Raw genomic sequence first — 105,084 nt, 5'->3', positions numbered from 1 at the left:
CTGGCTGCATGGAAGGACAGGTGGTCATTACAAGTAAATTTTAACGAGAGTTTGACGATGCAATTAAATAACTATGGCGTATCATATCACTACACATTATGAAGAGTTGTGTTACCTAAAGTAATGGACTATAAGAATCTAGGAGTCATAATAAGCAGTGGCCAAAAAATTCCAAGCAGCTGCAAGGCTGTCGCTCCTGAAGACTGTACGGTATTATGGGCTGTTAGTAGGTCTTTCAGTACTTGGACGAAGAAATTTTTAGAGTATTATACCCAACTTTCGTGTGGCCGCACTAGGAATATGGGATTAGGACAACGAGTCCTTGTTTCGAGTATTAGGTGGATATACTGGAACGAGTCCAACGAGGAGGGAGCGAAATGGTAAAGGGTCTCTCTGTCCTTGCGTTTAGGACTGATCATTTAAAAGGACATTCTAAGAATGTACAAAAACCAAGATCACATTATTTACGTCTGAAGTTCTGTTTCTCTCACCGTGTACTGAACTACTGGAACTCTCTACCAGATCATGTAATATCAGAAACTTCTGTTGATATATTCCAGACAAGATTGGACCTCCACAGTGTTACAAATTGCAAGGCTTAATATAGGTCGATAGACCTCCTATTCTTACTACTGAGGAATGAAAACTGCAAAGGCTAGAAGGCCTGTTTTAGTTCTGTTGGTGGAGGTAAACAAATCCCTAAAATAAATAGTTCTGTGAGTATCCGACATTGGTCCTGACCTCATCAGTTTTAATGGATAAACCCTAGGTAAACGCTCACGGCCACATATCCAGGCTAGATCAACATCGGGAACTGCGTGTTAAGTATCCCTCGTAGCAACTAGCCAGCTTAGATCAAACACTTCTCAACTAATCGATAACTTTCCAACTATATTTTCGAACCGCTTCACTCCAGACTCCTGCTTTGACTGGGTTTTTTCTATCAAGTGTGATTGAATTGGTATTCTCCGCATCGTATTTCAGGATCTTGATTTTTCCCTTGTGTATGTTGAGGCTTGCTGATGCAGTGGCTTCTGCTACACTGGTTGTCTTTGTATGCACTTGTTCGTGTGTATGGGATAAAAGAGCTAGGTCATATGTGAAGTCCAAATCGTCCACTTGCATCCAAGCTGTCTATTTTATTCCATGCTTCCCCTCAGATGTCAAGATCTTCATAATCCACTCAACCACTGGAAAAAGAGGAGGAGAGTGAACAGCCTTGTCTGACTCCGGTCCTCACTTCGAATGAGCTTGTCAATCGTTCTCCATGCACAACTTTGCACTGGAGTCCGTCGTATGAATTCCGAAAGATGTTGTCGATCTTCTCGAGTACGCCATAGTGTCGAAGAAGGTTCCATAAGGTTCTCCTATTCATGTTGTCAAATGCTTTCTCATAGTCAAGGAAGTTGATGTATATTGACAAGTTCCATTCAATTGATTCTTCAACGATGATCCATAGTGTCGTCATTTGGTATGTGCACAACCGATCCCTACGGAATCCATCCTGTTGATCTCGAAGTTGGGCGTCTACCGAATATTTCATTCAGTTCAGCAACACTCTGCTGGAAACTCTTCTTGGTACTGATAGTAGTATGACGCCTCCGTAGTTAGTTCTCACATTTACTCAGACCTCCTTTCTTTGGTATCTTGATGATGTATCCTTCTTTCCAATCTGTCGGTACTTGTTCTTCCTCCCAAATATTCCTGAATAGAACGTGGAGCACGTTCGCAGTTACTTCTATGTCTGACTTCAGTGCTTCAGCTGGTATGTTGTCTGGTCCTGCTGCTTTCCCACTTTCGGTTTGTCTGATGGCCATACTGATCTATTCAGTCGTTGGTGGAGTGACATCTGTATGAAGATCTGTAGGTACTGCTTTGATATCCGATGGAATCAGTTTGGCCGATCTATTCACGAGTTTCTCGAAGTGTTCTACCCACCTGCTCCTCTGTTCTTGAATCTCAATGATAGGCACGCCTTTGTCCTTGACCGGTCTCTCTGGTTCACTATATTTCCTTCCCAGTTTCTTTGTTGTGTCATAGTTGTTCCATATTTCCTTCTCTTGCAGCTTTTTACACTGTCATTTCTAGGTCTTTCACGTATTTCTGCTTGCCGACCCTAATGCTCATCTTCACTTGCTTGTTTACTTCTGTGTATTTAGTTTGTGTCTTGACTTTCTCTGTTCTTGTTCTGTCTTTGTTAACTGCTGTCTTCTTGTTCTTCCTTTCTCGAGTCTTGCTCAGGGTTTCGGTAGAGATCCATTCTTTATGATGATGCTTCTTGCGGTCCAGGACCTACTGACACGTTGAAGTTAGTACTTCTTTGATCACTTTCCAGTTGTCTTCCATAGTGGTTTCTTCTTCTTTCGGTAGATCTTGTAAGGCTTGGAGCCTATTGTTGAGAGTTATCTTCAATTCGTTGACTTTCTCAGTATGTCGAAGGAAGGCTATATTGAATCCTTGTAATACTGTTTCTCCAGTTGTCCACTAATTCTTTGGCTTCAGTTTCATCTTGGCAACTACCAAGTGATGATCGAAAGCTATGTCAGCTCCTCTCCTGATTCTTACGTCTTCTGTTGACCTTCTGAATTTTCTGCTGATGCAAATATGATTGATCTGGTTCTGTGTAGTGTGATCCGGTGAGACCCATGTAGCTTAGTGTGTGCGTTTGTGGAGGAAAATTGTTCCATCTGTAACCATTTTGTTAAATGCACATAGATTTGCAAACCTGTCACCATTCTCGTTCCTTTCTCTCAGTCCACATCGTCCCTTGATATCTTCATATTCGGTGTTGTCCATTCCGACTTTCGCACCTAGGTCTTCCATCAGAATGGTCTTGAGCCCTTCGCTATGATTGTTTGCATCCTCCTGTAAAACTGACCTTTATCGTCGTCGTTCCTATCATTGGAGGGTGTATAACACTGGATAACATTCATTGTGATCCCCTCCTTCTTTGTTTTGAACGATGCTTTGATGGTCGTAGTTCCATGAGATTCCTATCCTATATGTACTTCACATGCTTTTTTGTACAGAATCAGAGCAGGATAATGGGACGCGGGTTCTAATTGACATGGTGGAAGGAGTTGGAATGATATTGCCCGACAACCCTGATAATCAAAATGTCGACCCAATTCCACACTTCAAGCAGCTGATCGCTCTAGGATTAGAACTTACAGTGGACGACATAAAGTCCTGATCCCTAAGAACAATACCGCACTACCTCAGAACTTTATTATGTTATTGTTATAGTATATTGTGTATATATCAGCGTATGCACACCAGTGCGTATACCAAATACTGAAGTAATGACCCTACTTGGGACGTGTATTCTGGTAGCGAATGAGACAGAACGATCATCTATGACAACTAAAATTACTTGCGGAACTTTATTTCTATTCACCATCGTCTTATGGATACATAAGTGTTGTGAAGAAACCGTTTCGGTTTTCTTCAAAAATGCAATAATACACAATTTTCAATAATGTTTGCATTACATTTGCCATGTTTGAGAAAGGAAAGAAAAGGAAAATAAAATATTAATAATAGAATAATAATAATAAATCAGGTTCTATGTAATTGGCAAGAATTTTGAATTGATTTCGAAGAAGGAAAGGAAGAAACTAAGGAAACAGAAATAAGGGAGAGGCGGAATACGTAAACAGCTTAACACAGAACAAGAATAAGCAACTATGTATGTATCGCAAAATGAGTGATAAAAATAAAATAAAACAAAATAAATTAATAAGTAAATGACTTATTGTTGCGGTAAGATATGGTGCTAGAATAAGTGTTTGGGCAGTCATAGTTTGAAACGATGCTATGATAGTCTCAAATAAGTGCAAACGATAATCAACATGTATGAGGTGTATATGCATAGTGAAGATAAAATGAGTCTGAGTTGATTTAAGCGTAACACAAGTTATTGTCTTAATCAAAAACTTCGTAATCTTAAGGATAATATTTATTTAGGATGAAATAAAGAGGGAGAAAAGGAATGAACACCTAGTGGAAGGGTCCAACCATGATAATAATAGTGTAATGGATATAGACTTTTTAGATAAACGAACAATTTACAAAATAAAATGAAATAAATAAGGAAAATCAGAGAAAAAAATAATCATGGCAACAATAATAATCAACCTTTAGTGCACTCGGATAAATATACGTAGACTTAAGACATGTCATCATCAGCGTCTAGAGGTTTGAATCTTGAAAAAGATCCCTGTAATTTCTTGGTCCCATAGTAACTCCTCAGAGTATCGAGCCAACTCTGGAAGAAGGTAATTCCATGCGTGAATATCCGTAACCTGAATCATGAGGGACATTATGAAGATTCCTGGGGCTAGTAAATTATTACAGACGACTGACCCCGCGCTGTACGGCAGTACTACTGCCACTGACGGACATCTTGTCAGGAAACGCCTGGACACTCCAGATTTCAATAGGAGGCATACAGGCGTTCGAGAGTGGCAAACGAGTGCTCGGCAATTGACAATGCTATCTTTGCAAAGGACTAAGGCAATATTAGCGGTCATAAGTGATTGATCGAATGCTGTAGTGGGAGCTGTATTACAGCACTTATTAAATGGGACATAGAAACCACTTAGATTTTTTCAGAGCGACTGAATTCCACTCAGAAGAAGTATAATGCGTTCAGAAGATAATTGCTAGCAACTTGCTAGACGAAAAGGCACTTCCACCATAGTAGATTGTATAGTTTTCACTGTGCCCACATAGCATAAAACTGTTGAAAACACTGAACGCCAAGCAAGGTGGTTATTCGCCGAGAAGAGTTCGACACTAGGAACTTATTTCCCTGTATGCACAGTGCGTGTTAAGGGTAATAATAACGACGTAGATTATGCATGACCCTTGATTGCGATAAACACCCTCACAACAACTAGGATTGATTTTCATAAAGTAGCTGAATGACAGACATTGAGCTAGCCATAATGAGATCCTCTGACATAACTTACTTCAGACTCAAAAAAGACACATTCTACGACGTTAAAGCAACATATTTTTCAACGAGCCGACCACAACCGTTCATCGTGGAGCCATTGCATGTCACATTTTCGAGACTGTACACAAAATTTCTCACACTAGAGTAAAATCCACTACTAAGCTGGTCAGTGAACGTCTCACATGGTCCACCTTTGGCAGTGATGCCTGTAACTGGGCACAAACATATACTAAATGCCAGAAAGCCAAAGTTCATTGTCACAAAAGTTTTGTATAAGAGCCATCCCCCCCATCGTAAGGCAAGATTGAAACATATACACACCAATACAGTCAGAACAATACCTCTTTCAATTGGTTTCAGATATATTTTTACCTCGACTAACCGATTTACATGGCGCTCTGTGGTGGCATCGCTAAAAGACATATCAGCTGAGAATGTAGCGGAATCTCCGGTTGAGAACTGGATCTCGTATTACAGAATATCAACAACCGTCACAACTTACGGAGAAACACGATCTGAATGTTACCCTTTTTCACGACTCACAAACCTTGTCGGATCTAACGCATTCGCGTGAATGCTTATCATCTTATTACTCATGGTGTGTTGGAAAGTCCGCATAGGTAACTCAAAGTCACACTGTGATACTCTGTAATAATGACTAGGCCATTAAGCTTCCTCTGATCATGTTAACTGTATGGCCAAAAATCAAACAAGATGTTGGTCTATAGAATCACTTCAAATTTACTCTTATAATGTTTCTCTTCGGATGAAAGCATTCTAACAAATATAACCGATTATTTGCAACGTCCCAAACAGGGCCGGTGAACCCAGATAATGACTTTTCATTAGGAGGACTAGCAGACAAATCTATTCTGAAGTGGTTATCTACAGGACTGCAAAGTTTTATATTACTGTTTGTACAAAATGTGAAGATGGTAATGGTAAAAATGCTTAAGGTAACCATCATAAAAGCTAGGTAGGGTCTCGTGGCGTTTCTTGATTTTGTGGCAATTAGGGTTGTGAACTGCTTTACTTAAGTATAAGGTCTTGTTGGAGCCTATATTTTAAGAGGTGTGCTTATATGGCGTATAGCAACCAACTGGTTCTTGTGGCACTTAAGCTTAGCTCTAATAGGCGTCCTATTATGATGAGTCGGTATGGGATTATCAAGAAGAAAATGCGTTTGACGAATATTTTTCGTGCCTTAAGGTAACCCTCGTGCTATTGATAGAAGAAACCAGAGAAGTAGTGAATAGGTCTTTATTTCGATCTTCGCGCAGTCACAGTGGAGCGTGGGATTATCTGTTCAGACAAACAAAGGCTCTCAACATTCAATATAAGATAATAGGGAATATAACGCTTACAAAAAGTAAGGGAGTGAATGAATACTTGAACAATACTGTTTTAGCATATGCTTGGTTGTTTGGGGTCAACTCTTAACCAACCAACCTGAGCTGTTACATTAGCTTCCCCCTAGAATCGACTTCCGTAGGAACGTCGGTTCGATTAACCTATCTATCGAAAACACCTTAGTTCTATTTCTCATCCCAAGGCGAAATTATCAACTCGTTCACTATTTGACTTACAATCAGTTACGACTAACGCTCTCAACGATAGTCCATCTTCATTTACTAGCTTGTCATCTTATTTTGTAGCATGTGATCTTTTCTACAACTATCGCTGACGGTTTGCTGCGTGCTTTCAAGAGAAAGTGTGAGAATGTGGAATAAGAATATCTGAGGAAGTGCCGCGAGCGGGCTACCCAACACCATGTTGGTGAGGTACGATTTCTCCATGCTCAGACCGGCTATCAGGTGTTTACTCACCTGCCTCTTGAGTCGCCCTCAAGTAAAAAGTAAAGAAGAGTCTACTTCAAAGGTAATGGTGAAAATCAAGCAAACCTGAAGAACTGCTCCACTGCCTGCATAAAATAATAAGATACAAAATGGAAATACATAAATGCAATTGATAATTGTTCGGTTCATGTAAGTGCTTGGCCTCCAGAACGGATTGGTATTCTGGGAGGAAATAGACATAGTGTAGATATCTTGTGCACGAAGAACCATGAAAACAACAAAAAAATACTCTTTTGTAATGCATATATGTAAAAGGGTGAGCTTGCTAGAAGTTGGACTCTTTAACAAAATTGATCAAATGCATGACTTTGAGCCAGTGATGACCGCCTTTTACAACTGAGTTGCCTTTTGAATTCGTTGTATTTGCCAGTGTTAGTTGTATGAGTTTGATTAAAATCCTCAGCCATCGTTTCGGAACACCTAGCTTATGTGTCCAGTATTTAAAAAAATATTTAACATAACACTTATATATCAAAGGTAAAAGGTCTGGGGAGTTGTATGTGAGGCGGAATGAGGAAAAAAATTATTTTTAAGTAGATGCAGGGTCTGATTAGCTATGTGGTTAGATTTTATCCTGCAGCCGAAACTGTCAACATCCTTGACTGACTAATCGGATGTGCCCAGCGAACCGTTTTAGTCATTTGTAAAGATTTATCATCTTTACATTTCGATTCCGTAATGGATTTGTCAGTTAAACGATCTAACAACACGTATGGTGGTTCATGATCTAGATATGCCGGCTTTAGCCTATCAATACTTACTGTGTCGATGTTTCCATGTTTTTCTATCACGAAATATTTAGATTTTCTTGAGACGACTTTGGAAGGACCTTCAAATGGAGGACTGAGTGGTGCTTTTATTTTGTCACATCTTATACAGACGTGCGTGCAATTGCTTAGGTCTTTAGGTATATATACGGCGCGCGATTGTTCACGAGTATTAATCGGCTTAAGTTTAGACATGTGGTCCCGTAGTTGATCTACATAATTTTCTAAACTAAGTTTTTGACTGTTAGTATTAGGGTTGATAAATTCACCTGGTAGTCTCAGAGTTGTTCCGAAAACCAGTTCCGCAGCTGAACACTGTGCGTCAGTTTTGACAGATGTTCGTATTCTCAACATAACTAACGGTAGGAATTCTGTCCACTGATTGGGGTTTGAGTGAGATATAAGGGCGGTTTTTAGCTGACGGTGAAAACGTTCTACCATCCCATTAGCCTGAGGATGATATGCAGTGCAGCGTATCCTATTGGAGCCTAGAAGTTTAGCCAAGTTATTAAATAGTTCGGATTCGAATTGCGCTCCTCTATCCGTCGTTATTGTTATGGGTGTACCAAAAATGGTTACCCAGTTCTGCATGAAAACTTTGGCTACTGTTTCCGCTGTGATGTCCGTTATCGGGATGGCTATAGGGAATCTGGTAAATCGATCTATGCATGTAAAAAGATAATTAAAACCGTTTGAACGTGGTAAAGGACCTACCAAGTCGATATGCACATGGGCAAAACGTGCATCTGGTTGCGAGAAAACACCTATGGGTGAATTTGTGTGACGATTTATCTTTGATTGTTGACAGGCTGAACACTCTCTAACCCATTTGTGTACATCCTTCTGTAAATTCGGCCATATATATCTGGCATTGGTTAGTTTTGTTGAAGCTTTTGCGCCAGGATGAGACAAAGAATGAAAGTTATTATATATCAACTTTCGCATACTTTTGGGAACGAAAGGTCGCGGCATTGCCTTGGTCGTGTCACAGTAGATTAGAATACCATCGACAGGTGATGGGAACTGTTTTAAATTAAGACTTGAATTGTTTGTTTTAAGCAGGTTTCGTAATTCTAGATCCTGCTCTTGTTCGTTTCTCAACGTCTCGAAGTTTACTGTAGACTGCTGTAGCACGTTTATTTCTAGCCTAGATAAAGCATCTGCCGCCTGATTGTCCTGACCTTTGACATGTCGGATATCGCTTGTGAACTGTGATATATAGTCAAGGTGTCGGACTTCTCGAGGTGAGTATTTATCAGCTCTCGCTTTTAGTGCATTCGTTAGTGGTTTGTGATCCGTAAAGACTATAAATTCCCTGCCTTCTAACATGTGTCGAAAGTGTTTAATGGTTAGGTAGATTGCAAGAAGTTCTCGCCCGAAGGTAGAATACCTTGTCTCTGCTGGAGCGAGTCTTTTTGAGAAGAAAGCAATTGGTTTCCAGGCGTTTTTAACCAGTTGGTTAAGGGTACCGCCTACTGCTTTATCTGAAGCATCCACCATCAAAGCAAGTGGGGAAAGAGAATTCGGATACATCAACGTAGTTGCTTGAGCTAATTTATCTTTAAGCTGTTTAATAGCTTCGACAGCGTCAGAAGACAGTTTGAATTCTTTTGGTTTTCCTTTTAGTGAATCTGTCAAAGGTTGCATTAATTGTGCACAACCTGGTATGAATCTGCGATAAAAGTTAATTAGACCTAGAAAACTTCTCAGTTGTGTTAGAGAACTAGGTATGGGGTATTGTTTAATGGTGTCTACTTCTTTTTTGATCGGTTTGATCCCTTCTGGGCTTATTGTGTGACCGAGAAATTCTAAAGTTTGAACACCGAAAACACACTTACTTTGATGTATGTTTATTCCATGTTCATCCAGTCTTTTTAACACTGTTTTTACATGCTGTTCGTGTGATTGCAAATCGGGGCTGGCAATTACCAAGTCGTCTATATACCCCTGCGCAAATGGCATATCTCGAAGTAGATTGTCTATGAATCTTTGAAATGTCTGTGCCGCATTTCTCAGGCCGAATGGCATGCGTACAAACTCGAATAAGCTAAAGGGTGTTGTAATAGCTGTCTTGGGGATATCTTCCTCAGCCACTGGGATATTGTGATATGCCCTGACTAAGTCAATTTTAGTGAATATGTTCATACACTGTAAACCGTTTGTGAAATCTTGGATATGCGGTATTGGGTACCTATCTGGTACGGTTTGACGGTTGAGGGCTCTGTAATCCCCGCACGGTCGCCAGTCACCTTCATTTTTCTTTGGGACCATATGCAAAGGGGATGCCCATTGACTATCAGAGGAACGGATAATACCCAGTTGTAGCATATAATCAAACTCGGCCCTAGCGATTTTGAGCTTATCTGGTGCTAGTCTCCTGGGTTTTGCAAAAACCGGTGCACCTTCGGTTTTGATAGTGTGACTTACTTTTAGTTTGTCTTTAGAAGGCTGTGGGTTTGGTTTAGTTAAGTTTGGAAATTCCGCGAGTATATCTTGGAATTTCGCTGTTGTTACTGGAGGAGTTTGAATCAAGTTAAGAGAGCTGATGTGACTTTCTTTGCCTTTTGTGTAATACGAAGTTTCTTTTAGTGTTAATCGCCGTCTCTTGGTGTCAACTAGAAATTCGTATCTCTCTAGAAAGTCCATCCCCAGTATTGCCAGATCTAAGTCGGCTACCGTGAAAACCCAAGGGAATTGCCTCCTGAAGCCCAAATCTAGGGTTAAGTTTTTCTGCCCAAATGTCGCAATTTTAGTTTTATTTGCAGCTTGAAGTGTAATTGATGATGTTTCTCGACTAATCTCAGTTTTATTTTGAGGGATGATGCTAAGAGCAGTGCCAGTATCCACCAAGAAATTCAAGCCAGAGTTTCTGTCTCTAACATAAAACAAGCGACTGTCTTGGCGCCCCTCCTCAGTCGTCGCGACCTGGGGAGGGGTTACTCGTTTCCCGCTGTCTTAGAATTATGCTTAGGCCAGGCGCATGGTTGCATGCACTTGGTTGAGTTGACACCAAACTTCCAGTGGTACCAACAAAACTGCCCAGGTTGTCTGGACATTTGTGACCTGTTTTGTGACTTGGATCGTGGTCGTTGTGGTGACCTGCTCCTGTTTCTATGACCCATTTGCATTCTGGTGACAGCCTCAGTGAGACTCTTAACACTCGCAATGAGTCCTTCTATGACGGGGTCTTTTGCTGATTCTACTTTTTGTGTGTGATTTATTGTGCCTGGTCCAGTTGGAGGACCTCTCTCCATTATTCTATCGGCTATACGCGCTAAATGAGATAATGAGGTTTCAGGATCTTGTGCATCCAAACAGTGTTGGACGTAGCATGGGAGAGCTTGTATCCATCCTTGTTTTAGGACTGCTTCACCCACCGTGTTATCACCCATTAACACTTGGAGGTGACGCAAAAACTGTGACGGCGACCGATCACCTAGTGTTTCACCTTGAAAAAGTCTTTGGATTCTTTGACTATCTGATAATGATAAACGGTTCATTATCTCTCGTCTTAAGATGGTGTATGGTTGTGGTGATGGTGGATCTAAAATCAAGTCACGGACTTTTTTGGCGACTGAAGGAGGAAGGATAGAACACAAGTCTCTATAGCGAATCCCTTCAGATTTGATATTGTGTCTCGTGAAATAATGCTCTAGTTGAGCAAACCACAACTCAGGATCACTACGATTAAATTCTGGAAGTCGGGATTTCGTAGTCATAACAGTGTCTATCTCCACCGGTGACAAATCCTCCAGATTATGGGTTTCTATTGAGTCTGACATGAGGTATGTGACAAATATAGCAATAAAGTTAGCACGAAAAATGGTTACTATAACACGAATAACTTAAGATAATACGGAATAAACTAGTTATATACTCAACTTAGTTTACGGATAATCAGGTCTACTTTTACGATTAAGTAAAAAAAAAAATTAATAACAGAAATGAGGTTAAATTTGTGTTCAAAAAGGGCTCACCACTTTCGTGCCTTAAGGTAACCCTCGTGCTATTGATAGAAGAAACCAGAGAAGTAGTGAATAGGTCTTTATTTCGATCTTCGCGCAGTCACAGTGGAGCGTGGGATTATCTGTTCAGACAAACAAAGGCTCTCAACATTCAATATAAGATAATAGGGAATATAACGCTTACAAAAAGTAAGGGAGTGAATGAATACTTGAACAATACTGTTTTAGCATATGCTTGGTTGTTTGGGGTCAACTCTTAACCAACCAACCTGAGCTGTTACATATTCTTAGAATGGTTAATTACGGTAGTACAGTGATGAAGGTTGAAACAGACAAGTCTACTTAAGCTGAACTTAAAAGACAACTGGAGTATTTGATTATTAGTGTAGTTATACAGATCTCCCATAACTCTGAGTAGACTGGTCAGGTTCTGGCCATATAGGCTCGGCAGGAATACTTTTGTGGTTGTCCGCACTAGCGTCATGATTGCCTCTAGTGCCCGGAAATACTATTTCGTGTTCTTCTCAAGGACCTGAAACTTGAGTTATTAGTACGACGTTATTTTAGGGTCCCTTCGGGAATATTCCTTTTTTGAACGTTCGGGTCTGACCAAATGATGAAAGACTACTAATGAAGTAGTCTGTTTCGGTAGTTCCAGAGAAATGAAAATTTTTATAGTTGGACAATTTATATGTCTACCTAAAGTAATCTCTCAGAAAATCATAGGCTATTTGAAGGGATACAATTTAGTGACGGTATGTTTGTACAGACTTGAGACTGTTATCAGGTATTTCTCGTGCACTGGAGTCTGTTATATACCTCTGAAGATACATGGTAGACTATCCCAGCTTTGCACAATATTATGTAGTTACAGTCCTCAGGTGCGTTGACTAAATAGCCGCAGTGTAACAAGACAATGTCGCCTAAGTCAAGCTATCCTGTTCCTCACGGCTAGCTACAGAATATCTACAGAATCATGCGTTAGTATTTTCAGGACCCCGAGGTACTGGGTTCGGACTATATACTCACAATTATTGAACTCTCAGTTTATGTCGAGCTAGTTAGTGCCATTAATGGAACAATCTACGTCAAATTTGATTAAACATCTGGTGTTAGCGAACGACCATACTGCTCCTGATCAACTAGCTAGTGAGTTTATTTCTGTCTTAAGGACATTGTTAAAACGGCTAGATACAAACACGTTTGTCTGCTTGCGGTTACAAGTATCACTAGAATGTAATTCGCAAACTTGAACAGTTGGGGCCACATCATTAGCTATAATTCAATGTATTTATGCTGATAAGAATCATGCTAAACGATGATGGGAAGTCATAGTAGAGTTTATGGATCACCTATACATACCACTTTGTTGATCAGTGTAAGAGGAGGATTGGTTTGTATGTCTAAGTTCCTTTGAGGTTCGGTCTGTTGCAAACAATGCCGATCATTTACGATTACTATGAGACGTGGGAGAGATTATGCATTTACTGGAAGTCTTGCCATAATTAGTGAAAGGATTTTATTCACCGATAGGTAATGATCTGACTAGCCTAACAGTTATTTAATGCATCAGTAACCATCTATTGAGTATTTACATTTAAAGCAGTATTAATAAGAGATAAAATATTGTTGATGTGGACGTCATAAACTGGTGGAGGCTTGCATGAAATATTCAGGAAAGTAAGCTCACGGTCGTTTAATAAAAAGTAACTAGTAAAATTTCTGAATGAAACATGCCGGATATACAAACACGGTAAATGTACATTACTCTGATTATTTGTACAGCTAAACAAGTATTGAATAACGACTGCGGTTATCGACACTGTAAAAATATAGCTTCTAAAGAACTGCTGAGATAATTATGAATAAGAGATTAGTTTCTTCAATTCAGTTATTGGACATTTTGAACTATTTGTTTGTATTGCCGCGTACAACATTCTGGCAAGTTTGTGGATTTTGCGTTACCCTTGCTAGTGTTTTTGGTGTGAGTCCGTAAAGTTTTGGTGGTCTAGTGTTTGTTGTCATTAACTTTTAATTGAAGCTTATAGGACCAGGATGTATCACGGTTTAAACTGATGGGATCCTAAGCTAAGATGAACTGAAATAATTACAACTTGGATAATTGGTTGTAAATATCTCAGAAAAAATTATACTTAGCTCCCGAAATATCTAATGAGTAGTTTTACTAAGGCGTTCTTTCCGCGACTTCAGGTATTGGCAGTGATATGAACATATATATTGCTCTCCATACAATATTGTCCTGTATTGTAATATGGCTATAACGTTACTAAAGTCACTTAGGATTGTAGCATTGGCAACACAGTAAGATGAAAACGACCTTTGATTCAAAATTATTGGTTGGTTGAATATATTCCTGTGTCTGGCCAGTTGCAGCTAGTTGGAAGCTAATTCATACGCATCTTATCGAGGAGTGTAATACCACACCAATTCCAGCTGTCACTCAGTACAAAACAAATAGAGATAACATTCATACATCCACCACTCCAACCGTCACCAGTTACCAATCGAACAGAAAAATCGTTCCATTCCCGTCACTTGTCATTCTTAGTAAATGGTAACTTTGAGTCCGTCTATTTAGTGGCTGTGGTTCAGTGGGTGGTTCACATGAAATTTATCTAATAAGCTGTATATTGAAGGCGTTTGTCACCTATCTTGGTCTTGGCAAGCTACTTGAACCTTTCAACATCATTAAGTGCATAAAACAGTATATAGGAAATACGTATCATTAGTATTAACGATCCACATTCCTATCCAATCATAATAATGACTTAACAAGTCAAGAAAGTAGAAATCCTCCGATAATTTGTTTTGCCCTGTTGTATGGCCAATTCAGCTACTAAAAAACATGGACAGTACATATCTTTTCTGTTACCCTCCAGATCCGAAATATACTTTATATGTACTTGCCGAACTAATTTGTTGTTCCTTAACTATATCCTGTGTTCAACTCACCATCTCATTTGTCATTATTATCATCATTATTTTAGTTTTAGCCTATCTTTATGTGAAATGTGCTAACTTGGACCTATCTGTACGTGTTAAATCCCATGTTTATTGCAAAATGATAGTCTTATCTTATTTATTAATTTATGAAAACACAAACATTAGTACAAGGAGGCACTAAGTAGATATGCGCCACATAAATTGTTCGATTTGTGTGAGGGCTGCGATAATTCCCTGGTGCCCAAAGCAAATCAGGTGTTTACGCAGTGCCACACCCGGGGCTTCTGACCTAAAGGTATAATCCACAAGTCCTACTAACTGCCTTCTCGCGACTAGAGTGTTGTTGACGAAATTGAGAGGACGAAAAGCGAATGTTCGGCGCTCTAACCGGGTTGATGAATACGGAGGGTCCATCAGGGGGGTTGGAAAACCCTTGGTGCACATGGGCTCCAGGATGCTCAAGGAACAAGTGGCGTATGAACCAATCGTTGGCCATCGGCTGCACCTCTTTACGTTGCTCCACTACCTTGTGGGTTATACCTTTAGGTCAAAGGCTCCGGGTGTGGCCCCCCTAGGGAAACCATCGGCTTCTGTTTGGGCACCCGGGAAGTATCACAGTCCTCACATATATCAATGATAACTGCTACTGGCCTCACTGTTGTCGTGTGGAGCATGTTTTGGATACCCACTTGTACCAATGTTTGTGTTCAAAAAAATAAAAAATAAAACCCCACTCTCGGCCGTACCAGGGTATTTGGGGGCTATGGAGTAAGAGCCTTCTAGCTTTCAGTGTACTCAATGCATTTACTTTGTGTCACAGAACAACCGGATATTGTTGGTACTAAATATGGTTTCTGTACGAAAATGCGAAGTTCATCAACAAAACAGCTAGGCATGTCTTTCGATTTTATTTTCAGCATCAACCCTTACCGCCCAACCATTTCCTACCACTCATCACCCATTACTCGCAACTGTAATTTTAACATGGAATTAGTACTTCATAGGTTTGGTCCTCTGGTTGGGACAGTTATTCAGTAGTTTACGACGAATACGAGTAGGCTTTTCTGATACTGGTACTTCTAGGTTTCGATGTTCCAGTGAATTGAACTTCATATTCTTGCTTTTTTCAGCTGTTTCGGGTTTCATTCTATCCATGATTGATTACTTTAGTTTCCTTTTCCCTGTATTTTAGAAGTCTGTACTTTAGTTGACACAATCATCAACTTCATTATCTTGTTTGATCTTAAAGATGGATACGGATTTATATGATGAATTCGGGAATTACATCGGGCCTGATCTTTTGTCTGACGAAGAGGTAGAGGACGATGTAAATAGTGTTGATGATGAAGGTGCCGAGGAGGAAGATATGGCTCAGGATGCTGTTAATCACATCGAAACAAATGATGTACAAGAAGAAAGTTTGGCTGTAAGTTAGTTACGTTAAGCTCTAAAATGTTATGACATACCAGTCAGTAAATTATGGGTCTGTTCTGCTTGTCAGAACTATGAAGCATATATGGATGAAGCCGGACGTTGTGTATAAATACAGTTAACATTTCGGACACTGATATACTGATAAGTGTCACATTCACTACGCAGGCATATATTCAAAAGAAGCTTCAATCCAGTGGGATGTACGCTTAGTTTTTCAAATATGATGTCTTAAACCTTGAAGGGATCTTAAAACAACATCATTATTTTGTTCCAGCGTTGGCGTGAAGTACTCTGTTCAGGATTACGTGTATATATATATATATATATGGCAGTTCCAATAAACTCTACAGATTGTTTCGACAAATCAGAGTTTCTCGGTGGTTTAAGAGATTCTGAACAACTTCGGGCTATCTGGGGTTTCAGCCGGTGCTTCTTTAGTATTAGCTATTAATTCATGACTTTATTCAATAGTTTGCTTAGTACAATATAAGTCTTGGCACAGTATTTGGACAAGTTCTTCTTACATCACAAAATGAACACTCGATAATCGCTTACATATATACGTAAAATAAATGAACAGATTTTCTAGAATTAGATGAATTGTTTTTGAGAAAATCCTTACAACTGTTGGTTAGCAACATGTTCACGAGTGAGTTTTCTGATTAGACTAGTTCTTATAACCTGTTTGTCATGGTTCGTGTGGTAGATACTGTGGTAGATATTTCGGTTTGCATGCATGGATTCTAATGCATTGGGGTCTCATTATACGGGAATATATACAAGAAGGATATGAATGGAGTGTGTGGTTGGTATTTGATAAAGTAAGGTTTCCTCAGATGTTCCCCAGATGTTGCGTTTTGGCCACATTGTTTTATATTCCCTTATTGAATTCTGTAAGTAGTATGGAAAACGCACATTATTGTATCCAGGATCTTCCGGAGAAACAGTTGAAAAAATACACTAGGTTGAGGAAAGTAAACTTTACTGTCCAACTCTATAAACGAAAAGTCCTCATTGGCCACTGAAGCAGCTTTGTAAGTAAACTGCTGTTGTCTTCATTCTAACACGTACGTAGCATCACTTTACTTTGCAAGTGTGCTTGTCTACGGTCGTTCAGTTGAAAATAGGGCTCATCCTTCCTTCCATCCTAAATGGGCGTCATTAAACCACTAGGGAGCAGGGGAAAATTTAGTTTCCATACTTTAATTTAAGAACGTAGAGATAACTTTAATTCAGAAGTCATTCGATTAGTATTGCTTCTACTTGTGCTCAGTACAACATATCCTGGATAAGTGTAATAGTATTAACTAGTAAATACACATGAAACATTAGAAGTGAGAAGTTCAGACAACATAAGTTCCAAATAGTTGTATCAGCCAAACGACAGTTCGGGATGTAGCCACTAAGTGGTCTGTAACTTTAGAAAAGTGAAAACTTACATTAGAGACAACTTACTGATTTAGTTAATGGTAAGCAATAAAATGAAATCATAAACTACCTAAAAGTTGAGCGGACTAGCGTAAGATAGATTCCCTTACCGAAATCTATCTAGGGTTCACGTTCATGTATTTAGACAGCAAGTAGATTTTATATGGCCAAAACTTTTGGTTTCTTTATCAAAGAATAGTACAAGCTGATGCTTTTGTCCGCGTAACTAAATATATTCACTCATTGTTTTTTTGTGCAGCTAGTAGTATCGCTTCACTGTTTTCTCTAACTTGTCAGTGTATATAAACAATTATGTCATCCAAACCCTACGTCGATTGAATTATAGTACTTGCAAATTAATAATATCTTAGACAATAGGGTTCTCCCAAGTAGAGGTCAAATTGTATATAGGTTTTGCATATCCATCTTCTTTTTTATTGAGTAACTCGTATTTAGTGTCCTTTCGTATTCTATAAGCCCTTCTAATAAAGTTTAGTTTTTTCTAGGATCTTAATTCACAACAACTTCATTTATACATCTCGTGCAAATTCTGGTTTCAGGTTATTCTTCATGAGGATAAAAAGTATTATCCAAGTGCACTAGAAGTTTATGGTCCCGAGGTTGAAACCTTAGTACAGGAAGAAGATGCTCAGCCGTTGACACAACCATTAATAGAACCAGTTCGACGCAAAAAGTTTGCTTACACGGAAGCATCGATTCCAACAACAACGTACGACCCTGAATTCTTGACTGACCTTATGGATTGTCCGGAATTGATTCGCAACGTTGTTCTTTGTGGACATTTGCATCATGGCAAAGTATGTCCGAAATTTTTCTTGAATTAGAACTTTACAGACTTCCTTTATGGACTGTTTGATAGAACTTACTCACCCTGATATTGAAGCGAAAGAAGACAAAAATGTAAGTACTTAATATAAATATATCGTTTTTGACTAATAGTTTCAATGAAATCCTTGTACTATCGGTGATTAGCTAAGTGCAGACTTTACGAGAGATGACTAATTTCAAACTGACAAGTCAGTGCAAATCATCTCATGAAATTACATTTCTACCCGTCGCCACAGTTTCCAATAGGGCAAAAAAGAGTGTCAAAACTAAAAAATAAAGACAAATATGAAACAAGATCAACATTCAGTAACTTAGATTATCATCATACTTAGTTGTAGTCATCTATAATCTTTTTATAACATAACTATAAGTTAGTGATCGTTTTTTCAGTTGCTAGTGACTTGTGATGTGTAATGCAAGTCAAGTCTGCGGCACTCTAATACAGTTTGTGTATAGTGTTGACACGTCACTGTAGATAGTCTAGTCATATTTTCATAAACTACCTCTATTGTTCAGTTCCAGTTCGGCACCAACATTTCTGTTATTCTCCATCTCAATATTTATTTCTCATTTGATAATTTACGTTTGTTTTTCTCTAACAGCTTATTATTGTCAGCATGTGTGTGGCTAAAGAAAAAGCAATGAAGTACAGTGAATTCATCTCACTGTACAAGTATTTTTGCCTGATTTAAATGACCAAGATTCACTAATTGTTTTGAACTTTAGTACTTTAATATTACCGCTGACATAATTAACAGAAGTTCAACCTAATCAACTATTCCATGGCGTTAATTTAAATTACCAGTTAATTATTTATTTAATAACTTCACCATCACGTATATAAATATATCTACTCTGTCGGTTAGTCATTGGTTTTGTCCCTTTGACATTTATTCAGTCAAGGTTCGGTATTAAGTTACGTTAGCAGGCAATCTATTTGGTCACCTCAATCAAGCGACTTATCTTCCCAATTATTTTCGATATTTGTTTCATATTAACAACCATACATTACAATTGCTAGTAATTATTCACTTGAAGACGGTTATGCTATATATTTCCGAGTACCCAATGGACCCTGATCATAGAAATCGAAATGGATGCAATTTAATTCTTGTTTCGGGAATATTTCTATGATGACACGATTCGATGAATTTTCCCTATTTCTTGTCTTTATACTGCTGGTATAGTTTCATCTCCTTGTGTCAACATCAATCACTTTTCTTAAACTCACAATTTACTCACCTGACAAAGTGTTTCCCTGTCAAAAGATACTATCTAGCTATTTGGTATACTAGATGGTGGGTGCGACACTTATCAGAAGTTGAGATAGCAAGACTACTTTATGTGATCGAATCATTTTCTTTCTTATCCATCCTTATTTTGGTTTATTTTAGGACCGTTTTTGTAAACTGATCGACTTTGAAACAACGATGATTTTGTGATTCAGCATTCCTAATTAATATTACTTGGTTTCATGTTTTTTTTTGTTTTTAAAAATCAGCTTAACTAATTTTGTTCTTGTTAATAAAAATATTTTATCTATTCTTCGTTTAGTATACTTACCTTATTTACACACAAATTTCTAATTGTAATTTGCAGCTCAGGTATACTGATTTCTTGCACATGGAGGTAGAAAGAGGACTGAGTATAAAATCTACTCCAGTTTCCTTGGTGCTGCGCAGCATGCAAGAAAAGTCGTATCTGTTTAACATCTTTGATACACCAGGTTAGTTAAGATATTTCACACATTAACTTGTTTATGTTTGCACCGCATAATGCCTCAGGAACAAAATTCTTTAGTTGAGTGTTATTGGTAGAAACACTGAGTGTGTGTGAAGCTGACTACTCAATTCTTGTGTTCAACTAAACATCGTTAATTGTTTTCGACCAACGAATTCTGAAAATACACAACAGAAGTAAAAGTGTATTTGGTTTACGTATATCTTATTTTCACTAGACATGCCATATTTACCTGGTGTTTGATTTGAATAATCTATTTTCTTCTATTCATGTGCCTATGACACCTGATATTCCTGACTTCTTTCCTTTTAAACTAGCAGTAAACATTCAATCAGTTTGCGGGTTCCAGTAACGGCGTTATTTTCAATGTTCTTCGTAAATTTGAAGTTAGATAATGTAGCTATCTTTTCAGTACATCTAGGTCTTCACTCTCTCTTGAATGACTGTCGCTTTGGTCATTTTCTAGGAAAGTGATTTTCCCAGATTAAATGTTTCTCTGATATGTATTTGGTTGTGTACTGTTTATAGAGGCTAAATGGTTATTGTGACATCTCAAAATATTAACTTCAAGGTTCTTTGACAGAGCTGCTTGTGCACTATCCACTCACTAATAGGTAAATCAATTTGAAGTAGTTTTCAAAATTGGTATTTCGACTTGTGGCTTTGTCTGCTTTGAATGACGAAGGTAGATAAATATACACGTCTATATTTAAATGTTTATCTTGTGTCTCGTTATTAGGGTTAAGTATGGACCTACAACAACTACGGATCTAGAGACAATGGCTGAGCTACTCTAATACGATTGGTTCTCTTCATAATCGACAACCGCAATTTACACAACACATCAACACGACGTCTAACACAGGATGAAGATGAATTGTAGGGAATTCGATATTCGAGGTTGGACAGGCAGTACAAAACGAATTGGTACAACCCTACATATATAGTAACAAAATATGACATTTAAGCATGCATACATACATACATACTGAAACCAATAACAACCAGTCCGAAAAAGGCAAAGGGCATGGGGAAAATCGAATTAGATGAAATGAACAAACTATTATTGTTTGTGATAGGATCTCAGCATTGTTGACAAAATTTAAGTATTTTCGTGATTGCCTTAGCAGTTTACACTTAGGCCTGTTATCCCTCTTGAAACGTAAGCCCTGAACCAGGAATCTCCAACCCACTTTGTCCTGGGCTCTTCTTTCCAATTATTCCCAAGTGCTGTTCATACTCTCGATATCTACCTCCAATTCCCCATCTTTCTTTTTGTCCTGAAGATTTCAAGTTAAGGCTTGCCCTGGAATGCACTTTGATGTTTTCTTCAGTGTATCTTATCCATCACTAGCATCTTTTTCTCAGCTGACAGTCAGCTTATTCCCTGTCAGTGGGTTGTTGCTTCTGGTCTATGGTCGATGAATTCATAGAATCTTGCTTAGACAGTTGTTTATGAATACTTGTACTCTCTTGGTGATGGTGGTGGTAATCGCTCAGGTTTCAGCTTGGTACAATAGGACTGTTTCCACATTAGTATTAAAAATTCTGACTTTGTTCTTGAGTGAGTTCCAGATATTCTTTGACTGTAGAAATGTTACCCTTGCTTCGTCAATTTGTTTCTCGGTACTTGTTATAGTTTCTCAAATTACGACTCAGCTATTCCTATTGCTTAGGATTCTTGGGCACCAATTCACTCGACAAGTCCCCAAACCAGAACACGGTTGAACAGGAGAGAAATTATATTCCAAATAACAGGGGTAGATGGAAGTAAGCATCACAATAAAAGATACGTTAGTATACTTATAGTTTTTACATAAGAAGATTCCAGAGTGTTCTCCAAGTATCGATTATCGCCGATTGGATGAGAATTAGCCACCGACGCAATCGTGCATGGAACATGCTTCAGTTCAATCTATGTCCCGCTAACAGTACTTGCATCAGGTCTTGTTTGTTTATCAATGATGCTCCCCGAGTGCTTAAAGGTTTCCACCTTTTCCAGAGCTTCTCAACCAAGTGTGATTTAGTTGGTGCTCACTGTTTTGGTTTCAAGATCTTGCTTTTTCCTTTAGGAATGCTGAAGCTGACTGCCATGGAGGCCACTGCTACACCGATATTATTTGTCTATGTTTCTTACTGTGTATAGAATAGAAAGGGATAGGTCATCTTCAGATTCCTAATCGTTCAGCTTCGTCCAAAATGTCCAAAGTATTCCATACTTCTGAGATATGGAAGTCTTCATAATCCAGTCAACAACCAGAGTAAAGGTGAGAATGTGTAGTTCTGTCTGACATCAGTATTTATTTGAAATCCATCTGTGAACTACCCCCTATGCATGACCTTGCAGTTCAGTCCTTAAGAGTTCCATATAGTAGTGACGATCTTTCCGAGTGCTCCATAATATTGAGGAAGATTCCACAACCTTTTTCGACCCACACCGTCGAACACTCTGTCATAATCAAGGAGATTTATGCTTAGTAGTGAGTTCCTTCCAGTTGATTGTTCATCAATCATCCTCTGTGTCGTGATTTTGTCTGCACATGATCTATCCTTATGAAAGAAAGCTTGTTGATCGCAAGGTCAGATGTGTACTGTATCTTTCATCTAGTTCAGCGACGCCCTGCTAAAAACTGCCTGGTCCTGACAGTATTATGGTTCTTCTGTAGTTTCACACCTACTGAGATCTCTTTTCTTCGGTATCTTGATGAGATATCCCTCTTTCCAGTTTTTTTACTTGTTCTTATTTCCAGACCTTTCTTAAAGGAGCATGCATCTTTGCAGTTACCTCTGTATTTAGCTTCAGCTGGTATGGCATCTAATCCTGTTGTTTTCCCACACTTAATTCGTTTGATAACCTTGCTGATTTCTATTGTTAGGGAGTTATCATGTGTAGGAAGGTCTGTGTGTGTGCTATTTCGATGTCCAGTGAGTTTAGGGAGGCTGGTCTGTCCAATTGTTTTACCGATCTGTCCCACTGCTCTTAAGTCTTAGTATTAGTTTGTCTTTACTCGTGACTGGTCACTCTGCCTAATTATACCAAATGGAAGTCCTTCAACTCCCAGGACAGAGCTTAATTAGTTTTAATGTTTTTCTCTGGTGGGCGTTTTTTTAATGGGGTATAGTTAACAGCCTCAACTTACCTGGGACCACCGGGTAAGTAATGTAGTTGTTAGGAAACGGGTACTAGGTAAGAATGGCGAATCAATTGACGAAGTAGTGAAACTTCACCAGATCAGATGGCTGGGACACGTGTTACGTATGCCCAATCACCGACTGCTTCGACGTGCCATGTTTTATGGTGTAAGAGTAGGTTGGAAGAAAGCTAGGGGCGGCCAGACCAAAACGTGGCACAAATCCATGAAGCCACTGACAAGTGGACTGAGCCATGTTGGTAGGTACAGACTACCTGGTTGGGATTCGCGAGATGATAGCAATCGATGGTTAGAGACCTTGAATGACATGGCTCAAAATCGTTTGCAATGGCGAAGATGCATCCACTCTTTGTGTTCTGCCTAATTCTAATCTTCTGAATTCTTCACGTCTCTATCTTTTTTCTCTCTCCAAATTTATTTCACTGTATTATAATCCTTGAATAACATCTTCAAACCCTAATCTCTTGGATTACTGCTTATACTCTTACTACTTCTACCACCATGGGATTTGAATCGACAACTTCATCTCTGTGCTAATGTGGTATGGCAGCTCGAACTGATGTACGTACGTACGAAGTTCTACGTTGTGACTGACTGACTAACCATCCTTCTCCCTGTTTTGGGACCGTCAGTAATCCTGGATAGGCATCAGGTGGAGTTGAGTGTTCACATTTTATTTCCAAGAATTTAGAGAGAATCGTAAAAAGCCACAAGTCTAGAACCATGAGGTTAGCAATTTGAGTTTTTTTTAGACAATATACATTTATAAGGAGAGATGCCAAGTTGTAGCTGGCACTGCCTATTTTCCGGGTTAGTGATACTCTCTGACTGTTCGAATCAATATAGGTTGGGAATTCAATACTCTACAAATAACAATATACGGCTTCTAAAACACAATCAAGTAAAGTTAATTTTCGTCCCAGGTAATGTGAGTTGTATTACCAGGGTTTCAAATCTTTGGATCCAGAAAAACTAAAAGTGGATCTCTTAGTAACTGGTCCCAGGTGATCCTTCTTAGGCTTAGATAATATACAACAAAGGTATTTTAACATCAGAAGATAAGAATCTTAAGTCCTTGTGGTTTCCTTCGGTTCATGGACAATATGTTCTTCTTAGAGATCGTTCTTTTAACCAGGTTTTTTCAGTACCTCAGTAAATCTTCATACTCTAAAAATCGCCGGATAAATGAGCACTAACTCCTTTATTTGTAGCTTTTTGTAATGTACTGTGATTTAATACTCATTTGTATAATTACCAGTCCTTGGTTATTCCCTGTATGGTATATGCTACCTAAATGAACAGATATAAGTAGTATCAGGAGCTGGAAGTAGAATCCTTACTGACAAAAGAGGAAAATAGAGAGAAGAAAAAAAACATAAAGCAATCAAAATAACAACAGGAATGGAAGGACGATGAAGTTTTTAAGGAACAGTTCAAAGAAGATGGTGGCATTTAGTGAATTGTCTTCATATTTTGCATAATATCTGTTTTCCCCTGCGCAAGTCTTCGTTCACTGCACTTGTACGTATCTCGTTTCATTTCAGAATCGAATCATCCCTTTTTCCACCTTTTTGGGATCTCTGTATTCAGTCAAACTGTGTTTTTTCCGCTCTAACCCATTTGTTTTAACTACTGTGTACCAGCTGTGGATGTATATAAAACCATTGATTTAGAAAATGTACTTAATGACCCAATAGGATTTTCTCCTAATTTGATCGATTGGTTTTACAAAGTTCGTTTGTAATTTAGGTCACGTCAATTTCTCTGATGAAGTAACTGCTGCTTTCCGACTCGCCGATGGAATCTGTCTGTTAGTGGACGTCAGCGAAGGTGTACTTTTAAACACCGAACGTATTCTTAAACATGCTCTACAAGAACGACTACCGGTAACACTGTGCATCAACAAAATAGATCGTCTCATAATCGAACTAAAGTTGCCACCAATGGATGCGTATTACAAAATCAAGCACATAATTGATGAAGTAAATTCAATTCTTCTGACTTATTCTGAAGGTGCAGGTAAGTTTCTATCAATTTTTTTTCTAGGAAGATTGCACGTGTGTCTTCTCTATATTCTGTGTTATGTTTGATTTAGATGTGATCCATTTAATCTTTCTGCTTAATCATTAGATTCACTAGTCAAAATATGTTAATTCCGTCATAAACATTAAGCCTTTCGTAGTTGCCATATATATATATATATATCATGCAAGTATCTGTCTGGGTTTACTTCATCTGGTCATGTTCTCATTTGCCATTGTGCTCCTCTACTCTCACTTCCTAATTAGTCGTTCTCTCCTAAAGTTTGTTATATTTAAAAATGATGGAAAAATCAGGCATTTCTAACTTGCATTCCTGAACATTCTACTGAACCACTAAAATTTTCTCGAAGATAATCTTATATTAACAGATGGGATGTGAGGAAACAGACAATGTTACCATTGTTCGATATTTTTCTGGCTAAAGTGATATTAGAAACAGTCAATTCAGCTTCATCTTATACGTCTTCAGGTATTACAGATGATACACAACCTGTTGTCAGCCCATTATTGGGAAATGTATGCTTCGCAAGTACTTATTACCGATTCTGCTTTACTTTGGAATCATTTGCGAGAATATATATGGATACATTTTCCAACGGTATGGATCACAAAGAATTCGCTGGACGTTTATGGGGTGATATATATTTTAATTCTAAAACGTAAGATTTTTTTAATATTTCACTTAAATATACACTAATCTATTAACTTCTGTTACTACTTGTAAGTAGTCTGGACTTACTATGGCACGGTCTGTATGAAATACTTGTTAGTCTTCTGTGTTGCAAATCTCTTTATCAGTGAGCATTAATTTGAATAATCTAGATTTCTTAATTGCGAAATAATCACATTTGAATTCATTTGTGTTGTCCTTCTCTCAGTTGTTTCTAAACCAATATCACAAAGTGATTCTACCATAGTGGATTTGTTATGCAGTTATTTCAATAAAAATTATGTATATATCATTTTCGATTTAATGTGCTATAGATTGCTTCTTACTTCTCTCATTATTTTAGTAATTTGTTTGTCTTTTCAGATTGAGTGGTATGATAATGTTCAGTATGTTTCTCTATCTGAAATTCTCATTTCTGGATTAATTACTAATTGCTTTCATGAAAAGATTCGTTTTCTAGGTACAAGTTTATATATTGAGCTATGAGTCACACTGCTTGTGAGTGTTAGTGATACCGCCCGACTGTTCAAACCAATGTAGGTAATGAGAGTTTGAACCTGTAACTTAGTAGTTACTAATATGCCGTCCTCATTATTTTTATAAGCTTTTACTGTCACCGTTATACACAAACAGTATTGGACTTGACTGAAGATTATCAGCATAGAGATTTTGAAGATTTTCGAATTTTATTCAGACTATGAGCCGTTCCAAGTTATGCAACCATTGAGAGCGTGGTAGCACTAGGTAACGGTTTCGTCTTAGTACGGGATTCTTTTGCAGTGTGCTTCCGCAACCCTGCCGTTGGAGATCTAACCGAAAGTTCTTGGTTTCTCGAATGACTGCTTAACTTCTAGACCACTGAGCTGGAATCTAATGATTTATCATAAAAATGATCGCCTGCAATTCAGACGTTGAATGATCAACCGTTTTCCAAGTTTTAAACTTGCTTAACTGATATGGAACCCTGATTTATGTCCATAATATTCATCTAAAACTATTCGTACTGATAAATAAGTGGGTCACTTCAGATCAGCAGTTGTCAGCCTCGTAGTATAATTTGATTTTTTGTCGGACTTAAATGGAGTACTATCAAATTTACTTTAAATCTATTACAGAAGAAGATTTCAAAAACGGCCACCTTCTGCAAATTCACAACGAACATTTGTGGATTTTATTCTCGAACCTTTATACAAGATTTTTGCTCAAACTGTTGGCGATGTTGATACTTGCTTGCCGTCATTGTGTTCAGAGTTGGGTATCTATTTAACGAAATCTGAAATGAAACTGAACATACGCCCACTTTTGCGTTTGATATTTAGACGATTCTTTGGCGATTTCTCTGGTAAGTTTGGAAGTGTCGTCGTTGTAGTTGTTTTACATGGAAGCGTTTTTTGATAACTAGTTTTGATATGTTTCCATATTTTAGTCAATGTTGCGATGTTTCTTTCCTTTCTATGTGAATTTTATTCCCCTTATTATATGAAGTATAATATTCCTTGCGTCAGTTCCAGGTACTTAAAAGATAAGAACGTCTCGGTAAAAATCAAGGGAGAGCCATCCACGTTATCTTATCATAATCGATATTAGGTCGTTGTTTACTACTTCTAGGCAATCAATCCTTCATATTGTTAGATAGCAAAGTTTTAGTCATTGAATATTTCCTTTACAAGACATCATTAATGCCTACATGTTTAGAACTTAGTATCAAAAAGTCCAGTGTATGATTTTTGGATCTGTATCTCCAAAATTTCGTTTCGTTTGTTCTTAGGATTTGTGAATATGTGTGCCGAACATATACCAAGTCCATCTAACTCAGCCGCAACTAAAGTGGGATCAACGTATACTGGCACACTAGATAATAATCTCGGACGTGCTATGATAAAATGCAATATGAATTACGAACACGTAATGGTTCATACTACCAAACTCTATCCTGATCAAGAAGCTATCTCTTTTCATGTTTTTGGACGTGTTTTATGTGGTACCTTATTTGCTGGTCAAACCGTCCGTGTTTTAGGCGAGAACTACACACTTTCTGACGAAGAAGATTCTCGACCAGCTACAGTTGGCCGTCTGTGGGTATCTGTCGCGCGGTGAGTAGTTACTTCACAACATATTCTGTTTGTTTGAGGTTAAAGTTGAAGAGATTCCAAATGTGAGGTTTTTTGGAGTCTTTAGCAAGCAATTAATGATTGAGCTATTTAATTTATACCATATGACCATATTTTGGTATTTACTAGGTAAATATCCATGAATACTTTTATACGATACATTTAGAAAATAGATAAAAGGTAACTTGATCTAGAATTTGACAAATATTAAACTCTACGACAAACTTCTAGGGACATGAGAAAAATTTATAGAATTTTAAACATTTTTGGGTGATATATACATTACAGCTTATGTAATCCAAATGAGTTACGTGGCGCATATTTATTTGGTGCTTCCTTGTACCAATGTTTATGTTTAAATAATAATAATCCAAATGTATTTATTCTCCACATAACAAAATATATTTACTGGTTTCCTATTTGGTCGTTTGTTTTTTATCTAAGATTGTTCTAACAGGATCCATATAGGTTATGTCACTTTTGAATGAAATACGTTTAAGGATATTAAGGAAATACATGCAAACTAGTACAGTTGGTTCCTTGGTCATCCTATAACTTAATGGTCTGAAAAATTACTAATTTGTTAAAATATAAATAAACAAGCAATTAAGATGATCTAAGATTTTCACAGTACAATTAGATATGATCCAAGTGCACATGCTCATATCAATATCATATTTATCGGGTGATAGGGGCAATGTCAAATTAATCGTGATTTCCACTAAACGATTCGCGCGAACCACAAACTGAAATAAGTAGCACAAATTTTCATTTATGGAAATTAGACTGTTTGGGTCTATATCAACTGTAAATAGCCATTAAAAACTGAATAGTGCCGAAAAATTGTTTTACTTTACCTTATTCCATGTTACCTATAGTAAACACCCGTTTGTTAAAAATAAGATACGTGCTTTGGATTTTCGGATATCCTAGGCGCCGCTTTTAAATGCCCAAGGTTGTTTTTTGATTTAGGTGCTTGAAAATAGTGAATTAATTACTTGAAGAAACCCATTTTCAAGTTAGACCATATTGATAATATGCTGTTTAAGTTAATGCTTTCTTGGTTTATGTATTCACTATCCTTCAATTTTGATGTCTGGAAAAGTTTCAAACTTCTTCAAGCATGTTACTTATCATAAAAGTTGTGTAATATAACAATCTTTGTATTCCCACTTTTCGCAGTAGTTTTAAGTAACGCTTTGTGATGTTTTTTTAAAAAACTCAACCCTTTCATTTTCAAGTTACCAGCTGGAGGTCAATCGGGTACCAGCGGGTAATTGGGTGTTGATTGAGGGTGTCGACCATCCTATTGTGAAAACAGCTACAATAACATCAGCGGATGCCCGTGGAGCATATATATTCAGACCCTTAAATTTCAATACTTCTTCGGTTGTTAAGATTGCTGTGGAACCTGCTAATCCTTCTGAGTTACCTAAATTGTTGGATGGTCTTAGAAAAGTAAGTAACCCCCTGGTTTCCGATAGTTCTTTTCAAATTTTTTGAAATCTATTCTAATTAAAGTTGTTTTTAATAAGTTATGTCTTTATATGTCATCATCGCATATATCTTAGTTGTTAATACTCTATCACATGGCTAAGAGGGATTTTTTGAGAGAAAACGTAAGTGTTATGATTTGCCAAATTAAAAATCATTGAATGAAGCAGCTAGATGTTTCTCTAGTGATTTCCCTGTAAACTGAAACATCTTATACATTTCTTCACAGTCCCACGTCACCTGTAAACCCTTATTATCTACTTAAACTATAGGTTATGTCGCTTGATAGATTTGTTGACGTAATATTACATATGATTATGATTTTGACCACTTTATAACAATTTCTACATTTCAGGTTAATAAAAGTTATCCTCTCCTCGCCACCAAGGTTGAAGAATCGGGTGAACGTGTCATTCGTGGTACTGGCGAATTGTATTTAGATTGTGTTATGCACGATCTACGCAAGCTCTACTCTGATATCGGTAAGTTTTCAGGAAATTTTTAACTATCACTAAAGCCTAATTCATTTTTGTATTGGTTGCTTGAATCTTTCCCTTAGTGTTTAGGACTGCAACTAATCAATCTCTTATTGACATATATGTATCCTGTGCGGATTACCTTAATTTCGCCTTCAGTTAATCATTGAAGTCGTTTTGCGTGCAAATAAGATGATCATAATAGAATTTTTACTGACTTTTCTTAGGAATAAGCTTGAAACATAAACGTATCAATGAGGAACTGTGCACAAAATTAATAGTTCCAAGTTTCTGCTCTTTGTAACCATAAAAAAAATAACTCGATAACAGTTAACATTCTGTATTTAAATCGCTGGACTACTGTTCTGTTCAACTTCTCATGTAACAATCCACCAGTATTTTTATGGCATGAGTTGTGAAATGTATGATCAATGATGTAATTCTGATCCTTTCTCCGTTTTACTTAGTTAGTGTTCAAAAGTCATAACTATTCGGGCTAGAGATTATTCAATTTACTTGGCCTTAATAAAGTTTCTGAAGTACTTGCTCAACCACAGTCATTCTAGTTTCCCTTTTATCCAAGGTCTAAAGAGTGTGTACCGCGTATAAACCCGTTTGTTTGTTTACACCATCCACTTAACTATTTCGGAACTAAAAATAGACTGAATCATAATGGATAAACTGTTCTTTGTCCATTGAAAATGGATTATTGTAATTTGAGAATTCTAACAAGCCATTGTTTTTTAATTTTACCAGTATTCTGCATATACTATAATAATTACGTAATGTTCCTTACATGTCGTGCCAGTTGTAGTTGATGTAATTGTGTATATTTTTTTATCAGATGTGAAAGTTGCTGACCCTGTTGTAGCATTTTGCGAGACAGTTGTGGAAACTTCCTCTTTGAAGTGCTTTGCTGAAACACCAAATAAGAAGTGAGTATGTTGTGAAAGCTTTCATTAAAATCTCTTAAAAACACATCAATGTAATACTATTGAACAGCATTTTCCTACATCTTTAATGATACTCGTCTTTTTCCCTGATGTGGTTGCACAAGGGTTAGTATTCGTGAAAAATTGTGTTTCTTAATGTTTAAATAATTTGCGGACTCATTTTCGTTCGCGTTTTGAGAAGACTCCAAGTTGATATTTGTGTTATCATGTTTATTTAGCTCTATGACATATAATAGGAGTTTCACTTGTTATATTAGTTAACACTCAATAAACTGTAAATATATGACATTAGGGGGAAAATTATGTTTTGTAAAAATCTCATCTATTGAACTTAATGTAAATTCAACGTTTCTCCTGGCAATCTGGTCTAAGATTTTTCATGGAAACATAATCAAACATCAAAATTATCGAATATAAATACATGGTTCACTAGCTAACTGTATATTAAACAAATCGTCCAATCATCTTAACAATGTTGAGAGTGAGGTTTGTTGTAGTGTGTATAAGACATTTGGTGTGAAAGAAAATTGTGTTAAGATGACAGTCGTGTGTGGTACGTATACCTGATCCGAGAAAAGTTCATTGACTATGTATCGCCTCCAATAAGGGACTTTCGATGAAATAAGATAATTTGATTGATGACATGAATTGAGAATGTCGCAGCATTTATAAAATAAAGTAAACAAACAAATGTGCTATATTATTGTGTTGACCAAGCTGATTGTTCATCGTATATTTAGACAAACTAACTTTTTAGAACCGGTGAAAGTAATTGTTGTTCACATAATAAGAAATGGATTGAACGAAAGTGCAATGAGAAGTTCAGGTTTACTTATTAATTATCAGTTGCCACGTGATAGCTGATTGTGCTTCATCTCTCCTATTAATATTTTTTGGATTTTTCCATAGTGTAAGGGTATATCTGTCGAGCTCTCTTTATTTGAAAAAACCTTTTTGGATAATTCTTATGCCATTGGAATCAATTGTATGTCCAGATTCTATTGAATGTAATACTATCGATGACTTGTATTCTACCTTCTATGGTTCTCCTAGACATTTAGGAGTATGATTCAAGCAAATTTCATGTCCCTTCACCCTCACATTCAGCTCTCATGTTGTCTCACCTGCGTATATAGTTTTACGGTTACTACGTTTGATCTCACATGCACAATTTTGTTATTCTTCCTCGAGTATTGGATATTTGAGTCTTACTAATTTAGAGTTTACAGTATAATGTGTTCGGAAGAGTGCTCTTATGTTATAATGGTTTAGGATCCTTCTGACTTTTTCTGAGTTCCTTTGCGATTTGGGGTCATCAGATTATTAGCCCATTCTTCCTGAGTTTATGCTTTTACCTTTTAGATTTTTTTCTGCAAATCCCTAAAATAATCATTTGTTAACGAAGTGGACTTAACCAAATCCAACTCAAATTCTCTATCATTCAATTTTGTAACGAGTTTTTAAAGTCTTTATCCAACATCCTAACAACTATCACCTTTGTCGAATGTAGTAATCTAGTTATCTGCAAGGCTTTCAGAATACCTTGACTTCTAAACAATCATTATGTTTCATTTCAATCACTCAGTCAAAAAAAGCCAGTTTATGGGTATCACACTTGTATTTTGACACCGTGACTCATACACTACAACAAACCTCACTCTCAACATTGTTAAGATGATTGGATGATTTGTTTAATATACAGTTAGCTAGTGAACCATGTATTTATATTCGATAATTTTGATGTTTGATTATGTTTCCATGAAAAATCTTAGACCAGATTGCCAGGAGAAACGTTGAATGTACTTAAAGCTCAATAGATGAGATTTCTTGTAAATACAATTTTGCTCGTTGATGTCTTACTCTAACTCGACTCTCAACTACTTTGAGATTATTTGTTTCACTTCAAAGGAAGTTTTAAACTGTAGATATTTTATGTGATCATTTGGTTCTACTGAAAGTTTACTATCGCTTGGTATAAAATACTTAGTAAAAGTGTCAAGTGAGAATTTCAGCAGGACTATATCAATAATTAGTTCAATTTGAAATTGTGTAATTTATCCCGTTGATATTTTTAACTGAAATTTAATCAGTCTTGGTTGGGATATGAGTATCCTGTGCGAATTGCCTCGATATAACCATTATGACGGAAGTCGACATGGAATAGGGCTAGTGGCCGGGATTCAGGACACACATTTCATCCTCTTTAGGACTCGTCAGTAAAGTGTACCCGCATCCTCGGGTTGATTTTTCCACTGGTATTCAAACGCAGTACCTTTGCCTCAAATGCCACCGCATTATCCATTTAGCTACTGAGTCTTGATGATCAATCCACTAATAGCTACATCCCATCTATTCTATATAATAATACTGTTCAAGAAATTAAATAATAACGATTGTCATAAAATTATGCATTTAAATTATCTTAATTTTGTTTTTGACTTATCTGGGATGTATAAAACTTTGTTGGGCTAACTTTTTAATCTATTCTGTATAAATCTTTGCCTTGCAATCAGAAATAAGTTAACTATGATCGCTGAGCCACTCGATAAGGGTTTAGCTGAGGACATAGAGAATAAGGTTGTGCAAATCACTTGGCCAAAAAAGCGACTCGGAGACTTTTTCCAGAAAAAGTATGACTGGGATTTGCTTGCCTCCAGGTAAGTAGACTTGTTAAATTTTGTTATGTATAATATGTTCATTAAATATTATTACCGCTGTTATCATAACGAATTCTTATTTCGTATACAAGTGTCATTGATTATCATGATGAATTTAATTGAGAATTTTGTTGAGTTAAAGATTCATTTTAACTCAACACATCATGAGTCCTGGTTGTATTTGTAGAGTGATATTTACTTTCCATATTTCTTTAACTCTTATAAAGAATTCCTTCTAGTGTGAACATATGATCCCCCAACCAACGGTGATCAGGTAGTTCTACCTCTTATTTTAATTAACTGAAGACATTCCCTATCCCACTCTCGTATTTATCTGAACAAATTAACCTCACGTAACACACACCGTACTGACTTGTGTTAGCCAAATTGTAAATACAGAACTTGATCATTTGTGTATATATTATTATTATTACTGCGTCTTGTCCAACAGATCTATCTGGGCTTTTGGGCCAGACGCTACTGGTCCGAATATACTAATGGATGATACATTACCGTCTGAAGTTGATAAGAATTTACTACTTACTGTCAAAGATTATATCGTACAGGTGAGTTACAGCTCCAAATTATTATGCTTCTATAGTTATGTATTATTTTGCTCATATTAAATACTAAAAACGGATAACTATTTATTGTTTATCTGTGATAAATATTTATGAATGATTCCTATGAATGCAACGTATTCATGTTTTAACATAACGTTTTATCAATATACATTGACTAAGTATGTTTTCGTTCCATACTATATAGGGTTTCCAATGGGGTACACGTGAAGGACCACTTTGTGACGAACCGATTCGTAATGTGAAATTTAAAATATTGGATGCTCTGATTTCTGGCGAAGCACACCAACGGGGTTCTGGACAAATAATTCCTACAGCTCGTCGAGTTGCCTATTCTGCTTTCCTCATGGCCACACCTCGCTTGATGGAACCTTATTATTTAGTTGAGGTCCAGGCGCCTGCGGATTGTGTTTCAGCGGTATATACAGTTCTTGCTCGTCGTCGGTAAGTACAATTATTCATTTCAATACTCATTCAGTAGTACAAATAGATATCCAACAATTGTGTTCAGATCAGTCAGTCAGCTACGGTATAGGACCAGATACATATATTCATCGGTCCAAGTTGCCATACCTCATTAGGACAACACGATGAACACCGAATTCATCGAAGTAGTTAATTTAATGGTGGTAATTTATGAAAGATTGTATATAAGGATATAGAACAGAAAGAAAGAAAGATATGAAGCAATTTTAATCTCACAGTTTAAGGGAAAACAGGGAGTGTATATACCTACGCCATTGTGATCGATTCTGAGCCATGTCACACAGAGTCTCCAACCATTGGTTATGATAGTCACGCAGACCCCAACCAAGTAGTCTGCATCTACCAACAAGACTCAAACCAGAAGTTAGTGACTTTATTGACTGATGCCATGTTTTGGTTTAGCCGCCCCTAACTCTCTTCCAACCATCCCCTATAATAGTCAACATTGCGCGTCGTCGTAATTGGTGTTCAGGCATCCGTAACACGTGGCTCAACCATCTCATTCGATGAAGATTCATAACCTCATCAACTGATTTACCATCATTCCCTAATACCCTGTGTCTAACCTCACTATTACTTACCCGGTGATCCCAGCAGATGCGAGCATTATTTCTAAGACATCTGTGGTCAAATACTATTAGTTTACGAGTATCTCCTACTGTTAATGGCCACGTTTCACAGCTGTAAAGTTTTATTGACCGAACTGTTGTGCAGTATACTCGTCCCTTAATTGATAGACAGATATCTTGTCCTCTCCATAGGTGACGTAAGTTAGCAAAAACCAAACGAGCTTTTTGAATCCGTGCTGAGATTTCGTCAGACACCTAACCCATTAGGGCTGGTCAGACTTCGAAGGTAAGTGAAGTTGTTGACGCGTTCGACTGCTTCACACCCTATCCTTAGTTCAGACGTTGACCCAGGCCAGTCCTGGAGTAGCAATTTACATTTAGATGGGGAGAAACGCATCCCAAATATCCTTGCATTGTTACTCAGTGCTACCAAAAGTCTCTAAGTCCACTTTGTTAATTATTCACTTATTAACCCTCACTATTTTTATATGAGCTTATGTGTGTGTACACTTTTTATCTTATTCATTACATGTCTGTAACTTATTTTTATCTGGCTATAAATATTGATTAACGCTTGATAAAAGTGAGTTAGTTTACCCTCCACCTTCGAAGCGTGTCATTTTTGCTTCATCCCTCTGATTTCCTGTCCAGATCAATGAGTGTTCAAAATATTTGTATTCAAAATCCATTCTCGTATTTGACTTATTTAACTCCGTTATTCATCAACGCGGATTAAGTCATGTATTACATACGAGCGCAGACAGGATGTATATTTTGACATTAGTCATTCATACGATCTAATTGGAGTCAGATCTCGGCCCCACAAAATTTGTGAGCCCGACGTGATTCGAACACGCAGCCTTCTGATCTGGAGTCAGATCTTGGCCCTACAAAAAGCTTTCCTAAGAATAACGTTGAACATATGCTATAGTTTTGTTGAATTTCAGCCATATCATATGTGGAAAGTGGGTGAAGACTTAGCAATGGAAGCACTAAAATTTCAGTAGCTCGGTCACACGTCAAATCTCCCTTGTACCGTAGTTCGGCCAATCAATTAATATTACTACATCTCATGCAACAAAAGTATGGTTGTTAAGTGTGCCACCTCTGGTGAGTACTGGAAAGATCTGTATCTGATGGCTGCATCACAATGAAAGTAATGAATGTGTTAGTGAATAGAGTGTCTTTGAACATAAGTATTTACATGTCTATATGGCGGTATATGCAGTACCTTCGGAATATTTCGTTTAAGTCCCAACCACCACATTGAAAGAAAGTTGACAAAGATCATATTCATAAATTTTCCTGCCTTAAATTAATTATATCGTAAAACTGGTAGACATATTCACAGATTGAGAAATAATAGAAGGAAGACTGTTGTTCATAGATTTTGTTAGAGGTGTAAGTCGTTTTTCTAATCCCGATAAACGGAAGATAATATTAATTTTACAAAGTTAGCTTGTTTTCGCTTAATTTTCAGTGGTCATGTAACACATGATGCTCCTATATCTGGATCTCCTTTATATGTTATCCGTGCATTTGTACCCGTCATTGACTCATTTGGATTCGAGACAGATCTTCGAACTCATTCTCAAGGACAGGCATTTTGTATGCTTGTTTTTAATCACTGGCAAATGGTTCCAGGAGATCCTCTCGATCGTTCAATTCAAATACAGCCTTTGGTCCCACAGCCTGCTACTCATTTGGCTCGAGAGTTTATGGTTAAAACTCGTAGAAGAAAGGTTAGTAAAATTATTGATTGAAGTGTGATCTTGACTGTATGAAAAGTAAACTTAAACTTAAGTAAACGAATATGAAAAATCCGAATGAGTCAAAAGAACATGTTTTCTTGAGTTTTCATGATATTCTCATGAAATGTGCTATACAAGAACAGGTAAACAATCGTTAAAACATGTAAATACAAGCTGAAACTACAAATATTACTAGTGATTGTTTGTAAGTTTTCATTATATTTATCAGCCTTTTCTTTTGTTGTCTACTGTAGACCTTGAGCTCAGATAACCGCCTATTTCTTGCAAATACTAACTTTAAGCATAAGGAAAAACATCTTCTGACATGGCGACCCCCGAATTCGTCCCAACGTTGGACCCAATTAGATCACATAGCTATCAGCCACCGATGGAGGGGCTCAGTAGAAGACTGTCGCCCATTCTGTAACACATGCTTAGATTCAGATCATGCTCTAGTACGAGCACGTATCTGTCTGCGTCCTACTGGACGTAGGGAAGACACTTCAGGGAAGCCTCTAAGGGTTCTACTTAGTGATAGGCAAGCTAAGAATATATTTCAGGAACAACCGGAAAAACAGTTAGGCAGACATGTAAGTTGTGCCCACCCCGAGGCAGCGTAGAATGACATCCGAAAAGCTGTGGAAACAGCAGTGATATCCGCTAGTAAGGTAAACCATAAGGTCAGGGAGAAACAATGGATCTCGGCAGCATCTACTGCACTGATAGATGCTCGAAAACTCATCCCATCTGGCTCTGAACATTACGAAGAGCGGAGTCAGCTTAAGCGCAGGCTAATAAGAAGCCTACACAATGACCGTGAACAATGGTGGGTAGCGAAAGCAAGAGAGATGGTAAAGGCAGCGACAATAGGTAACAGCAGACAGCTATTCAGACTTGTTAAAGAAACCGATATTAGGAACCCAAGTATCAGTGAAACTATCTCAGATAAAGATGAGCATATCATTCATTCTCAATCCAGGAGATTGAATCGATGGGCAGAACACTTTAGGAATCAGTTCATTTGGCCTTCAGCCACACTTCGGTTACCCACGATCCCCAGTCGTCCTGAATGGCAAATTGACGTAAATCCTCCAACTCTCTATGAGGTTGAAAAAGCTATAGGAAATCTGAAGTGAGGGAGAGCAGCAAGCCCTGACAGGTTTACTCCTGAGATTTTTAAGGATAGTGGTCCAGTACTAGCAACGAGATTGACTGATGTCTTAGGTAGAATCTGGGAACTGGACGTAATTCCATCTGACTGGTCCCAATCATTGATTGTGCCAGTGTATAAGAAAGGACAAAAGTCCTCCTGTGACAATCACAGAGGGATCAGTTTGACTAATATAGTGTCTAAAATATTAGCTTCAATAATACTTGGACGCCTAACCAAAGCTCGTGAAGAGCAGACTAGAGAAAACCAGACTGGTTTTCGACCTGGACGTGGTTGCATAGACCAGATATTTACACTACGTCAGGTCCTAGAACATAGACATACATTCAGACGTCTCACAATCGTAGTATTTCTTGACCTTAAGGTGGCATTTGACTCCGTTGATCGTGAGGTTCTGTGGCAGTGTTTGTCACTGAAAGGAGTACCAAAGAAGTACATTAGAGCCTATGGCGAACTGTCATCAGAATTGATTACCTCAAGTGGTGTTCGTCAGGGCTGTCCACTCTCTCCATTCTTGTTTAACTTTGTCGTTGACATACTTTTAGAGATAACACTTTCATCATCTCAATCTCCTGGAGTTGAACTTTTACCGGGAGGCTCACTTGTTGACTTAGAATACGCCGACGACATAGTTTTATTTGGTGAAGACGCTGACAAAATGCAGAGTCTTCTGACCACTATAAGCAACTATGCAGGCATGTTCGGAATGCGATTCTCTCACTCGAAGTGCAAAATGTTACTTCAGGATTGGGTTGCATCGACACCTGAACTAATGATAGGGAGTGAAGTAGTTGAGCGTGTTGACTGCTTCACTTATCTTGGAAGTCTCATCAGCCCTTGTGGTCTGGTATGTGACGAAATCTCAGCACGGATACAGAAGGCTCGTCTAGCTTTTGCCAACTTGCGTCATTTATGGCATAGGCAAGATATCCGTCTAGCAACAAAAGGACGGGTTTACTGTGCAGCAGTTCGTTCTGTCCTACTTTATGGCAGTGAAACATGGCCGATAAGAGTAGAGGATATTCATAGGCTACTAGTGTTCGATCATAGGTGTCTTCGAAGCATTGCTCGTATATCCTTGGACCACCGGGTAAGTAATGCAGTTGTTAGGAAACGGGTACTAGGTAAGAATGGCGAATCAATTGACGAAGTAGTGAAACTTCACCAGATCAGATGGCTGGGACACGTGTTACGTATGCCCAATCACCGACTGCTTCGACGTGCCATGTTTTATGGTGTAAGAGTAGGTTGGAAGAAAGCTAGGGGCGGCCAGACCAAAACGTGGCACAAATCCATGAAGCCACTGACAAGTGGACTGAGCCATGTTGGTAGGTACAGACTACCTGGTTGGGATTCGCGAGATGATAGCAATCGATGGTTAGAGACCTTGAATGACATGGCTCAAAATCGTTTGCAATGGCGAAGATGCATCCACTCTTTGTGTTCTGCCTAATTCTAATCTTCTGAATTCTTCACGTCTCTATCTTTTTTCTCTCTCCAAATTTATTTCACTGTATTATAATCCTTGAATAACATCTTCAAACCCTAATCTCTTGGATTACTGCTTATACTCTTACTACTTCTACCACCATGGGATTTGAATCGACAACTTCATCTCTGTGCTAATGTGGTATGGCAGCTCGAACTGATGTACGTACGTACGAAGTTCTAAGCTGTGACTGACTGCGGAACGATTGTTCCAGCCAGTATAGCTCGATTGATTCATCACGATAGACAAGCCCGACCACCACGTCAATGTAGCAACAACGGTCGGGCTATTAGAGCAATAATCTGTTACCTTTTCGCGGACATTTCTTCATTTTATAATATTTCTTCTCTAACGCATACGAAAAGTAATGCATACAAGCGTTAATATCTCACGTCAATTTAAATGAACTACCACTATCTCTTTATAGCTTTATCGTGCTGAAAAAAATCTCGCTTACCTTTCAGGGTTTGAATGAAGATGTCAGTATCAACAAATTCTTTGATGATCCTATGTTGCTAGAACTAGCCAAACAAGACGTTATGCTGAACTATGCACTATAAATTTGTACATTTACTGTATTTTTTAAGAAAATAAATAATTGAATTATAACCAGCCACAAATTACCACATGACTTCTATGCATTTGTTTTTTGAATTATTTTATTGCTACAGCACTCGCACTGTCTTAAAAATTTATCACATTTGGCTTTGACTTAATTACTTGTTACTAAGGCATGCACGAGGAAGTACTAACAGTTGACTTTTTACACATTTGAAAAAAATCCGTAGTTTACATGTCAGCGGTAAATAACGATTTCGCAATGTGTCTAGCTTGACCATGTCAGGGTAACATCCAGATGCAATATGAAATTACACAGTCTAAGGTTAAATAAACTGATGTTCCCATACAAAACATGTAGATGCGGAGAGTTACTAGTTCAAGTTTGATATGCATATACATCATTTCTCTAATTAATAAATTTCTAGAAAATCAGTTATCTTAACTCTGTCCGATACTTATTGCCGCGCAGTTTAATTAATGGTACATTCCTAATTCTTCCGACTGACGCTACCATAAGCGTAAATTGGTCATACATCACAGCCCTGAGAAAATGCAGTAGAGTAAAGAGAACTCAATTTCTGCTAAACGGAAATGATGGGGTCCGTTAGTATAAACATGATAATGGAAAAAGTTATTACTTTCGATTACGCTGCATCGACTCTTGAGCTACAATGAAGGTCTTGTCAATAAATCCGATCCTTAAACTGTGAATTAGGTTGTTAGAAATACCACAAAGTGGATATTGATATCAGTTTTAGGGGATTGGACAAAAGTCCCGATAATCGTAATAATTTGATTGCTTAACCAACCAGGTTCGTAAAAGGTGTGTATGACCGGCTAGAATTGATGCGACTTTTCCAGCTCTTGATTTAGACATCTAACCCTCCTCTTGTTAATACGAACATATACTAGTAATGCATTTTGTAAAGACTATATGAACTTATTCTAAATTTTGGACAAGCAAATCAATCTGATCGTTATAAGCCATTGTATACACATATTTGGCTGTAGACTATTCAGTTGTAACCTTGATCAGTTCTCATACGTGCATATTTGTTCATCACTCTACTCGTTATCTGCCTTTAGATTGTTTTCCTATCTGACTATAAATGCTGAACCATGCTAGCTAGAATTAAGTAGGCAAAGGTGCCTTCTTCCGTGCTTCCCGTACGCCTGAAAAAATTCTTGCAACACACTTCCTATCTGGCTTTTATAAACAACGCTCCACAATCGGGGATTAGTCTAAGCATTACATACAAAACTAAATAGGAGATCCACGTTTTATGGAGTCAACACGGTACTATAATATACATTCAAGCACTGACACGATAAACTTATCTGCACAGCTTCACTTGGTAAGATCCTAAAGTAGATGGTCACTGCTCGAGATAAACTGTAGTATGTCCCCTTAACAGAAACCTCGACTAATGAGTTCCGAACTCCGTCTTTCCTACAGCTGCCTTTGACAAAGGATCGATGTTTTCAACGAACTCTGTCAACAAGAAAACTCAGTAGTAGAATAAGCGTCTTACACTAAGTTGCAAGAAAGCTAAATGTGAAGTTTAATTCTTGCTGACGTAGCAATTTTTCCTGATATAATTGGTAAAGATCGGTTTTTCGGATACAAGTTAAGGAGTTTTGCCGATTAAATCAACTCGAATAGTGGTAACCCGCCAATTCGCTTGCTACGAACTTTCATCAGTTGAAGTGCGGGTAAACGCACCTTGAAGACAATGATGATAATGATATCGAGCAACGAACTATAGACACATTTTGAGATGTAAAACATGTGTATGACTATTGAATTGACTTTCATATTAGTAACTAAAATATATTTTAATGGATTTTCCTTTCAAGTTTATTACGTATAATATATTTCGCTTTACAATGTTTGTTATATTCCCACTATCTATCTTGCGTGGTTGCATTCTTGTAATTTACTGTTTCAATTGAAGAAATATAAATTATTTTAAATAAATAAATAGGAATGAGTTTCACGATAAATTTTCACCCAGGATACACTGAATAAAAGAGAAATATATATAATATGGATTGTTTTGCACGAATTAAAAAAGTCAATAAACAATATAATTGTGGTAGAAAAAAGAAATAACGACGGGGTGCTGCCCCTGTATTTTTTTATGTACGAACAACAGGATGATTGCCGTATGTGATGTGATTTTTTGGCTAAAGATAGTAAACAATGGCAGTGGGACAAATTGAGCTACTAATTACAATTGTTACTTATGCATTGGCCTTCAGAACATGTTTCCAAATATAATGATTCAACGATAGATTGAAAGTGTCGACGGGCATTTTGACGTGATATTTTCATGGTCGGAGTTAACAATCCATTTTCAACAGTAAATGGATTATCATTTAGGTAGATAGATTTTACCTGAAAAAAGTTTTAAAACCATCAACTTGGATCGGACAAACAAGTTCAAAATGTCTTTTATTAATTACAGCCAAAAAGGCGTCATCTTTACCCCAACATAACTCTGAATTTATCAACATATAAAAAACATCTCATTTATGAAAACTTCATCCTAACCCCGATGTTAGAACATAAATGAATGTACTTTACCCTGATTTAAAAATATCAATTTATGGGTAGATAAGACAGACATCGTTATTCAGATAAAATTGTTTCCCAACTACACTCATAAGCTTACGACTTTAATGCTGTCACCATGATGTTTACAACAATTAATTTAGAGTTTAAAGTGATTTATAAGAATTAACTGTTTTGTTTTGTCTAAGCTATATTTGAAACAGATCGAGATGAATAGTGTCGTCATTATCTATGGAAAATAGAGCCAAACTATTTGACTAGTTATAGTTCTTTGCAAGATAAATTTCAAAATCTAATATGTTTGGTTTTTGTATTTCGTATTCATTATTCATTGAAGTTAAAGTTGTTATAATCTGATGCCTATAATAAGTGATTTTGTCACCTGGAAAACATTACTCAGATTTGATATCCATGCTAGGGAAGAAATATGAATTAATTACTGACTTAATACTAATCAAATGTAACAGTTTAGTTAATAAGTATTAGATGTCTTACCGCAACAAAAATAAGTATGGTCAACAGTCTACAAAATGATCGGTAAAAGTAGTAGTTCTTCATTGATCTATTTTATGATTTGTCTTGAACAAGTATCAAAAACCATGATTTCTGTTAGTGCTATAATTAAACGTGTGGTTGCTTCAAAGAATATCCTTCCAGAAGTTACACGACTTTAAAGATCCGCAATGTTATTTGTAAACATGCACTTGACTTGAGATTTAAAACATGATTTATTGACAAATTTTATGAAGCTTCAGTTTGATCTGATTATTCAATACCCACCTAATGACTAGTTAGAGCCTACGATAAACATACAAAACCTTGAATTCCACAACTCAATATAGAATCTATTTAAGGACATACACGTTTCACGATGAAAACAATGCCTATCAGTTGAATATTCTCTTCTCATCAGATTCATCGTTTCGTATGAAGCTCTTTTAACTGATTATATGAGCGGACTTTTATTCAAAAATGCCAAGTCGTAACTTTGAAATTTCCCTAAGAGTTTAGTTTATGCATAGAAAAACAGTATACTGGATCAACATCATCAGGGTAGTGGCTTTTGTTACAATCGAAATGAAAAACTACATATCTTACATAACCAACTTGTAATGAGTGGTTTAAGCTACAATTAACTAAATCTAATCCACACTGAAAAGTTTAGATATGTAAACACGAGAATTAGAAGTTAAATAAAATGTAAACAAGTCCTTTCAGTGTTAAGGTGGGGCTAATCAAGGCACTGACAAATGGTTTATAACTGATGGAATCGGAAATTACCAGATAAATTCAACACTTACCATTTCAAAGCCTTTTAGTCCCTTATCTGTTGCGACTTCATTCATTTTTCGCAAAACAAATCGTCGGATTTCTATGCTTTTGCAAATATCGTTGTCAGATAATCGAAAAGTATCTGATGGTCTCATATCGAATATTTTCCCATCATCTACATTACAACCAGATTTTAGGTAAGAGTTAATACATGAACGTAAGTTTACGAAATTCGGAGTGACAACAGCGACAGGGAAATTTTGTTCCGGTTTTCCATCAACAAATATTTGATCTATAAGTTGACAGCCCTGATAAACCAGTTCTAATTTTTCTGGAGCTACATATTCTCCCTGTGCCAACTTGAAGATACTTTTAACACGATCAACGATTTTCAAAGCTCCCTCCTTTGAAGTGTTAAAGAAAAGAGCAAAATGCTGAGGTCATAATACTTTACTGTTGAAAAAAAGAAACTTGCTCCTAAAAATCACTAATTTCTTCTAGACTAAACTTAATACACAGTAGGTTAAGTTGATTGCAGATGTCTGAGAGAATGAAATACAATTTCGGCCACCTAGATATCATCAATCACAGTTATACAAGATGACAAAGAACTCTTATAATTTATGTATTTAAGTTTTATGAGTGGGTAAGTGTTATAACGTATGCCCTCTTAATACATAAACGTCCAATCATACATAAAATACGTACGAGCAGTCTTGAATGCGTATCGGCCCTGCTATCTGCCTAGCCCAGCCAGTTGAGTCCAGAACACAAATAACAGCCTCGGCAATATGAATCATTATTCACAAGCATACTGGGTTTATATACTAACCAAACAGACCACATTATACCAAAAAATAGAAAAATAACATTTGTACAATAATTGGCCAATGTGGTTGTGGATAGGGGGAGAGTAATCAATAATAATAGTTCAAAGGTCAAAATAAAGGTTATGATGAGAGGAACACGAATACGATTAGGTCAGTTATTTAACAACTATACAATAGGAAATAGGCATATTACATTTGTCCATAAACAGACCTCAGATTTGCCATTCATAATTCACCAGGGGATATAACACCTCCCCTTTTTGAGAAATCCGGATTTTAAATTTCTCGAATTCCTCCTCCCCCACGAAAGACTGTTGGATCCTCATATAGCCAAGTTACTATTAATGTGACATATAAAACATGTTTGTCATATTTAACAGAGAATCCATTAGAACTGACCAGATCATGAGGATCGACGACAATTGATTTGAGGTCACCAGCGTCTAATTCTTCTGGAACAATTTCCCTGAATTTATTCGGAACCTCATTAGTAGATAATGAATCATAATCAGTTTCTATGAAAAACGTATTGGATTCTTGATTATCATTTAATGCATCTGACATTTTTCTCCCACTTTTATAAGAGAGTTCAACAGGAACATATGAATCATCAAAATAATCTAAATCTGGCAGAACAATTAAAGAATCTTGATCATTAGATTCGTTAGAAACATTTTCCGCATTATTACAAGTTTCATTTGGCGCCACTGTATTAACAATACTGCTCGATTTGTTTCCCGTTTCTTCGTGGGCGGGTACTGCAGCAATTTCATAAGCATTTAGCAAGACATTTTCTTTCTGTGAACAGGATAATTCACTGTTTGCACGTCCTTTTTGGGGGATAACATGATTTGGACCGTTTATAGGGCATGTCTTTGAAACAGACAGTACTGGACTACTGGGCTGATCATGTATGACTGCTATTGCTTCGTTTAATTTACTGTTTGTCATGGATTCATTGAGGCTTTCACTGGTATATTCATTCATTCTGCAATCGATTTCCAGCTCTGTACGCAATTTAGAAATCAATGAGTCAACTTCCGTTGCACCCCCAAAGCATAGGTGATTCAGCAGCTTCGCGTGTAACTTGTCAATGAAATCCAACTGACTCTTTTTAAAACGCTGCTCTTGTCTCTGGATTAGCAACTGAAATTGATCGGAAGTTAAAGCCAATTTTTTTTACCCCGTCGCCAGTTGTTATAACGTATAGACTCGTAATATATATGAACGTGCAATTAGAGAGGAGCGAATTTATTGATCGGACGCAAATGATACATAAAATCGTACGAGCAGTCTTGAGTGCGTATCGGCCCTGCTATCTGCCTAGCCCAGCCAGTTGAGTCCAGAACACAAATAACAGCCTCGGCAATATGAATCATTATTCACAAGCATACTGGGTTTATATACTAACCAAACAGACCACATTATACCAAAAAATAGGAAAATAACATTTGTACAATAATTGGCCAATGTGGTTGTGGATAGGGGGAGAGTAATCAATAATAATAGTTCAAAGGTCAAAATAAAGGTTATGATGAGAGGAACACGAATACGATTAGGTCAGTTATTTAACAACTATACAATAGGAAATAGGCATATTACATTTGTCCATAAACAGACCTCAGATTTGCCATTCATAATTCACCAGGGGATATAACAGTAAGTTATATGATTTTACGTAGAACACATAAGTGAAAAAGAAGTAACAAGTCTAAGAAGAAATGAAACGAAAACTGCTATGTCTTACCACCCACCAATAAACATAGAAAACCATAATCAACCAAAACGTAGCCAACAGGAGGAAGACTGGTACTCTATACTTGACGGTTGGCTCAATACTAACTAGCTCCGAACGAAGAGGAAGAACACGAGACCAATCATCACCCGTCCAAGATCATTATTATATTTCAGACATTCATTTATATACAAACAAGACCAAACCACGCAGTGGGCCAGCTGAGTAACGGTATTAACATGGAACAACAACATTAATGATGAGAAAAACGGAGTACTGGGTGCACAAATAATCGGTTCTAGTTTATGAGTGGAAAATGGTATATCAACAATTTACAGTTCGAACAAAAGCTTGGAACTAGGGTAATACGAAAATAATAAAACCAAAGTACTTATCAAACATCCAATCAATAGATATAAAGAAAATCGTAGAAAAATAGCTTCGGAAATTTTCGCATCATAGTTAAACTGTCACCTATAACAAAAACCATATAAACGTAATAAAAATAAAAAGTCTCACGTGATACGATCCAGATAACACAGTTAATGCAGGTCTAATTCATTCAAAAGGTAAATAATTATTTTCAAGAGCAAAACCATAAAATCTCAAATATCTGGATTGTGACTAACAGTGGGACTTAGGACTCGTCAACATGATTTTCGCACTAAAACTCAAATTTAGTAGCCATTAATCCAAACCTGAACACATTATCTAATAAACACGGAATCCAGACATATACTAACGTATTGAAAAGGTATGAAGCCATAGATTTAGAGATTTGGACTTCCTCTTTGTTTACATCAAGGATTGCAATAGATTCGTATCTATTAGTGTATGCCCAATCTAAGCTTTATGTTATTTTGTAATCTGAGACTAGTAGAGTAGTTTTTCTAACGTACATACAGTCACTATATCCCTACAAATACTAACCTAACGTAACTCTTGGCTTAACTTTCAATACGTATGTGTGTTTCCCAGGATCATGGATAAACTATGGATATCAGTTACACATTTTCAGATGATAAAGAGAATGAAAACTCTTTTGCAAAAGATCAGTTTTCCCTGTTACGGTTGTACAGCATATCCTTGATAGAGTATTGTTCAGGTCTCCTACATGCGGGACGCTTCACATACATGCCATATATATGAACGCTACTGTGGTCGCACTTAGTTACGTTGTGGAGTAGTCATGAATATTGTATTTTCTGTTGTGTTGTTCACTTTTTTGTTCAACAGAAATAAGGACTTCAAATGGTACGATTTCTAGTCATGCCTTGGGTGCAGAACATTGGGTTGACAAACAACCAAGACCTAGTCCTTTGAATTTCGCTGAAGTTATTATTATTAGGAACTAGAAACATGATTTATTTGCATGAGAAAGAAACATCGTTAAAACTTTTTCTAGTTCGATGACTTTTTCTCATCAAAGTCATGAACCGATCAATGTTAGACAAGCATCGGAAGCCTGGAAGCACTGAATAGCCGTTTCGTCCTAGTATGGGACTCCTCAGAGGTGCCTTTCCACGATTTCGCACGTGGAAGTCGAGCCAAGCACCTTCGGCCTCGTGAGCGAACGTTTAAACTCTAGACCACTGAGCTTGCATCCAACGGTATTAGTATCTAACTTCAACCATGCACATCCGTGTCGGGTATGAGGCAGTTACCCATCGAAGATGGGTCGTGCGATATCGTGGATTGGTTGAGGTTAGACATTAACACCGTTGGATGCAAGCCCAGTGGTCTGGAGTTTAGACGATCGCTCACGAGGCCGAAGGTGCTTGGATCGACTGCCACGTGCGGGATCGTGGATGAACACTTCTGAGGAGTTCCATGCTAGGACGAAACGACTGTCCAGTGCTTACAGGCTTCCGATGCTGGTCTAAAATTGATCGGTTCATGATTTAGATAAAATCCAACAATCTCCACAATCAGAAACTGAAAATCTTTTTTTTGACCAACTGATCTTCACTCATTTTATTTTACGCTTACTCAGTCTTTAGCGTTAGCTTATCGCAAGTAAGCACTTATTTTTGGCCCTATGGACTTCCGCTACTGGCAGTGTTACAGAAAGTTCTTCTGAAGACGATATTTCATAGACGGACATCATGGTCTGGTTGAACTCACCTCTGCACTAGCCTGACTGAATATGAGCAGTAATTATTAGAATATAATCTCAGGAAGTCGAATATCACAGCTATATCAACTAATTTACAATATTTCTTTAGTATTGTGTGTAACACTAACATTTCTGCCATGATTAATTAATCCTTATGTTACATACGTTCATGCATCGGTCTGATTGAAAACAATTTGGTTCGAAAAATATTTGAATAGATATCTTGTAAAAGTTCTTACAAAGATAAGTTTGGTCAAAACTTACAGTAGTCCATTCTCCAATGTCACCAGTATGTAACCAACCATCAACATCAATAATTTGGACTGTACTTTCAGGATCTTTGAAATAACCTTTGGTACACCGCTTCCCCTTAATACATATCTAATACAGAAATAGTATACTGATGAGAAAAGTAAAGAGTTCTAAATATGATGCAAATAATTACCCATTGTAACATTTTTGAAACGGTTTAAAGTAAAATGTAACTATCATGAAAAGGTGTATAAATTTCAAAACTCTATCTAACACACACCAAAATCATTTATTTTCGAAATGATTCTAATCAACAAAAGTTCGTTTTCACTTTAATACCTTTAGTTTATCGGATTATATTATGTCTCCGAGATAAGTATCGAATAAAAAGCTCATTATTGCGTATAACAGTAACTCTGTATGAATATTCCGTTTACTATTTTTTTTAGAAAACATTTATTGTTACTTCTAACCTAAATGCTGATGACAGAATGACTCTAGCACATACTGTGAAGACAATTATATTTGAGTAAATGACCAGTTAATAGATAAATAAGAAGAATATACATGTTATAAAACCTGAATATCACAACAGTTTTTTGGATCAGAATAAAGATGCTGATATTCAACCATCAACTAAATATCCATGATAGCTTTAACAATAAAGTGAAAAAGATTTATATCTAATCATAACAGAATCTTAGAAATATATCTGATTCAGTTTCAAGGTCAATGAAAAAGTAAATTATACAGGTATAATTCACTGTAAGTCAGAGTTCTAAAAAGTCCCATTTTTGACAAATGTCAGAGAATTCTCGCCTTTCGACCATAAAAACAGTTGTAAAGAAAACCAGTTCTAATAACTACATCAGCATATTTCCGTACATGTTATCTTCAAAAGAGGAGGGTATATTCCAAACTCCTTTGCCAATAGGCTAGAAGTAACGAATTCAACATTAATAGACCCATTCATATAAATTCACGTTATGTTGTGAAAATGCAGCAAAACGTAAAATATTTTGTGATATACTTACCTCGCCTCTGTTATCTCTGAGAGCTACAATATCCATATCTGGAACATCAGCAAGTTTGACTTCGATCCTGGAAGTGATAGCACCAACAGTACCTTCATGAGATTCCCCTAGAACAGTTGCACTAGCCACACCAGAAACTTCAGTTGATCCGTAACCTACGACAATCTAAATACAGGTAACACAATTATTTCAGAACAAGTACAATTTACAGCAAGACTAAAAATGTTCAGAAATTTAAAATGACATGCATTCAACAACGGACAAATGTTTCTGTTGCATATTTCCAAACAATTTTAAATGAATTGCATCTGTCAAAAAAACTATTCAGATTTCATTTTTTAAAGTCTGGGTGTTTCTAACAAAAACAAGGAGGCAAAAGTAAATGTATTGAGGCAAAACTCGATCAATGAACATACAGAGTTCAAAGCTCATGATTCTGAACATTTGAATTTCAAGTCAAGTTCCAAACAAATTATGACATAACCCTAGATTCACTACAGATGCATAATAATATCACTAAAAGTTCTTTCAATCTCATTATTTTAACGTATCAATATTTATCTCATAGCCTATCTCCGTTATAAACCGTGTTTTATGTCTGGATTCGAAACACTAAATTGTTACTTCTAAAAAGTTATCCTGAACTGTGAACTCATGTGAGCCGTTAAAGTTTATCAATCTCAATACATAACTTTTAATGGGGATGAAACATTAGACAGCCTTGTCTATAACTTCGTAAACTTTACTGATATGTACTTTATCAGAGATATCTGTATTTGTGAATAGGACATCTGTATGTTGGGTTTCAATGTACCCCGATTCAAAAGAATGGTAGGAGTGAGTCCGGCTTTTTTGGTCTCACTATTACAAAAGAGATATGGTCAAAGACAAAGCATTTGACTGGGATCTCATCAACAACCAACTAAGCGTCATTAATGACGAACCAGGTGGTTTGATAAAGTGGGAAGACGATCATCTAATGCACAAACAGATAGTCGTAGTCTTTATGACTACAGGGAATCTGTTGGTTACAGGCTAAATATTGATGATCTTCAGGTAATCTTGAAGCTTATTGACTTATCAGAATGACTAGTGCACTCATCAAAGTTATTCTGGAAATGGAAACCATTGAATTAATGTAAGGAAAGATGGATGGTGGCTAGCAATGCTTGTAACTTAAGGCAATATCGAGGCGATCCGCACAGGATGCACATATGTCAATAAGAGACTGATCAACTGCAGTCCTAAACATCAATGGGAAGATTCAAACAAACAATATAAAATGAATTATTGAATTAATGTTTTAGAGTACATGACTCCTTTAGAGTAGAGACCGGTGATCTATACAAAAAAGGATTTTTCTCGATAAAGATTAATGCTAATGTGAAAAACCAGGTTTATTCATGATTTCAAATGTCTGTGTGTTCCGTAGACACTGATAAAAACGTCAGTCAATACATATAGTTCATCTTAGGTACATATATATGCAACCGAACAAGTTTACCAAGTTTACTGATCTTATCATAAAAAAGTTATTTAGATAAAGATCATCAGGTTATGGTATTTTTGTAAGTAAGGTTTTCACCTTCTCATATTGAAAGTACAACTGAAAACTTATTCGCATTGCCTTGACACAACAAACAACAACATAATCAATGCGATAAAACATATAACTTAATAAAACTGCTTAAACCATTTACTGAGGTGGTTTGAAGCAATACCTACGACAACCAGTTTCAGTAGAGCAAGGTAGAGCTTAGTAAACTCAAATAAGTAGCTAGGTACCAGTCTCTAGATTCATTTGCTTAGAAAGGTAAAAATAGCATCATATATTAAGTGGATGGACTGATTTTATTTATTATTCAATAAATGATAGTTAAACATCTAGACACATGGTTTTCTGCAAACTATGTTGTTGTTTTTCCTCTAGTCATTAAGTGTGAGTGTTTCCTAATAATATCGACTGATAAAGTATTATTGAAAAGTAATCAGAGAAAAAAATACATCATATACTGTAAAGAATACAAAAAAATGCTTTGGCCGCTTCTATGAGATAATGGACACATCTTTCATGAACAAATCAACTATATGAAATGTGTAGAGAAATTGTTAATTGGCAGACTATCTTCAACGTCGATTGATACCGCTTGAAGGAGCATTAAAAAACAGATATTTTTTATTCTACTTTAGGATATTACGGGAGTGAACAGATAAGCACTCAATAATGGGTTAGAACTTAAAGCTTTAAGTTCAAGATTATTTAGTTATCGCGATCATCACCGAATACAATACGCAAGTATTTGTTCTTACCTACAATTCGGTTGAATTTATTGACCACGGCTTCCTACTACACAATACCGAAGTAACTCCCTAAAAGAACTGTGGTGTATGTCTGTCGACATAAGTAGTATGCAACACCCATGAGAAGTGGAATTTTCGGCAGAAGATTAAGATGATCGAACTAAAGAGAACAGAAATGTAAACGGAGAGTAGTTGTAGTAACAACATGAATGAAGGAACGACGAAGTAAGTAAGGGAAAATTGATGGAAGATGTGCAAATAAAGTAACTGATCTATGGTTTTCGTATTTTATGAAGACATACTGTAATTTTATATTAAACAATAAATCGATCTTCCACACTTGAGTTCTAGTTCACTACAATAATATCTCACTTAGAAATTTCTAATTACAGAGATATATGCATTATGATGAAGAACGAAAAATTCCAACCACATAATCCATACATGTATGATTGATAAAGAAATATATAATTACTAAACCGATTCAAGTACTTTTAGACGTCCTTAGAGTAAAGCAGTTTCGAAGAATCTAGAAAACGTTAAGTGTATAAGCAATGTGCCGTTGAAACAAAAGTCCAATGAGAACGTCTTCCCATTTCAATAAAGAGAACCCACCCAAGAAAACTTTACAATGTAAGATGAATAGAAATGACCTACAAGACCATTGAAAGCAGCTCGAAAGAAGTTGAACAGCTCTGATGAAAGTGGTGCACCCCCTGTAACTATCATACATACTCTTCCACCAAGAGCCTGACGGAGCTTCTTGAAAAAAAGTGTATCAAGAATATCATGATGATTAATTTTCCCACTAGAAAGGAGAAAAAAAGCATTAAAAATATTAATCTTACAAAGGCCTATGTTATTAAAATTGACGCAATCAATATTAACCGAATGAGCAAATTTGTAAAACAGGAATTTCATTTCCTATCCTCTTTAATAGAAAAATGAGATTTTATTTGCTATTCACTAAGTTTATTAGTAACTAGTAAATTTCGGTGTTATCGAAGTGAAATAAGATGCATAAACATTATTTTTAAAAAATCTATCACATTCAGCTTTATATCACGAGTCGATTAGGCTTTGATATGTAAATCATTGGATGGCAACTCATTAGTTCAAAAATTAAGCGCTTGCCTAGAAACTGAAACGTCCTTGGCTCGATCCTCGGTGATGGAATCATAGATGGGCACTACTGAGGAGTCCGATACAAGGACAAAACAATTATCGAAAGCTTTCAGGTTTTCAATAATTGCCCAGAATAGGCCAGCTCGTAATCTCGGTGATTAAGGACTATTTAAACGCTACTTACATAAATAATAACATTCAAAATAGAAAAGTATTACTTTGAAAATGAAGAATAAAGTGTTTAAGAATAAATTAGAAACCTCCATTTTTTAAAAACTGAGAAATTGTTCCCGTGACGAAATAAGCATTTCCGGTGAACTTATCTTCAATGTTGTACAACATTAGAAAATAAATAATGAAACGATAAGTTTCAAACTATTCTCCAGTCAAAATTTATTAGGTAGTAAAATAAGATTATTTGACATGAAAAACATTATCCAGAACAAAATACATTATCAGTTAGTATAATAAAAAACAAATTCTTTGCTCACCTATTTAAAATCTTCAGATTTCTTTTAAGAGTATATTCATACAGATACCTTTTTATAAATGAATTACCAAGTGCATTCTGGTATTTTTCATATATACGTGATAAGACACGTGGAACCGCCGGAAGTACAGTAGGTTTTAGAGCCTCAGCATCATCTAACAATCCAGTAATTGCTCCAGTAAGGAATCCGATTTGTGCTCCACAAAATACAGCAGCAGACTGCAAGTGTAAACATTTGAAAGCAAAGGTAATAAACGACGATGTTGTTTTCAAGAATCATAGCTCGTGTACAGACTCCGAAGTATGGTTATTATTTGATGTCCATGATACTACAGTTATATGACTTTTTGTATGCCAAAATGCGAAATCAGCATTGATTTATTAGATAACACATAAAAATGACTTGAGCATGAATCTGCACCATAGAACGGTGTTAACAGTTCATGACTAAATTACGAATAGATTACGCTACTTATCAACCAGTAACTAAATATTTTATAAAACTATGAAGACAAACCAAAAGAGCGAGATGGTAAGGAGAATCTTATAGTATTTTTGACTTTCATCTGATACAAAAGCGAACAATACTTACCCACAAGGAACGTTCTGAAATTCGTCGGAAATGCAGTGATCCACAGTTCTAATGATCATGAAACTCACTGGTTTAAGACGTTATCAAATACAACTCAGAATAAAAGTCTGTGGTTATAGAATCAATAGTAGTCTGATTAAGTATACTTAACCAGGGATTTCATGTCCTGATGTTTTTAATCGGAAGATGTACCTTCGATTTCATTTATCATTACTGTAAGAGGATTGCTTAACTAAGTGAAGTATTTTTTAGTTGTGCTTCTAACAAGACTTTTAACAAATGTAATTGTAATTCATTTATTCTTTGATAGTACCATCTTTCTATTCTTTATTTATTTACGATACTATTGCTTCATTCATATGCATTTTTGAGTTGCCGACTGTACCAGGATTTATGCGCTTAAATAAATAAAGAAATGTAGTAAACAAATGAATGCTGAGGTTCCTAACACAGACCAGTAGTGACATTTATAAGGTCAATTTCTAATATCAGAGCTGAATCAGTGAATTCATTCCTATCTTTTAGTTACTGATAATTTCTAAATACCTTTACCAGATGAATTCATTACTCAAGGATATTAAAACAAAACAAAAAGGGATACGAAAAGTTTGTGCTAAAAGTATTCTAATAATCTTTTCCAATCACAAATCACTGATGTTCAGGTGCTTTTTTCAAGCCTATATAACACTTTCAACATTAGGTCTAATCACTTCAAAACTAAACATCCGTACTGTGAAATTCTTGTTTCATGACTATACTACATGTTAATAACGAGGGTTCATCCGCATTTCTCGTATTTCATTGGTTAAATTAAACAAGTTATGCTCTTATTGGTTAAAACTCATTAAGATGGACAATCATTTTGAACATATCAGTTTTATGTTTTACTGGTTTGCGAATGTTTGTTGTAGTTATCCTATCACCTAGAATGTAAGCTTAAATAAAACTAACCATGATTTATTGTATAGCCACATATACATTTTATATACACATATACGTAGACATCTACCACTTACTATTATTTTCACTACGTTGAGACTTAATCAACCATACGAGAAATAATTTTCCAAAATCATCTATATAAGCGATCTACTACTGTGCACTTTCAAATATCTTGAGAATCATTAATTTTCACTTTAGAAAAAAGCGTTAAGGCAGTAGACAAACATGCATCGAATACACCTAAATTGAAACTCCAGTGGAAATTCTTAATTGCATTTTAAGGTTTCATTAAGTTGTAACTCACTAGCAAAATATGATCACACCTTGAATAAACTGTACTTACTTAGGCCTGTTACCCCTCGTGGAGGAGCTTAGACTGCCCAACAGCACTCTCCATCCAGCTCTACCCTGGGTAATCCTTTCCAGTTGTTTACAGTTGCTATCCACTCCTCTAGTGTCTGCCTCCAACTCCCGACGCAAAGTGTTCTTTGGATTCCAGGTTAGGGCTTGCCTTGTGACACACTTTGATAATTTCCCCAACGTATGTCATATCCACCTCCAACGTCTTTTCCTAATTTCTTCTTCAGCTCGAAGCTGGTTTGTTCTCTCCCACAGTAGGTTGTGGCTGATGGTATCCGGTCAACAGACATTCAGTATCTTGCGTAGACAATTGTTTATAAATACTTGTGTCTTTTCAGTGATGATTGAAGTTGCTGCCCAAGTTTCAGCTCCATACAGTAGGATTGTCTTGACGTTCGTATTAAAGATTCTGGCTTGCAGACAGTTGTTTTGGGTTCCATATGTCCTTCAAATGTAGGAATGCTGCCCTTGACTTGCCAATCCTCGCTTTTACGTCTGCATCGGATCCTCCTTATCATTCTCGCCCACATATCACTGATCCATTCAAGAGTTTCTCGAAGTGTTCTACCCACCTGCTCCTCTGTTCTTGAATCTCAATGATAGGCACGCCTTTGTCCTTGACCGGTCTCTCTGGTTCACTATATTTCCTTTCCAGTTTCTTTGTTGTGTCATATAGTTGTTTCATATTTCCTTCTCTTGCAGCTTTTTACACTGTCATTTCTAGGTCTTTCACGTATTTCTGTTTGCCGACCCTAATGCTCATCTTCACTTGCTTGTTTACTTCTGTGTATTTAGTTTGTGTCTTGACTTTCTCTGTTCTTGTTCGGTTCTTGTTAACTGCTGTCTTCTTGTTCTTCCTTTCTCAAATCTTGCTCAGGGTTTCGTTCCTTTCTCTCAGTCCACATCGTCCCTTGATATCTTCATATTCGGTGTTGTCCATTCCGACTTTCGCATCTAGGTCTTCCATCAGAATGGTCAGATCCTTTTCTGAGCACTTCTCTACGGTCGACTGCAGCATCTCATAAATCTGATCTTTATCGTCGTCGTTCCTATCATTGGTGGGTGCATAGAATTGGTTGACACGCCTAGTAATCCCCTCCTTTGTTCCGAAGGATGCGCTGATGATTCTGGATTCATGAGATTCCCATCCGGTAAATGCTTTAAGTACTTCTTTGGACAGCATCTGTGCAACTCCTTGTGTGTGCGGAGCATTTTCTTCTTCATGACCAGAGTACAACAGCACATCCACCGAGGCTAATCTTTTCTGTTCAGCTTGTGTCCAATGGGTTTCACTTATTCTGAACATCTCTAAGTTGTGTCTCCTCATTTTCACAGCTATTTGACTGGTGCTCCTGGTCTACCACATTGTCCGAACATTCCATTTACCTATGTTAATTGTTGCTCTGGTTGTTGTTGTCATAATCCTTCTAAGCAAAGATCCTTAAACTCCCAGGGCAGAGTTTAAATGGTTCAATGTTTATTCTGGTTAGCGTTTTTTTTTAGCAAAGTTGTTTTCTACGGGTTGGGGTGCTGACCCAATGTCAAGCCCTCCTCCTTTACTCTGGTTTGAGACCGGCAGTAGCTCTAGAAGAACTACATACTGAGTTCGTATTCAAAAAATATAATGCCCACAATTTTATATTCCTTTAAGATTACCTACTACCTTGTGTTATTGAATTAAAAATAATATTATTTGTGTGATTTTAAATCCATCATAAACACATCATAGTTTTGACATCTGAGAAAATGTCTCCAGGTGGTCAAATCATCTGCTAACAAAAATAGTTGGTCGATTCTTAACTATCCAGGCAAAAAATCAGTAGTTCGAAAAAATAGGGATTGAATTACGAAAGGTCCTATGTTTTTGGAGGATGACCTTTGAGCGACGTCAAAGTGACCTTGAGAATGTACACCTATTAACTAGGACTAAATGACGGTTAAAAACTAGTGTGAGGAATTAAAATTATTATTTACATTTGATGGTTAAGGTTATAAACTGGATTTAAGGTTTTCATCACGAACTGACACCAGCTAAAATGCCAAAACACTATTTAGCCAAATGGATGACTAAATTTCGACCTGTTATCTTAAATCTGACCGGTTTCGTCCATCAATTATAGTCTCGCCCCGTTATCTATCGACAAGTAACTATTAACTGATTACTCGCCTTGGAAATTTTATTCACATCTTAGGGACAGTCTTGAAGTAACCAACCACAGATATGTTGTAAAGAAACAAATGACTGATCAAACTAACTGAGGTGGTTAAGTTAGTGTTTTCTACTCGTAACAAGTCCTAAATCCATCAGAATATATAACCGATCAAAATGACTGGGTAAGTTAAAGACCTACAGCCTAAATTTATATAAAGAAAGTCAAACTAAAATAATAAAAGTATAAGTTATTCATCAGTCGGTCAGTCATAGACAGCTTATCAGTCAGAAAACATGATGAATCAAGAATTAAAATGAAGGCGACAAAGTGGATAATGAAGCTCCAATTCAATCAGCCCTATGGGTTAGTTCGAATACTACCAACTTTGGTTTGATGTTAGATGAAAGATTAGATACATTTCAGATAGATTTGAATTATAGTAATGGTAACAGTCAACAAGTTACAGAAACTAACTTTGATAATATTTGGGAATATACTTAATATGGAGAAAGAGAAATTTCTTAAACACCGAACTTCAGTGAATTTTGAGTATGCCAGTAATAGTCTGAAAATAACCCTACATGAATCTCTCTAGTACAACTTGTGCTGCTATGTAACTGAATTTTCTCCACAGCAGAAACAACATCTCTGAGGTCCATCAAACCCAGGAGAATAAAACTTCCATTTAATCGTACAGTGACTAGAAATCTTTACAACTCAAATGATTATCATACAAGCAATTAAGTAAGCTGGTATATTTACAATATTTATTAAGAAAAAGGCATTGTTAATTTAAAATTTAACATAATTACTCATAATAATAAAAATGAATACCTTAATACTGTAAAAGAAAAAGACTTACCGAAGTAACTTGCTCCATTATATGAGCAAAAGGTAGATATGAAATGTGAACAGAATTCCGACAATACAACTGTAAAAAGATGAGATTAATCAATACAGTTTATTAATATTTTGGGCGTGAATAAATTCATGGTATAATTTAATGCGTTTGAGTGGTTTGGATAATATAAATAAAACAAGCGTATACAAACATTTGCAGCCAGATTTGGACGGAACAAAATGATTTATTCAAGATTTTATTGGCAGAAAGCAAAGTCTTAATAAACTGAGACATTTGAGGTTTAATAACAGTTTAACGAAAGCAACAGTCAAATCAAAACATACTTCCCAATGATTTACATTTCAACTATGTCCACTAATGATCGGTGAGAGTATAGAAAAAGACAAGCTTAAAACAACCAAAATGGGATTTTCCCAGTCGTTAGTCAATCAGCAAAAGAATAGGTTGTGGAGGACAAGCAATATTGCAAAGGGTAAAGACATTTTACATGATTAATGAATCCATTAAAGTCTTTTACAGATTATTCTGTTTCTACATCCGTCCATATGAGTAATTGTTAGCCGTCTTATCACACCTTTACAAGGACGTAAGAATATTTTAGGGAGGAGTTACATACTATTCACAGTTACGTGTTTAAAATTAGGACTAAGATGTCAGGGTTAAGATCAAAAGTTTACGGTCAAGGATTTAGGGTTAAGGTTTGGCTCAGTGAACTTACAGTAACAACCAGTTGATAACTCTTAGGAAATAAATAGTTCATTTAATCAATACACAAATACTTTTTAAAGTCTGTAAGCTTGAAAAATTTTTTATTTGTAAATTACACTGCATTAAGATGTTTATGAACAAGGATCCCTGGTATCTTCTTGAGAAAAAAGTACGATTTCATTTTTATGGCATTACTAAGCCAAAGTAACTTGCCTTTGCTTCCGTAGACTCCATTGTAGAGCAGATTGTATCTACCAAATTTTCATGACTAATCATGACACCCTTGGCTAAGCCTAAAATTTTGGATTCAAGCAAAAACTTGAATTATAACAACATACATAAAAACTGAACACAGGTTTTAAACTCAAAATTACGACAGAGTAACTATATTTTCTAACAAATTTCCAAGAGTGAGTCAGTGAGGTAACAGAGTACTATACAGTAATCACTGTAATGTTGTTTAGTTCTAATTCATGATCAACGAATTTTGGATAAGATTCGCTAACGGTTTTTAAAAACCTACGCCCAGGAAATCTTGCCAGTAGACAGTTATATCTAACATCTAACTGTTATCAAAAGGCTACTAGAACTTTAAGCACAAAATCGATCGGCAAAAAGATCGCATAAGAGTATAGAAAACTAATGGTGGATAGAAATTAAACTGTCTGAATCAAATTGTTTCTTGAAGTGATAAGTACTACAGAGCTACATAGGCAATGTAAGTAACTACTAATCATTTACACAAAACACTACAGTGGTCGCTTGCAAATGGATAAGAACCAAGGCAGATTAGAGTTGAATATAATGAGTGTTGTAATACAGAAGATTTAAATAGCTCAATGTATCCGACTTTCGGCATCCATACTGTATGTTAAACTGAAGCCAGTGATTTAAAAATTTAATATTTGGCTTGAGAACCAAGCCATAGTATTTTTTAGGGAAGTCTAGTTCTGAACTAAATCTACAAGATGACCGAAATCGTTGAGTGTGGAATTTGCAGCATGATACACTACTGACCAACACCAATAGCTAGAAATCACTTACCATGCAAAACAACCATTATTTTAAATGGGTTAGCTGTTTGGTTGGCCAAGTTGACTGATGGAGATTGTTTTAGATCCAACATTCTTGAAACTGTTTTCAGGGTCAAGATATTAAGTCCAGATTTTACCTAGTTGTGTTTTTATAGTTTGTACAGTCAACCGTTCAAGCCACTTTAATTTTAAAAAGTCAGTAAATGAAATGAAGCGTACACTCAACAGAAAGCAGTTAAAGCGAATTTCAGTCATTCACTATCCCCATAAAGCCTAAGTGGGAGTGTGACATATACCTAGGACTTTGGACGAAGTTGAAAAGGTCAAAGATAATAAGAGGGAGAGTAGGAGCTCCTGGTAGTATGATTCGGAGAATCTTAGTGACAGTGGTCCGATTTCGGCAGGTAAACTGACTAATATATTAGCTAGAGTTTCCTTAGCTGGACTTAATCCCAACTGTCTAGTCTTAATCATTTGAAGGAATTCAGATAATTCTTAAAAGTCTAGCACTCCAATCAAGCATAGATCAACAAATTCATTAGCGAGTAAGAAAAAGGACTGATGAATGCAAGCTCAAACTTCAAGTCATGAGAGAAAACAATCAAAACAAACACGGAGAGCACCGACGACAAATTACGGATAATCAACCAGATCCCAGTCCAAGAGATGTGAGACAATTGTGGAGAAATTACAGAAGCTTACTTTGAAGTACGTGCTAGCGTTGCTAAGAAGAACAGGAACAGCTTCACAACTAAACTAACCAGCTCAGAAACCATAACACCTCCAAGATCCCCAACCTGAGCTACAAATACTTGCCATAATTCCAGAGGGATCAGTTTGATTAATACTCCTAGGCGATACTATAATTTATGGATGACCTTTGAGCGACGTCAAAGTGACCTTGAGAATGTACACCTATTAACTAGGACTAAATGACGGGGACATCTGATGGTTAGGAACTGCATTTAAGGTTTTCATCACGAACTGACATCAGCTAAGATGCCAAAACACTATTTAGCCAAATGAATGACTGGATTTCGCACCAAAACCCAAGACATGTTATTCTAAATCTGATTGGTTTCATCCATAAATTATAGTATCGCCTACCATCCTTATAAATCATTCAACCCATAACTGGAGCTTGTGAACACTGAGCTCGAGAAAACCAAGCTAGTCTCAGAATTGGATGTGAGCGTTTTAGTCATGAATTTACCCTTTATCATGTTGCAGACAAAAGACGTCCAACAATGGTATAAATTTTTGAATTAAAGATGGCATTAAACTTTATAGATCGAGAGGTTTTGTTGCGGTGTTTACCATAAAAAACTTGTGCCAAAGAAGTACATGATTCTCGTGAAGGCTCTTTACTTCAGAACTATTGGTTGAGTAAAACCTTATAGCTAACCGTTATCATAACTGGTAACCGCTAGTGGTGTTAATAAGGACTGTCCATTATTCCCATTTTCATTTTACTTTGATATGTCCATAAGGAGGGATTTTGCAGACGCATTTAAACCTCATTGCATTATCGAATGTCAAAAAGAATAGATTGCGTACATGTTTCGTGAAAGTGTAACGACCAATTCTTACGCAAGTATACATCCATTAATGTTAGTGATCACATTATCACATTGCTATTGGACATTGAATCCGATGTTACGTCGATTTCTCACAAAACTTGGCACGAACTTGGTCGACCAAGCATTCATCCTACTACCTATTGCATAGAGAACGCATCAGGCACCCCAATTAAAGCTTCTGGAATTATCCAATGTATTGTTAAATTTAATGACCTAATAATCAAATCTAAATGTTATGTTACTGACGAATCTTTGAGGCTATTGTGTTGTGACTGGATCACAAAATTAAAAAGGTCTGATTACCCATCTTATTTGTAATCTCGACTTTAAAATGTCCGATTAGTCATCTAATCTTCTTTGTAATCAAGTATCTTCCTATTTTTGCCTGATGTAAAAATGGAAGCAGTTTTCTAGTGATTTTCAAAATGATCACAAGAGTAGGGTAAGACGGAAAAGATCATCCGGAATAATCCGCACCCAGCTTCACACAAGGGTGTAACGCCAGCTCAATTATTATTAGGAAAAAAGACTTGGACTTCATTTGACGGCATGTTTCCAGAAAAAAGAAGGCCAGACTATAAACCCGAGGCGAGGAGAACTAAATGTCAGTTTTCTGATGGGGCTAATCAGGAGTAGCCGAAAGAGAAGGTCGATCGGTGGCAATCAGAAGTGACCTTAAGAACAATTGCATTTCATTAGCTAAGAAATGCATTGATTTCCCAAGGGATAGATTTGATAGACATAAATGAGTATTTGTCCATTTTATTCGGTAGCCCAATATACTTTCTTGTCCACTCTTGTCTTTGATACGTTTTGTGATTGTAGTTTTTCCCCGTCGCCACTGATACGTCTTGTTGATTGAACGCTGTATTCGGATCCTAAGCTAATTTCGTAACCCCCAAGCTAGAACTACACAGCGACTTGAACACGAGAGAAAAGGCACAAATATGTGGGAAGCAATTTACTTCAAAGGTTCGTTCATGTACAGAAAATATAGGGTTTTTATAGTATTTTAAAAGTCCTTGGGTTTTACTGAAAATTCTAGAATACTGCTAAACATAGTAGCAGTGTATTAATTAGCCAATCAGAATCTCAACATGTGACTTTTCATTTTTCCTATTTTACTAACAAAACTTCTAATCAAACGCTGATTGGATAAAATGACCCTTAATGTCTTCCTGAGCTTGTCATGTCGATTGCGAGAAATTTGCAGGATCATCCCAACAGTGTTCTCGCTCAAGTAGCCAAGTGGGGAGTTAGCGCGTAGCACGTCATGTATCAGTATCAGATTTCAAACACCGTCTATCATAATAAACTTCACCACAGACATAATTTAGATGTGATATTTGCTTCTTCTAACTTGACAGGGACTGATCTATTACCAGGATATTCAATTATCAATGTGAAATATGAAGATAATAAAGCCCTGTTCGGTAACGACACTGAAAAAACTGGCAATAATGCTAACATTTTCGATATGCATTTCCCTCTCTCTAAATGCAAAATGTTCCTTCAGCACTGATCTGGATGGATGCATGAACTAATGACAGGAGACGAAGTGGTTGAGTGCGTCAATCTCTTCGCTTATCTTGGAAGTCTTATCAGACCTATTTGCTCGTTTTTGAAGAAATCTTAACAGAAATTCAGGAAGCCTGATTGACTTTTGTCAACTTCCGTTACTTATGGTGTAGGATAGATGTTCATCTACCGACCGAATGGAGAGAACACCGCAGAGAACTTAGTTCTGTATTACTTTATGGATGTGAAATATAAACTTTAAAAACTTAAGACATGCACAGGCTGGATGTTTTTGGTTATAGGCATCTCTAAAGCAATGCTCGCGTTTCGTGTAACGACCGAGTGGTTAATGGTGAGGTTAAACTCATGGTGCTAGAAAAAAAATTGGAAATCGGTTGATGAGGTAGTAAACATTTATCAACTGAGATGGTTAGGATATGTGTTACACATGCTCAATCATAATCCACCTAAACGGACGCTGGTAGCTGACGTAAAGTAGGCTGGAAGAAAACTAGGGGAGGCCCAACCAGAAGATACTGTTAGTCCATGAAGTCATTTACTATGGGCCTGAGGTATGTCGGTAGATGGTGACTACATGATCGTGGTCGGCGAGATGAGCACGATCAGTGGTTAGGAACTCTAGGTGACAGCTCAGGATCAGTACCAATAGAGTAGATACACTCACTTTTTGATGCTATTTTAAAACTATCTTACACCGTTCATTATATGAATCAATTCTTTTACAAACATATTCTCCATGTTTAATCATTTATTAACCTCAGGTTCTACATTGCTTCTGACTAACTGACTGATAATCAATCAGCCAAAACTCTTCCTTTAATAATAAGAACTAAACTTAAGTTACAGATTATTTGAAAGACGATGGAAGATAGTCTAGTTGGCAGTCCGCATTTAAAGTCAAAACAAATTTTCTTAATCTATGTGGCTCACATATGGAACTGATGAACAGATTAGAAATAAAATATAAATAAAATAATATATTTGTAATATCCCAATGAATAGAAAATTAGATTTTCTGACGTTGCGTGACTCAGTGTAAGCCACTTCTTCAGAGTATAAATAACCAAATCAAAATTAATCCCAAATTATATAGTACAAAAGAACAACACAAGAATTTTATGTGCGATCAATCAAAAAACAGGTCTGAACAAGTCAATGTCATGTCATTTCGGTCAAGGTGATTTATAAGCGACATGTATGTAAATTTGTGTGTATGTGTGCAAGGTCAGGGATGAAAAAATGTGACCTTTGTGGTGCGAAAGGATAAAGTTTAACTTGTATGTACGATAAGTGTGAATAGAAAGTCCAAGTCGGATGTACAGTTAGGCCTTCCTTTCTACTAAGAGCAGTAGGATTAAGCATTATATGGAAAGCTTAAGCTACTCTCCTTTCTTTGTAGTTGGAAAAACCTTTTGTAATATTTTGGTGTTTTTGAAATCGATTTGGTGGTTGTTGAAAATGGCGTGAGCTGCTATTGCCGATTTAATTTGAAGTCTATCCAGTTCTACGGGATTATTAGGTGGTTTCTTTGTGTACCTAATGTGTTCTTTGGCTCGAGTCAGGATTTCATGAGATGACTCTTCAATATAGAAGCCATCACAATCGACACATCTTAATTTGTAGACACAGTTCTGTGTTGACTGCAATAGCAATGCATGGTATTTCATTCGAGTTATATTTTGCAGTGAAACGTCTAGTTTTAATACACTTCTGATAATATTCATAGGAAAATTATTAAATCGCAAGACGTTAATTACATTCTTTTGTTCTTTTTGTTTGTCCTCTTCTGATATGATGATCTTGTTAGCTCTTCTAAAAAGATTTGGGGCTAGCGAGATCTTTGCACTGAATGGATGTGCTGAATTGAAGTCAATGTAACGATTTGAATGCATTGGTTTCCGGTAGATAGTTAGGTTTAGAGCTCCACCTAGGTTTCTTTTAACTCAGCAACCTAAAAATGGTAGTTTACCGTGTTCATTTTCATTCCAGTACGTAAATTTAATGTGAAATGAAAGTGTATTGATCCGTTTTCGAAAAGATCTTAGATGAGTCTTTTTTTATCACAACAAAGGTATCATCTACATATTTAAGTCAAATTCGTGGTTTAATGTCGTTGGTGAAAATATTGGATTCTATCTGTGTCATAAACAAGTTGGCTACAGTCAGGGAACGGGAGGTCCCATTGCTACACCGTTAGTTTGTATCATGTTCTGTTAAAAGTAAATAGTGTCGAATTTAAGCAAAGTTTTAAGGATTTTATGATTAGATTAATGCTTGAAGGACATCTGTCAGATAAAGCATTGCAAACCACTGATGAATTTTAAGCATTTATAAATAGGAACACTAGTGTATAATGAAACAACATCATACCTTACCATGAATTTATTCTTTTCGATAATTAATTCCAATATTTTTGATTTAAAGTCATAGGAATCCCTAATTATATTATGTAGGTTAAATTGTAGTGTAGTAGTAACAGCTCAGATATTTCGATAATGCAAATGTGTGTTCGTGAAGTCTACTATAGGTCTTAGAGGGATGTCTGGTTTATAAATTTTAGGTAAACCATAAAAACGTGAATTACTGTATGATTTGGGATATAGAGCAAACCATCACGAGACACCAACCATTGGTTTTAGTCCTTTTAAAGGTTGACTTGTCTCTGATTTGACTTTATTTTTAATCGATAGAAATTTTTTTGGGTCGATCTTTTTATATGGTCCTGTAGCCATATGTTCAGAAACTTCATTAATATAATCTATTTTATTCATGACCACTGTTGTGTTGCCCTTGTCAGCTTTTGTGATTATAATAATTTTGTCTTTTCGAAGAGAGTGTAGAGCCTTCAATTCTTCTTTTGAAATGTTAGGCGTAAGGTATTTTTATATAGTTGAGACCATGAATGAATTGAAGCTATGCCATCATGGAAAACCTGGAAGCACTGGACGACCACGATAGGACGGAACGGCCGTCAGGTGCTTCCAGATTTTCCATGGTGATCTAGGTCCGATCGACTCATGATCTCAACTATATAAAATTACTAAAATTTCCACAAGACCCCCTTCTGGTAAGGTATTTTTGTTTAGTCAAAATATGGGATGCCTTTTGACGTAGTAAATGAGACTCTTTTTCAAAACAATTATAATCACAAAAGCTGACAAGGGCAACACAACAGTAGTCATAAATAAAGATTATAATAATGAAGCTTTTGAACATATCGCTACAGGACCATATAAAAAGATTGACCCAAAAATCACCTTGACCGAAATGACATGACATTGACTTGTTCAGACCTGTTTTTTGATTGATCTCACATAAAATTCTTGTGTTGTTCTTTTGTACTATATAATTTGGGATTAATTTTGATTTGGTTATTTATACTCTGAAGAAGTGGCTTACACTGAGTCACGCAACGTCAGAAAATCTAATTTTCTATTCATTGGGATATTACAAATATATTATTTTATTTATAACAATCTACCCAATGCTCAATTTACTCGAAATTATTAAGTCAAACCTTTGTAATGATACCTACAGATTAGAAATAGAATACGCAGTGATATGCTTTTACAATAAGTTATATGCGTAATGCCCCCAAATGCCCTGGTACGGCCGAGAGTGGGGAGAGTCTGCTCTCCCTCTCCAAATGCTCTCACATGGCCAGCGAATATATAGCCTCTGCCAGGGAAGTCCTACTCACTGCCTTCTCGTGGCGGGGGTGTTGTTTACGAAAGTGAGAGGACGAAAAGCGAATGTCCGGCGCTTTAACCGGGTTGGTGGACAAGGCGAGTCCACCTAGGGGAGTTGGAAAACCCTGATTCCAAACCAATGGTGCACATGGGCTCCAGTATCCTGAAGGAACGAATGGCGTACGAATCAATCATTGATCACCGGCTACCATGGGATTGCATCTCCTCACGATGCTCCACTGCCTTGTGGACTAGACCTTCAGGTCAAAGGCTCGGAGTGTGGCCCCCTAAGAAAACCACCTGCTTCGGTTTGGGCACCCGGGCAGTATCACGGCCCACACACAAATAAATGAAATGATGAATTCTATTGACGATACTATTCTCGCTCATATTAGAAGCAAGACAATTTACACTATTTTTATTATTACCATTATTATTATTATTATTATTACTATTATTTACTACGTCGCTTTTTCGCTCCCTTTATTCCCAAATTGTGTATCCTTCCTTTCCAACTTATGCAGTAGCTCGCCCATGGTGGAAACTCTGTTCTATCTAAACGATCTCGAGTCACTGACTGGTCGAAATTGAACGCTACCACCGAATACGAATGTTGAAACAGCCTTTCTGAAACCATGTATACCATTCAAACTGGCTTCCTTCAACGTTCGCACACTAATGCAGATCAGACAACAGATAGGGTTGACTATGTCTTTAGAAAGTCTTAATACCGACGTCTGTTGTCTATCGGAGACCCGTATTCAAGACTCTAGTGAAGTACTACAAATCCGCTCTCCATCTGTCGCTTTGAAAAGCTTGTTTTACGTGCGTTTATCCAGGGACCCTGTTGCATCTTCGTCTGGTTTTGCTGGCGTTGGTGTTGCACTAAGCGCTAGGGCTGAGGCAGCACTAATCGATTGGATCCCCATTAACAATCGGTTATGTGCTGTTAGATTAGAAAGTTCCATCAAAGTGAGAAGAAACCGGCGTGAGAAACGGTGTCTTTTCGTCATCTCCGACTATGCCCCGACAGATTGCAGCCCGGATGAAATCAAGGATGAGTTTTACCATCAGTTAACAGTTCTTCTCCAGAAAGCGCGTTCGACAGATATTGTAGTACTAGCCGGAGACTTGAATGCCCAGGTCGGGCGTCTAGGCACAGAAGAGAGTCGTTTAGGTGGCCGATGGGGACTTGTTGGTCGCAGGACAGATAACGGGGACCGTTTGCTGCAACTGTGCACAGACCACAACCTATTTCTGGCCAGCACTAACTTCCGGCACAGTCATCGCCGGTGTGCCACCTGGCATCCTCCCTCTGCATCCCAAGCCTGAACTCAGATTGATCACATCGCGATCAGCTACCGCTGGCGTGGCTGTGTACAAGACTGCCGCTCCTTTTGGAGTACCTATCTGGAGTCTGATCATACCCTGGTCTGCGCCAATCTCACCTTCCTTTTCAGTGGCCGAAGGATTGACCACCACCAACGGATCGATGTTAGTAAACTGGCTGCAACTTCTGTTGCAAGTAAGTATCGAGCGGAGCTAGCCTCTAGGCTAGCTACCATCCCATCGAAAAGTATAGATGAGCATTGGTTGCATCTTCACGACGCCATGAAAATGGCGAGTAAAGCCGCTTGCGGCTTCGCGAAACGTCCCGCTTACAAGCACTGGGTTTCTTCTGGCTCCTTACAACTGATGGAAGCCCGTCGGTCTACTCCGGGTGACCGTGAGTTTGACCACAAACGAAGGCTGTTACGTAATGAAATCGGGCAAAGCTTGCGTAAGGACCGGGAAGCCTGGTGGTCGGAGCGTGCTAATAAGATGGAAGCAGCAGCTGCATCTGGTAACTGCCGGAAGCTCTTCCAACTCATCCGAGCCACTGGCAGCAAGAAGTCTGGTGTGAGTGAAACAATCTACGAGGATGACGGGATGCCAATCACTAACATCCCTCGACGTCTTGGACGATGGGCGGAAGTTTTCGAAGGGCAGTTCAACTGGCCTGCTGCTCCGGCAACATCAACCAGTTTGTCCTGCCCCCCATGGCCGGTGACGACTGATCCACCAAACGAGGCGGAAGTCCGCAAGGAACTCCAACTCTTGAAACGTTACTAATCACCGGGCCCAGATGAATTACCTCCGGCTCTTTTTAAAGATGGTGGTGACTTTCTGACTAAGGAATTGACTGTGTTGTTTGCAAAGGTTTGGGAGCAAGAAAGTGTTCCAACATCATGGAATGAGTCGATAGTCGTCCCTATCTTTGAAAAGGGTTCACGTTGTTCCTGTAATAACTATCGGGGGATAAGTCTACTTCCGATTGCGTCCAAACTATTGGCTTCTATCATTCTTCGTAGGTTGTTTAAAACCCGAGAACGATTGACTCGCGAGGATCAGGCTGGTTTTCGTTCTGGTCGAGAATGCATTGATCACATCTTCACCCTCCGCCAAATGTTAGAACACCGTCATACTTATCGCAGGCCAACAATCGTAGTGTTTCTTGATATCAGGGCTGCCTTCGATTCGTTGGACAGGACTGTTCTCTGGGATTGTCTATTGAAGAAGGGTGTGCCTGAGAAGTTCATTAACATCTTAAAGGCCCTGTATACGAATACCTCAGGCAGAGTGAGGGCATACAACCACCTTTCTCCCTTGTTTCATTCGAGCAGTGGGGTTAGGCAGGGTTGCCCAATCTCACCATTCCTCTTCAACTTTGCCATCGATGACATCCTGGAAACAGCTCTGATGGATGTAAGTAATGGCGGTGTGGATATGTTGCCTGGAGAACGACTTCTCGACCTCGAGTATGCGGATGATATTGTCTTACTGTGCGATGATGCCCAAGGCATGCAATCCGCACTTAATCAGTTGGCAATTAGTGTCCGCAGGTACGGCATGTGCTTTGCACCCTCCAAGTGCAAAGTACTCCTACAAGACTGGCAGGATTCTCATCCTGTACTCACCCTGGATGGTGAGCAGATTGAAGTAGTTGAGAAGTTCGTGTATCTAGGTAGCTACATAAGTGCTGGTGGTGGCGTGAGTGATGAGATGGATGCACGTATAATGAAAGCCAGAGCGGCTTATGCCAATCTGGGCCATCTTTGGCGCCTTCGTGATGTTAGTCTGGCTGTAAAAGGTCGGATTTACAACGCGTCGGTGAGAGCAGTTTTGCTCTATGCTTGTGAAACCTGGCCTCTCCGAGTTGAGGATGTTAGACGACTCTCTGTGTTCGATCATCGTTGTCTCCGAAGGATTGCTGACATACAGTGGCAACACCATGTTAGTAATGCAGAGGTTCGGCATCGTGTGTTCGGGCGCCGAGACGATAATTCAATTGGTGTGACCATCTTGAAACACCGACTTCGGTGGCTTGGACATGTTTTACGAATGTCGTCCCAGAGACTTCCACGTCGTGCATTATTTGCCGACTCTGGGAGTGGTTGGAAAAAGCGGAGAGGAGGTCAGTGTATGACATGGTGTCGTGGTATGAAAGAAAGCTGCAAAGGGCTAGCTTCTGTTGGTCCTTCACGACTCCCTAGCTAGGGTCCGAGGGATGGTGCAACACAGTGGCTAGAGACGTTATCAGATATGGCTCAGAATAGAAGCCAGTGGCGATCCTGCTGCAACCTTCTTTTACCTTCTACATAAAGAGTGGTTCTAACTTTCTTAACTGAAAGAGTCTTCTGGTTGTAAATTTCAGTCCGCCTTATCTTTTCATCTCTTCTCTTCCTACTTTCATTATTTTGTGTGGCGCATATGTATCTGGTGCCCTTTTGTACCAATATATATGTGTTTAAATAAATAAATAAATTATAAATATATGTGTAATGGCACAATTAGACCGTAGAAAAATTCCAAGTCTATGAACTATATTAATTTACGGAATAATACTTTTGGTAATGACTTTCACTGTGTACAGCCTATTCAGACACTGTAATGAACATTCTGATGTAAGAAAAACAGTATATAGCATTACGAATGGTTGGAGTGATGAGTGTTTTGACAATAAAACTAAGGAAGTATCTCTCAGAGTACAAAACATTGCAATCTAAATTTCATTTTCATAATGTTTTGACGAAAAATTCTGGATGTGCAAACTACTTAACGAAAAAAAAACCCAAATATATACACACCTGTACTGCCACTGGTATAACAAATGAGGCATAGATCTTTCTCAGTTGGAGGCTATAAAGCAAAGCAAAATTAAACATCATTACTATAAATGAACTGCTTTCGAGTTCATAGAGAGAACAATTTGAAAACACGAAACATTATTAAAACCAATTTCAAATGTTTTAATAAATATAGTTACATAGGAGGTCAGAAATGCTAGAAGCTAAATTACATTTAATTTTTATGTAGTGATTAGGAGCCTCCAATCACCACCTAACATTTCAATAAGATGCACACGATATCGAGTCAATCAGACTAGCGACCATATTGGAAATTGATCGACAGAATTCGATAAGCACAAAAAGACCAGACAAACAGCTGGTTACTACTCAGTGATCAATTAAAGTATTAGGACAAATTATTTTAAAAATTACTAGGAATCAAAGTACCTCCATGAAAACGAGATTTGTCAACATGGGAAATGAGCTATTTCATCGATGTGTGGGGTAAACTTAAGATTGTAACAAAGAATAAAAAAGCTGCGAATTGATTTTGATATTTCTTAAGCTTAATCTCACTAAACTCACTACTATGCCAAGTCCTACCAGGCGTGTATGATGATGAGATTCAACAAAGTATGGAGAAAAAAAGAACATAAGAAAAGTAGTTTCGCATCTTATTTAATGTGCACTGACTTGATTCGCTAGAACGATGGCAATAAAAACACAAAGAATTCATTAGTCTTCAAGTGTATCATTAAATACACGATGACGCAACATCAGTTTATCTTAATTGATCTGTAGGAATAATTTCCTTTCGTTCGCTGATTTATACGACTAAAATGAATAGTATCTGGTAATACATGAGTGTTATGGAAAAAGATATGATGATACATGTTTTCATTAAGTGTGTAAACATTCTACTAAACAGCTACGAATTATGGCTGAGGAAAAACTTCATGTTTTCAAGTCACCTAAGTGTATCGTAGTCAGTAACTGCAGTTATGTTTTTGTTGATTTAGTCACTCAACTGTAGACATTTTAGGATAATTTCTATTATAAAGTTAATTGGAGGTATGTCTTTAGCTATATCGTAATTTTTCTTCCATCATGACTTACTGCCCTACACTAACCACGTCCGTAGCATGATGGAGTGATATTTTTGTCGTAGAAATCATTTTCCATGTAAGCCAGCAAAAACGACAGGTAACGAAACACGCCTTCCGTCATGGTTAACGATAGTGTGGATAATATTTCCCCCTTCATTTTCTCTGTTCGCCAGATGCAAGGCCAAAATACGAACAAAAGTGAAGTTCATCTTCACCCCAAATTATGCACAAAGAAACACTTTTGTTTAATGGTCCCTCTTTACCCTAGCAAAAAATTTTGATTAGGGCAAGAACATTATCCTGAGATTTCAAATTAATTTTAAAAATTGATTTAATACTACACAAACGATAATGTATGCTCAGATCTATAATTCACAAACACAATGCAAAAAATTTGTAATTGGGACACAAATTATTAAAAAGGATTATAGGATTTTCAACCAGAAAATATAACGACAACGACTCACAATTTTCGGTTTCAGATCACTTCTTCCCAGATCCTGAAAAAAATCATATATATATATATACTTTCTGTTTTCAGCTACAGTTACTACTCGTTAGTGATAAATGCTATTGTGAATGGAGTGAGGAAATGGAATATCCCAAATGATCAAACAACTAAATAGTATATGTCACCATCAAAGCTTTAACTGAGGTCTCCACAATTCGTCTGAAGGAACGTGATAAGTTCCTGAATCTGGAGAATATTTGACAGACATTAAATTGAGAAATTCAATCTCTTGAAGTAACTAACCCTGTGTCATATGTGAACCGATATTCACTGCCTGACATAAATTGTGACACTAGTTTTTAAACGTTAAAATACTAGAGTGTTTGATTTCCACTGACCAGATGATTCAGGTATCTATACATGCTTTTGACAAAACAACTTAGATTGGACTTAAGAAGTGTATATTCGAAACAAAATATCAATTGTACTTAATTTGCATGCATATGCTGTCAATAATTTTAGACATAGAATACAGAATCCATACCTTAGGACATGGCATATATATATATATATATATATATATATATATATATATATATATATATATATATATATAAGTTTAAACCTTATTCACCTGTCAAAACGCTCATCAATTTGCAATAAAATAATTATATTTTATGAGTCATAGATCTACGTGATAAGTTGTAAAATATATCCACTTACCAATTTCGTTATGTAGCACATAATAGTAATAATAATGTTAGTGAAATAATGCTCACTTTTCTCCTTTACACCAATAGGACAATGATTTGACTTAGACGTATATATCTACACTAGATACCATGCCGGTGTCTACTCTACACGACATCAACACGTGACTGGCCTAACCAGAAAGTGAATATATTCCAACTTCAACAATTGACAATAACAATAATAACAAGGGTAGGAAAATATACAACAGACCTAATACCTGCCAGACTAGCTACTAGTCTGACTAGATAAACAACCAATCATTATTTTTCTCAGAAAAGGGATTTATGGAGACTATAGTAATTGAATAGTTGAGTTCATGAGTCAATTAATGTTAGACCACCATAAAAACCAGGAAGCAGTGGACAACCGTTTCGTCTTAGCATGGAAACCCTCTGAAGTGCGCATCCACGACTCCACTCGCGAGATTCGAACCCACGACCTATCAGTTTCGCGCGCGAGCGCTTAACCTCTAGACCACTGAGCCGGCAACCAACGATGTTAATGTCCAACTTCAACCAATCCACAAAATTGCGCTACTATCCACCGTTGTCTTCAATGAGTTACTATCTCACAACAGACCCAGCTGAACTCCACTGACCACGCATTCTCACTAGAACTCCAAGAAATACCTCTTGAAGTCAGTCACTAGTGAGCATATGATGATCATTATCAGAAAGGTGTTTTCCATGGTGGTCTAGCTTTAATTGACTCATAAACTCAACCACTATTTTTCTCGCCCACACATCAGTTAGATTATATAAAAGTCTTTATTTGGTGAAAAATAGTTCATGAATTTGAATATTCAGATTTCATAATTCTGAATTTGTTAATAAAATCCCCTGTTATGCTAACGGAGTATCGCTAAGCTCCACATTACAATTTATAAGTAGTGAAGTTTGATTTACAAGATAAGACCTGATAAACGAGTAAAATTATTGTTCAGATCAACTGATTGAGAACTGAACTGTGATTCCATCGGCTTAGTAAATGTAAACTGAGTAGCGTCCCGGTCTCCATCCATGATGTAAACGCATAATAAGTATGTAGTCACTACATGTATATGCACAGTTTCATGTCAGAATGGTTTTTTGGTGTTATTTGTTTCATATTCACTTTCGTTTCAGGTTGATTTATTGTTTTTGAATTCAAGTGATACGAATAGTCCTACTTTCAACACCGTTGCTATGAAATACTAAAATCATTTGATAAATCACATGTGATAAGAAAACATTATTTCTTGGTATTTTATTCACGTTTTTTTGAAACCCTAAAAGCCGACACCCATAATTTATTCAAGCTGAAAAGCACAGATGATTGAATTGCTAACATATTTAAAAATATAAATCTTGAATGCCAAAATCGCATGAATAACAAATATTTCTAAACAATATAAATAATACATCCTACACTGATTATCTAGCTATCTGTATTGTAGATAAGTAAACTTTAAAAATTTTATATTTAATTAATTTTTGTAAAGCCCAAATATTTCGTGTTCTTAACCGATCAACGAGAAAATCCCTTAATTTCAGTTGCCAGACGCCAAGAATGGTGAGCTGGCAGAGAGAAAAAGTGATGAGTAGAAAATTAACATTAAAAAAACCTGATATTCCATCAGAAAAATTTGATTGTATTGTAGTTTAGTCTCAGCGCTCCACTGACAGATATCAGCAGGAAAAGGAGATGAACAAAACGGAAAAATATTTGCTGTTAAGCGGCTTCAGATCAAGAGAACAGTTCTTAAAATCTATACCTTAGAATTTGTGTGTGAATTTTAAATACATAAACGTATATTTCAGTTTTGTAGGACAGATCGTTGTTTCTGTTGAAAGCAGCAGAAGTATAATACTTTTCTTGCTTAATTCGATTAGAGTAAACACAGGTTTGAATAATGATTCTAAAAGATTTATTATTTCAGTGAGATAACTAAGAGATATTTAAACTTTACCTAATATACTTCAAATATCTCAACGTTCAGTAAAGACATCCGTAAAACACTCAGTACATAAACTGCTTAGATATGTGATCGAAGCAACCAGTATGGGAATGAGTAATGGTGAGTAAACGTGTTAAGATTTTTCACTATACTGTAAACATGAAATTATAAGCCATTCCAAATGTAATATCTCAAAAGTTAATTATTTCAACATTCTCATCTTTTCTTTCAAACGGTTGCAAACAGTTTTAAGTCTTAAGCAGTGAAGTCACCCAAGGATTTAAGAAAGACTGAAAGACTTTAAAATACTGAGTGTTCCAGGTGTTAGATCAAAGAGAGAGGTGAAAATCACCAGATGTATTTAACCGAGAATAACAGATGTTAGTCACATAAAAACTATCTTAGCACGGTACGACTGTAGGTAGTATAATCTGTGGAATAGACATGAAGCTTACTCATAATGAATAGCATATAAATGCAACTCACTTAAGAAGCAATATGTTTGAGTTTTACTTAAAGAAATGTGTTTTTGAGAACAAGAAACAGTTGAAAAATATTATTATACGTTGTTTTTTTCTTGAGAAAAAGTCAATATTTAAAACTTATTTCCATATACGATGAACTATCCAGTCTCCTAAAATAACCATACTTACTAAAATAAAATTTCCTCTGTTTCAATCAACGATAGCTATACACGGTAACTGTGGCAGAAGGAGAACGTGACACATGTTTGACTACTGATCCTTCCAAACGAATGAATGTATTTCATAGAATTACAGGATTATTGCCTTTTAAAATCAGCACGAGGTTCTGGGTTAAGGGATTCTAAACTTCAAGTAGCTGAGAGAAGTGAACACTGGCCTTTTAGACAGGCGAATTAGCTTCATGTTAGAAAGCTCAAATATAGTCTGTTGAAGATAATGCATCATTCCATAAAGCAAACAAACAACTGTCAATTTAACCAACATGGTGAGTATAGTGTTGCTTGTTCGAATGCAAGTGAATGTTAGGAATCAGTGGTTGGAGATCTCATGCGCTAAAGATTAAAATAAATTACAGTGATATATATATATATATATATATATATATATATATATACAACCACTGCCTACCTCAACGGTCGGTGTTATCTGGTGTAGAAGTAGGCTGGAAAAAAGCTTGGGGTGACCAAACCAAAACGTGGCACCAGTCTACGAAGGTACTGACAAATAGACTGAACCATGTTAAAAGGTCTATACTACTACCTGGGTTGAGGTCTGCGTGACTGTAGTAAACAATTGTTACGGATTGAAGTATATGGCTCAAAATTGTTTCCAAATGCACAGATTCATTCACTCTTTATCTTCTCCCAGACTCTAAGCTTCTGAATTCCTTATAATTTTTCTTATTTTACTAACTTGAGTGTTCTTGAATCGTATCTTAGATGCCTAATCTTTTCTATTACCACTTACACTGTTACTACCTTGGAATTTGGCCCAACAATTTCATCTCTCTGTGCTAATGGGTTATGGGAGATTGGACCGATGTACATGCATACCAGGTTCTACGTAGCGTTTGACTAACTGACTGACTAACACACCTAATTACACTTATCGAATAATCTTCGATACTACTATGTTGAAAATTTTGAATAAAACTCACCAAGAATTCATCAAATGAATAAATTTTCATCGAAGAATTATACTGGGTTTTTAGATCTTCAAAACTTTGATCCTGGACTGCAATGACAATGACTTTTAATGATGAATTAAACTTCTCTAGGATTTTGATGGCTAAATCTGCTGAATGGCACATTAATATGACGAGCCCAGCTAGAATTGTTGAGAAAGTAAGAAAAATATTCATTATATAAATAATACCTAGTCTAAACATCTGATACTGAAAGAATTATCAACTCTCGTACTAGTAATGCTAGCTAGGAATTTATTTTGCAAAAACTAGGTGTTAATGAATATTTGTACAATCAGCATTAATAAACAATACAGTGAATATTTTTATTGATGAATCATCAATATTTAACCTTCGATTGCTTAATGACAGGATCAAGCCTACTGTTGTTTACTTTATGTTGATTAATAGGGCTTATTACGACTTGGAGTAATTTTCAAAATTTAGACTACAAATTAAGTGCAGTGTTTTTCTATTCAGGTTATGTTGCATTGTATGCATTCATCCCATATTTTATCTTTCACAACTTTATATTGGTACAACAGCTTCAAACAAATGTCGTTAAATTCTCCTTTGATTAAATCATACAATAGTTTTTTTCAAATATATTAAAGAACTTTAAACGATTTTTATTTAGGTAATATAAAATAATATATGTTCTGGATCAAATTAAACAATAGTGAGTTAAAACAACATTTCCAGAGATACAACACAAGTATATTAAAAGAATTACTTTGTTGAAGAATATGTTGCATAGTTGGATCACCCAAAGTAGCATACAGAGGGACAACAGTATACGAGTAACAAAAACAGGCATATTGTGTAATAAACCACTAAAATGAAATAGAGACAATAAGTCAAGGTTAGAATTAAATGTTTATGATTAATATTAACGAAGGCTTTTTATATAGCCATCAATATAGTAGAGACTAACTTTCTGGATTGAAATATATATTCGCATAAACAAAGCATTGATGTAGAAAAGAAAATGATTTTGTTAACAGACAAACTCCAGTTGCTTCTGAATAATTTTATCAAAATGTGCAAACAAGGCAATATCCTAGACTAGCATCTATGAACTATAGTCCCTCAGGTATGTTCTCGCCCTTAATTTAATTTTATCTTCTACTGGAATATACAGAAATTCTACAGTCTAATATAATAGAACAGAATTATTCAACTCAACTTTGGTTATCATCTTCTTATAACACCGCAAATACTAGATCCGGTATATTTCTATTTTATAAACATTTGTGCACCTCTAACAAATACGGAAACCATAATGTATTTAAACAAATAAATTTCCTCAACCTAGATTTTTTTTGTGAAATATCCTTATGAGTAAATGAAATCCACATTATTTATCAATCTGAATGTGAAAAAATGATCACGTTATGGTTAGGATAAAATCATCAGGAATTAGATGTACGGTCCAAAATAGGACGAGAAGCGTTGCCTGGATTCCACTGCTAGCCACCGTCCATCTTTGCTCATAATTAGGTGTATGGTGTTTATCTACATTTGACTGTGTTCACATCTCCGAGTTAAGATATTTACTCTAATAAATTAACTCACAATCACAATAATAGCAAAGAGTGCTGGGATTGAAAAAATATTTTGAATACATACAAGTCACAGAGATGCAATCAACTTGAAAATAGTTTTCATAAATGACTATCGTGAGTAGGAAATAGTATTCAGAAACAGTAAGCTTATCTCAACTTGGAACTAGTCAGTGCACATTCATGGTTTCACGTGATATTGAATATAGGACCTTTAGTTCACATAGAGCTTGATTTCTTTTAAGTACCGAATTGTTGTTTAATAGCCCACGTTTTTTATCTTTATTACTTTGCAATAAAGCTCGATCGTCATCCAGTATCACCAGTAAATATCCAACTCCATGTAAATTTATAAACAACTATTAGTAAATTAAAAAATACCCGATACAAAATGATTCAACTACCATACATAAAAAAATTAGATGATGATTTGGATAATGATTTAGAATTTTAATATGAAAACGTGAAAACTCCAAACAAAACCATCTAAACTCTTAAATATATATCAGATCCATATGACTGTAACCTGAGATCATCTATCACTTTATAACTATAATTTGTAGAATATTACCTATATTATCATTCCATTATAAAACAAACGCATACATATTGACAGAATTAAAATCTATTTCTATGGCGCAAGTAAGCGCATAAGTTAAGGAATTCGGATATCTCAACGCATCCTGTTACTCGCAAACTAAAATCACTGTAGCTATGATGGACGACAAACAAAACCTAGGTTCTTTGTCTTGGACTATCGAGACCAAATAGTTCATTATAACTTTAAACAAAGAAACGTATCTACCCAAACAAAAAATACATATGAAGCCAATGCAAGAACAACGATTCCTCAAGACAGCGTGCTTACTTACTTAGGCCTGTTACCCCTCGTGGAGGAGCTTAGACTGCCCAACAGCACTCTCCATCCAGCTCTACCCTGGGTAATCCTTTCCAGTTGTTTACAGTTGCTATCCACTCCTCTAGTGTCTGCCTCCAACTCCCGACGCAAAGTGTTCTTTGGATTCCAGGTTAGGGCTTGCCTTGTGACACACTTTGATAATTTCCCCAACGTATGTCATATCCACCTCCAACGTCTTTTCCTAATTTCTTCTTCAGCTCGAAGCTGGTTTGTTCTCTCCCACAGTAGGTTGTGGCTGATGGTATCCGGTCAACAGACATTCAGTATCTTGCGTAGACAATTGTTTATAAATACTTGTGTCTTTTTAGTGATGATTGAAGTTGCTGCCCAAGTTTCAGCTCCATACAGTAGGATTGTCTTGACGTTCGTATTAAAGATTCTGGCTTGCAGACAGTTGTTTTGGGTTCCATATGTCCTTCAAATGTAGGAATGCTGCCCTTGACTTGCCAATCCTCGCTTTTACGTCTGCATCGGATCCTTCCTGTTCATCGATGATGCTGACCAGGCACGTGAAAGCTTCCATCTCTTCCAGAGTTTCTCCATCAATTGTGGCTGGGTTGGCGTTCTCCGTATCGTATTTCAGGATCTTGATTTTTCCCTTGTGTATGTTGAGGCTTGCTGATGCAGTGGCTTCTGCTACACTGGTTGTCTTTGTATGCACTTGTTCGTGTGTATGGGATAAAAGAGCTAGGTCATATGTGAAGTCCAAATCGTCCACTTGCAAGGCGAGAGAATGAACTACAGACCAAACTTCTCGTTCATATGGAGTAGAAAATGTGTAGTCTGATAGAGAATAACCCAAAGAGATTCAAGTCTTTAAAAATTAGTTGATTGGTTGAAAATAGATGTCCAGCATTTTCCTTAGTTGTAATTCTTACCAAAGAGGACTCGGTACACGGACATAACTTATTACAGTTAAATTATTAAAAATCTGAGACCCTATGTCGTGATATTAATGATGAACGATAATACTGTTGGATTATTGAAGGTAATGACAGACACTAATTAGCTTGGAGTTATGACCGCATTCTTACTCAACAAAAACCATTCTATTAGTTTTGTAACTGCGTCTACACGAATGGGTCGTCAATTAACCTTAGACGAATATCTACAATCGAATCCCTCCCATTATCTATTCTACAGGACTTCAACAACTCCGACCAAGAAAACGTTGTTCGCCTGACTAGAGCGTAAATATATTTCCACACTGAAAAAGGACAATAATAATAATAAGGATAGGAGAATACATAACACGACCGTTGTTGCTACATTGACGTGGTGGTCGGGTTTGCCTATCGTGATGAACCAATCGAGCTATACTGGCTGGAACAATCGTTCCTCAAGGTCCTACCATGCCAGGCAGGTCGGTTGAAGAGCGGTAAGATTAAAAGCAGCAAACCCAAAGTCCGAAGGCGAAGTCGTACTGCTGACTGTAAAGAGGTGTGGCAGCAGTAAGGTGTTTCCCTCAGACAACCAGAATAACAGCGATGCGGCCTTCCCACAAAGCAAGGGTGGGATTTAAAAAGTTCGACCCTAAAAATGCACACTTCGACTTATAAGACAGATATCTGTCTCCGGCGGTAAGGTCCCAACAAGTACGGAGCTAACACAAATATTACCCACAAAAAGGTCGTGTGTGACCGACCTCAAGCATTTGTCCCTTGAGCACTGCGGTCACGCTCTCAGGTCAGGATGAAGTAAAAGATGGCTTTTACAGAAAGCTCTATGAACTTCTTCAAAAAACTAACCGCTCAGACATACTACTCGTTGCAGGTGACTTTAATGCCCAAGTCGGTAGCTTAAACCAAACAGGAAGACATTTAGGTGGGTAATTTTGTATCCAAGAACAACCGAGTTCACATTTAGACAGTTCTGAAAACGAGGCTGACCCAGATGTTGCTTGGAAAGATATACGAACATCTGTGGAAACAGCAGCAACATCTATTAGTAATTTAAACTAAAAGGTTACGAAAAACCAGTAGATTTCTTCTAAGTCTATCGCACTGATGGATTCTCGTAGACTCATCCCATCAGGCTCTGAACATGATGAAGAGCGTGAACAAATCAGATCTAGGTTATCCAAAAGTCTACGGGACGATCGTGAGCAGTGGTGGGCAACGAAAGCAAAAGAAATGGAAAATGCAGTGGCTGTAGACAACACCAGACGACTCTTCAGACTATTAAAAGAAACCGGCATTAAGAAGTCAAGTGTAAGCGAGACAATCTCGGAAAAAGACGAGACTCTTATCTGCTCTCAGTCCAGACGTTCAGAACGATGGACGGAACACTTTAGAGAAAAGTTCAGCTGGCCTTCAGCTACTCTAAAGTTACCCACCATTCTCAAACAGTCTAAATGGAATATTGAAGTAGGTCCCCTGAATCTATTTGAAGTTCAAAAGGCTATAGCTAGTCTGAGGCGAGGAAGAGCAGCTGGTTCAGACGGATTGGCTCCAGATGTCTTTAAGGATGGTGGTCCAATTTTAGCGATTAGGTTGGCTAATATTTTAGCTAAAATCTGGGAGTTGGACGTGATCCCATCTGACTGGTCACAATCACTGATCGTCCCAATATATAAGAAGGGGTCAAAATCATCCTGTGGCAACCATAGAGGGAATAGTTTGACTAATATAGCATCTAAAATACTAGCTTCAATAATTATCGGGCGCCTAACTAAGACTCGTGAACTGCAAACACGAGAAAATCAGGCCAGCTTCAGACCTGGTCGTGGCTGCATTGACAACATATTCACTATTTGTCAGGTTTTAGAACACATGCATGCTTATCGGCGTCAGACAATAATAGTTGTTCTTGACTTAAAAGCATCATTTGACTCTGTAGACCGAGAGGTCATGTGGCCGTGTATGTCATTGAAAAGTGTACCTCAGAAGTACATTAACCTTGTGAAGGCTCTTTACTCGAAAACTGCCAGTCCAGTCAGAGTTTATGGTGAAATGTCATCTAATTTTGCAACCTCAAGTGGTGTCCGACAAGGCTGTCCACTATTTCTTTTTCTGTTTAATTTCAATATAGACCTACTGCTGGAAACAACGCTCTCGTCGACTGAATTTTCAGGAATTGATCTCTTACCACTAGGTCCACTTATCGACTTAGAATACGCAGATGACATAGTCCCGTTTGGTGAAGACGCTGACAAAATGCAGAGTCATTTGTTATAACTGAGTAATAATGCCAGGATGTTTGGGATGCGTTTCTCCCCATCTAAATGTAAATTGTTGCTCCAGGGCTGTCCTGCGTCAGCACCTGAACTAAGGATAGGGAGTGAAGTAGTCGAACGCGTCAACAACTTCACTTACCTTCGAAGTCTGACCAGCCCTAATGGGTTGGTGTCTGACGAAATCTCTGCATGGATTCAGAAAGCCCGTTTGGTTTTTGCTAACTTACGTCACCTATGGCGAGGACAAGATATCTGTCTATCAATTAAGGGACGAGTATACTGCACAACAGTTCGGTCAATAAAACTTTACAGCTGTGAAACGTGGCCATTAACAGTAGAAGATACTCGTAAACTAATAGTATTTGACCACAGATGTCTTAGAAATAATGCTCGCATCTGCTGGGATAACCGGGTAAGTAATAGTGAGGTTAGACACAGGGTATTAGGGAGTGATGGTAAATCAGTTGATGAGGTTATGAATCTTCATCGAATGAGATGGTTGGGCCACGTGTTACGGATGCCTGAACACCAATTACGACGACGCGCAATGTTGACTATTATAGGGGATGGTTGGAAGAGAGTTAGGGGCGGCTAAACCAAAACATGGCATCAGTCAATAAAGTCACTAACTTCTGGTTTGAGTCTTGTTGGTAGATGCAGACTACTTGGTTGGGGTCTGCGTGACTATCATAACCAATGGTTGGAGACTCTGTGTGACATGGCTCAGAATCGATCACAATGGCGTAGGTATATACACTCCCTGTTTTCGCTTAAACTATGAGATTAAGATTGTTTCATATCTTTCTTTCTTTCTGTTCTATATCCTTATATACAATCTTTCATATATTCCCACCATTAAATTAACTACTTCGATGAATTCGGTGTTCATCGTGTTGTCCTAATGAGGTATGGCAACTTGGACCGATGAATATATGTATCTGGTCCTACACCGTAGCTGACTGACTGACTGAGAATATATAAGTCATCTAACGCCTATCATACTATCTACAAGTCTGACCATGCAAACAACCGATCATTAACATTCTAGCCCACAGATCAATAACCCAGATTTAAAACAACAGTACAAAAGTGATTCGAAACGAAAATTGTTTAAATTAAGATAATTTGCACACCTGTGGTGAATTTCGGCCATAAACACCTACAAACCGTTCTGATTCTGGATACTTAGTCATGATTTCAACGAGCGCTGATCCAAAAGCCTGAATTTTTTCATCAACCTTGAAAAGTATAAAGTATTAGATGGTATTTTTAGAAACTTCTTGATAAGTAATCCATGAATATGGCTCATTAGTAGTATATCTGCTACCTAAACACTTTCTTGTACCTGAAGACGAAAAAAAGTGTAATAGACATCATTTTTAGTTCACAAGCAAAACTAGTTTATCTAAAAAATTCTTGAACACACATGGATATCAGCATTTTAAAAATCCCCACAGAATATTCAAAAACGAAGAATATTTGTGCAAGATTATGACTTTTCTACAGAGCTGAAACCATCGAGATCAACTTCAGAAGACTAACCTATGTATCCAAAAGAGATTTAGCCTTTGTGTTTACCTTGGTCTATGAGGTGGTCACCATATGCATGAACTAGATATTATAAACCCCTTATCTAACCTCCACTAATTTCTTTTGTGTTTATACCTACCCTGCCTTCTTAATCTATACATTCATCCTCCCCGATCCACTCTCATCACAATTACCTTGACAGAACCCCTCTTATCATATACTATATTCACACGACATTATTATTATTATCTCCGTTAGCGAGACAAAGTTCCCCTACAATCCATTTCATTCACAGGATTTGTTTTATTGTATAAATTGTAACTTGACACTTTATAACGAATCATTCTAACCTTCGGTAAGAGACCTTTCCAACTTACAAATGACAGAATTTTGAAGTATTTATGCCGTAACATATGCAAAAGTTGGCGATTTTAAGCATACAACGCTGTTTATTCACTACCATGCCCTATTTTGGAAATTTGTAAAATAACACATGCATTTATTGAAAACAATCGTCCAATCAAATATTTGTGTTTTGAATATATAGATGTATACGGAAAGTGGTAAAATAAGACTACGGGGTGGGGGGGAAGCAAAATTATACAAATCGATGTAATTCGAGCAACACAGATATAAGTGAACAACATTGTTTTCAATTAGATCTTCATGCCCGTTTATTATACATGAATATTTATATGAAAATATTAAACTAATCAATACAAATTATAAGTCGACGATTACATTAACTACAAATAATGGTTAAAATCGGTATAATTGATTTAATTTCGTTCACCATTGGATTTGCTAGAATTCTGCTATAAACAAACGATTATCAAAATCTCCTGACCTTCCACTACGCGTTTATCTGGCTACCTATATAACTCAACAATAGTGTATTATTATTTAATATAACAGCTAATAAATCATTCAAGTTAAATCCTCACAATTACCCTTATTAGAAAATGTGTCATGTCTATAAAGCGAATGTTAGAATTCCATCTGACAAACTCAGTGTTTTAATTTCATGATACGTTATAACATAACAGTTAGTACTTTAGAAATTTATGGAGAGTAGTTTTGTTGTATCCTAGCGAAGATGAAATTAAGGATAACTTCTGAGAGCTATTTATGGACTAATATTGTACATATATTCTTATTGTATAACTATTCAGTAACTAGATTATGTATATTTATATTCCTCTTATTTCAAGCTTTATTTTAACCTACAGACTATTATTATACGATTTACTACTCCAAAGTTATGCCCAGTTTATTGATTACTGTCTCCCACAATCACAGCCACTTTTTGACTCGATTTCTTACTAAAGTTATTTCCTATCTTATGGTGTGATGTGGTCTGTTTGGCCTGTATATAAACCAGATATGTCTGAAATAAATGATTCTTACAGTGGGAGCTTTCATTGGAGTTCTTGACTCAACAGGCAGGGCTAGGCAGAAAAAGGACCAATAAGGATGCCAGGCTGCTCATACCGGTCCATACGTTATTGTTGTGGTACAGTGTTAAGACTGTATAAGTCGTATTCTGATTGGCGAATAAGTCGCGTGATATTTAACGGGCAAAAGTCACAACAGTTTTGTAATCCATTTTTTATGACAAAAAATATTTTGTACTAGCATACATAGTCATCATATATCGTTTTCACACTTACATCACTAGTAGTCCTTTGTAACGAATGGCTCAGTGGAAAACGTGCTCAACTTTCAACTAAAAAGTTGCAACTTCAAATGGCACTCTACCTATTTTGATGTGGGCAAAATGGTAATATCACTAACCCTTAGGAAAACAATAACATTTAACAGAGAGTACACACTTTTACTTAGTAAATGAGTTACACAATTGATTAAATGAATCTTCCGGATTATTCGGTGTTTAGTTAGTTAATACTTTCACAGATGGTTGAGAAATGAGTACTATCCAGTGACTGGTGACACTGAAACACGTACCAATGTATTCGGACTAACTGATCATAAATAAATTAACTGATAAATATAAACCGTAGTCAAGAGAAGTTGAAAAGTAACTTACTTGGTATCGGTTCACAAAAGAAAAAACTTACGGGATAAAGATAACCCTCTATGGAATAAATCCATCATTGTTTTGACTTCTGAATATTCATTATCGGTCAAAACCATGCTACTCTGGCGTGCGCCAGTCTACAGGCAGAGAAAATGAAATCTAACTTCAGTAGGCCAAAATCAAAAGAAGCGGAAACATAAAAATTAAAAAGAACCGAACAGATTTTATCAAAAGCACCACAATTTATGAACTAACAAAGTGCTTACCCTACATGTATTATCAGAAAACTGATCGGTAGTAAACCACGGGAAAACATTATTGATTAGTTCGTTAAAAAGTCCAGCATATTTACCTGAAAAATTTTGTGCCTTTCTTGTTCTATTTCCTATGCTCTTTAGTAACGGTTAAAAATCAACCGAACTTCGGGAGTCAAAAATATCTAGTCACATCACTTAGCCAACAATTTACTCGAATTCAAAATGGAGTTGTAAAGCATAAAAACAACACAACTCTTATTTACCAGAGACATGTATAATAATGTCCAATTCCTAAAGTTTAACTAATACCTTGATTAACGTTATTAACATATCTGTTTGAATGTCAGAGATACTTATGGAACTTCAGTAAATCATACTATTGTTTGGGTAAATACGTCTAATTAACGCCCGAAAACACTTTACAAAATATTATGCTCATGGAATTCATCATACATTAATTTATCCATTGTCTAGTAATAGAATCTTAAATGTCCATATTATGAAAATGACAAATCATTTAGAAATGATATAAGTTGCTTGGATGGAAGTCCATTCAAGTCTCCTAAGTATTTAAGTAGTGTAAAGACGTAGTAAAACTTTTTTTGACGTAATAGTGATTTTTAGTATATATATACTCCCAAGATTTCCTGCCCTTGGAGGGCATACATCATACTATTATTGAACTGACACTTCAAAAAAACATCACAATTTTTGAACAGTGAGATGATTATCGATTTCGTGTTATCACTATACTAATTGTAAATTAGTATGTATTGAACATCATTAAGATTACTAGCTAGCATGGTGTATCATAAAACATTTATGATGGGGCGATAATAAATACGGGCAAATGCGAGGAGATCGGTTTTACAATGTTACTCAATCCAAACAACATAAGAAGAAATTATTCCTCATAACTTTAAAGAGTTCCACATAATTACTGCTCTTGATAAAAATAGTACAAAAGCATTTAATTACGACTAATGACTACATGCATTTTTATGCACAACAAACACTAATTTACCTTCGGATCAGCAATGACAGACTGCTGATTTAAATAGCTACTGAAAAAAGAACCACCCGGACTTGGTTCATGTATTTTTATATATACATCAGGGTAATTTGGCTTTTCATCTAAAAACAAAATAGAATACACAATACCTTAATTTTAATGAAGTCGGAAAGCAACAAAAAAGCTTGTGAAACAAGATTTATGTAGTAGAACAAGCGACGTAATATGAAGTAGATAATATTTCAGAAAGCTCTAGATAATTAGTTAAATAGAAAAACGAGCATATTTTTGGAGGGCGACAAAGGAAAGAAAAGGGCTAGCTGAGCGATGTTTTTTCTGAAGATCTTGTCTAATACTGTATATAAGAGAAATTAGTAAGAAAGAAACAGGAGACGGAACAACAATGAAAATGATTGTCGAAAAATGAACATAAGTGAAGTAAAATTATAAATAAATTGAGCGGTTTTTTTCATAGTACTGTGATAATAAAATAATATTATTGTGATAAAAAACTTCAGTAATATTTTAATGATTAGAAAACTGAACTGGTATTTCGCGATCACTTTACTCCATAAAGAAATAACCTATACTTAGCCGTGAAAAGTAAGAAATTATATTTATTAGGCCGTTACAAGTGCATTGTTTCATTATTATAAAAAAGTAAGTTTCACGAAAGCGAGTGAAATTGTGAAAGGATTTTACTTAATAACAGATGGCAAAGATATGGCTTGTGTCTAGCATTGATTCGATTCACAGAGCTCTCAAATCAAACTATATGCTTCTCATGTTTGAAGTTGGTACTTGATAAGAACAAATGATTGTATGATTGAAGCAGGTGATAACAGTCACCTAATAACTAGGCCTGGACGCTAAATATTCGACCCGTGTTTTAGCTTGACTCAGCCTGTCTACGCGCTTTTTAAAATCACTTTCTGCAATTATTTGTAGATCTTAGTATTCAACTGCTAGTTTAACGTTGTCTACATTATAATATAATTTTTACTAAGGATTTTGAAAAAGAAAACGCAATTAGCAGTAGTGGTTACATTATCAAAACTGTACAGCCCAAAATAAAACAGCTTGAAGTCGGTCATAAAAGATGGTATATGAGTACTTATTCGCTCAATTTAAGGTTCATACGTCCCTAATCATATCAAACACAGGGAAAGGGTATTTTTAAACTTTCTTGTTATCTATAGAAAGACAGACATCATTAAACCTCAAATTTGTCTATTCTAGTCCTACTACTAGTTAACCGACCAGTCTGCCACGACAGACCCCAAATGCCCTGGTACGGCCGAGAGTGGGGAGAGTCTGCTCTCCCTCTCCAAATGCTCTCACATGGCCAGCGAATATATAGCCTCTGCCAGGGAAGTCCTACTCACTGCCTTCTCGTGGCGGGGGTGTTGTTTACGAAAGTGAGAGGACGAAAAGCGAATGTCCGGCGCTTTAACCGGGTTGGTGGACAAGGCGAGTCCACCTAGGGGAGTTGGAAAACCCTGATTCCAAACTAATGGTGCACATGGGCTCCAGTATCCTGAAGGAACGAATGGCGTACGAATCAATCATTGATCACCGGCTATCATGGGATTGCATCTCCTCACGATGCTCCACTGCCTTGTGGTTCAGAATTTTAGGTGAAAGGCTCCGGGTGTGGCCCCCTAAGAAAACCACCCGCTTCAGTCTGGGAACCTCGTTAAGTATCACAGCCCTCACACAAATCGAATGAGATTTGTGAGGCGCATATATATCTGGTGCTTCCTTGTACCAATATTTATGTGTTTAAATAAAAAATAAAATAACTTTGCTGAAGTCGTTTCCATTGAATAACGATAATCAAGCTCAAGGACAGTCTTCATATGAAAGCGGATATATTGACACGGAATAAGCGGAAAAGAACTAATGTGTTGATAGGTTTTTTTGATCCCCCCATAGAGACAGTGAAACGTAAATGAACCCTGAACAAATCAATGGTTATGCTGGACCATTTTTATGTTGGACAACATCACTGGTCGTTAATCTGTCGAGCATCAAGGTCGAAAGTGACTAACGTGGATTGATCAACTCCACACCAGGGACTGGCCCATGAGACAGTGATCGCATGTTTCTCTAACCTATTCTTGCTGATACATTTCTTCATGTTTATTCTATACAGTCATCAAAGCAGCCATAGCACCTGGATACCACGAAAAGGTAATCCACGTCTTATTTAATTTTTTAGACGCATAAACATCGGCACCAGGGGGCACCAAATGGACATGCGCTACATAAATCATTCGATATGTGTGAGGGCTGGAATACTGTTCGGGTACGACAGGTCCCATATACTCGCACCAAAAATGTACAGTACAAGCTGGTACTAGAAAAAGCGACCTCAAACCTATCAACAAGGATTTAAAGAATGCCGACTAATTTCTTATTTGTAGAATATTGTCGACCAAGACAGCTTGTCACACAACACCCATATAAGTGGAACTTACAGAAACCAAACATATCAAACTTATCAGAATGTCGACCTTTGAAAAGAAGTCATTTGAAGAGTTGCGTAAATTGAAGTGGTAAAACAAGCACGGTTTTGATATTCACTAACAATCTGGCTATTTCAAGCGAAATCCCGGATACAGTTAATAACCGATCGAATTGTTTTGAAATTATTTTATATCTGTCTTCTAGGCAATGAAGTAATATATTTCATTCTATTTTTCTGACCTTGTATGGGCGATCTTGAAGACTAGCAGCTTAAGACTTATACTGTGCACTTAGTTCCTATATCAGTATCTAATCGAAAGTCAGTATCCAACTACAATTGTATATCAACCTCTCTGGACCTTACAGAGTGTGGAAATAGTTACGACAGACTTGTTTTGTAACTAGCGTTTCCTAATATCTGCATTACTTCCATTAATTCTCATAATTAGTACATTTATTATGAGGGACTGTAAAAGTTGTTTAAAATGGCATGACGTTGAATTTTTCAGTATTCATTTTGAATCCTTCATAGCATGACACACTGAATGCTGCTCACAAATACATTGCTGCACACATGTTTCTTATTTTCAATTATCTGTTGTTATGAAAACAGATCTCTTATGTATTTGCTATCTATGTTTAGTGATTACTGTGATACCTTCATTATATGCTTTACTTGAATATACACCTCGAAGTACAACAATTGTGGTTAGAATTATTAACTACTTATAATTGTTGATTATTACACCGATTCCTGACAATTTCCGTAACGTCCAGTATGCTTTTCTTGTGTGTACAGATTATATTTAATGCATTAATTTTTGGACGTAACAACTTTATCATTATTTTTAGAACTGATATATTCTTGGTCCACCACAAGAGTGAGACATTCATGGAACTGTCCTTATAGAATAAGGTGTGTAAATGTCTGAATGTTAATCAGCTAGTTTGCATATTTCGTCGATCAAGTACACTTACATGAAACTTTTTGTAGCAAGCTAATGTAGACCAGACATCTATAATGAGTTTGAGGGAACAGCTGTACATTCACTTTAGCCTCCACGCCAGTCAGTAGATAATAACTAATTGAACTGATTGTTCACTAAAGATTACAATATATGCTGGTCACAGAATAGTTAAGATTAGGGATTTAGATGGACAATAAGTATTTCTGGAGGGTGGGCGAGTGTGTTTGTTTCAGTGGAATAAGGTTTTTCCCGCTGATTCCTCCCAAATTATCAGGGTGCAGCCAGTTGGTCAGGTTCTGGACATTGCATAGAAAATGATTAGAAAAAAGTGTGAGGAAATGAAAAAAATGAACTTGAAATGATTTACGAGTAAAACAAAACGAAGAACGGGACATTACGGAAAGAAGATCAACATGAGAATCAGTTGTGTACCGTTGAATCTTTTCTGGTTATTTACAGTTTAAGTTGTGCTTTAGAGACTAATTTCGTTATCGAACATAAAGTAAACTGATAAATTTTTTTCACATTTTATAGCAGGTGGCAACAACTCTGGTCCACGAAGTTGGCTTGTATGTGGTTTTTCTAGAATTTTAAAGCTTTGTGGTGTTACATGTCATCGTACGATTAAATATTCTCATCTTTTAAAATCATTCCAAAAAATGTGGCAGAAAATACGCACCACCTAAACCACCAGATGACAAAAAGAGAAACGAATTTTCAAAGTACTCTGGTGACCTACATTTGTGAAGAGAACGCGATTGGTATAATGAGAACAATTATTATTATAGCTAATAGTACTTTTCCTTCTGTTGCCTGTGACCTTGCACGAACTCGCTTATGCTCAGCAGTTCGCTTGTAAACTTTGGCACGTCTTGGTATTCTTTCCATATCGCGAGATCGCCAACAAATATATCTTATTGCAACCATTAACAGGCTTCTGGTTTTCGGCCTACTGATGGATCCAACCTAATATCTGGCACGTAATCTATGGTGGGGATCATAGTCAATCGCGACTCGGTGCCATCTACAGTACCTTCAGGTTAACAATGAACAGGTGACATCTTAATGTATATGTATTCGTGACTAGATTGAGTCGTTTCGAAGATAGTTTTCAGATAATCAGTAAGTGTTGCTGAAATAGTCAAATGTTCACGTATTATTGCATTATTGTGATACTGTAGCGTTTTGTGGTAGGTATGATCTAGTCCATTAGTTCGAAAACGATTGTGGTTTTGCCTGACTACATGCTATATATATTACTTTGCGAACTACCTTGATACTTATTGTCTCATTACAGGAAAAAATATCGATTGCGCACTAAGAGAAATGTTCAATGAATTTCAACTACTTTCTCAGTCAAATCAAGCTAGAGCTCACAAGTCGTTAATCAAACATGGATTATTTATTCAAACATAAAAATGTCACTCGCATTTAGGTTTCAATAACGGTTTTGTTCTTAGCACCTTTGTAATCGGAAATGGACTAGTTATTGAGAAGAGCGAGTATCACGGTGTGCTTGATCGTGATCTGGTGCGGATGCATTATCAACCTCTTCCAGCTATTATATGCAGCATCAATGTCGAAAACATACGGGACAACCTATTTTGAGGATTGATTCACCTCAATTAGAATTGAACATGATACATAAAACCAAAGGCTTTGAACGAAAATATGGTTACACCGATACTTAAAATAGGTGCTCGAAAAGTACTTGAGGGATAGAAAGCCTGCAACTCGTGAATCATAAGATCATCAATCCCGAGAACAAAAAAAAGGGACTTCAACAAGTGTGATCCAGAGTTACGTGCATATGATAATTAGGAGTATCCGAATTCATGTACTTACTAGGGATTTCCGAAATGCTGCATTTGAAGGCAGGTAGAACTGGATGAGCTAAAATGAACGTATTGTGTTTGGAATTCGCAATCAGCGGACAATCAAGTACAAATGAATCATCAGTTAGTACAAATACCACATCCTCCACAGTTTGAATGAGAATCCGAACATCTGTTATCAGTTGTACTTCTCCTTAGGTTCATCATGTGTCTCTCTGACTGTTCATTGGATCTAGACTCAGTATTAGAATCGACACCTGAAATCGGAACGGACCCACCTGGGACCTCGCAACGTATTCGGTTGTTGTGACCTGTCTTAGCGGACCTTCCGTCCATCAGGAAAAAGGATTTCGTGTACGACTATTGTTTGTTTGAACAATTTCATTGTTGGTAAGCAGAGATGAATAGTGGCTAGCAGTGGAATCCAGGACGCGCGTTTCGTCCTATTTGGGACTCGCACAAGCAAGTGGCTATCAGGACTCAGTGGCCGAGTGGATAACGCGATGGCGTTTGAAGCGAGGGTACTGGGTTCGAGTCCCAGAGTGAACATCAACTCTGAGATGCAGGTACATCCAGCTGACGAGTCCCAAATAGGACGAAACGCGCGTCCTGGATTCCACTGCTAGCCACTATTCATCTCTGCTTACCATGCTTGTGAATTAAGGTATATCGAGGCAATACGCACGGTATGCACATATACCAATTAGAGACTGACCAGTTGCAGTCCTAAACACATCAATGGGAAGATCCAAACAAACAATACTAAGTGAATTTCATTATTGTTTCTTCTGGACGATCCGGAGATTCTGCACTGAAGGACTTTGTCTGTTCTCCTCTTCAGGTCTTTGAATTTTGCGGCAGTGGTGGAATTGATGCTTGTTTTCAAGGTTTTGAAATTTCTTGCTTGCTTATGAGAGTGAGAATACTTTGGAGTTGTGAGTAATTTTTCTCACTTCGATTCCATGGCTGGCAAGTTATCAAGCTCTTCATTAGAACCGTTATCAGTGGTCAATAAGGGAAGCCGTCCCTGAAGCATTCCTTGATTTTCTAGACCTAGGATAGATGTCCCACAAACAGTAATGAGGGATTCACAACTTAGGACTGAATATTTATCGTATCTAATCAACAAATTACAAAACCCGAGAATAAGATGTTTATGACCAGTAATGTTGGAAACAGAAACTTTGGTAGGTTTGCTTATAATAACGGAATTTAATGATTTTAGCTTTCCAATTGAAATGAGGGACTGAACACTACCAGTGTCAACATAAGCATGATGAAAGTACAATTGGGCAGGTATTACATGATTAATAGAATCACTAGAATCAAAAGGACCCTAATCGCACTGTATAGCCTTACTTGCGGTGAGATGAAAGTTAGTTCTGAAAACCGACTGGATGTACTCCATTTTACCACACTTAAAGCGTTTAGCATGACGAAAGAAACATGAATCACGCAAGTGAAATTTACCATAGGATAAACATTTGTAAAATTGTGGTCTACTTCGGTATTAGCACATTTATCTTACGTACTATAATGATAGACCTAATCCCAGAAGTGTAGATTTTTCATGTTGTGACTGCTTAATCTATAAGAGACTACATCGAGTTCACATCACTGTCTACACTGACTCCTCGTATCACGACAATCAGCAATACGGTGTTTAACAATAAAGGAGAACACGATTTGCCTGTGGATATAGTGATGAATTAAGTGTAGAAATGTATGGGTTTTACAAGAACGATCATGTCTAAGAGGCTGGCTACACCCTGCCGGATAGTTTCCACCATGTTCAGATTACCAACCTCCTCCAAATGTTTCATTTTGAGTGTCAATCTTCTCAGTAATTGTGTCCAGCTTCGAGAATCATGCGGTTACAAGACAATACCACTACAGAGAGACCATGCTTGAATGACCGAACCGCGCTATTTCGATTAAGTCTAATCATGTTCACCATTTTCGGTCTGTTGAGTCGGCTTCCGGAGAACTCTAACAGAGCCTCCAGAGGCTCATAAAGAGCCCCAGCCAATCAGAATACGATGGAACACTCTAGAGTTCCAACGTGGCGTGATACTATTGGTCGGTATCATAATATGTCGTTAATGGATTGGCTAACATCTATTAATACCTATGATTTTCTGTAACAAGATTGAACCCTGTAGTAATGTGCTTCCCTCACACTTTGTGCCTTTTCTCTGATCTTCAAGTCGGTGTATAGTTCTAGCTCGGGGGTACGGAACTAGCTTAGGGAAGCGAATATAGCGTTCACAATCGGCCAGACGTAACAGGAATCAAATTATTTATGTATATAGCAACTGTTAAAATAATTAGTAACCAGGAAATCCATGCGATGAGTAAATCAGTGTTTTTCTATTATATTTGATATCTTTTATTAATAGAGCCTACGATGAGTTTTCATCCTTGAGACCGAAAACAGGTTTTTCAAAATATTTCAAAAACTATACCAAGTAATCGAATTTAACCTGACTTTTGGCAGGAGATTACCAACAGCACTGATTCATTCAGTATTCTTTTTCATATTTTATTCCATTAAGTGATTTCAAAGCCAAGCACTTTCTTAGTTGTACTTTCTTTTCAACACTTGACGTTTTCTGGTATGCTTTTTTCTGTAAACTGTACTGAAGGATCTATAGCTCCAGGGAGAGGCTGATCAGAGTACAGAATCACTGAGCGGTATAGCTTCTGCGTAGTAGCCACATAATCATTGTAGGTTTTGTTTTGATTTAGGGATTAAATATGTGTGTGCCTGATGGGAACGGAGAGACATAGAAGCCATTGCAAACAACGGGAGCTATTTTTGGGGTCGTTGTTTCACTGGATTCAAAGCATGCACAATAAAAACATTTAGTTTTGTCTTTATTTTATTCTACAAACCATAAGCTTTCATTTGTTTTTTGATTTACTGCTATACCTTTTTCCGTTTCAAGGCTATTGTAATTTAAAAGTAACTTTCGATACTTTATTTGTCTACCCTAATGCCCAGTTTGGACACAAGTGTATTGTTATAATTGTTTGCATATTGTGTTCGTGTTATTCATCTATTTACTCATGTGTCCTTTTATACTAGTCTGACTCGGGAATAAATTGAGTATTGTTTCCGTTGACTCGTTCTCTCTCTTGCTTTTCAACCAACCAGGAGAAAGAATAGTTTTCGTCCTTCTGATCAAGACTTTTAGTCTCAATTCAAGGTCACGCATACTAGCATCAGCGTTAAACCAGTAAGCGTGTCGTTTTAGCACCTCAACCTATATCGAGACAAGTTCTCTCCTGTACATTATTGGGTAGATATATCAAGGACATATCCCTAGCCCGGATAGAGGAGGAGGATCGGGCATGGGGTTAGCGATCCCATACCGTAGAAAACTAACTCTCTAAAAAACGCCAACCAGAAAAAATAATTCAAACCATTGAACCTCTGCCCTCCAAGTTGAAGGAAGAATTATGATGCCTCATGACGAAAGCCGAATTCTTTCGAAAGTCACGAGGCCGATACCCCTTCTAACAACCAGAGCAACACTTTTTATAGGTACATGGAACGTCCGGACGATGTGGGAGATCAGGAGAGTCTTCTAAAGTGCTGTAGAAATGAGGAAATACGACCTGTGGGTGCTTGGAGTCAGTGAAACACATTGAACTCAGGTTGGACAACAACAGCTAGCTTCAGGGGAGCTTCTGTTATATTCCGGCCATGAAGAATAAAATGCCCCATATACACAAGGCGTTTCACTGATGCTATCCAAACAAGCACAAAATGCACTTGTAGGATGGGAATCTCATGGACCAAGGATCATCAAAACCTCCTTCAAAACAAAGAAAGAGTTCATTAAAATCAACGTCATCCAATGCTATGCGTCTACCAACGACTAAAATGGAGACATTAAAGATAAATTCTACTATAGCCTGCATTCGATCGTCGAGAAGTGCCCAACAACGGCCTGACCATTGTGATGGGAGATTTAAATGGCAAGGTTGGAATAGACAACACCGGATATGAAGACATCATGAGACAATATGAACTGAAAGAAAGTAACAAAAATGGTGAGAGATTTGCAAACCTATATGCCTTCAACAAACTGGTCATAGGCTGTAGCATATTCCCGGATCACACCACGGAGAACCTAATTGACCATATCTGCATCAACAAAGCGTTTAGGAGGACGATGGAGGATGTGAGAACTAGGAGAGGAGCTGATATAGCATCAGATCATCCTTTGCTGATGACCAAGATGAAACTGAAACTTAAGAAGCACTGGACAGCGGGGCGGACAACATCACAAAAGTTTACTACGGCTTTTCTTCGGGATACTAAGAAACTCAACGAATTCGAGATAGCCCTCAACAATAACTTCCAGGCCTTTCATGACCTAGTCAACGGAGCGGGAACTACTATAGAGAACAACTGGAAGGGCACCAAGGAGGCAATCACTTAAACATGTCAGGAGGTTCTGGGCCACAGGAAGCACCGTCACAGGGAATGGATCACTGTTTATACACTGAATAAGGTTGAAGAAAGGAGAAACAGGAGCAAGAACAAGAACAGTGAAAGTAAAGGCATAAGCTGAATACGCGAAAGCAAACAAGCAAGTGAAGAGGAGAATCAGAGCTGACAAACGTAAATATGTGCATGATTTAGCAATAACCGTGGAAAAGCTGCAAGAGAAGGAAACATGAGACAACTGTATGCCACAACAAAGAAACTCACTGAAAATTATCGTAGATTAGAACGACCAGTGAAAAGCAAGGAAGGCAAAGTAATCACGAACATTGAAGAACAGCGAAACAGGTGGGTGGAGCACTTTAGGGAACTCTTGAATCGACCAGCCCCATTGAACCCACCCAACATCGAAGTAGCACCCACGGACCTTCTAATCAATGTTGGCCCGCCAACAACTGAAGAGATTAGCATGACCATCAGACAAATCAAGATTGGCAAAGCAATGGGACCAGATAAAATTCCAAAAGAAGCACTGAAAGCAAACGTATCAGTAACTGCAAAGATACTCCACATTCTCTTCAGCAAGATTTGGGATGAAGGACGATTACCGACAGACTGAAAAGAGGGACACCTGATCAAGATACCAAAGAAAGGCGATCTCAACAGGTGTGATTACTACCGTAGCATCACTCTTCTTTCAATAGCAGGAAAGGATATCAACAGGGTACTGTTAAATAGAATGAAGGACTCCGTAGACGCCCAACTTTGAGATCAGCAGGCTGGACTCGTGTACAGACCGAATCGCAACTCTATGGATCATTGTGGAACAATCAATTGAATGGAATTCATCACGCTGCATCAACTTCATTGACTACGAGGAAGCACTTCACAGCGTGGACAGGACAACACTATGGAGGCTTCTTTGACACTACGGCGTGCCTGAGAAGGTAGACTGCAAAATCGTGCATGGAGGACAATACATCGGCTCATTCGAGCTAAAGACCGGTATCAGGCAAGGTCGCTTACTCTCACCCTTTCTCCTTCTCCTGGTAATCGACTGGATCATAAAGACGTCAACATCTGGAGGGAAGCACGGGATACAGCGGACAGCTAGGATGCATCTGGACGATCTAGACGTCGCGGATGATCTGGCTCTGCCATCGCACACGCAACAACAAATGCAGGAGAAAACGATCAGTGTAGCAGCAGCTTCAGCAGTGGTAGCTCTCAGTATGCACCAAGGGAAAAGCAAGATTTCCCGATACAATACAGCTTGCACCGACCGAATCACACTTGACGGAGACTCTTTGGAATATGTGAAAACCTTAACATATCTGGGCAGCATCATTGATGAACACGGTTCTTCTGATGCAGATGTGAAGACGCGGGTCGGCAAAGCAAGAGCAGCATATTTACAACTGAAGAACATCTGGAACTCGAAACAACTGTCAACTAACACCAAGATCAGAATTTTCAAAACAAATGTCAAGTTAGTTCTACTATATGGGGCGGAAACATGCGGAACTACGAAAGCCATTATCCAGAAGATACAGGTTGTCTTCGGATCCGTTGGCCAGGCACTATCAGCAAGAAGCTGCTGTGGGGGAGAACAAATCGGATTTCATCGGTGGAAGAAATCAGGAAGAAGCGCTGGAAGTGGATAGGACACACATTGAGGAAGTCACCCAATTGCATCACAAGACAAGCCCTCACATGGAATTGTGAGTGTCAAAGGAAAAGAGGAAGACCATAGAACACATTACGCCGAGAAGTAGAGACAGACATGAGAAGAATGAACAAAAACTGGACAGAACTAGAAAGGAAGGCTCAGGACAGAGTGAGCTGGAGAATGCTGTCCGGCGGCCTATGCTCCATCGGGAGTAACAGGCGTAAGTAAATCAGTAAGACATATTGTAGGGTCACTGAATATCGAACAGATCATTGATCCCTGTCAAAGTCAAGGATAGTCAACGCGCATCAATCAGTCGTGCGCCATGGACTGGCCCACGCGGCGGTGGTTGTTCTTTCACTTCTGTAATTTCGTGGTTGTACCTTAACTAATATATTCTTGTAATAACGTCTTTTGTGTTGTACAGTCTCCATAGCGTCCATGATCCTTTGATGCGTCGATGGTTCAATTCACGTAAGGGCCGGTCGCGAGGTGTAACTTCAGCATTAGTTGGTTCGTCACCATTCTCGTCTAACTATAGTAGGCCCCCAATCATTTCGACATAGAACATCAACGTAGATGGTCTACACTGGTGAGCAAGACTTCGAATAACGCAACCTATCACTACGATTTTTTCTATTGTACTCTATACTTATTATTTTATCCTTTTTTACGTCTCCTATGTTAATCAGTTGCTCCGAACATTCGTTGCTTCATATCCTTGTTGATTAGTATTTCAACCGAAATAATTGGTTCAATCGATAGAACTAACCAATCAACTACGGCTATAATCGACTATCATGGTTCTTTAACAAGCATTAGCATCATGTAAATGCTCCTGTGTAATATGTCTGTTAAATAATCAACCACTCGTAAGTATAGCCTTAAGGCAACACGAACGCATATCTGTTTGCAACTTATCCACTTGTATAACCAATACAGGATAAGCTTTCGATTATAAATTCATCTTTCTGCTTAATCACTATCAACTAACTACTATCAGAAACTATCTACTAGAATATTTTACTTTCTTGACCACTGCCTGCCTAATTTCCGATTGCTGAGTTCCATGGCGAATCAGAGGATACAAATGCTACAAATTTACGGTGAGTTTAAACTACAAATTTCTTGCAATGTCAGATCTTGTTTAGACTGTTTCGCCAGGCAATGCTACGTGTTTGGCTCAAATTAAATTTGGACGTATACCAATTCAGTCTACAACGCTTCGTTAATCTACGAATTTCATCAACAAATTTCAATTACTTTGGAGCAAGAGTAACCCAGGCGAGTTTCATAATTGCGATAGTTAATTTCGTATAATATTTATGATGTTTAATAACGTTTCGCGGCTACTTTCACTTCGAGTAGTCATATAATCTGTCACTGCCGTCAAATTTGAGTCGAAACTATGTACATTTATGACTCGTAAGTCAACATACTCCGAAAAAACGTTTTTCATGTACACGAGCAATCTTTGTCCATGTCTTAATGAGACACTTCGTCGTACTTGATGTCACTTAGCGCTAAATAATATGCTTTTTATGAAACGATCACGTTATCTAAACCTAAACTTTAGTTACATCGGTGGTTACCATTTAAATTAATGTTTACTATGCGCTTTGTATTTGCTGTTATCTCACACAGTAAATCATGGCTCGATTTCCTTATCGCACGAAAATCACTTCAATTTCGTCTTCCGCTTATTCACATGCAATACGGGTTTGGAAAATATCTAAACGACCTCTGAAATTCTCCACGAACCCCGCGCAAATCTTCGTATATGTTTGCTATTGCACATCCAATTACTATATTAACGATGCCCACCTGAACGTTCAGTACAATTGTCAGTATACGAAATGATGTTACTTCGATGTGACGTTACAACACATCCGAACTATTGTAGTTATTCAAATTCGACGTCGTATTTTTTCATCTTATGAAGTATTGTTTCCGCGTGGCTGTTATCTAATAGATGATTTCGGTACATCAATCGGCTGTTCAACTACTCGACGATCTAAAGCCTGTCCAGTTCAATTGGTGGTTTGACGACACTCATTCATGCGAATCATCGGTTTACGCAGTCGAGCGCATCTCCCGCAAACTGACAACGATATTGTCGTCTCGACCCCAACAATGACAGCATTTTTCACCGATATCATTGACATGAGTCCAGAGTGACACTCTTGGTTTCTTATGTTCTTTTCGACACTTTTCGGTTCACTCATCAAACACATGTGCAGCACCCACTGTTTATCATCTTTTAGAGACTTCATCGTGCCACCTTCGCTCTCGCTCTGTATTCTTCGACCCTTATTGATTTTCACAGCAGTTATCAGTTTTTCCAAACTGACTGCAAGTTGATCAAAAGCTTCGCACAAGGAAACCACGATTTATCTTCACGGTTATACTTTCGTACTTACAGTTAGTCTGTTAAATATAGATATAACTAGAAATCGACGCTTACGAACGACTACTCCCAACACGTTTGGTATCGATTCAAACGGCCGTTGAATCTGGTGGGGGAGTATTGTAGGGTCACTGAATATCGAACAGATCATTGATCCCTGTCAAAGTCAAGGATAGTCAACGCGCATCAATCAGTCGTGCGCCATGGACTGGCCCACGCGGCGGTGGTTGTTCTTTCACTTCTGTAATTTCGTGGTTGTACCTTAACTAATATATTCTTGTAATAACGTCTTTTGTGTTGTACAGTCTCCATAGCGTCCATGATCCTTTGATGCGTCGATGGTTCAATTCACGTAAGGGCCGGTCGCGAGGTGTAACTTCAGCATTAGTTGGTTCGTCACCATTCTCGTCTAACTATAGTAGGCCCCCAATCATTTCGACATAGAACATCAACGTAGATGGTCTACAATATCAAGGACGTAACAGTGCCTCCTGTACACATCAAGCACATACCACGCATAATTATTTTGTTAAACACTTTATAGCTCAATTGCTTTGCAAACGGTGGTTCTCTGTTCATTATTTACACGAATACATATACTCCAGTGAATAAAAAACAAGGATTGTCCCAGCGATAAAAACAGTTTTGTCCTACTTTCCATCTATTATGATTAAAGAACTTTGTAGAATAATGAGTATCGTTTACCTTGTCCCAAAACCTTTCGAAATCATTACACCTTTCATTGATTCGAAAACCTGTAAGTTGATTCTGAGTATCGCTTTTCGATTGCGTACTTACGTCCTTTATCTGAACTGAGGTATAAACTATCGATCAGAAATCTCCGATGAACTTTATCTTTAGCTCTCTTTTTCAGTAGTTCCCCAGTGCTTTTCATACTCCTAATATCTGCCTACGATTTCCTGACAAAAATGTTCCTTAGCCTGCCTCTTTGTCTTCTGTCCTGAAGAGTTCAAGTTAAGGCTTGCCCTGGGATGCACTTTGATGATTTCTTCAGTGTATCTTATCCATCATTAGCATCTTTTTCTCAGCTGAGAGTCAGCTTACTCCATGTCAGCAGGCTGTTGCTTTTGGTCTATTGTCGATGGATTCACAGAATCTTGCTTAGACAGTTGTTTATGAATAATTGTACTCTCTTGGTGATGGTGGTGGTATTCGCTCAGGCTTCAGCTCACTACAATGGAACTGTTTGCACATTAGTATTAAAAATTCTGACTTTGTTCTTGAGTGACAGTTGTTTTGAACTCCAGATATTCTTTGATTGTAGAAATGTTACCCTTGCTTCGTCAATTTGTTCCTCAGTACTCGCACCAGATCCTGTTTGTTTATCAATGATACTCTCCGAGTGCTTAAAGGTTTCCACCTTTTCCAGAGCTTCTCAACCAAGTGTGATTTGGTTGGTGCCCACTTTCTTGGTTTCCAGATCTTTTTTTTTCCTTTAGGAATACTGAAGCCGACTGGCATGATGGCCACTGCCACACCAACAGTCTTTGTTTGCGTTTCTTGAATAACATCAGAGCGTTTGCTTTAAACTTTGTATTTCTACCAACCCACGCACTAATGAAAATTAGTTTCGTATCTTTCCTATTGCTCGCATGAAACCTGCCGTTCAATAATGTCTATATTTCTAAAAATGGATTTTACTGACTCCTAGTTATTTTTATATTGATGTAAAAACCAATAATTAGTGTGATAAGCATTTTGACAATAAGGAGCTCGAGTAATCACGTTATTACTACTTCAGATTCATACTGTTTCCAAAAGCGTTTTTGTGGTGTTTGAGTGAAATAATGATTCCTTTGTACTTGATTACTGCCTGGTTTCGAATTCTAAGTACTATGCGATCATTCGTGCTCATCTAGTACTTCTTGGTTAAACTTTGTTATCTCTGGGATTCCTAGTTTGTACTATAATTCAATTACTACCAACTACCACAGTTTCCAACGCTGGGATCGCTTAATAATACGGTAAAGCCTTTGAGAGAGCTACCTTTTGTCATTCGTTATTCCCAGCAATATCGGAATGGGAAACCTTACTTTATGTTTATGTGTTGTGTGATTGGTTCTAAAGCTGCTAGAAGAAATCCCAATCTCTCCCGAAGAAGGATGTAAGTGCAGTAATTGTTTCAGGCTATTTCACCCAGTGCTTCATCAAAATGCAGTTGTCTAGTATTTATATTTTCCAAGGAGACAGATGGATACTGAACTTTAATTTGTAGACACATGAACTGCAGCCATTAATGCAGTGAATTGGCCTATCGCTATAATTCATCGATGCAGAAGCCAACGGAATCAGAGTTCGAATCCCTTAGACCTCAGCTAATTTCAGACACTGATGTATTTAATACGATGAGTTATGTATACTACTCATTTTGGAAGCATCCGTATCCACAGGATGTGTTAGATATGAGGCATGAAGCGTTTTCCCCAGGCAAATCTCCCAGACAAATATTGCTCCGTTGTAAATAAATAAAACTAAGTGAATCATGAAAAGTCTGGGAGTTACATAATTTTCCTCGAGGGATGCTGTGAATGTAAATGCTATTGAGGTAGCGAGTTGCAGTATTATTTGTTCGCGATGGAGGATCAAAGGGATCTGATAAATCGTTACCTTGATGTTTGCGATTTAAAACAAATAGTGGATGCTTGTCACTTTACTTAGTTGTTTGACTGGACACGAATTTCGTTGGAAAACGTGTTCACTTTTCTTTTCTGACTCAAGAAACTTCCTCAGTGATTAGTCAGTTCCTGCGTTGCTTCGAGCGAAGAACAGGCAACAGAAACACTGTACGGGTCGTGATAGTAAGATGCAGCATCAATAATTTCTGGATAAATAAATGATATTGACAAAAAGTAGACTAAGATGCTCATGCCCAGGGACTGTGAGACGTGTGTTAACGGGACAGTAAAAGAACACACTATTTATCCAATGGTGTAAATTTCTAATCACTGACAGCTTACACATTTTGGTGGTTCTGTAAAGTCAGTACGCCGAATACTTCCCAGAAACTCATTTGGGTCACTCAAGATCTGATGTTCAGACTTCTTTTTTCGTCGCATCAGAATAGGTGTTTCTTATTGCTTTATCACTAATTGCAAACATATTTTATTTACCGTTCTTATTCAGTACAGTTTTGTTCTGTCTGCAAAGAGATTTCGTTTAGTTAGCGGGCAGCTGAAAATAGCGAGATTGTAGGTGATTTAGTGAGCCTGTCTGGTAATTTGTCTATTAACAGAAAAGTAAATAAAGGGTTTGTGTGTTTGAACGTTTATAAATATTTATCGTACTGTGTTTTGGTATCTAAGTAGACAAATGGACACAGTTAAAATTAATGTCTGCCGCTGGCGCTAAAAAAGGAACTTTTATGACGAAAGAGGCCTGTTGAGTCATTGAAGGAGCATGAGAGCTTTTCAGGAAAAACGTTTTTATAG

At 37.2% G+C, this 105,084-nt stretch overlaps 3 protein-coding genes across 6 annotated transcripts; 1 reads left to right on the top strand and 2 right to left on the bottom strand.

Moving 5' to 3' along the window:
* Positions 1-10,519: 10,519 nt before the first annotated feature.
* Positions 10,520-11,365, bottom strand: Smp_175080 (hypothetical protein; the record flags this gene model as incomplete). Its single annotated transcript, XM_018788662.1, has 1 exon — positions 10,520-11,365. One exon carries the CDS (start codon positions 11,363-11,365, stop codon positions 10,520-10,522), a length of 846 nt encoding a protein of 281 aa, XP_018654183.1.
* A 2,111-nt stretch (positions 11,366-13,476) lies between these two features.
* Smp_096450.1 (putative 116 kD U5 small nuclear ribonucleoprotein component) lies at positions 13,477-40,185 on the top strand (the record flags this gene model as incomplete). 2 transcript variants are annotated; one of them, XM_018788660.1, is made up of 18 exons in its annotated part: positions 13,477-13,532; positions 15,705-15,938; positions 17,935-18,192; positions 18,230-18,295; positions 19,823-19,949; positions 24,865-25,134; positions 25,627-25,816; positions 26,943-27,169; positions 27,596-27,920; positions 29,180-29,396; positions 29,788-29,914; positions 30,753-30,843; positions 33,375-33,518; positions 33,970-34,084; positions 34,287-34,539; positions 36,162-36,165; positions 36,635-36,896; positions 40,030-40,182. In XM_018788660.1, 17 exons carry the CDS (start codon positions 15,762-15,764, stop codon positions 40,123-40,125), a joined length of 2,949 nt encoding a protein of 982 aa, XP_018654182.1. In that variant the 3' UTR covers positions 40,126-40,182. The 2 variants fall into 2 exon arrangements, with proteins under 2 accessions (XP_018654182.1, XP_018654181.1); XM_018788661.1 differs by lacking the exons at positions 13,477-13,532; positions 36,162-36,165 and having other exon boundaries at positions 15,762-15,938; positions 34,287-34,543; positions 40,030-40,185.
* A 1,782-nt stretch (positions 40,186-41,967) lies between these two features.
* Smp_175090.1 (long-chain-fatty-acid--CoA ligase) lies at positions 41,968-93,439 on the bottom strand (the record flags this gene model as incomplete). Of its 3 annotated transcripts, XM_018788657.1 has the most annotated exons (17): positions 42,354-42,524; positions 44,003-44,377; positions 48,919-49,035; positions 49,941-50,105; positions 52,899-53,049; positions 53,858-54,075; positions 58,766-58,834; positions 59,669-59,766; positions 71,443-71,494; positions 72,998-73,030; positions 77,312-77,481; positions 78,072-78,171; positions 84,128-84,232; positions 84,272-84,339; positions 86,603-86,699; positions 87,844-87,953; positions 93,382-93,439. In XM_018788657.1, 17 exons carry the CDS (start codon positions 93,437-93,439, stop codon positions 42,354-42,356), a joined length of 2,157 nt encoding a protein of 718 aa, XP_018654178.1. The 3 variants fall into 3 exon arrangements, with proteins under 3 accessions (XP_018654180.1, XP_018654178.1, XP_018654179.1); XM_018788658.1 differs by lacking the exon at positions 93,382-93,439 and adding an exon at positions 90,312-90,367 and having other exon boundaries at positions 41,968-42,524; positions 84,128-84,339; XM_018788659.1 differs by lacking the exons at positions 44,003-44,377; positions 84,272-84,339; positions 86,603-86,699; positions 87,844-87,953; positions 93,382-93,439 and having other exon boundaries at positions 84,128-84,187.
* Between the last annotated feature and the right edge of the window lie 11,645 nt (positions 93,440-105,084).

The sequence above is a fragment of the Schistosoma mansoni genome, chromosome W (genome assembly GCF_000237925.1).
Source record: "Schistosoma mansoni strain Puerto Rico chromosome W, complete genome".
Classification (NCBI taxonomy): domain Eukaryota; kingdom Metazoa; phylum Platyhelminthes; class Trematoda; order Strigeidida; family Schistosomatidae; genus Schistosoma; species Schistosoma mansoni.
The sequence above is the reverse complement of the archived record's forward strand: the minus strand, read 5'-3'. Positions and strand labels throughout refer to the sequence as shown.